Source organism: Perna viridis, chromosome 11, assembly GCF_037379345.1.
Source record: "Perna viridis isolate PV_CMFRI_1.1 ecotype Kerala chromosome 11, ASM3737934v1, whole genome shotgun sequence".
Classification (NCBI taxonomy): domain Eukaryota; kingdom Metazoa; phylum Mollusca; class Bivalvia; order Mytilida; family Mytilidae; genus Perna; species Perna viridis.
In genome coordinates this window covers 28755977-28871133 of record NC_142455.1, presented here as the reverse complement: position 1 = coordinate 28871133, position 115157 = coordinate 28755977, and the positions used below count along the sequence as shown (strand labels likewise).

At 32.5% G+C, this 115157-nt stretch overlaps 4 protein-coding genes across 7 annotated transcripts; 2 read left to right on the top strand and 2 right to left on the bottom strand.

Annotated features, from left to right (window-relative positions):
- Positions 1 to 20141: 20141 nt before the first annotated feature.
- On the top strand, positions 20142 to 37169 carry LOC148603619 (sodium/potassium/calcium exchanger 5-like). The gene is made up of 9 exons (XM_088551612.1): positions 20142 to 20483; positions 23172 to 23360; positions 24159 to 24242; positions 25495 to 25598; positions 29013 to 29113; positions 29535 to 29830; positions 33554 to 33769; positions 36235 to 36336; positions 36717 to 37169. The coding sequence occupies exons 1-9, from the start codon at positions 20318 to 20320 to the stop codon at positions 37040 to 37042; spliced, it is 1584 nt and encodes a 527-aa protein (XP_088407738.1). The 5' UTR covers positions 20142 to 20317; the 3' UTR covers positions 37043 to 37169.
- Positions 37170 to 37876: 707 nt separating this feature from the next.
- Positions 37877 to 54415, bottom strand: LOC148603618 (acidic mammalian chitinase-like). Of its 3 annotated transcripts, none has more exons than XM_088551613.1 (9): positions 54360 to 54415; positions 51022 to 51238; positions 49258 to 49585; positions 48318 to 48450; positions 47104 to 47228; positions 46425 to 46554; positions 44957 to 45118; positions 43495 to 43617; positions 37877 to 41976 (listed from the first exon to the last, which is right to left on the bottom strand). In XM_088551613.1, the coding sequence occupies exons 2-9, from the start codon at positions 51119 to 51121 to the stop codon at positions 41836 to 41838; spliced, it is 1242 nt and encodes a 413-aa protein (XP_088407739.1). In that variant the 5' UTR covers positions 51122 to 51238; positions 54360 to 54415; the 3' UTR covers positions 37877 to 41835. The 3 variants fall into 3 exon arrangements, with proteins under 3 accessions (XP_088407739.1, XP_088407740.1, XP_088407741.1); XM_088551614.1 differs by lacking the exon at positions 54360 to 54415 and adding an exon at positions 54011 to 54188; XM_088551615.1 differs by lacking the exons at positions 51022 to 51238; positions 54360 to 54415 and adding an exon at positions 54011 to 54187.
- Positions 54416 to 60218: 5803 nt separating this feature from the next.
- LOC148603617 (chondroitin polymerizing factor 2, non-catalytic subunit-like) lies at positions 60219 to 74343 on the bottom strand. Its single transcript, XM_088552171.1, has 6 exons — positions 73398 to 74343; positions 67843 to 67968; positions 66909 to 67048; positions 64113 to 64231; positions 62825 to 62938; positions 60219 to 62187 (listed from the first exon to the last, which is right to left on the bottom strand). The coding sequence occupies exons 1-6, from the start codon at positions 74175 to 74177 to the stop codon at positions 61082 to 61084; spliced, it is 2385 nt and encodes a 794-aa protein (XP_088408297.1). The 5' UTR covers positions 74178 to 74343; the 3' UTR covers positions 60219 to 61081.
- Positions 74344 to 74645: 302 nt separating this feature from the next.
- On the top strand, positions 74646 to 105704 carry LOC148603616 (26S proteasome regulatory subunit 8). Of its 2 annotated transcripts, none has more exons than XM_088552148.1 (13): positions 74646 to 74743; positions 78774 to 78845; positions 79409 to 79478; positions 80146 to 80243; positions 80618 to 80743; positions 82738 to 82899; positions 83486 to 83649; positions 84815 to 84891; positions 85869 to 85945; positions 86679 to 86777; positions 88317 to 88427; positions 89189 to 89275; positions 105548 to 105704. In XM_088552148.1, exons 1-13 carry the CDS (start codon positions 74735 to 74737, stop codon positions 105599 to 105601), a joined length of 1206 nt encoding a protein of 401 aa, XP_088408274.1. In that variant the 5' UTR covers positions 74646 to 74734; the 3' UTR covers positions 105602 to 105704. The 2 variants fall into 2 exon arrangements, with proteins under 2 accessions (XP_088408274.1, XP_088408272.1); XM_088552146.1 differs by having other exon boundaries at positions 74705 to 74758.
- The last annotated feature ends 9453 nt before the right edge of the window (positions 105705 to 115157 follow it).

Sequence of the window (115157 nt, the reverse complement as noted above, 5' to 3'; positions counted from 1 at the left end):
ATATCTTCAAAGAAAATGTAATGAACCAATAGTAGGCTTTAGAGATATGAAATTATTTGTAAACACAGTATGAAAGATTTTATAGAGATGAGCAGTATGAATAAATTTCCTGAGACATTGAATTGTGTTTCTCTGAATGATATAACTAATAAGTTGGGAATGATGGCAGCTTTGACCTTTAAATTAACAATGAAGGTTAAAGGCTATGAACAAACAAGCCTCGTATTATCTTAATTCATGAAACATAGTTCAAATGAAATAAATCTAAGACACAAGTCTCCAGGGAAGAACGTCAACTTCAGTGGACTTATAGTGCATAATGCCCACTGTCCCTGTCCATCATAATACATTCTTAATAATAGCAAACAGAACATTTTCATAAAGAAACAAGGCCAACATTATATTGAGCAAATGAGTATGAATTTTCTACATAGAGGTGAAACAATGAAATGTTTCCTCTAAATAACCAAGGGGAAACGACCTGATTATAAGCGGCGATAATAGTTACAATAAACACCATTAAACCGCAAAGCAAAGACGAAGATGAAAGTCAAGACATATTAATTTGATGAGAAATAAGGGTAACAACAGAATTTGTACCCATATCCTTAATATTTTTTATGGTCATGTATTTAGTTTTGAGTACATGCAAGTCTGGTGTAAAGGTAAAGAATACAAAATTGTAATGAAATGTACACTTCGCACACTTCATGTTATGATCATTTCTGCTTTTTTTAAAAGACCCTTTTCACAGGGAAAATGTGAAAAATGATACAGATTCAAACTTTGCAATACAAAACCTCGTGTTGCTGACAAAAATAATGCCTGCTACATGAATGGATTGTTTTTTTTTTTTTTTTTTTTTTTTTTTTTTTTTTTTTTTTTTTTTTTTTTTTTTTTTTTTTTATTGTCTTATAATAATAACAGATGCTAATAATATAACGTACAAACACACGGCTTACACTGTGACACCCGGAGTTGTTAGTTTGTTGTTGAAAGAGTAATCAAGGGAACTAAGGTTATAGCGGTAATCAAAAGAATGTAATCCAGGGACAAAGACCAGATATGGAAAACAGACATACACAACGAAGAACATAAAGTAACTAAAATCATACATACAAAGTAACAAAAGTAAATGAGCAACTCGGACTCCACTAAAAACTGGGAGCATGGACCAGGTGCACCGGTAGGGTAAGCGTCCTCTGCTTTTCTAGAAACACCCGCCGAGTTTCTCATAAGAAGTCAAGTCCGGGGTAGACAAACGAGGAAAGGTAAACTATGACCCGTTGAATAAATCAGTTTTCATGATGCTGATGGATACATCATAACGATGAAGTCATGATATTTTTATAATTCATTTAAAATATGAGTTTAGTATCTAGACTCATTTATCATGCGACTTCCTGATACCACGTATTCAGCGTAATAAATATGGTTTTCATGAACAAACTAAGCCATCTTTAAAAAATACACTAGATGGCTCCTTGCTATACTCGATTATATTTTCCTAAGTTTGTAAACTAAATGAATATCGAAGTTGAAAGAAACCTCTTCTGTAAGACAAAGAAAATTATATTCAGAATGGGAATCTTAATAGCACTTTAACCGTGAATGAGTGGTTAATTACTACAACGCTTGTTCATCATTTATCATTTTCCTTCATCTTAAATGTTATAACATAAGTTAATGTTTGTTTCGTATAAACAAATAAGATTGTTGCACACCGTGCATAATTTTGGAATTAAAAAAAACATTGTAATGTTAATTACAAATGCAACAGACTTTCATTCTCATCTAAAACTGCTGTAGGAGATTGGAGCATATGACACTGTTAGCGAACGTAATATAGAACAAAAATATTAATTTAAAAATATCTTATAAACCACGTCACACCTACAAAAATTGTCATTCTCTTTCCTTACATTATATGAATAATAAGGTCAAATTATCGAACTACAGCATGAACTAAGTTTTCAAAAATCCCTTAATATCAATTTTAATGTATTTTAACTTTAGTAAGCCTGTTTAAACCGGGAACACAAATAAAGTCAAAAAAGGATTTGACATAGGCAGTTTCCTTGTGCATTCATCGAATATTTTTTGTAAATGTTACTATGGTGATATAATCTGTGCATTGTTCATTTATTTATGTTCATAAGATTTATGTATAAAAACGAGCCAGGTTTGATTTTTGTGTACACAAACATGTTAACATTTATCAAAACTCTTTACAAGCTGTGTGTTTTGAAAGAATAAATTAAAATAAACCAGATGTCTTTCAATATTATTGTATATGATATTGCATAAAGAGATTTTATTATAGAATTTATTTTATTTAAATTATTCATTTAATTTTGTTTGTATTTCAAACACCTTAATTTCAATAAGGTCATTTGCGTGATAAAATTGATATTTGAATCTTTTGCCTAATTCCTACATTTTTATCAATATTGGGTTTTTAAATTATTGTGTAGTTTCGTATGTTAAGTCGTATTTGTTGATATCAAATGACGCTGAAATATATTCTTGAAAACAAATAAAAACAATATATATTTACTTATTCAGAACGCCTGCCAGATCATGCCTTTGAAAAGGTTTTTTTCGTCAAAGTTCTCAAATTTGCAAAATAGAACTATAATTGAATGCTAAGGAGATAATTTTATTTTAACAACATTCATTACAAGTTCTAAAAGAGTTGTGGATGTGTGATTACATTCTACCATCTATTTATCTTACAATAGTAAATATAATTAGGTCGTTGTAAGTATATTGGCATGAAATGCAGTTGACAGTTTGTGGTCTTAAAAACATAGACGACTACGTGTTCCTTTGTTGTTTGCTATTTGATATGATCGTCTTCTTTACATGAGCGCTCTCAATGACAGCTACCATCTACTTGTGAAAACCTGAATCTTACGAAAAATAATTATGAACAAATGAAATGAGTATTTTCATTCGAAGGTATGAATTTTAGCAATTTGTTGGTATTCGTTTTACATTTTGTTTCGGCAGGAAAATGTAACATATTTTTCACAAAATTAAACCATGAAACATTTGTAATCATACAGCAATTCGATATTTCCTTTTTGGGTGTTTTAAATTCTCACACATTTAGAATTAGGGCTGTGAAATATTCAAATCGTTTAAGAAGTACACCTGTCATTAGTTTATGGCAACAGACTGAGGCTAGAAATGATTGATGTAAACAGGATTTAGCATTTAAAATTTAAAATTCTTCATTTTCCTGCTTGTATGGTATCTTGGTCTCGATTTTAGTATAGTTTCGCAAAGCTAACATCAGATTTACATCCCATTGGTTTGTCAAGGATTGGTTGAACGTAAGTCTTACGAGTGCTTTATGAAACGATGCCCGAGGTTTAAAACTGATGATGCATTTTAGTATTCACAATCGAAATTGACGTTCTTATTGGACGACATTCTTTGCCGATTTCGGTTGATGTTTCAATGTATAACACCACTCTGAAAATGCTAGTTTTTTCCTTCTGTGATTAATCAATTATAAATGTAACGCACATAAGTCATTTACAGAACCGCAACAAATATGCACAGGATTGATTAGACGTCAACACAAAGTCTATCATGTATATTTGTTCTTATATAAAAGAAATATATAAAAAAAAACATTTCCTGTTCTAACTCTTTCAAATCATCTACCAAATATACGGAGGAAGATGTTTATAAAATGCTGAAATTTTTAATCGGCAACATATTTGTCCAGTGTGGTGGACCTGTTTTTCATCAAATGGTCGGCATTCCAATGGGAACAAATTGTGCTCCTTAACTTGCTATTCATTCGCTTTTATGAGGCTGACGTTATAGCTGATCTGATCAGAAAGAAAGAATATTGTTTGGCTAGATCCTTTAATCTCAGTTTCAACTATATAGATAAAGTATTATCTTTAAACAATCCTAATTTCGGGGATTTGATACATCGCATCTACCCCAAAGAACTTAAGATAAGGATACTACAGACACTGTGAAGTCAGCCTCATACCTTGACCTACACTTAGGAATCGATGGTAAAGGAAAACTATTGAACAGACTTTACGACAAACATGATTACTTTTCATTCAGAATTGTCAACTTTCCTTTCATCTGTGGCAACATCCCTTCAGCACCTGCGTATGGAGTGTTCATATCACAACTCGTACGTTATGCCAGAACTTGCCTAAACAACGCAGACTTTTTGTATCGCGCTAAAACTCTAACAAATAGGCTTCTGGAACAGGGTTATGTTGCTACAAGATTGAAGTCATCACTACAGAAGTTTTATGGTCTTAATCATGAACTCGTGGATCGTTATGGTGTAATTGTCTGCACCATGAAAACTGATTTATTCAACGGGTCATAGTTTTCCTTTCCTCGTTTGTCTACCCCTGACTTGACTTTTTATGAGAAACTCGGTGGGTGTTTCTAGAAAAGCAGAGGACACTTACCCTACTGGTGCACCTGGTCCATGCTCCCAGTTTTTAGTGGAGTCCGAGTTGCTCATTTACTTTTGTTACTTTGTATGTATGATTTTAGTTACTTTATGTTCTTTGTTGTGTTTGTCTGTTTTCCATGCCTTGTCTTCATCCCTGGATTACATTCTGTTGATTACCGCTATAACCTTGGTTCCCTTGATTACTCCTTAAGCTTGTATATATCTTGTTATTTTCACATTGACATTTTTCTGTTAGTCACTTCAAATTATAAAACAAACCAAACATCGCCATAATTTCTCAGATTAAATATAGAATCCAAGTAAAGCACAACAACGACATTTATCTGCTTTAATGCACATGGGGACAACACAAACGTCATAAAACAACTCCAGCAAAATCACAAAGAGATAAAGATATGAATGCGAAAATCATAACCTTGGTTGACTTGATTACTCTTTGGAGCTTTTGATAGTGCATGTGTGTTATTTTATAGTTACCTTTGCTATCTATAGCCAATCAGGAAAACAGTGGCGTATTTCGTTTTCCAGTTTATCCTGGATTTTGTCAATTCATTTATTATTACGCATTAAACCTGGATTAATCTATCTTTCATTAGGATATTCTTCCGTTTTTTCCTGAACTTATCATTCGTTAAACGGTCTTTCCTTTTGACTATTCCATTTGACAATTGATTTTTGACATTTGATCAGTTCTGTATTTTTTTAATTACTCTTCATTAAAATAATTTCCTTCCTGATTAATAACTATGAGTTCACTATTTTCTTATTTAATATATGTAGTTGTAGTGCATGAATTAATCAGTTTGGGTTTGAAACTTTTGCCTCATATGCACATTTTTGTTTAAGTCTTAGAGTTATAACAAACATTTTATTATACTTTATAATCTTCCTGATTCAAAACGTAGTACGAAACTACAACAGAACTCTCTCACTACAATTTATTTCGGTATAAAACGAAATCCTCTGTGTTCAGCAATGCACTTTAACAATGTCAGTTATCATCAACGGAAAACACCATTAAAGTATGACAGATGAACTTGTAGCCAGTGCTGATGTTAACTGAGCAAAACAAGAAACCATTTAGTTTAATATGGGTCTAAATTTGGTAGCATATTTAGATTATAGTACATGTATTTTTTTCTAAAATGAAGAATCAAAATATTTCTTTGCATTCATGTTAATTTTTTTTAATTTTAAACAATATTTTTTCGATTCTTTTTTCAGCAATCAATGATGTATCAATAGCTGAGTGATCACTCTGAAACAAAAAGTGAAAAGAAAAATGTATGATTGTGTATATTTCTTAGATACAATTTTGAAAATATTACATTTCACATTTAGGATCCACTTACAAGCACTCTTGAAAGAGTATTGAAACCATTCATATCATCATATGCAGTCTATATGTATAAATTACCCTACCGGTGCACCTGGTCCATGCTCCCAGTTTTAGTGGAGCCCGAGTTGCTGATTTTCTTTTGTTACTTTGTATGTATGATTTTAGTTACTTTATGCTCTGTGTTGTGTATGTCTGTTTTCCGTTTCTGGTCTTTGTCCCTGGATTACATTCTGTTTTACTCTTTACTACGTATTTAAATGTTAACGATAAAGTACTGGTATTTGATACTGCAAAAGTAACTGAAAGGTTGAAACATTTGTCAAACATTTCACATGACGAAAGTATCTTTGATTATATGTATAAATGTAAGCTTTTGATAAAATTAACAGCCATTAAATATCAGATACAAGATAACATATCAAATTATATACTCCGATGCTCATAAAAACAAATCAATATGCAAACATTCTTTCCATTGAAATATCAAAAGTTATACATGGCGGTGTGTTTGATTTATATTTATAGTTTTTAGTTCATGGCTAAAGATGACCTTGCTTTGAATAATATCCAAAGGTTGAATAGTAAAACTTCAAACACGTTGCTTTCTCATCGAGTTTAGGCGTTTGACTATTTGTTTGGCATTTCACACAGCTATGCTCCACTGACATAAAACAAGATATTTCTTTAATTCACTTTGAACCAAAGAAATACAAACGTCCAATGAAAGTGATTATAGCGTTATACACCTATGAACATCGGCTGATGTAACGTATTAATAAGTATAAACTAAACAGGTTTCAAAAGTGCCTTTGTTAATAAAATATTTGATCCAATGTGAGAAATTTTACAATAAAAACAATATACAAAAATAACGTATTTTATGCCAAAATATTATGACAGCTGCTTAAAACACTGTCTTGAACTTATCATTGATAGTCCTTTCATGTATTAAAGACATTCATTTGATAGGGGCCACCCTATATGAAAGAGAATATATATCTTTTATAGTAATTTAATTTTCTTTTTTTTTTTTCTTAATTCTCGATTGTATCGAACTGATAGACAAATGTATTGGCTTGTCTTAAATAAATCTATAAAAAAATACAGTGATAAAATAAATGTTTATTGACATTGTAATCAGTAAATAAGTATATAATACATGTATATATTTCATTGTGCAGTTAGGGATGGTTAACTCTAATACTACTCTCATTGCGACAAAAGAATGTCAATCGCTGCTCACTCGCAATTATCGTACAGCTATCGCTAGACATTCATACTCACTCTTAAGTAATTGTGGTCGTTCGTGTGAGTTTTAACGAATATCAGAAACATGCTCCTAAAGTTCGCAGGAATTGAAATTCTCAATCCAATCATAAATAATTCATATGCATTCTTAAGCCAATCGTATTGATGGCAAGCCATTTGCATTGATCGTAATGTTTTCCTTATATATCCGCAAAGTTGTTTTCTTTTTTCCATTTAAGACTGATACGATATGGTTACCAATGCTTCCGAATCATTTAAGAATAAACCGAATAGCTTAAATTTGTTAAATGATATTCAAGAGAGTGTCTTACAAATGCCTACGAATAGCTTGCCAACGCTAGCGAGTGGTTACACATGCATGCGAAGAAAATGCAAACATTAAGGTAATATTACAAACATCTTGCAATATCAGTATGAAATAAGCATGAGTTTGCCAAATGGAGCCAATTTGTTTGAAAATTAATCTACCCTTTTCCTCTCGAAAAAGGTATTTCAAGATCAGTTTATAGTGGCTGAGTCTATGTAACAAGTTGCAACTCTAGCAGCGCTAGTTTCACAGATATTACTCATCATGCTGTTATTGCTCTTCAACAAGAGCAAAACAGAAGGCAAGGAAGACGTCGACATAGAAAGGTGAGGTCATGCTGGATGAGAAACTGTCTGTCTAGAGGGCAGAGGAAAGAACAACATTCACATTACTACAATTTAATGGAGAACCTTCGTCACAACGACCCGGATAGTTTCAATAGCTTAACAATAATACAACCGGAATTGTTTGATGAGCTGTTGGGTCGTATTACACATAGAATCACAAAACAGAACACGAAATACCGAGAAGCTATAGAATCTGGATTAAAATTAGCAGTGACCCTTCGTCATTTAGCAACTAGGAATTCATATGTTGATCCGTGTTGCAGATAATAGCATCAGCATGTTTGTCCCTGAAGTGTGCAAAGCTATAATTGACGAGTATTTAGATGAAGTTTTTCCAGCACCAAGCTCAAAAGATGGGTGGAAAGAAATAGCCGACGAAGTTCATAGACAATGGAACGTACTGCACGCTTGCGGGACACTTGACGACAAACACGATAAAGAAACCCCCTCATTCTGGATCTGAGTATCATAATTACACAGGATTCTTCTCTGTCGTGCTATTAGCATTAGTTGGTGCCAATTACTTGTGTGCTGATATAGAAGGAGTTGGGTCTCAGTCTGACGCGCAAATATATAATGCTCAGAACTTTCAGAAGTGTTGAAAGTGGGATATTAACCTGCCTGACGACAAACCACTTCCAAATGACGACAGGCCACTCAAACATGGTGTATTGCTGAGCCTCTGTCAACTTTGCAGACGGAGAACGTGGCGGGGTAGCAATTGGTGTGATAGAATTGTTAGATATATCACCGGAATCACCGCTTGGGTTTTATTGCTTTTCTGTTCATGTTTTTGTTTCATTTGGTAATCTTTGGTAGAACTACCTGTAAGTCTATCCGATTTCCATTTCAAAAATTAAATTCAAAATGAATGTATTCGAGAAGAATTGTTAAAAACTCGCAATGCATGCGTTTTTTGTTCGTTTTATTCTTATTGACACTTGCAAGAATTCGTTCGACTCGCAACGATTATCGCAAGCATTCGTAAGGGTCGTAAAGGTATTTGTATTATTCAGAAGTTAATTGTAAGCCATTCTTGTATATTATTGCAAAAACCATAAGGTTCGTCGCAAAACACTCGTAAAGATTTGTAAGACAGTTGTAAATGATCTTAAGCCTTGATGATTTTCAATATTTTAAAACCCAATCTTATTATTTCTGAGAATTTTCTGCGAACGCCGAGATTTTTCATTCACAAGGGTATTCGGCATAGTGTGAGAGCAGCATAAGATAAAATGTTTCAGGTACCAAAGCAAAATCGTCATACCGATTGTCAGAACATCACAAAAACTGAATCTCGCAGTTTTAACTTTTAGTAGTTATCAAACAAGCTACATCGAGTGGTTTATAACTTCACAACCTAAAAAAATACCTCGGCACCATCACACACGTTATTTTTGTATAACCAATTCAAAATATTAGACGTTTCTAAATTTATAAACGCATAAGTCTTTATATCTGTACATACAACAGTACAAAAATCCACAATGTTCACTTTTGTAGTGCCAAAACAAACCACAAAACATATGTAACCTTTACATGTTGCAATAACAACACTTAATTACCTAGGTTTATAAAGGATTCCGACGAACAACTTTCCCCCTTTCAAAGTATCCCTAAGTGACAACTAAAGTAAATGAAGTGAATTTTAAAGCTTTTTGTTTACAAAGAGTAATCAAGGAAACCAAGATTCTAGCAGAAATCAAAAGAATGTAATCCAGGGACAAAGACCAGACATGGAAAATAGACAAAAACACGACAAAGACATATCCATACATAGTAACTAAAGTAAGTGAGCAATTCGGACTCCACTAACATTTGGGAGCATGGACCAGGTGCATCGGTAGGGTAAAACATATATATTACCTTTAAAATTTATTAATTGAGTGATCTACATAAAATTTCATAATATACTTATATTGCGTGAAATCTATTTGATTCAAACAATTTTACAGCTAAACTATCAACTGTTAACATATCAACAGAAAAAATATTCAACAAAAACATATACTTTCCCACTCTTAGCTTTGTCATATGCATGATTTCAATGATAATTTAATTTCTTTTATTGCGTTTTGTCCTTCATAACATGCTTCTTCATGTATATTTATGCATGTCTTCTGGTCTGCCAATTTAATTAAATTATAGGTCAATTGTTTGTGTGTCTGCACAAACTGAATTTGTCATGCACTAGTTTTCAATAAGGTTATATTGGTCTCTTTATTCAGACTTTTCGAAGCCATAATTACTATTGAATGTTTTTTTCTTTTGAGATAAAATTAATACAGATTGTACTTGAAATTAGCAAGTTATCGTTCTTGATTTGGTTTGAGTTGGTTGATTATAATGGAAAGTAAAAATATACTTTTCTCAAATGTGAAATCCTAATACGGAAAGAACTTTTTTTCACATAAAAAAGAATATAAAGACCAAAAAGCACCATCTGATCCCTGGGTTTTCTACACCATGCATCACCTTACCATAGGCACTGTCTAAATTTTATATGGACTGGTACTTAACTATACGATGCACATTTACACCACTTAAAGTTATTAGAAATATCTGTATGAACATTTGCTCTCCGTAAGGATCAAATGAATGACTTCAATTTGTAATTTAGTTCTTTTGTCATATCCTTCATAACTCACTGCTTGTCAGCGATAAATTTTGACATTCAGATATCAGTATGATAAGTAGGGCAGACAGACTAAAGTATTATCTTTTCAGTATTCTGACTGATCCCATTTGTATGTATATATAACTTTTTTATAATATTTATATTGCTATGATAGTGTGTTAGTTAAAAGGCAATTGCAGTTTTTTTATAAGATCTTATACGTAAGTAGAGTACGTCGTTAAATGTAGGTCAGACTTAAATCATTTTTCAAATTTTGTGGCGCTGGGCACTGACCGTATATTAATTTCAGACACATACGTAGAGGCGATACATAGTGTAGGAAAAAACTCAACAAACAAACGTTCAGTTTATGTATGCTACATACATTTTTTATGTAACAATAGTTTTGTTACCTGTATATTTGACAAACCGACTAGAATCTACCAAATCAAACGTAGTCTAGTAGATGACTCTTGCAATGTGCTGATTTCATACACAAACTATTTATTTTTCCTCCCAAAATTACAACCAAATGACAAACTAATTCTGGTTATATGGTGTGTAGCTGCTTCTAAATTAGAAATAAAAGTGTGTTTTAGATATGCATGCATCGCTTCCTGTATGATTTCTATAATATTTATATATGATTGATACTGGTATCAAATGTCAAGTCGAAGAAAAAGCGATGTAGGAATTATTTTTTAAAAAAGTTTAAAATTTAAGAGTAATTTAAAGTAAAACAGCTTTTGAATAAAATATTGAAATAAGTATGTAATTGAAGTATACTATTTAATTAAGTACGCTCATTATTTTGAAATTTTCTTGTTCTCGATTTGGAAGCTTTCAGATTTGATAAAGAGATATCCCATACAAATGTTGTTTATCTATATAGTCATAAACAGCGTACTTCAAAATAGAATACTGTTTTAATATTTCTAACAGTTATAGAACACATAAGTGTCTGGGTATAAGTTGTCAGTTTTACGAAGTATGATCGATGGTGGTACATTGTTTGAACTTAGAGAAATACTTCTATGAGTTTCCTCAATTATTTAATGCAATGTTCTCTCCATAGTGGAATCCCTGACATCTTGCCATTTGGATCGAAGGTTCATGACAAGGTTAAATTTACCGTAATGAATAGTGACAGAAAGTATTTACGAATATCATACAGATCACAAATTGAATAAGAATTAGGAATTTGGACATTTTTAAATAAATGAGAGACTGATATTTGTGTAAAAAACGGAATGCACGTGGCATTCAACTCTGTAATTTCAAATTAAAAAAAAATAGATATATACAATTTTCAAATGGATAAGAGTAACAATAAAATTACCGAACGCAAATCCGATTCTTAATCAAGTCAAATCCAAAAGAAATCTGGCAAAATAGATATTACCCCACCGAAGCAGATCACTTTTTATTTTGCATCTATCTTGACCATTTGTTCGTCTATATGTATATATAGTAAAAATGGGGGATTTGCGTCTTATCACCGTCACATTGTCCGTGCATGCCAAGGTCTCGAACCTATAGAATGTGTTTATCTAGTGTAACTGAAGTGCGTTTTTTAATGTTAACAGTGAAGTTAAATACCCGTTTCGCTGAAGTATTTGTAGATTCAGTGGCCGTTTTAAGTTAGACTCGAAATTAACTTCCCGTTAAAATGTACAATTCATCTCGATATTTCAATGGCTAGATCGACAAATATTTGAAATACATGTATAACGTCTAGTCTATTTTACGAGTTATTTTCAATTTTTTCAATGCATGTTAAAAGCGAGACAACTGTGATTATTTCTTCTTAGCAATGTAAGTGAACTTTTGCAATAAATGAAGACGTGAAAGATTGGACATACATATGTAAAGATTGGACATACGTGTGTAACATCAATTGATTGTTTTTTCTTTCTTTCTTTTTTTGGATTTCTATGGGGTTTTTTTTCTCGGTTCACCTCTTCAATTTATTTTACGCATACATACGCGTTGTTCTTCTAGTTTTATTCAGAAAACTTTATTAGTTGAAGTGCAATGGAATAAATGTACCGGATTTGTGTTCGTCAAGAGCGTGATTTGACCATGACGTATATAAACTCATATAGGAGTTTGAAAATAACACCTTCAATCCAAGCAGTTTTTATATGCTATGCTCAAGTAACTTATATTGCGCAAGTCTACTTTCAAATAAGTTTTTTTTTCGTCCAATTGTGGCCTATTTTAATGCAGAATTAATTCTGTGGTATAGGTTTTGCCCCTCATTGAAAACGTGGGACGTCCTGCAGAAGTTACATAATGTGTTGCTTGGTATTTGGTGGATTACTATATCAATGGCAGACATACCACATCTCCTATTGTTATACTAAATTGAGAACAATCTTATACATCTTCAATCCAGTGGGAAGAGTTTTTTTCTTTTCCATTTTGGGCTTAGGTTAAACACTTAATGTTTTACTTTGTTTTATGTGTTAGTTTATTTGTTTTTCATTTGGTATCTCATCTAATCTTTCCGAATAAACTGGAAATTAAAGAGACAATCGGTACAACTTCTTCTGGTTCATTCACAGTTGATCGATAACTGCCCATTCTGTGATCACTACACGAACGTTTTCTGTAGAACACGGATATTGTCAGGTAAATTTCTTAATCAGGGCTACGTTTGGTTTTTTTGTTTATATCATCACTTCAGAACATTTACGCTCGTCATCACTATTTGAATTTTGATATAAACGTGATTCCTACTAGCTGTGGTGGTGTAGCTTCTTCTACAAAATATCGGAGCAAGTCAAAAGAGGTAGGTCATATAATTCACCGCTGTATTTTTTTTATTTGCAGTTCCACGAGTTCATGGTGATGACCATGAAACATCAATTATGATGACTTCAATTAATTTTGTATCATCAGAACCGTGTTCCAGAGGCCTAATTGTATGAATTCTGCGTAGTTACTGCAAGCTCTGGCATAACCTATGAGTTGTGATATGAAAACACCATACACAGATTCTGATGAAAGTAAAGTTGACAATACGGAATGAAAAGAAATTGCGTTTGTCGTTTAGTTTGGTCAATAGTTTTCCTTTCTCTAGTGCAGGTCAAAATATGAGGCTGACTGATCAGTGTCTGTAGTATCCTTTATCTCAAGATCTTTTTGGAAAAATGCGATATATGGGGAATAGAAGTATACAGAGTTAAATCACATGTTTTAATGCTATGGTATTCTGATTATAATCTTGAATTGAGTGGTTTCTAGAAGACCTTTCGAATTTTAGGGATCCACATTGAATTAATAATACTACGGGAGTAACAAGTGTCGTTTTAGGACTGGAGACCATTGCTTACAGCTGTGAGTATAGAAGCAATATAGTGTTGTTTGTATGGATTGTTGTGGAGTTAAGGAATCCAGTACATAGACGGTAGATCACAATCATCGTCTTCGGTTGAGAGACCAAAAGATGATACTACATATTTATGATTTTCCACTATCTCTTTTTGGAGAGTGTGGTAGCAGCAAAGGTTACTGCTATTATTTTTTACGTCTACCTCTGATAATAAATATTGGATGTAATGTGTTTTGCAAACTAAAAATTTGTACTTTTGTTTATTGGATTTTTGTTTCAATTACTAAGACATAGTGTTGCTATGTATGAAAAAAATCAATCCAAATCGTATTCTTAATGTAGAAAACACAAAAAGTACCAATTATGTTAAATTAGGAAATTTCGATAAAGTGATACATAACTGTATATGTTTCGTTGTGAATATCTTTGTACAAAAAAAAATGGTTTCTATAGTTTAATCGAAGTCAATATTTTATCGATATTTTTTTATACTAATTCTACCTTGGTTTCCAGTGTGTGCTAGATTTTAGAAAATGGAAATTGGTGCATTTACTATTAACTATTTACTATTCTTCCTTTAAATTAATTATTGACAATTTTTACTCCATTTTTTTTTAGTACCACACGTGCACGATGTATTGATCAATGCTAAGACAAAATGTCCGAAACACAAAAACAATCTTAAAATAACGCCAAATATTATTTGGCTTCTAAAATTAAGCTGTCTTTATAAGTTAAATAAAACAAAATCTCGTATCGTTATAACAATATAAAAACTAGATCAGGAGAAAACGTTAGATCGTAACAATAACTCTGTCATAACCAGTGACTTTGATGCTTAAAATTCAAGCTCGATATTGAAGTCCGCGAAACTAGGAGAAAAAGTGATAATAAATTGATATGATATCAATCAGTTTTACCCTTTTTAAATTAGCTTTTACTTTCTGTTTCTGGAATAATATCAATATAATTAAATGTAGTTCACGTTGGAACTATGTATCATAAACATATAAATGTTTTAAATTATATTGAGATCAATTCATCTAATTATAATCGTATTCTATTTTTAATTGTATTGGTTCATAAAATTTACTTTTTTTTCAATAATTCAATTTACATATTCTCAAAACGTTATATGCACACACTGTAAATATATATAAACGTCAAAATATGTTTAACATCACCAGAAGATGGTAAAATTTAAATTGAATATTTCGGATAACTGATATCCTTCCACAGCATAAAACCAATAAATCTATATGTTTAGGTGTTATATAGTTTTATGAGTTTTATGCTGAGATCCATAATCCCGTAAGAGTGATTGTTGACTATTATTTAGACGATTAATTATATATATATATATGGGTATGAAAAATTCCCAACGATGTTAGAACTGTCCATTTGCGGGACTCGAACTCGTACCGCTGTGACATCTATGTCCAGCGCCCTAGTCCACTCGGCCAGCTTGGCTATATAAAAATATAGCTTTCGCTGGCCGGGTCAATCCTCCTCGTAGGATTAATCTAGGGCTGTAACTTACTACACTATGTATGATAGTACGGGACAGTTCATCTAGGTGTTATTATGTAGGATAGAGGATCAAATTAATGATGTCCCGTACTACCATACATCGTGTACTAAGTTACAGCCCTAGATTAATCCTACGAGGAGGAATGACCCGGCCAGCAAAAGCTATATTTCTATATAGCCTAGCTGGCCCAGTGGTCTAGGGCGCTGGACTTAGTGCAGGTGGTGTTGCCACAGATGTCACAGCTGTACGAGTTCGAGTCCCGCGGAGGGAACGACCAAAAAAAATTTGCTTCGCAAATTTGACAGTTCCAACATCGTTGGGAATTATCAAGACCCTTCTAGAAGTTAACGTTATCTTCCATGTATCAATTTGATCCGATGGAACAGTGTAGCGAATAGAGTCGTCACATTCTTAGACGTTGTATGTATATATATATATATATATATATATATATATATTAAGTCTACACTACACACCAATTCTAGAATCGATGTGAGGTTGCAAATTTGCGATGTAAATTTGGTCGCTCCGTCAGCGGGATTCGAACCCCTTCTCTTCTCTGACATCTATGGGAATATCGTCTGCATTCAGTCCAACGCTCTAGACCACTAGGTCAACTAGGCTATAAAATATAGCTTTTGTTAACCGAGTGATACTTCCTCGTAAGTAAATCTAGAGCGCGAACAGTAGCACATGATGTAACTGAGGGGAGGCAACTCTATCATCTTACTTGCTAGTACATTACTACGTAGATACATAGCATTCACGGCGAGGATCAAGATAGTATGTTAATACAAGGATGCATACATATATATATATATATATATATATATATATATATATATATATATATATATATATATATATATATTCAAGTCTGAACTAGATCCCAACTCTAGAATCGACGTGAGGTTACAAATTTGAGATGCAAATATATATATAGAAGGGTCTGAAAAATTCTCGACGATGTTAGAACTGTCAAATTTGCGATGCAAATGCGGGGGACGGCGTTGTTGATTCTTTTTCTCAATCACTGACTTTCTACTCTATGAGTTATGTTGAATTTCTAATTTTGAATATGTGTCAGATTGAGATTTTCCATAATGTTGCTTAATTTTTGTTCATTGAATAGACGAATTTTAAATAGTCAATGACGTTAATGAATTTCAATTATGTTAGTGTATCATATAGTTGAATTGATTCTGTTTTAAGTTCGTTTTAATGCTAATTTTCCCATAAAGCATTTATGAAAAAAGACGGATACGTCATACACTTCGATGAGTCAGACGATGGAATAGACATTCTAGATTGAACGCGCTATAACATTAATCTGGGTTAACCGTCCGTTTTCATCAGAAATGCCTGTAAGTACGAAGTCAGAATTGTTGTAATTTTCAACTCTCAGGTCTTTGCCTTGATGATGCCATCCCTTGTATGAACTATCTTTACTATTCCTTTTAACTATTGCTTAGGGTTTTTATCTATCACATCGGCAATTTGTATACAGAGTCAAATGGCCTTAAATCCCTGGATATTACCTATCTATTTTATTGGAAGTATTAAACGAATAGGAAACACATTATATTCTTTATCTTATTATTTGGTCAACTTTCTTTCCCGATTTGTTCATTAAAAATTAAATCTCAAGCAATCTGCAAAAGTAGCGAAGCATAAATGGGACCATGAAGATTTATCGATTTCTAAGAATATAAACTAAACGTGAAAATAGACCAAAAGGACGACCTAATTGCACAATGTAGAGAACAAAAACAAAATGCAAATTTACGAAAACTAAAGAAAACGAACAAAAGAGATCGCACACAAAAATTGAAACAGTAGCAATTTTTACTCTTTCAAAAACGGGAGAGGCTTCACATGCTTCTGAAGGGTAAGGATGTCAGAATCATCCTCCTCCAGCGCCACCTGTCAAAATGCAAGTAAGTAACGTCCGGCAAGAGTCTTGCTGGAATAATGTTGCTAATGTACTCTATAATTAACCTTTTAGGTGGCGTGCATATTTCTAATGTTGACTTTTACTGCTCATGTTATGTTGTTTGTTTTTTCTGCTTATTTTCTATAATTTTCTTTTTATAATGTATTTATTGTTAGTAAGATAACTGTAAATCTATGAAAAGAAGTGGTGTTTCTATTAATTTGAAAAGTACATTAATATTTTTATTATATATTGTTCAGGTTACACATTGTTGGCCTGACTTTTATTTATATAGTATATACTTGGCATATCCGATCTAAGCGGGATAACTACACTTTTGTTTAGATTAATCAAGGGAACCAAGGTTATAGCGGTAATCAAAAGAATGAAACCCAGGGACAAAAACCAGACATGGAAAATAGACATACACAACAAAGAACATCAAGTAACTAATATCATACATAGTTGACGGCCATAAAACTTTTGAAGTGATGACTTCAATCTTAGAGTGACATTTGTTTAAAAATCTAAAATAGTTATACAACCAAATATCATTTTATATGTTGGGGAAAAAATATTACAAAAGCTTATTCAAAGCTTTTACAATAAATATGTTTTCATATTTTTAATTTAAATAAAAAAATATTGCAATATTTACCAATAATATTTCGACTAATTAAGGAAATAAAAGAAATTGCCGAACTGAAAAGCAGACTGGGGAATAGCAAGAAGGATTTGTCAATACAAGGAAAATTCCATAAATAGTAACATCGAGGCAAAAACCGGAAGGTTAGAAACAATTGTATGGCCCTGAAAAGGTGCAGCTTGTTACAAATGTAAATATTATCTTGTTAATTCGAAATACTAATAAAGTTTTGTTTACTAGTAAATACTAAATAGAAAAATACTTAACATCAAAATTTTGATATATTTACACGTGTTTTAAGGAGTACAGAATTTTTTAAAAGTTGTGTACGGACCAATGAACTTTTACCAATTGCAAATAGGACACTACACTCAAACATATAAACAATATCTGATATTTATTTTTACTTTTTTAAGGTAAAAGAAGTCAAGAAGGAATTTATGCAAATTGTACTCTATGCAACATTGACAATAATTAAACGTTGCCCTTGTGTGTAGATTTTCAGATGATTTTCAAGTTCAAAACATAAGTAGAAACTGACGTGATGTTTACACATAAACTAGGTTGAAAAACTGGCTTGCCTAAGTGAGAAACAAGTGCAACCTCTAATGTTACATTTTTATTTTGTATAATACTGTTCATGTTCAAGTTAAGGATATGATTATTTTGTCTTCGTAAGGGTAATCAGTATTTTTTAGTATAAAGGGCATTTTCTCCTTTATCTTCAACACATTCTGTAATTTGTAGCAATAATGACAATCGACCTTTATATCGACGTTAAGGCATTTGAGTTTAGTCTTTAAAGCAAATGTAATATTCCCTATTTCCAATCTTTAATCAGAGTTGTGCGGCCATTTACGGTAATGAAAGTTTTTTTATACTGTTCACTGTTTGAAGTGTTTGAGTCGAAATAAATTATCGTTACAATTCTAGCATACAACCTCATTAAGTGGAAAATTCAAAGTTAAATTGATATTATATCTATGACATTTTTGTAATATCAAAAATCTTAAGTATGAACTATCTTTTGTATCAAAATATGTTATCATGTTGCTGATGACATACAATGACATTTTATGGATAGTTTTGGTCTTTCATAAATGGTATAGATTTATGAGGTAGGATTAGGGATTTTGAATCCCATAATTAATATATATGCGTTTAGTTTATTTTGTGAAATTTTTTGTTAATTTTTGTTTTTCAAAAACATTCCAGAACAAAATATGACACATTAGTATTAACCTTATAAATACGTAATAAAGAACATATAAAAACATTTGTATATATACTAAGTATGCATTTTGCATTCAACTTAAAATACGATCAAACCGTGCTCTGTGCAACGTATAAAAACAGAATTATATGCTGACCTGGTTATTAATGAATCAAGTGCTTGCCAGACAGTGTTGTAAAGGCATAACATTATTCCATTTAAAAAAAAACAGAAATAAAGAAATACAAGTGTTATAACCAAACAGAACGAAATTCCTTATTTTGGTGTTTCATCGATAGTCCGCGTCTTTTGCATGTTAAAGAGTAATCAAGGGAACTAAGACTCAAGCGGAAATCAAAAGAATGTTATCAAGGGTTTTCTTCGCTTGTTCCCTAAAACTTTATTTAGATATAACAAAAATATTTCATTGACTGTCAAATAAATCCCTGATTCACCTGTCTGATAAACTTGTTGATTAAACCTGTAAATATAAGTGTGTATTTTTGTCACATATTGTAAAAAAAACATTTGCTCGACTACCAGGTACATACGTGATTATCTTTTCTGATAACTGCTGGTTGGTTAACCATTGGCAGATTTCTTTATCGATTACTGTTTCGTCAATTCTACTATATGGAAGTAATTCTTCTGTTATTTCTGGGAACCTGTTAAAGTACTTGTGGCACAAGACATTAATAGCAAATAAAAGTAATTGTAGTTTAGGGTCATGGTTGCCCGGGTTTTAGCGATAGACCTTCCTAAATTGATGTCTCAAGAATATCGCATCATTTCACGTTAGATAGTCTCTAATCAGTTTATGGTTAGCCATGATGATTTATTTATCCATTTATGACTTAGAACCTTATAACGTTGTAATTTGATGGTTCATCTAAAAATATAGTATTCAGTTTCGTGTGAATGTGAAGATATGTAGTAAAGCCTATAATGGGTTTTAGTATAGGAAATTGTGATTGGCACTTAGAATGCAAATCCATTTGAACAATAAAGCACAGCAAGATTTTAGTATATCCAGTCTTTGAAGACAGGAGAGCTTAAATACTAATAAAGCATGAGGCATACCGGGAGTAACGGCTGACCTCTGTATTAGTCAATATTAAGTTATCTTCGGTTATGGCAGTGAATTAATTAAACAAAAATGAGATAAAATCCGGACACATGATTGTCATGAATCTGCAGTGAAATTTATCCATTATCAAACAGGGTTAATACTATATCACCAGATACTACACTCTATTTTAAAAGATGACAAATGATTGTTTATTTCTATAACTGGAATTATAAACTTATCTAAAATGAGGACTAACTACAAATGCAAGAAATATGGACGCTATATTAAACTAGGAATATTACTCGTGGCATATTCTTTATTTGTTCTGTGTGTTCTTTTAGCACGAGCAAGTAAAAGTTCAACAGATACACCCAACGTAAGACATAAACGTGATACGGGTCTACTCGCAGGTGAGCATACATGTACTTGTAATTTATCTATTTATTTAATGTATATACAATTAGATATTTACTTTTGTACTTAATGTTTAAATATGTATGTGTTCATAAACCTCTTGAAATACCAAAATAAAAGATAATTTAAACTACTTTGAATGATGGATATCTTATAAACCGTGCTAATAACATATAGCATAAGACTAATGATAGAAATTTTCATCGTAAAGTCCAGTGAAGAAAAAAAAAACTAAATTAAATTGAAAACCATATCTGCAAACAAAAAAACAAAAGCGATGAAAAATAATAACAATTACTTCAAATAACAAATATTGACTTTCTCGAGTTAACAAATTAATTATGAAACTAGATATTTCTTTTTATGTTAAAATGGGTTTGATACCAATCTTTAAGTGAACCAAAAATGAAATCAAATTATGTTCTGAAACCTGCCTAATTAGATTTGCCCTTAATATTTGTTGTAATATGCACATGATGCCGTCTAGAGCCTAAGGTCATATCAAAGAGTTATTTAACAGACCGTGAACGACTCTGCTTATGGTCGCCGTTTCATTTTTATTCCCGTAGGTAGGGGTTTAAGTTTAAATTTCATTATGGATGTTGTGTGTGTGTGTGTGTGTGTGTGTGTGTGTGTGTGTGTGTGTGTGTGTGTGTGTGTGTGTGTGTGTGTGTGTGTGTGTGTTCTTTTTTTTTTCATTTGTGGTTAAATATTGTTGAAACCTCAACATTTTACAAAGATGTTATTATGCCATTTTCATTATTTCATGCTTGAATCAAAAGCTTAATGTTCAAAGGGTAGTAAAAGTAACTTTGAAGCCTGAAATAAATTCATATGCAACTTATTAGTAATTGTGTTTAATAAACTTTTAATGAAGAGAACGAGTATTTCAAATCATTCAATATTTGTGAGGAAAGGTATTTAACAACCTCTTTCGTTTGAAGCAAAATGGGTATTTATAATCTGATAAAATGACCACTGCTATAAGTTCACACAAAATATACTATATTCCATAGATATTAAAAGTATAGATCTAGTGGCTTGTCAATTTTGTTCTTTAATTATGTTTGGCTTCCTGAAACACAAAAGTTAAAATGAACATTGACTATATTTTCTAAATGTATTTCTTTCAAAATATGACATCTTAGGATTCAAAAGCTAAAAAATAAGTAACAATTAAAAGAGCAATAATTAATCAAATTTAGCCACATTTCAAAACAAATCTAAACACAAATGAAATACGAATAAAACGTGACAAACGAAAAAAAGGGAGGTCCAAATTGAGACTTGATGGCTAAGGGTGAAAGGATCTGACTGAGAAGAAAAGACATCAACCATCAACCCAGGCTTAAAAAACCAAACGACATATGACATGTAAAATCACATCTGGACTCAAGTTTGCATGTTGGATTCGTGAATTACTTGACATAATCTGCTGCGTACAACATGCATATATAAATAAAGTCATTTCTGATTAATTGACACACATGGAACGTCCAAACTAAGATAACATTAATTAAATGCATACAAGACAGCATTATACTGAAAAGGTTCTTCAAATACTATAAATCAGAAACTATAAAAACATAGAACAAAAATTACACAAATAATTATTTTACGTCGGGTCGTTAGGGTTTTTTACACGATGAGTGTCCGTCCATTCATGCACTTTATTATTTCCATTATTATCATTGTTTAATGAAAGTTGATTATTTAAGACCATGATATCTGGTCCCGCTTGCTGATTATGCATCCTATTCTCCCTATTCTCCCACCGCCAGATTCCCAAAGATCCCATTAAATTTGGATATCTTGTTTTATACTTTACTCCTTCATAGATTTTATATGAATTACACTAGTGACTGATTTTTATTACACGTAATAAAATATTTATAAAAAAGGTGTCCTGGAACAGTTTCATTTTCGAAGCTAGATATAAGATAAATGACTTCCTTCTAAAAGTAGCAAATCACGATATATGAAAATGAAATAAGCTTACAGAACTTTGGTGGGGAAAGTGAAATCATAAAAAAATAATGTACAGGTTTCTGGTATGGACATCTCTTTACATTATTCAGAGTTCGTTTAAGACAGTTTCCACTGTATAGCATATGTAAAACTGACATTCATGTTTTTTTTTTTTCGACTAAAGGTAATTTACATTTTTTCAATGTGCCATAGTTTTCTCCGTATGCAATAAAACCATATGAATATTTTGATATAAATGATTTCAAGTGTATATTAATTGTTACATACAAATTCAAAGAGGCAATGACTAACCATATACAGTTTAAACAATTTTGTCTGATATTTGTTAATGACTTTACGGAGACATCTTTCTCATTACGGAACATGACATTTCCCAACAATACTGCAATCTCAATAAGTTTAGTTATATCGTGATATGTTTGTTAATATTCGAAACTAATAAACTATTTAGCACAATTACTAATAAAAAGTTATCAAGAAAACTAAGAAAAATGTAATCCAGGGACAACGACTAGACACGGAAAACACACAACAGAGAGCAAAAAATAAACAATATGATACGTACAAAGCTTAATAAGTGAATGAAAAACTTTGACATTCACTTAAAACTGAGAACATTTACCTGATGCACCGGCAGGGTGTATACCTACTTTATTCTTGACCTTTAAAATGATATATGAACTTATTTACTGCAGCTAATAACGACAACGAGACGGACTGCATTCCAAGATCAGTCGACAATTTCCCAGGAAACTTTTTCACACTGAAAGAGACCCAGGATGGTGGCGTATTTCTTCACATTCTGGTGGCTCTTTATTTATTTGGTGCCTTGGCAATCGTTTGTGATGACTATTTTGTTGCATCTTTAGAGGTTATATGTGACGGTAGATAAACTATTATTCTATACATTAGAACAATTCAGTTTCATCAGCATTATCCTATGTCTGAAACTGAAAATAAACAAGACGTATACACCACTAGGTTCCAACTTTATTGGGATAAAATTAGGCCATAAGTGATTATTTTCAGTTATGACAAACCCTTTTTACAATAAAGATGTTTTTTTTTTTATTTTTAACTTCACCTTTTTTCAAAATGTATTTCTTGTTTATACATTAAAGCATTAAGAATAAATTACAAGTTTCTGTCAATGTTATATCGAACTGCCTTCACAAGTTCTAATGCATATTCAAGCATTTAAAATCCAAGGAGCCACCTTCAATCAGACTAAAAAAAACGTGAAATTAGTCTCAGAATCCAGGAGTATCAATATTTTTAACAGTTCGAGTTATATGTTAGATACATGTTAAAAGTTCAGTCATATTATTGTAAAAAGAAAAACAAACAACGAGATCGAAAACAATGGAAAAAGTTTAAATAACCAAACGATGATAAATTAAAATTTCAAGAACGCTCCATATAATTACCGTCATCATTCATTTTTGAAAGAATTATGACGTATTCTGTTATTGTTTTCAATCGCTAAATCTGTTTCATTCTGTGTAGCCATTCATTCCTAACACTAAAAGCGAAAAGTTCTATTTAACTTAGAACGTACTTTCTCAATCATGTGAGAAGATCATTGCATCGTATTTAAGAACCCGAAATATACAGTAAAGTTATATACAAGTGCACTATAATTCTAACATGTGGTCAATATTCTTGGCTTGTTTTTTACAAAGAGTTGAAGCTTCAAGAAGATGTAGCAGGTGCAACGTTTATGGCTGCGGGAAGTTCTGCTCCAGAGTTCTTTACGGCCTTAATAGGTACGTTCAAACATAACTTTTATGGCTGCGGAAAGTTCTGCTCCAGAGTTCTTTGCGGCCTTAATAGGTAATAGGTACGTTCAAGCATAAATTTTATGGCTGCGGGAAGTTCTGCTCCAGAGTTCTTTATGGCCTTAATAGGTACGTTCAACCATTACAAGTAAGTCATTTCACGATATTTCTTATATCATCGTGTCATTGATAGTAGAAACTAGAATTCAGGCAAAACATACAACTGTTAAAATACAAAAGGAAACCAGGTGAATGTTATTAAGTGCAAGTCTTGTGTGATTCAGGAAGATGAACAAACGTGGCAAATACAAATCTACGTGACAATGTATCTTTTCTCAAAGTTTTCTTCATTTGAAATTGCCGCATTTGTATTTATACAATATTGAACACGCAAAATTTTTTATTGATTTTAGAAACTTTTTGACAGATTTATATGTAGCAGAGGGTGTTTGTTTCACTGCTTTACAATACAAAAACATATATATTACAACAAATAAATGACAGTATTGAGGTTGATTTCTAAATAAAGTACAATGAGGCGTTTGTTGCGAATCAGGGAAATAAACATTATGACGTCATTATTTCAATATAAGGGTCTATATTCCTTAGTCATGGATATATAAATGTTCATGAAATTAGATTTATCAAGTGCCTATTTTGTTTTTAATTGATAGACAATGAACATGGTATTGAAATTGCGAACCAAGCAAAATGAACTATACAAACACATTTTTATAAATGAAATACAATGTCGAAGTTTTTACCTCAAGTTATTAACTAATTATCGGTGATATTTGAAATTTGAAAAAGTAGACCTAATATGTGTACTAGGAAATTTATGGGAACAAGGATTTGAAAGGTAATCAAAACGAACATAATACAGGGATAACGATTAGAAAAATAAAGCAGACACACACAACAACGCACATGAAATAACCAAAATAGCGCGCAAATAGAAACTAAAGTAGATGAGCGGCACAGAATCCACTAAAATCTTGAAGCATCGATATAGTACTTCAGAAGGGTAAACGTCCTGAAATAAAGTACTGAGTTTTCACAATATGAAGTTGAACATAAGAAAGATTGTTGCAATTTAATTTTTTTTTCAAAGAATGATTCATGTACATTTGTTTAATCTTAAATCGTTTCTTTTCTCTTTAATCTACTTCGTATTTAATTTCGAGTTACTTTCGTCTGAGAACGTAAGAAATACTTTGTTTTCTTTCAATTATCATTTTAGGAGTTTTTATATCTAAAAGTGACGTGGGAGTCGGAACAATTGTTGGATCGGCCGTGTTCAACATTTTATTTATAGTAGGCGTATGTGCCTTGTTTGCCGGCATGGTAAGATTTCCACTTATATTTTTTAATATTTTACCGACATCTACATATTGCAGTACGATATATTTAAACTAAATCTTTAGTTTTAACATCTTTTTATAAAAAAAAATAAATTATATAAAATTATTTTGAAAATAACTCAATTTTCAAATGAATTTGGCTTTTTTTTTTTATTAAAACATAAAATCATGTGGTCAGGCTACCAATCCTATTAATATGCTTACACGTGTTTCAAGGAGTAGCATCTTATAAGCAGCAATATAATCAAATACATAGGGAGATGTAATTCAAAAACTGTATATACAAGAATACAAAAACCAGAAATACCAAAATAAAAAGCCTAATCCTGTACTAAGAGCTTCTACCAAATGCAATACAATGATTTATATCTAAAAAGCTCTTCAAATACTCAAACTGTATCAAGCATACAAAAAGGAAAGAAGTATATATAGAAGGGTTTGAAAAATTCCAAACGATGTTAGAAATGTCAAATTTGCGATGCAAATTTTTGGTCGTTCCCTCTGCGGGACTCGAACTCGTACCGCTGTGACATCTATGGCAACACCGCCTGCACAGCGCCCTAGACCACTCGGCCAGCTAGGCTATATAGTGGTCTAGGGCGCTGGACTTTGTGCAGGCGGTGTTGCCATAGATGTCACAGCGGTACGAGTTCGAGTCCCGCGGAGGGAATGACCAAAAATTTGCATCGTAAATTTGACAGTTCTAACATCGTTGGGAATTTTTCAGACCTTTCTATACGTTTACATATCTTCCCTGTATCAATTTGATCCTATGGAGCAGTGTAGCAAATGGAGTCGTAACATTCTGAGACGTTTGTATGTGTGTGTGTGTGTGTGTATATATATATATATATATATATATATATATATATATATATATATAGCAAAATATTTCTGAGAATTATTGACCTCAAACGAACTTTATTTTATTGTATGGGTTATTTAAAATTAACATCATATACTTGACGTCATGTTAATGTCGACGAAAACGATAAAGGTCAAAAGCAGTAAAAATGTAGTGTGTCATTTTTTTATGCAAGATTGGTTATGCATGTAAAGACTTTGACACATGGAGGACTAAGTATAATTTTAGCATTTTTGTTTACCAAATTTATATCAGTTTCTGATTAGTTCAGATAAGGGGTCATTGTGTATTGCACCTTTGTTGATATAAACAATAAGCAGGTTTCATACTCATATTTGGACAAACTGATTCACAAAGATTGAACCCTGTAGTTATTTCAATATTGGTAGACGTAAAAATTGTAAAAAAAAAAAAAGAATCACAAACACTAACTACTGGTACTTAGGAAGTTTCTTTCTTAGATCCAGTTTGATATTTATAAAAAAAGAAAATAATGTAAGCATGAGATGAGCATATAGAATGAGCATATTATTCAATTAGTACCAGTACAATTTAAGATGAAAAATTCATTTGGAAGCTTAAATCTTGCTTGTAATATTATTCTTTTTTATTTTGTGTCTTGAGTCCTCTAAATTCACACTGATTGGTTGCATTAAAGTTTAATTAGTGGACTTGGTCATAAAAAACAAAGATTGACTTATTGATTTATAGTATGACAATAATGAAAAGCGTATCTTTGTGGGTGCTAAGTAAAGGGCAATTTATTCATTATGACGACATTTAACCCTCTTTCAAGTCTGGTCTTTTCATTCTTAATACTGTGTTTTGTAGTCGTGCCACTGAATACTGAAACTTTGATAAGATATCAAAAAACAAATTTGATAAATATATTTATGAATTATTGATTGTTCTTTAATTCTATATTTTGTCTGTTTGTTTGGCTGAAAGTATTAGAAAATTTCTGTTTAAATCTAATGTTACCCGTAATTTTTAATCAGTGATAAGGTTAGAAATCAACCGAAGTTAAGACCAAACAAGCGGTATGTTTAAAGTATAACAAACCTGCAAATCATTTCATTTTATGTGTCCGTTTTTATTAAAATCAGAAAGGATCTGATTTATGCATGTGGGGAAAATACCACCAACTCCACTGTTATGTCTGGTTCAGAAACAGTAACAGACCACATAATCATATTTAGTATGTTATTTGGTTGGTTTTTGTGGACGATGAATGTATAAGGTGCCCAAAATTGCACATCTATATGCAGAAAGGACTACCATTATGTAAAAAATATGAAGATCGAAAATTCGTTTTTTTCTTCCTCATGAAATATCTCTTCCCAAGACGATCTCTTAATATCAGACTGATACTTGAATGCGCTGGTTCATAAAAAAACAAAAAAAGTGGAAAAAAATAATATACAAGAGAAACCCCTTGAACGATGACTGTTGTAATTCAAATAAGGAAGTCGTTTGTTTGTAAATTCCATGCCAAACACTTGACATTAAAACTTTCATTTCGTAGAGCTTAATAATTGAAACAAGTAAACAATAATATTTTCGATGTAAATAACATGATCTGCCCTATATAATGAAATTATATTCTGCTTCTTTCCGCGATTTTCAGTTTATACTGCTTTTTGATTACACTTCACGTGGCGATTTTTTTGTTCATCCAGACAAGACGGAATATTCTTTAATCATTAATTTTGCTGATATTAAATTTACTAATTAACCTTAAAATAACAATAATAATTTATTTAGTTTATATAATTCAGTATTATTTCCAATCACTTTCATTAGTTTTTTTATGATTATTTTTAAAGTACAATAATTATTTAAATTGTTATCCAATATTTTCAATTGAATGATTATATTAATGACATTTAGAATCAATTAAATCTTGAAATATTCATAGAGTTATTATATTTAGAATACTGTTACAGAACTAGGTGGCGTAAAAATATCCCTAAATAACTTAGACATACATAACAGACACAAAGTCTTAGAGCTTAGAAACACAGCAGACGTTTCTTATCTTTATTAACCGGAAGAGGGCCCACAATTAGGTGTTATATAATAGCAGCAAATATATTGCTCCCATAACGGGAGCACCATACGGTACTCTCATCACTGTAACAATACGATACATTTCGATTTTAACCTTCAATTCTGTTTACTATATTTTGGTTTACCATCGTCCGTTAATATTTTCTTTTTGTACTGTACTGTTCTCTTAAATACATTAAATACGTATATTGAACGTAGTAATTCAGAGGTGTGTTGTACAAGTTTAGTGTTTCATTTTATTGTTGTAAGACATTGACTGTGTAACTTAGATATACACATCTTTAGGAGATAGACTTAGGGTTGGAGAAATAACTCTTGAAATCAATGATATGTTTGTATCATATTAAATTTCACTAAGTTTTAAGTCAAGACATACTTTCGTCTTAGATAAGTTTACGTGTACTTCATTGTCTGCCTGATTTTAAAAAGAATATTTACTTGAACTCTTTTTTTTTCTTTTAGGTTGTAAGACTTACATGGTGGCCTATGTTACGAGACTGTATATCTTATCTGATAGCCGTGGCAGTACTGGTTATTGTTATTTCCAATGGTGAAGTTCATTGGTAAGTCATCATATTTGTTCTCTGGTGCTTCCTCTAATAAGTAAAGGTTACTGTGTTTTCTTCCTCTAATAAGTAAAGGTTTCTGTGTTTTCTTCCTCTAATAAGTAAAGGTTTCTGTGTTTTCTTACGTCACTGTGTACTTAACTTTCCACATCTCAATTACAATTTCCAAACTAGAGATCTCTGTGAATCTTCTTCACAAATAAAACTTGGACAAAACACATTGTCTTACTTTTTGATATTGACGTATCTCTCTTCTATCATTAAACATGAGGTAAAATTAAAAAAGGAAACATCTGTATATGTAGGAAAAGCGGATTTTATCCCGAAACACACAAAATGTAAGAATCGCAACCATTTAAACGCTTTACTAAACACAATATCTTGATTTTTATATCATTCCATGCCTTTGTCATTTTAGGTACGAAGCAATGATTATGTTTCTTTTGTATATAGTATACATCATTATAATGTATTTCAACACAAATCTAGAGAACTTTTTCGAAAGACTTTACAGAAGGATACGAAATCTTCCGGAAGAGACTCCTTCCCAAAACGAGACTCAGTCTCTGACTGGTTCGAGGAATTTGCATAGTGGTGTGTACGATAGTTCGAAAGCAGCAGAACGTCGTGGCATGGAGAATGGTTTGAAGGAGGAAATAGAAACTTCATTCACAGCAACCCATGAAAGTGTCCGCTCTGAGGGCCATAAAGATAGTAAGTATTAGTTTTCGTGTTTCCTTGTCATTTATAGTAAATAAAGATGTGAAGGCATGCTATGAGACAACCATCTTATCCAATATGTCCATTTGCACAAACACAAGAAACAAAATTATGGCAACTTTTCTATCAACATTAATTACGATTCAAACTAGACTGTAAATTGTTATCGAACCTACAAAGTATAAACCCAAGTTACAGAAAACAAGAAAAACAAAAATACAACCTCCAGGAAGCAAGATCACAACTATCAACAAAATAATACAAACACATGTAAAAACAGTTGAGTCGAAAATATCAGTAAGATGGTTGTGTAAATGTTTTTGACACGAGTCATAATAACGAAATTTTTATCGCAATGAAACTAACAAAACCTGTACATGTGTCAAATGTCGGTTGTCGTTCTGTTGTGCTAAGTAACAGTGATGTGTAGAAGTAGTGGACACAATTCTATAAACAACAAAAAATAAACTCCAAACATATAAAAGAGTAATCAAGGGAACCAAGGTTATAGCGGTAATCAAAGAGTAATCAAGGGAACCAAGGTTATAGCGGAAATCAAAGAGTAATCAAGGGAACCAAGGTTATAACGGAAATCAAAAGAATGTAATCCAGGGACAAAAACCAGACATAGAAAACAGACATATACAACAAAAATACATAATAATACATAAATAATACATAAAAAGTAATAAAAGTAAATTAGCAACTCGGACTCCACTAAAAACTGGACCGGATGCAACGATAGGGTAAGCGTCCTCTGCTTATCTAGAAACACCCGCCGAATTGCTCATAAAAAGTCAAGTCCGGGGTAGACGAAAAAGGAATGGAAAACTGTGAAAGAGTAATCACGGAACCAAGGTTGTAGCGGTAATCAAAAGAATGTAATCCAGATTATACAACTTACGTTTGATCAGAACAAGGTACGTGATATTAATTATCTGGGGACATAGACTAGACCTAGACAGAGAGTACACCATAAGTGAACAAAACGAAAAGTCCTGCATGGTATGGTTGGTATATACTGTGAATACTGTTGTTCGTGGGGAACTTATGTTGTGGTTTTCGTTGGTAATCCAGACCACGAAATTTGTTTTCGGACGAAAAGATTTAAGAATCCATGGACTTGTGTATCTTTCCTAATCTACGAAAATTAGTATCCTCGAATTAAAGTACTTTCACAGTAATTCGCGTTAACCGCCCCAAATGGGTGTAATGCCAGTCTTTGGTCTTGAAATACAGACCATTCTCGATGTGTCGAACTCAGATTAGTCGAAATCTCGGATAACTCGAACTAATTACAAAGTCCCAGCAAAACTCCCCTTACTCCAATACAATTTTACCTCGGATGACTCGACCTCGGATGAATCGAAATATCCGATAACTTGAGGTAAACAATCAGTCCCCTCGACAGGACATCGAGGTTAATTAACCCTGATGTCTCGAAGTCAACTAATTAGTCGGTAAACTGATTGATTTATTACAAACCATGATCGAAGTGTGTTTTAACAACGATTAGCGTGGCTTTTAAAATTAGTTGACACTCATTATGGTTTGATTTGTTTATTTAATCAATTTAAAATCGCGCGTGTTGTTAAAAGAAACGAAATGTATTAAGAACACGTCGGAATTTACACTAACAGTGACATAAGATATTTTGATAAAAAAAATTTTAAAAATTCAGATGAACTGCAATGGTACCTGACTATTTAATGGAACATCAAATAGATGATAGTACGGATATTTCAACGACTACATTCGTTTCGCTAGTGAACTTGAAATTTTATCGTAATAATGTAGAACACATGGTTTGACGATAGTCCTGATTGTGAATCAAACAAAGCAACATGTTATGAACTATGACGTTTTTTGATGTAGAAAAAACAAAAAAGGAAATTTCACTAAAACACTTGGTGCCGTTCAGTATTTCAAACATGATAAACAACATACAAAAAATATCTTCCGATATGAAACACATGACATTACGAAGTACCGTGTAAAGTGAAGTACATGTACATGTACAAGCACAACAAATGATGTAAATACAGAAACAATCATTGACCAAACTTCTAGTATTTCCGGTTTATCCTCGATCTCGGATTACTTGAACCTCGTATAACTCGAACATTTTTGCATAGTCCCTTCGACTTCGGCTTAACGAGGTTCGACTGTATTCCATCGATAAACGTACACCTAAAAGTTCTTAGTCAGTTAGTGCAAGTTAGTTATATACAAACTGCAACATTTATACAACTCATATCATAGATAAATGATTTACATGGTTTCTTACTTTGAAATCATATTTATTTCCTGTTCGTAAAAAAGAAATTTATAAAAAGATTGAAAAAATGAATTTATGTTTGTTTCGTAAAAGAAAACCGTTTTAAAAAATTTAAATGCCAATAATCAACGTCACATTTTTTGGTAATAAAAAAGTAAAGTAACAACAAATTCACTGGCAAACCATTGCTTCAGAATGAAATAACAATTACAATGTTGCCGTAGAATGAAGAATAAAGTCAAATTCCAAATAAGAACATTAGAGAAAATAATAAAAAACGGCTTTTGTAAGTGAACATTCGAAGCTTTATAATTCGTTTTATAAACCTTTGAAATGTACAAATATAACTTAAGTGTCTTCCGTGTTAATGGAAGTCACACACTAGTATAGTTCTTCAGAGTGACCTACATCTGTTGTAATTCTAATATAATAAGCATTTATATGTAACCGCGATTTAATTGCTCAATCAACGTTCCATAAGCACGCATTGCACTGAAAGTCACAGAGTTTAATAATATTTCTTCGCTGTGTTGATAACTGTGGCATGTTACATTTGTCCCTTTCAAGTGAGAAATAATGCAAGTGAAGTAATCTTTTTCTCGTTGTTAATATAATATTTAGATTGTTTCAATGCAGCATGGATCATACTGATCAAATTATAATTCCATCTTAATAGCTCGTATCCAATTATGTCATTTTTAGACTAAATATGAAGAAAAATCACTATTGTAAACATTAGATGAGATTTGGAAGATAATTATTGCAACAAAATGACAATATTATATGTTAGCAGAAAGAGTTTTTCCCTCGCTATTACTGAGTGTTTAAATTGCGTCAGTTGAATGTTTTAATGTTTAAAATGTATATTTTGCAAACTCTGCTATACGACTATTGTCATGGGTTAATGTTTTCCTGATTTCGTGAAGGATTAAATATTAAAAGCATTTAAAAGAGTAATCAAGGGAACCAAGGTTCTAGCGGTAATCAAAAGAATGCAATCCAGGGACAAAGACCAGACATGAAAAACAGACATACACAACAAAAAACATAAAGTAACTAATAGCATACATAAAAAAGCAAATGAGCAACTCGGGCTCGACTAAAAACTGAGAGCATGGACCCAGGTGCACCGGTAGGGTAAGTGTCCTCTGCTTTTCTATTAACACCAGCCGAGTTGCTCATAAAAAGTCAAGTCAGGGGTAGACAAACGAGGAAAGGAAAACTATGACCCGTTGAATAAATCAGTGGGGCAGATGGATACACCATAACGATTCATGATTTCATGATGACGACCATAAAACGTCTTTCCGAAACGTGTTCTTGGGTACTTCAATTCATGTAGTCTTATCACACTCATCCAGCGTCTAGTAGAAAGTATTTAAATCTTGTACATGTATATACGGATGTTTTCACTTAAACCAATACTACATTATTTACAGGTAAAGATTACGAGTCGCCATGGCTTATTCCAGAGTCCTTTATTTCACGGATATATTGGACCACTATGCTTCCTATCAAAGCTATACTATACGTAACAATACCAGACTGTAGATTACCAGGAAAATGGAGAAAACTATATCCACTTACTTTCATCATGTCTGTCGTCTGGATAGCAGGGTTTTCTTACATAATGGTTTGGATGATTACCATAGTGGGTATGTGGTTTTCGTGGATTTCATTTTGGATAGAAATGAAGACTTGAACAGAAGTAATTGCCGCCAAAAAAACCATGTGTGTAGATAGGCAAAGGACGCTTACCCAACCGGTGAATCTGGTTCATGCTCCAATTATTGTTAAGAGTCCAAGTTGCTCATTTGCTTTTGTTTCTTTCAACGTGTTATTTTATTTTTTGTTTTTTTCGTGTGCGTCTACATTTCCTGTCTGGTCTCCATCCGTTGATTTCTGCTCGAAGCTTGGTCCCTTTATTACACTTTAATTAAACATACAAAACTAAACTGGTTTGTTCAACGTGTCATAGTTTTCTTTTCCTCTTTTGTCTACCCCGGACTTGACTTTTTTTAAGCAACTCAGTGGGTGTTTCTAGAAAAGCAGAGGACGCTTACCCTACCGGTGCTCCTGTTCCATGCTCCCAGTTTTTATGTTATTGCATACAATCCGTAAGGCTAAATTATCAGAAAAAAACTTTGCGGTCTCGACCAGATTAGACAAAAGTATCATAACCAAGAGTGCTGTAATGTGAAAGACTCGCCAACTCACCCAAATGGACCATTGTCAATCGACGTGAATTATAAGGTTATACATTTGATAAAAAAAAAATAAACAGAAATATTTGGCGTTCCGTTTAGTTAGAAATTTCGATGAAATGAAAAGTACCACTTAATGAAAAACTTAAGAAAAATCAATGGATTCAACTAGTGGATTTCAAAGAATTTATTCCAAGGATAGTTACCAAAGAGGTTCAACAGATATACACTTTAAGTAGCAGTCTTTGTAAGAATCATGCAAATTCTATAAAATGTGATACACCTAAAAAAAAAAGCTACATATTTTTTTTTTAATTTTTTTTATTTAGTGGCTTTATAGGTCTAAATGATAGAATAATCAAGGGAACCAAGGTTATATCGGTAATCAAACGAATGTAATGCAGGGACAAAGACTAGACATGGAAAACAGACATTCAGAACAAAGAACATGAAGTAACTAAAATCATACATACAAAGTAACAAAAGCAAATGAGCAACTCGGACTCCACTAAAAACTGAGAGCATGGACCAGGTGCACCGGTAGAGTAAGCGACCTCTGTTTTTCTAGAAACACCAGCCGAGTTGCTTATAAAAAGTCAAGTCTGGGGTAGACGAAAGAGGAAAGGAAAACTATGACCCGTTGAATAAATCAGTTTGCATGGCACAGATGGATACACCGTAACGATCCACGAGTTCATGGTGACGACCATAAAACTTCTGTAATGATGACTTCAATCTTGTAGCAACATAATCCTGTTCCAGCAGCCTATTTGTTAGAATTCTAGCGCGATACAAAAAAATCTGCGTAGTTACGGGAAGCTCTGGCATAACGTATGAGTGGTGAAATTAACATTCCATACGCAGGTGCTGAAGGGATGTTGCCACAGATGAAAGGAAAGTTGAAAAATTCTGAATGAAAAGTAATCACGTTTGTCGTAAAGTTTGGTTAATAGTTTCCCTTTACCGTCGATTTCTAAGTGTAGGTCAAGATATGAGACTGACTTTACAGTTTCTGTAGCATCTTTTTACCTCAATTGCTTTGGGTAGATGCGATGTATCAAATCCCGGAAATTAGGATTTTTTAAAGATAATACGTCAACTATATAGCAAAAACTTGAGATTAAAGGATGTAGCTAAACGATATTTTTTCTTTCGGATCAGATCAGCTATAAAGTCAGCCACATAAGGAATAACTAGGAATAGGTCAGCATGTAGAGAAGCACAATTTGTTCCCATTGGAATGCCGACCGTTTGTTGAAAAACGCGTCCACCACGCTGGACAAATGTGTTGTCGATTGAAAATTCCAGCATTGTGTAAACATCCTCTTCTGTATATTTGGCAGATGATTTGGGATTATTTCTTTCAAAGTATGAGGTATCTCTACTAAGAACTATACATTTGTATCTGGGTGTACCATCTGTTTTGGAAAAAACAACGATGTATAATGTTTTTAAGTCGGGATTTTATGAAATGTATAACTATTCATTCCAATCTGCCAGATATAAGGGGATAATCAACATGGAAAATCCAAAAGTTTCTATTGTATTCTAGTGTCATTTACAGAGTCATCTGCCTTAATTTTAAGTTCTGCGGTATATTCTATATAATTTATATCTCCTATGAACAACGGTTCTATGAAAAGCCACGTTACTTTCTGTTTACTATGACATTTTAGGCAAAATATCAAAAAAAAAAAACGTAGGCTTTCAAACCATGAAATACATTTTGCATGATTCTTATGTGGAGTGCTACTTAAGAATAATCCCAAGATATATTCTTCGACCAGAAAAAATTCAAAAATGATACACACACTCGAAGACTATTGCACATGCTGTTTAACACTTGAACATGTACTTTTTTCAATTGTCTTCATGTCTGTGTTAATTTCTGTCAAGATTTGTAAATGATATTTTAGGTGATGCCCTAGAAATACCAGACACTGTTATGGGGTTAACTATACTAGCCGCAGGAACAAGTGTTCCAGACTGTCTATCAAGTCTGTTCGTTGCTAGAGATGGTAAGATAGAACTCATTTAAAAACGATTACTAAGGCACTAACCATTTAATTACCGGGGGCTTGGATTTACATGGTTTGAACGTGTTTTTTTTCTAGTTTTCAGAAATCCTTTTTTCAAATATTCAGTAAAGCCTAGTATTTCGTCTATAAGCGTTTGGGTATTTAGACTTAAGCAAATTTGTGTTGTTCACATAAAAGTACAAACTAAGATTTGATTTTTATATTTTAGATATGGTTTAGTTACACGAAATATACCGAGTGCACTTTCATATAATATGACACTAACACGGTCATCAATTATTCAATAATATAAAGACCGAAATTTAAACAACTTCATAATCATAATTATTTTTATATTATACTTTTTGTCAAATAAACAGGTTTCGGAGATATGGCAGTATCCAACTCTATTGGCAGCAATGTATTTGATATTCTGGTGTGCCTTGGTCTACCTTGGTTAATAGAAACAGCCGCAGTGAACTCTGGTGACGTTGTGAAAATAAACAGCGAAGGATTAACCTATTCGGCAATCACATTACTTACTACCGTCGTTTTTCTTATAACTGCAATGATCATTACTAAATGGAAATTAGCTAAACCATTTGGGATAATATGCTTAGTGGCATATGTCATAATTATAACTTTTTCAGTTTTGTATGAATTGAATGTTTTTGGTAATTTTGTAGCAGACATATGCCCACGGTAGTGGTGAGCACACAACTAGAACTTACTTAGAAATTAACGCAGTAGGTCTTATAAAGTATTGTTATGTGAAACAAGTAATCCACTTTTACAGGGACTGTATAGTTTTATAATAAATAGATATAAGAAGATTTCTCATTTCATGGTAAATAAGACATGATCTTATGTTGCAATACATCTTTTCATCGGGTGTCATCACTTTTCCTTTATTCTATTTAATGAAATATTTCCTATGCAAAGAGATTTTGTGACCATGTGTAATAACATATGTGTACCAAGGTTCAAGACTAATAAATGAAGAGTATTAACAAAATTACCAATAATTATAGACAAAAACTCCAGACAGTAGTCGTAAGTAAAAGTCAAAGAAGGAAAGTCCATAAAACAAATAGCAATATCGTGGCAAATCCCGGAAAACTGGAAACAACTGCAATAGTTCTCAAATAATGGGTTAAATCAGGTTTTATACTGTGCAATGTCTCCCTAACTTCAAATAGGCATCACAGAAATTGACACTGATCAAAATAAGCTTTTTGAGCTGATCATGCTTATACTACTTTTTTTTATTATTTCTAAGGTCATATTGAATGCACAAAGCCATTATTATATAGTTGTCAACAACTCTGGATTTGCTTTTTTTTTAATCATGAAGACAGATCCTGTTTCCTGTTCATAGTTTCCCTATAAATTAGAACATGAAACGTATGATTTTTGTGTGCTCTCAACCTAACAGAGGATGCTTATCCTTCATTTGGATAATTATTTCCTTCAATATCTGATTTATGTCGCTTCCTTTTCCATTGTAGATATTGCATACAAGTATAGAAACATACAAATATTAATTGATTTGCACTGTCTTTATTTATTAAGTGTCAGTCCCTGTACGAATCAGGCAGTAGGTGAAACATGGTATAAAAACCCATCATTTTGATAGTGTAATTTGACTATTTGCAATATCAGAATCAAGGAAAATAGACGTTTTTTCATATCATGCTGGACCATTGAGTTACAATTTCATTGAAATGCACTGCAAATGGACATTTCAAGGGCAGACAACTCTGTCCAAAACCTCATTTTTCTAAGATTCTATTGTAAAATTTTTGAGCGAAGCAAATGATGCAGAGATCAAACTAGGGTCTTTTCAAATAGAGAAAGCATCCCTGAGTGATATTTTATTGTCAGATTAGTGAGGTTTTGACATAATTCTGATTTTTCCCATCTTGCCAGATTCTTATATTACAAACACTTACACCTAATCATACCTGTTATAAATTTTCGTTATAAATATAATATGAATGAGGAAACATGAAACCTCTTCCCTTCATTATACAATAGACCCACAGAAATCACACATATATATCATGACATACAAAGATAATCTATATTTGAAAGATGAATTAGGAATGTATTACATGAAACAATATGAAAAGTGAAAACAAAAGCAAGAACTCATGATCAACAATGGAAACAAATATAGAATATTCGAAACTAGGACCAGAAATTTTCATTACACAAAGTAGTACCTAGAAATTTATATCTGATGTAAATGGATTTATCAAAAATAAATGAGAGGTTTCCAGGTGTCAGAAATTGTACATAATCATAGTTTTATTTCATGTGGCAAGTACAAATGTTTACCATTCAAAAGTCTTAAACCTGAATATAATGATTAAATCTAGCAGTATAGCATTTACACTTAATGTATGCAGATGTGAAAAACATCAAAAAGCCATTTATGTTACAGCTTTCACATCTCATATATTTAGACAATTACTTAAAGCTTGAAATACAATTCAAAGTTCTATTTCGCACACATTTCATGGAACTTTTCATCTCACATACAGAAAAAAAAAGGAATTTTTATTTATATGCTTCATGAAAAAAGTGCTATTATAAATATATATATGCTACAACACATAGTTCTAGGATGGTGATAACTTAAAACTTTAAACTCTGTAATACACAATGTCATGTAACATGTATCAACTTTAATTAAAAATTGACTATTCACAGTTATTTCCTGAACTCATTGTGAAATATTAACCAATAAAAAATGTTCTACATACAAATTCATATTGAACCATACAGTGCTAACTACAGTCCTATCATTCCCCACACAAAATTTTATTCTCCATGCGTGATATACAATCCCCATACATAAATTACCATTCAAAATACACAGTATACTATCCCTATATATAACAGACTCTTCATACTAGATGCACCAATGCCAATGCACCGAAAAAAATGCAACATGTTTTTCATGTGGTTAGGATAACTGTGAAAAACATGTTTTTGACAAACATATTAATTCATGAAAGAAATTGTTTCCATGTTTTTTACATTAAAAAACCATATGCTTCTATTTCAATACTGAACATGTGTCTCAATATGCTTTAAAACATGAAAATATATGCCACACATCATATAAAATTTACAATACACAATAGAAAGGGAAGTCTGCACCATTCTAGTACAGTACCTGAACTGATCCGTGCAATAAAATTGCAATCGGTCATCAATCACTGATCAGTTTCTGATCAGTCATCAATCTGTCAAACAAATCCTTTAAACCGGTGATCGCATCACATGACCACAGAGCAGTCAATATATATTACAGTTTCCATTGTTTTCTTTGTCAATTTCATATATATTTACATAATGCAAAAGATTAACATCAATTTGTACTTTTATTTTACATTTGTTTTACTTTTAACAGATCATCTTTCACTTTACATAACAAATCTGCGATCAGATCGGTAACTGGTCATTGATCTATCAAATCGTTGCACTGATCAGTTCAAGGACTGTACTGTAATTCAAATATATTGCACATAGTTATTATAAATTGATAACTCTTCTGGATGAATATAAGCCTTTTTTATGAGAGTAAAGAAAATAGACTCATAATGTTGAATAAACATGTAGAACAGTATACCATTTATTGCACCATAAAACATAAGTTGCTTTTTAAAAAAAAACATACCAATAAAAATTAAAATTACATAATATAAGCACCAACAACAGGCAAGATAACTACAACAGACACATACAAAATATCAATAGTATTAAAGTTATTTTTCCAACAATGGTCCTTTGTCAAGTTAAGATGTCCCATGTAAGGCAATGTCACACATCTTAACTCATTCTCTTAACCAAGAAATATCTAAAAAGTGACAGCATCATAGACATATTCAAAGCAAAGACAAGAGAAAATTTGATGTTTCTATATAAACAAGGTATTGTTTGCATTTGGAATTATTTTGGAATCAAGAAAATGACCAAAAAAATAATTTGTAAAACTAACCCTTACTAAGGGGGTTAGTCATGCCGGCATGTCTGAGGGGAAGGGTTAGTAGGATAACATAAGTCAAGGAAACTTACTTACTTACCCCCCTTAGTCATGAAGACATGACTAACCTCCTTAGTAGGGATAAGTTTAAGAACAATTTTTTTACTTATTTTCTATAATCCAAAATAACTCCAAATTCATATAATACCTTGTTTATAGTATGTTTCCAGAAATGGTGGCACTCTCTAGAAGAAGCATACAGAATATCTATGTTTTCACAGAAGAAACAGGTACTTATACCTGTTGCAGATTAAATTTCAGGTAATCTTCCATTCATTAGAGAAATTCTTGGTCTTTTCACTTGATCCGCTATGCTTCACTATTGAAAAAGTCTTGAGTTTCTCAAATTCTTTAATAATAACATGATCTTTAATCTTCACTCATGTAAGAGCCAATTAATCTTCAATTTTTAAATCCTATTAATTATTTGTGGTTGTTGAAAATTTGACACTTTGATTCATAAAAGAATATGACAAAATCAAATGGTTAAGGAAGATACCATTTAACCAAAATTTGGGAAATAATTATGAAACCATAAATAAACAATACACAAGTAAAGAGAGTATTTTTTTATTATTATGAGAGCATTAATCTTATGAAACCTTCAAGTAAGTAAATAAAACATAAAAAATACCCTGATTTTCTTCTCAATGTTCAATGGCCCCTATTATAATACGAACTTCAACAAATATTGGAATCATGGGCGTAGTAACCAGTACGGTTGGTACTGCTCTGACAGTACCAATAATTTTGACAGGTAATGTATGTCACACCAATAATTTTGACAGGTACTGTATGCTGTACCAATAATTTTCACATAAAATATTTTATTTAAACATTTAAGGTGTTTTCTTATTTTCTACCTTGTTCAGAATAAAAATGATATTTCCAGATGTTATGTACTTTAAATATAGGATGCGAAAACAGTTCCAAAAAGTTTTTGCTTCCTATGCCTATGGGCATGAATTTACAAACAACACTGTAACTTTTGCAATGGGGTAAGAAAGCAACCAATAAGAAAACACACATTTCTTATTAGAAGTAGAAATCCTAAGTTAGCAATGTTTATCTGTTTTAATGGCTTATATAGTCTTTAAAAATATAAATATGTCTTAATGAAATATGAGTATTTTCTCCAAATAAATAAGTTTTGCTACTTAAGGTAGGTGCTATGCCAACCTTTTTTTCTAAATTTGATGCATCCAAACTAATAATAAAAAAAAAGGAAAATATTGAAAAGCCAACGGGAGTTTAAATAAAAAAGTCAAACATTGTACCAAAAATATAAAAATTCCTTGAAACTTTTGAATGCTTTTACAACATCAGGACAAAAAGACAAGGGGAGATGCATGACCTTTTAAAATAATAGATCTGAAAAAAAATCTTGAAAAACACTTTAAGCCATGCTGTACAACAGAATATAATGTTAATTAACTGCATACATGTCAACGATGCTCAGCAATTACATTCAGTGCAGCTCTCATCAGAGGGTATGTGGTTTTACCATCACAGACGCCTTCATAGTCATCAGATTTCATATTCCATACCATCAGGCCGGGGAAGCCATTGTCTAATATCCACTTAGTCTACAAATATATTAAATATGAATTGAGTTTTTAAGTAGCTGTCTTTGTAAGAATCATGCAAAATCTGAAAAAAATGTGATACACCTAAAAAAAAAAGGCTACACATTTTTATTTTTGTTATAAAGTTGCTTTATAGGTCTATATGATGAAATGTATAATTATTCATTCCAATCTGTCTGATTTTAGGAGATAATTCGAATTGAAAATCCAATAAATTCTATTGTATTTGAGTGTTATTTACACAAGAGTTATCTCCCTTAATTTTGAAATCTACAGTGCATTCTATATAATTTTTATCTCTTAAGAACATGGGTTATATAAAAAACTGAATGTTAATTTCTGTTTAGAATGGCAATTCAAACAAAATATCAAAAATAAAAATACGTAGGCTTTTAACCCATAAATCACATTTTGCATGATTCTTAGCTGGAGTGCTACTTAATTATTAAGATCTATTTCCAACTATCCAGTGCGAAACTGAGAGGACATTTTATTGGCGTATTGTGGATTGTCTTTTACAAGAGATCCATCCTTCTGGCATCTATTAAGGGATGGAACAATCTTGACAACCAATAAGAAAGATTGATTCAGTATCCAAATTTAAATCGGTTTTAACTGGGAATAAGGATTGATCCATTGTACCAAAATATTTTTCATATGGGCCTAGAAAGCCAAATATACTGATAACCCTACTAAGATATTCAGCATCTTTACTGAATTATGACATGCACAAAGTAAATATCATCACAGATCTGCTATGTAGATGTGGTACTAACATGGAAGATGTTGACCACTACCTTTTTTATTGTCCTTTATATGTAGCCCAAAGAAAAACTTTCTTTAATACCTTAAGCTGACTCTGTGACACTTATCAACTTAATGCAAACATTTTACTATCTGGGAACCCTGAATTAACATATGAAGAAAACATTTGTACTTTTCAGCAGGCTTTTCAATATATTAAAGGGTCAAAAAGATCTCTTCTGGTATAATTTGTAAGTGAAGCTGATATTTTTTGTGTTTTTGCTGTGTTAAAGATAGTCACCACCACAACACCTTCCCCAAACTGTTTTTCTCTCCAGTTGACTTTTATTTACACTCATTATAATAATGTATATTGTTAAAGCATGCTCTCTTATTCTATATGTATATGTATGTATTGTATTTAGGAAAGGACTTATTAAGTATGATTTACTTTTATCCAATCCATTTTGGTTTTGAGCAAAATAAAATTAGTTTAAACTAAAACTAAAACTAGGCCTAGGACAGCTTGCCATCAAAACATTAAAATAACTTGAAGTCCCACTAAACAGGAAGTTGATATCAGACATCATCCAAAATGGAGCATTCCCATGGTACACCCAATCCATCTGAAGCAGCATACCAAGTTTTAAAATAATTCTGAGGCCATTGAAAGATTGTTTTAGTTATAGATAACAAATGTTAATGGAAATGACTTAAAAATACGTTGACAGCAATAAAACTTAATACTCGTAAAACTTCAACATAAGACTTTACCTTTAGTGTAATACTCATGACATCATCATATGAAACCCACTGATCACCATAGTACAAATAAGGCACTTTGGCACCATCATCAAATACTCTGGTAGCATTTTTATTCTTTAATGCATTACAAGCCTTCAAATAAAAATAAACAGACATGTATTTTAATTTACTGATAAATATTACTAATTATTTTCAGAAAACATGAATTTCAAGACAAAAGCTATGCATTAACTCAAACCTGTTAACCTTTGGAACAGTCCATGTGGGAAATTCTCTCCCATTGACTCTGTCTCATGTTGGAAATATTTATGTAAAAGCAAATTTTGATATAAAAATTCAATTTTTCAGTATTTTTCACAGAAAACATCTTCCAAAAACCTTACATTTTTCATTTATTTTGTGGGAGTCTCCCCACATTTAACAGGTTTAACAGATAAGATTCACCAATTATTTTAATACATTTTGAGTCATATATTTTTGTGCACGAGATATGCGACAGAAGAAACTAGTCATGCCACTGAAAAACATTGGGTAGACATAACTTGATCTTAATTTGAAACAATGAATTAGTCACATTAATTACCAATTTACTTTTCATATTCAGTGGATACAAACCAGAGAATTGAGAAGTGTGTGTCATCCCACTTCACTGCAACTTTGTATTAATCTAATCTTATTAATGTATTAACCTTTGACATATGATTTTAAAAATTCTAGTCTATTCAAGTTTGTGTATATGACATTTAAGGAAGTGAATTCTAGATATGGAGCTAATAAGAATGTTAAATACAGTGCTGTTTCTAAATCCTTCAGGAACTTTGTTTACAAGGCAGAAAATAACTTACTTAAATTAGCTCAAGTCATAGACAGAGGGGTGCAATGATTTCACAGCATCCCCTACCCTTTCAGAAGAAAATTAAGGAAGGGCATTAATGGAACATTAAGTGATACCATGCCACGTAATGGTAAAAAAAGGGGGATGGAAAAATGTTCAGATAGGTCTAATTGAAATAATACATTTTGGATTTTGCTTCTTGAAAGTTGAACTTAACATGTATTTTATGGTACTAAACAACTATACGAAGTTTTTAAAAAATCACTGATCTCAAGTTACCATCTGGAGACTGTCCGGGAACAGACAGACAGACAGATGGATGGTCAGACACACTACTTTTAGGTTGGTCCCAATTAATATCTCACCACTTCTTGTGGTGGGGTATAAAACTGAATAGTGCACATGTACTAGTGAGAAGGAAATTTCATGTTCTGCACAAAAACTGCCATGCGGTCTTTTTGAGGCAGTTCAGTGGGTCAGCAATTAAAACTCCTTGCTTTCTCCTTGTCACCCTTTCTGTTCTAAATCCACTAATGATTAAGGCTATGATTTTGTAGCTACATGTACATGTACTATAGTTAACCTAGTAAGTACTATAGCGATGATGATATGGTCATGTTTCACTATATCACTTACACATTTATAATCTGCTGCATCACATTCACCTTTACCTATGGCAGGTGAATGGTAACCATGGAGCTTAGAAGTCAAGAGTTTATAAGCATGGCAGTAAAATGGGATACCGACCATGACCTTGTCTATGCCAATCCATTGACCCCAGTGTGTTGCTGACCATGCCTGGAATACAAAAATAAGGAAATTTAATAAGAGAAATACAGAGTTCTCGAATGCCAAGCCAAGCACAGGCTTAGCTTTCTTTGTGAAATTTGCAATAGGCTATTGATTGACAACTTTTCAAAAGAATAATTCTTATACGATGTCCTTAAAAGGCTTTGAGACCACAACTGTGTTTGATTTTGGATTGCTACATGAGCAGCATGCTACTTATTGGGCGTTGCTTGTGTGTGTGTAAATTACTGCCTACCTTAAAATCATGTAAACACACACACGTAACATTCTGATGTGTATTAGTTGTTTTCATTCATTTCAGTAGCGTTTATGAACATCAAATTCATACTTAATAAAAATATTGGATGTAACATTATAGAAAAGTTATATTATATTCCATAAAAATCACTTCCATACATACATGTTAGCACTCGTCATGTTTGCCATCATGTACGAAAACAAACAATTACATTGTCAATGAATGAAATGTTTCAGTCCAGGCATTGTACCTGTCCATGTGTGATCTTATAATGCAAACAACTAGTGCCATATCTAACATCATTCTACTTAATTTACCCTTTCTTTCATTATAAATAATAATACAAAGTTTCACTACCAACCATTTCAACTGACATTGTTAAAATGCAGAGCCAAATATGGACAAATATGGCAGGTCTAAGGTTACAGTAATAAGTCATGAAAATATTAAAAGTACTGTAATTGTCCTATTAGAATCGAAATAATTCACAGAAACTCCATTTTATCATTTATGCCACATTATTTTACCCCAAGATATAACGAGGGGTAAAATATCAGCATAAATGGTCAGCCTCTGGTAAAACAATGATAAAATGGAGTTTCTGAGATGTTAAAAAAAGAATTCAAAATGAAAAACTGAAATTAGAAACTTGTTATGAGGCCAACTTTGTGAAAATACAGCAAAAAGACTTTCATGAGATAACATCTGGTCTGAATATATTTCAAGTTTATTCAGAGTTTGGCTTAGATAGGTCTCACTGCATACTGAATATAGATTTTTGTAGTATATATATTTATCTATAAGCCCCTAAAATTCTCAGGGGGAAATTTTATCAAGCTTGTGTCAGGGGTCATCTTTCAATAAACTATTCAAGCATGTTAGTAAGTATAAACTTTTAAAAAAATTTGACACAACATCATATCTTGCACTACTGGGCTGACTGATATTTTTTTTTCTGGACTTCAAAACTGACATTTTTCTTCACAAGAAAACAGAAAAGTCCATTAGGAATACAAAGTATACAATAATAAACAATAAGTTATCGCACAATCTTACCAAATTATTTGTGTTGAAGAAGTATTTATCATATGACTCTGAAAACAATGGAGAGTTGTAGTTTGTCAGGGCAAATATTTCTGTAAATCCATTGTAATCGTAACCCATCATGTTTACAAAATCTACAGCTCTGAAAAAAAATATTGCATCTGAATTACCATAGACTTAAGATAATACAGATTATGAGAAGCTATATATATTATTTGGTATCAATTTTGTTGTGTTTTGTCAAAATTAATAAGGATAAAACTATGCTAGCTTTGATTGCTTTGTAACAAGCATTAAAAAATGGCAAAATGTGAGATGGATTAATGGAAAACCAGAAAAAATACAATTCACTTTGGTAATGCCAGGAGGAGACTCATAATAACACTACATTTCATCCACTAAAGCATTGTCCTCTAACAGTACAGACATATAGATTCTCCATCAGAGAAGTTTTAATTTTTTCTCCACCCAAGGTGGTAAGTTTTTAGCATGCAAGCTTAAGCGAGCATATTAAAATCCTAATTTTGACCATTAAGGGTGAAGAATTAAATTAAATCAAGAATAGGCAGAAGGAGAATCCATTTCTCCTTTAAAAGGGCGAGGAAAACTCACAGAAATTTATTCACCGTATGGTGGTTAGAAAGTCATATGAAACTTACCAGCTTGGAATGGCAGAAAACTGACCACTTACTTTTTCATGTATTCCATTTCATAGATTTTTTCAGCCATTTGTTTAGTAGCAGCCACTGCAGCTGATAATAAAAGTCTGGTTCTATTGGTTTGTAGGCTTTCTTTCTCAAATACCTTCCTCAATTCCTTTAACAATGTCAATAAATAAAAACATCTTCTAAATCGTTCATAATTCTAGTGATTTTCAGGAAAATGATAAATCATGATTACTGTAAACATATAAATTTTGGTTGCTAATTTTCACAGATTCTGTCAAATGTAAAAAATCAATTTTGCTGGTACAATTTTTACCTTTTTTTGGTTTCATCGTTAAAATAGACAAAAATAATACACTTACAGCACCATTATTCTCAGATATCTGAAATGCATGTAGGCTTGGCACTTTTTACCTTAGACAGTTATTGATTTGATGACAATATTTTGCTTTTACATAACAATGCAAAATACTATTTGAATAAATATGAACTTGGAAAAAATATGTAACTGAATTACCTCCCTTGAAATAAAATCTGCTCCTGAAGTCCCTGTTTTGTTTTACAATATTTTAGTGACTTCAGCAATACAAGTAATGAGTAAATAATTACACTTCAAAAATAATTCAAGTAATACAGTCTGTGATTTAGAACAGCCAGAAGCATAGCGCCTGGTACAGTAGGTGAGGCTTGTGCCATACCAATAATTTCTGTTGGTATGGCATGCTGTATCTAAAATTCTTGTAAATCTTTCAATAAGATAGGGTATTTTATGACTGCCCCAGAACTAGACACTAAAGCAGGAATCTAATTAGACATAAGGAAGGAATATACTTTTCTTAAACATTGAAAACATCAGGTATTTTCCCTTGAAATAACAATTTCTGTTAATTGCATATTCCTGTTAATTGCATATTTTTTTTCACACAAGTAGATTATGTGATTAACAGGATTCCATTGTAACATACAAGGCTACTTATATAGCAACCTGTCACTGGTAATATTTAAAACATAAAATAAAAGTTACATAACTCCTGTAAAATAAAACAAATAAAAATGGTTCTGTGAGTTAATGAAGTATATAAAGTGTGAAACAATCCCACTAACTTCAACAAAATCTAATAGCCATTCTAAGAGTTGTGGCCACAAAGTATCTGAAACAGATATACAGACAGACAGAGACGTTACTAAGAATCTCAATCATGTTGCAGTTTGGGATTATCAATGTCATTCAAATACTTACAGTTAATACAATACTAAAATTGTGGATCTGTCCAATTGGCTTTTCAGCAAGGGGCCATCCAGGGAATTCCCAATCCAGATCCAAACCATCAAAATTATATTTACGCAAAAAGATAACGGCACTTTGCACAAACCTGAAAAGTAGATTAATAATTCAGTGATTATCCCTTTACATGAAACACTAAAACAAAAGAGAGTGATTTAAGATTTTACTACTGAGCAGATCTTCATGAGTGTTTGATCCTCTTGATCACTATCGTGTTAGATACCTAACCATTACAATCACTAAGTGATAAAGAGAAATAGTGCAGAACATAAGCATAAGATATTGATGTTACATACTTAGGACAAAAGACTTTAAACTATTGGTTTCAACTTATATCTATTTCATAATCTAATTTTGCTTTTGAGTCCCTTAGTAGCAATTTTTGCCAAAGGGGACTTTAGGTTGCACTCGTCAGTCCATCTGTCTGTCCATAGGATCCATCTATATTGGATATTTAGTAAACTGCTTTCATGATAAGTTTCAGATAAAATTTGAAAATTGTTTTGGTTAGTGAATTTTTTGCATGTTAACAATTATGCATGATGTTTACATTCTAATCTTATGGACAATTTTTCTACCAATAGGGGACTTTCTAAATCTACAAACTTTCCTTCAAAATTCTCAACAACTAGCCCGAATAATGGAACACTGTATAGGATCACTTCAACTAGCTCGAAACAAGAAAAGTACAAATCTTTTCAGTAGCCTGAATCAATTTTTACTACCCCCACATTCTGGGCTAGTGGCTAAAAGAAAGCACTGTAAATGCCATGCAATAATCTCACAACATACACAATGCATGTTTTATAATACTTTTACACACTTAAACAAATTTCCTTCATTTAAACCAAAAGCATCACTTCAAAAAAAAAGAAAAAAAGAATTAACTTTCTACCTTTCAGTGTTTACCATACTCCTAAGTACCAAATCAAAATTCCCTCCATTGGATACCATAATGGTCAACTTTGGGTTCATTTTCCTAAGGGCAGGTATGGTCCTCATGAAAACTTGAGCATGCCCAGGATAGGACGGACGCATCGTACTATCATTGCCAATAGATGTCGGTATAAATATAATATGTGTACACAGTGATGGGTTCATACCAACAGGAAGTGGGTTGGATCCTGATGCATTGAGATCTCTAGACATGGGGTAGTAACATACTGTTTTGAAGGTGGAGTTGTTATTCTTCTGTATGGGTTCAGGGTCATACCTTTGTTTACCTACAAATTATGATAACAAAACAGGTAATGCAAAGCAACAAGTGTTAAATAAGTGAATATGGTATACAGCTGTGCTGAAATAACTGTATTACCAAAGGCACCAATCTTGATTGATGCAGCGGGAAAGACACCTTGGTATGTTTGAACTTGTTTTACAGAAGTTACGGAGTATTATACCTTGTGATTGAATCTTTTTGACAAGAACTTAAGGTGCAACATGCCAAACCAACTAAATTGGCAAGGTCTTAGCCAAAACTGCCATACCAGGTAATAATCCCCTGATAACTACAGGTGTAGCATACCGTACCAACTAAAATTATTGGTGATGCCCTAGCCATAACTGCCATACCAGGTACTAATCCCCTGATAATTATAGGTGCAGCATGCCGTACCAACTAAAATTATTGGTGAGGCCCTAGCCATAACTACCATACCAGGTAATAATCCCCCTGATAACTATAGGTGCAGCATGCCATACCATCTAAAATTATTAGTGACGCCCTAGCCATAACTGCCATACCAGGTACTAATCCCCTGATAACTATAAGTGCAGCATGACGTACCAACTAAAATTATTGGTGAGGCCCTAGCCATAACTACCATACCAGGTACTAATCCCCTGATAACTATAGGTGCAGCATGCTGTACCAACTAAAATTATTGGTGATGCCCTAGCCATAACTGCCATGACAGGTACTAATCCCCTGATTACTTAGAATTAGTTTTTGAAGTGTAATAAGATCCTCATTCCTGTACTCAACTCAACAATTCATTTGTTGCCTAAATCTTAAAATATCTAAATAACTTACATGTACTTTTTCGAACAACAAATATTCATTTACTCACTACTTAACTAAATTCTTCTGTTACTAACTCAGTTTACGAGAGCATAAAGTCACATCAATAAATGCTAATTATAACCTGTAAAATGGGTCTACTATCAGAGGGAACTTCTCTGTACATGCTTTATCATGCATTTACATGCAAGATTTCCACAATGTTCAAGTTCCAGTGCAGTTTTACAAAATATTTATTAATTCACACACTAAGTAAATTACTAACTCAACACTTAATTTATGTGTTACCCACGTGATATTACTGTATAGTCGGAAATTTTCATGGATTTCTAATTTTAACTTTATTCACAAGGTTTGGGAAATCAAAAAATAATAGCGCATCAAATTAAAGTCCAGATATTTTACTTATAATTTCCAATCTCATTAATAAGAACCCAAAAATAAAAACCATGAAAAATTTAATACCCTAATTCACAGAGCAAATCGCGAAATCTGACATCTGCAAAAAGTATCCGTTATATGGTAGACCACAATCTAAGTTATAAGTGTACTCACAAAAAAAAAATGTCAAATTCATAATCAGTTCTTTACTCTTTTTTTTAATTCCCTTACTGTAAGTAAAATACATGAACTACTGACCATATTCATAATATTCTAAACTATCAATGATTATTCCTTGAAGGACCAATAGGAAACCTGCATATACAACACATGTAGCAGACATGCTCAGGCTTAACATGGCTTTGTATCAGTTTAAGTATTAAATAGATTCAGCACTCAACTGCCCTGCCAGATGCACTGATATGGAACCTAGTTGGTAGTCTTCTATATATATATATACAATGTATATACAAATCTGAAATTATAAGCATTAGAAAATAAAAATTTATATAATTAATTAGTATCCGTCTTTATAAGAATCAGGCAGTGTGTAAAACATGGTATGAGACAACCAGTCCGGGCTTGCTTCTATTATTAACCATGCAGCCAGACTAGTATAACATAACACAACATAAATTCTCTATGATTCAGTCCTTCTATCTACATGTAATTCTTGGATGGCTAGATATCTATGATATAAATCTATGATAAAAGACAATGGACGATGTGATATGAACTAGTGATATGAAAACTTCAATGTTGCCATTGGTTATTGTGTGATTGTGTATCATTTTCTATAAAACCTGCTTGATCAAAAGCAACATTGTGACGTTTCTAACATTGTTCTTCTGGACACCAATGGTGACATCATAGACATACAATTGCTAGAATTTCCGCCATAACAGATCCTGAATGAAATTAAATAACATAACATTTGTTTTATTTCCAAGTCTGGAGCCCGTACCAGGGAAAGAGGAGTTCTACAATAAGGAAAAAAGAACATGATTCATAGAAATACATGTACAAGACATACAAATAGTACATACGATTACAACATAGTCATTATATACATGTAATTCATTTCTATTTCAATCAGTTGATGCAAATTTCCTATCTTGAATTGAGGGAAAAATAATATCTTAATCTAATTTTTCTCAAATATATTTGGCAGCAGCTGCTAATTCTTCATTACTAAGAAAAAATTATAGTTTTGATTCATCACCACAACTTATGAAAATTGTGAATATACTTCTCTCGGGACTACTAAAATAAAAAATATGGTTCTGGTGATATCAAAGTTTGGGCATAAACATAAAATTAAGAAGTTTTTAATATTCAGCTAGTTTTTTAGAACAATTATGACAAAACCTTTCTGCCCTAGGTAGTATATTAGAAAAGTGTCTAATTTCAATTTGTAGTTAATGTGCAGAAATTCTGAATCTACATAAGGCTTTTCTTTGGTCAAAGAGTAACAAGGGAACCAAGGTTATAGCGGTAATCAAAAGAATGTAATCCAGGGACAAAGACCAGACATGGAAAACAGACATACACAACAAAGAACATATAGTAACTAAAATCATACATACAAAGCGACAACAGCAAATGAGCAACTCGGACTCAACTCAAAACTGGGAACATGGACCAGGTGCACCGGTAGGGCAAGCATCCTCTGCTTTTCTAAAAAAACCCGCCAAGTTGTTCATAAAAAGTCAAGTCGAGGAAAGGAAAACTATGACCCTTTGAATAAATCAGTTTTCATGGTGCAGATGGATACACCATAATGATCCATGAGTTCATGATGACGACCATAAAGTTTATAACACAAGTCAAACAGTCTTTAAAAACCTAAATCATCCTTAATCTTAAAAGTGTAGTTATGTTTATACACCAGTTGGGCTGCATATTTGATAGTGTGAACAATTCAGTCATATGGCCAGTCAATGAAGACTACTTTATAATTATAATTAAATACGAATCAGTGGGAAAATCATAAACAGTCTGTAATGGGCACAAAGGAACAGTGTTTGAAGGAATATCTAACTTGTGCCCAATGCAGTCTGTCCAGAGAAAGGTGACTATATATACATGTAGGATATGATATATTTGGTTAAGTAGGAATATGTACATGTAATCCCTTTTGGGATTTAAAAGGGAATTGGTATTCAAAACAGGATGGCTAAATAATAGTCCGAATTTCCTCTGACCCTGCAACCCTCCTCTTTTTTTATTTGGATATTGATCCAAATAAAAAAAGAGGAGGGTTGTAAGGTCAGAGGAAATTCGGAGTAGCTAAATAACAGAGTTTTTTACTTTGGACACTGCATCCCAAAAAGGGTTTAGCAGTTGTGATATTTTGATTACAGTTAAGAATTCACATTATGTTATAGACAGACAACAAAGGACATGTATTTAGAGATGACACCAATATGGATCTCTTGTCTTCAGTTCTTATATCAACAAGAAATCTGTGAGCTATACCTCGCTTTCATGCACGTGATGGCACGTCCTTATCTGTATCATCTGAATGTATATATATATATCTTGTATGTTGAATAAAATGTAAAACTTGACTAACAAGATAATAAGACATACTCTTAGAACAAATACACACAACCTTAAGCTTGTTGGAATGATATGAAAAGTGTGACTGGTCTCACTGGGGCAATACTTGCATCATCTGTCACATGATTATAATTACCATAAAAGTAGAAAATAATTCAAGGTATGAAATTGGGTCATTAAAGACTGTGGATCAAAATTTGCCAATGAAATAATATCAACCAGTTCATAATAAATCTTAAGGTACGAGATCACAATTAATTCCCCTCGACTTTTTGTTGTATACCAATATAGTTCCTTTTTTTTAGTGTGTTTCTTCCTGATTTTTTTTCTTTGCCTGTCATAAACTTTATTGCTTAGTATTAACTGCAGAAATGTAGGGCAAGGATCAAATTTACAAAGGATTTTTGTTTCATTCTGTAATTTTATGTGGAATTTGTGATTTGATCCTATGAAAGAAGGTCAAAATTTAGGACAATTGGCAGTGGTCACTTTCCATGTCTACGGGGTCTCCAAAGCAAAGTTGATAAAAATAAAAAATGATGGTGAATTTTTCTGGCACTAGAAATCTGCTTTTATACATGTTTCCATATTGGTGAAATTTGAATGAGCTTGAAGCGGTGAAATTTTTTTATACGTCAAGATGGACATGTTGAAATGCACTACGATATTAATTGTGTCCTCGTACCTTAAGTCTTCTTTCCCATCCAAGTTTCTGTTCTGCTACTTTCACTTTAAAAAAAATATAAATCGGAGTCCTATACGGTGTACATGTGGAATGACAAATATCCGGGATATCTAGACATGGACGACACAGATATCCCAACTAAATCATTGTACGAGAAGGAAACATGTCCAAGGTAGTTAATGTAATGCTTATTTATACATTGATCATGAGCTGCATGGAAAAAAAACAGGGACATTATATGCTTTAAGTTCCCTGACAAATCAACTAAATTTAGAAAAAAAAAAATCGGAGTTATTTCCTTGTATCTTAAATTTTATAGTTCTATATTTGATATTTATTTCATTGTTACCATTTCGGTGAATTGCATAACAATGAGTCTTAGTATGAACCGATGGCTGCCATTTTTCTAGTGTAATATCTAAATCAAGAAATGACTGATAAGTACTTGGTCGAAGTTTTTTGGGTATGTTATTACTATATATTATAATCTTGAACATAGTTTTCAAAGTTAGGATTATCAAGATTAATCATATGTACGAAAGGATCTTAAAAGAGTTTAGCCATAAGTCGGATATGGTTTGAGCACATTTAGTGCCCATTGGAATACCAACAACCTGTCTGTATAGGGCATTACTAAATCGAATATAAATATTGTCGATTGAAAAAAATCAAAGCGCTGATATCTAATAAATAGGTTCAATCAATGTGTTCATCCCATCTTAAATCACTAGAAAATGCATTGTGGTCATTAATCAAGAAATGAATTGAGAGCCAGATTTATCACAGGACAATTTGATTGATTATGACAACTTTTTTCTTATATTAGTTCACGTGGCAGCATAATGTAGACGGGGTAGAAAAGTCATAACTATCAACCGAATAATACGAATCTTTAAAGTTTTGAATATAAAAAATATGAGATATGTTGTGATTGTCAATGAGACAGTCATCCACCAATAATCAGGCAACCAACAACTGAACTTCTACAGGTCACCACACCATTTTTCAATGATGGACAAACCCATACTATAAAGCAATGCTCTAAATTGAATTAAGTGAAACTATATTCATAAAAGACGAAAATCTACCAGATCTATGAAGAAAAGTAAAACGAACTATAATGAACATAAAATATAAAGAGAATGGGTATATATGGTGAGTATGTTAAAAAGACAACAACCCTTTACCGGGCGAAAATTATCAGCTCAAGGCCTTTGTCCTTCAGGGAACGACGAGGAAACCCTCATACTACCGTGCAGGCTGAGTTGTCCCCAAAACAACATTATACACAGGCACAGTGAAATGCATGTGGTTGCTTCTATAGACTAAAAACATAAAAGAAAACTGGAAGTGCAAAAGAAACAAGACATACAGAGGCCAGAAATTCCTGACTTGTGACAGGTGCAAAGACAACCACTGGACTGCAGGTTCTTTGATTGGCACAGGCACATAAATTATGCGACGAGATTAAACATGTTCGTCAGCCCCCACCCTCACCTGGGGCAGTGGTGGAAAAATAACATGAACTATAAAAAAAAATGTTGAATTTTGCGTGATTTAACTCGTGACATAACACATACATTTTAGGACAAAAGGCATTAAGCTGATTCTACCTTGAAGAGTATAAGCTATTTCAAAATCCAAAAGCAACGGATAAGTACACTTTGTTTACTCAAACTAAAGTATCGATATAAAAAAAAAATAAAAAAAACACGTCCAACAGGATTTGGCGAAAATATGAAGTTGATAAATCAAAAGAATATAATCCAGTGACGAAGACCAGACCTGGAAAAGTCATACTCAACAAAGAACATTAAGTAACTAAAATAATACATACAAAGTAACAAAAGCATGGAAAAGCACAGAAAAATGTGGGTAAGAATATTTTCAATTGTTTTCATTAAAAATTAAGCAACTCCTTACCCTCGAAAAAATTCAAATGATCCGTATCTAAGCTACCGTTTATTAGTTGGACAAGTAGTGAGAGTTGCAGAAGCGTATGGGAAGTGGGAATGAAATGTACACCTCAAAATGTGTAACCTGCAACCGTACCAAATTTTGCCGTATACAAATCACTATATCGTCTATTTTTTCTATTATTATTTAGAATTTAAATGGGAACTTGGTCCAGAAGTTTTGAATGATGCTTTTAATCAATTAAAGTTACAAGAAGTTGAAAATATTTATGATACTTCAAACTCGGTCAATTTTAGGTGCTCTTAAGTCCCGAAATGTGTTACCGGAAGTTAATCTACCAAACATTTCTAACTTTCCTGTCCGAACTGTACGTTTTTCTGAACATTCAGAGGTTATATTAAACTTTGGATAAAGTTTTGAAAGATTTGATATTGCTTTAAAATAGAACTGTCAGAGTTTGAATTCCCTACCATACCAAGCGCGAATCCCCGTACCAGCAAATATGTCATTTTGTAAAAGTGTACAAATTTTCAGATGGATATACATGTATACCATGTAATAATGAAGAAATCAGCAGAGTACATGTATTTGGAATAATGGAAGGCGGTACGAGAGTTAATGTGGTTTTTTTTCTTCAGATATAAGAGATGTTTTGTTTTGATTACGGAGTTGAAAATTTTGCATTAGTGGTAATATAATTTTCGTCAAATCTAATTTTAGAGAATGCTAAATAATAGCTATAGTATACTGTACATTATATATATGCGCACATACATGTACATGGTGTACAATATGTTGGTCCAAATTGGGGACCAAAACTATACTTTGTTTGATATTAACCTTCTTATGTCAGTTCTTGGGATTCTTTGATACCCTGAACATTACCATCTATTTAGGTTTCCATCCACATTGAAGCCTGATGGACCCAAAATTGCTTGACCATATGTGTTCTGTGTTAGAAACCTGATGTATCAAAAATTTATTCAGGATCCAAATTGAGAGATGTATCACCCCAATAAACCTTAAAATGCCCAAAAAATATTTTTGTACTTATAAAAGTATGATAATTTTTATACTTTTGGAATAAGATGGGAGGTATGAGAATCACTTGTATCTCCCAAACTGTTTACAGGGAGCAAAAATAAGCTGGTCTAAAACTGGAACAGTCTAAAGTAACTGAAAAAAAAACATGTACATTAGCATAAAAACTCACCCCATATTTCTACCAATAAAGTTCTATAGAAAAGAAAAATTAGAATTTTATAAAAATAGAAAGGGAGCTCACATCAACAGAATAAATATTTCATCAAAGTTCCACAAACATTTGTGGCAGCATTTTTTAATTAATATTGTGTGAAGTGTGAACAATGGTGAAAGATGGACTGTTTCAGTATATCATGGGCATATAAAAAAACAATACTGTGTGAAGCACCAACTTTATTATATAATACTTGGTAAACCATCCCAAAAAATAAACATTTTGTTCATTTCAACAACATATGATGGACAACAGTATAGTTTTGGCACTGCAGAGATTGCTTATTATCAAATATTTTCAAAAGGAAAATCATGATATAAAATACAGGTATACAAGTACATGTATATGCACTACATGGAGACTACATGTAGTGTATTTATCTTAGTGGGTATTTATTTTCAAACATTTCACGAGTATTTGATTGTGTAAGTTACCATGATATGCTTAACACTATATATGCATATTTTTTTTAAAATCTACTGATAGTGAAATTTGTGAAAATAAATACACACCATGAAAATAAGTACAACCACAGTATATCATTGTGTTTTGATGTGATTGAAAAACTTGAATTTTTATAATTTTCACATTAACTTATTAATATTTATCAGCAACCAAAGCTTTGCAATAAATTTGCCTCAAAAAGTTCCAATTATACTTCTAATTTATAGTATTTTTGTAAGTGCAATCAATTAGAAGCTTCTGCATCAGCATAAGTGAGATGGGAGGGCGGTAGAAAATGAATATCATTAACGTAGAAGGTACCACAGAACACTATCCATGAAGTATAACTGGAACTTTCTAAGGCAAATTTATTGCAAAGATTTGGTTGCTGATAAATATTAATAAATTAATTTGAAAATTATAAAAATTCAAGTTTTTTAATCACATGAAACCACAGTAATGACAGTTGAAAATTGGAATGGGTCAAAGAGACAACAACATTACTTAACAGAGAAAAAAACAACCTTAAATGTCTTGTTATATAGAAACTGGTATGTGTGTGATTGAAAACACAAATAAATGTAAGCAAGAAATAACCTTATTTCAAACTAAATGCCATGCTTACTCGTACAATGTAAACATAGAAAGTTATACTTCTAACAGTTTTAATATGGAAAATTATGTTCTCTACAATCCCTAACCAAGGAAGACAATAAATGTCTGAAGACCTTAGATTATCTTACTACAGCATTACTAGGCAAAGGCTAAGCTGTAATTATGAGATTCAATATTGAACTTGTACATATACAAGCATACATACATTTTTGTTACTGTCAAACACGGAAAAAAAAAAGAAGAAGGATAAAGATGTTGTATAAAACTATTGATCATTATTTACAATATTAATCTGACAATGATGTTTCAGGATGAATCTGTTTATTTTATATAAGGCGCGCAATAATAATTTCTTGATTGCCAAGGTATTACTTTTCACTTTTTGGGTGCCTTTTACTGCCATACCAATAAAATAAAAACTTAATACATGTAGCACCTCGAAAATTTTTGGTATTTGGCTATCAATATAATTTAATTATAGTAAAAAAGCACCAGAATCACATTGATTCCCTTATTTGACCAGACTTTAAAAAACTACAAAATCAGCAAAAAACAATAACATCCAACTATAGGAAAATAAAAATGTTGTCTAATAAAATATTGCTCTTTCAGACTTTTTCATTTTCCAAACGTCTCTACCTCTTTGTGTAAAAGAGTTTAATATATATGTTACAGTAATGTGTACAATAGGAGATATGTATAATTACTGAAAATTTATGTATATATGTAAAATAACTGGCAGGTTTAGAAATTAGATTTAATTACTGAAATTTTCAGAAATTATGTATAATAACCAAGGTGTTATTATTAATAAAGTAATTGAAAATTTATTTGTAAGAGTAATAATGGAAAGTAAACCAAGACCAAAATTGTAGTAATTTTTGTTTTATGGGAATTTCTTTGGACAGAAATAAAAATAATAAAAGTATGATTGATCATTTGACACATTGACAATATTTTCATCCATCCAAAATTGAGAAGACCTCAACACCATGTCAAAGGAGAAGTATACATACATGTATGCATTTGCCATGACATACATGTATGCATTTGCCTTGCCTGTACATTTTGGAGGAAAAAATTCCAAATCACATGCATTGTAAATGACTGTCCAAGTTTTTAACTTAGTTGAACCATAAATCTATTAAAATCAGAAATGACTAAGCTCCGAGTGGCTGAACATGTCAGACTTTCGACAAATACTGGTCTATAATTACATCAGGTCCTGTAAAACCATACATTTCTTGTAAAGTTGATTCAATGTATGGTTTGCATTAATCAACTTTGAATGAACTCAGTGTAATATAGATACAGTGCTAGCCAGGCTACTCCTTCCCCTGATACAGTGCTGTCGAAGCTACTCCCTCCCCAGATACAGTGCTGGCCAGGCTACTCCCTCCCCAGATACAGTGCTGGCCAGGCTACTCCCTCTCCAGATACAGTGCTGGCCAGGCTACTCCCTCTCCAGATACAGTGCTGGCCAGGCTACACCCTTTCCAGATACAGTGCTGGCCAGGATACTCCCTTCCCAGATACAGTGCTGGCCAGGATAATCCCTCTCCATATTAACTAAGATCTGGCAGTTGAGGAACAGGATTTTTAAAACTAACCTGGATAACCTCCCCTTTTGGCTGTAAATCTGAGTAAAAAGTTCTTTGTTTGGTTTGTTAAGTTTAGAAACAACAAACCTGAATGAATGTCACTGTGGGTTTGATCTTTAAGTCTCACTGAGAGTAATTATAAGAAGTACCAGCAAATAAGATTTATCTCCCCTTCAAAGAAAATTCCAATGCATTTCCCTTCACTACAGGGTATATTATATGAAACCTTTGGTGAATTTCAATACTCTGGAGCATCTGTAAAAAACTTACAAAAATACAAAGTTGGATTTTTCATCCTTCAACACAAAATTCATTATCTGCTTGATTTTTCGGACAGCTCCATCAATTGTCAGATAATTTACATATAACAAGCTTCACTAAAATCTTTATTAGATGCATGTACCATGAACAATATTCAACTGATTTGAAAGAGTTAACTGTTGTGGAGAAAGTCAAAATTAAAACATATAAATACAAATAAACACATGTAATCCAGATGTTCAACAAAATTTTAGGGGTCCACGAACATACAGACACTCCTTCAAATTCATTATCTCAAAACATGTCTCAGAAAGATAGCATATAAACCATGGATCAGATAAAAGTGAAATGTAATCTCATATAAGGTATACATGTACATGTGGATAGATAATCAGAACAACATAATGTAAGTTCATACACCCAAAATAATGTAAGTTCATACACCCAAAACAATGCAAGTTCTTACACCCAAAATAATGTAAGTTCATACCCCCAAAATAATGTAAGTTCATACACCCAAAACAATGCAAGTTCTTACACCCAAAATAATGTAAGTTCATACCCCCAAAATAATGTAAATATAAACTCTTATTTTGAGGGCTACATGTACATTGTATATACATTATACATGTACAATCAGACGTACATGGAGATACATTTTAAAGTCATAAAACTAGAATTTCTCTATTCTATCCAAGCATGAACTAATAAAATAAGTCAAATTTTAAAAATGACATGCAAATAACATTTACATGTATATACAATACTGATATAGAGTCAAACAAATACACTGAAAATACAAGTGCTTAATACTGTATATACTCAATGTTTATTTAATTGATACAAAAATTACCCTAAAAAAGGAAGAATCAAACAAGAGGAGAATCAGGAGGCACTAACTAGATAGGTTTGGGTCATGGGGGGTAAAGGGGGGGGTGTCTCCTGGTTCAATTCTTATTGGAATTCTATAGACATTTAATCTCCATCTTTCTGTTTTGCTCTTTCTATCAAGCTTTCAATGGAGATTTTGTTTTTTTCAACATAGTTAAAAACATGTTTAGCTAGTTGTGAGCGACTGGCTAGACTTTCAGACCTCCTTGCATCACACTGAGCTTGACCATCACTTGAATTTCTGCCCTCACACTGCAGTAGATGCCATCTCACTCGTAGTGAAGGCTCGGCTCCTCTAAATATGTGCAATTTCTGTGATTTCAGTAAAAGGTCAACAAGTTGTAATTTCAGAACATCACTAGGCTGTATGTGACGTCTTGCATGGATGAAATCAGACATGTAAAATGAGCTGTGCTCATAGGAATGAGTGTCAAAATGTCCATATGTCTGTCCTAGTTCCACCCCTGGAGGGTAAGGTTTAGTTTTATAAACAATACTTTGTTTATATTGCCAGAAGCTTATCGGGAAAAACACTTGAACATTTTGGATAGTATTCATGCGAACGCGGTTGAGGTAATCTATGTTCATCTCCATGGCAACAGTACAAAGGGAGACAAGGTCAGAGCTCTGTAGATCTCGACTGATGAAATCAATTACTGATATTTCAGACTTGTCTGAGCTGGTTGTCTGCAAAACCTTCCAAGTTACAGTTCCTTTCCTTGTAGGATGATTGTTTAAATGATGATCAATAATTTGCTTTGGTTTTGCAAATGGGTCTCTCATTGTTTTCAATGAGTTTATATTGTTAACAAAGACCACATATAAATATGAGTTATCACTAGTATCAAGGACCGCCTTAGCAAAACCATCCATAAAGTTACTAAAATCAGCAAGATCATCATCATAAAGTGGCAGCACTAGATGAACCACAGAGTTTTCAGTAACATAGGGCATTGGCACAATTTCAACTTTGCCCAATGGTCGAAGTAAATGTACCCTTTTTCTTTGTGGTGAACTCTGTCGATTATTTCCTTGTAACTCTAAATCTAGTGTATATTCCATTCCTCTTGAAGGCTCAAATTTTCTGTATCCATTTATGAGTTTGTATGATTTAAATTCATCTTTATACTTAAGATTCAACTTTTCAAAGGCTGTATTTTGAATTTCTTGTACATCTTGTCTATCCACGCCTAAAAATAGAATTAAACATGATTTTTGAACTCCATCACAAGGACCATCAACTGTAAATGTATGATTAACAATGCAAGAAAGAGAAAGAAAGATAATTTTAGGTACTACAAGCACCTTACCATGGCAATGTCCTAAACAATGTTAGCTTTGTGAGTAACCTATGAAGCAAAATAGGCTGTTAGACAATGTTTCAATGGAATGAACAAACACATAAAAAAAGATTAAAAAACTCTAGATCTAGAGGAAAAGCTTTCCATCCTGACAGTGACAGATAATGTGGAAATTGAGCTTAAATCAGAGAAAAATAGTTATCTGGATGAACCTAAAGTGGTTTCACCAATAGAAAGTCGCCAAACTTCTTTCTTGTGAATTGTCATGCTAAGTATACCCCACTCATAAAACAAAAAAAGATATTGACATCAGATAGCAGCTAAATTGGCTTTCAACATAAAAAGTCACATATCATTTTGAAATCTTTCCATTCATTTGAGTTGGAGATACTTGTAATTGCAATGAAATTCAGATAAAAAGACAGACAAGGTGATTCCAATTTACAAATCCACTTGTTAAGTGGGAGTATAGAATTAATGTGTATACAGTTTTTGGATTGACACTAACTCTGATATGTTAACCTACCTTCCAATGGTTTTATGTTGGTAAAATCATCATCAAAGTACATATGTGTATCTGTAAAGTATGTCCAGTGTATCACATCAAATCGGCTGGTTGGTTTATAAGCTTCTGGTACACCTAAAATAAATCACCAACTAATGTGTAGAGAAAAATGACTGAGGAGGTATATTATTGTTCTTGACTACCCTGTAGTGTCTTGCATAAACTGTTCTATACTGTATTTGTACACTGTAGTGTGATAACAGCAGTTTTAATAGAAATATTACAGTGAGTGTGATTGAGTGAGATACTGTGGCAGATCCAGGGAGATTCCCAGAGACTGAATCCAGGACCCCCCCACCCAAAAAAAAAATCATTTTGAGAAAATTTCTTTAACTCGGTGTAATTTGGGGCAAAAATGAGTAAGTAACCAAAACCTGAAATTATCCATTATAAATTTCTGGAGTGATCCTGCCCCTTTTTTTTAAATAAATTTCTGGATCTGCCAGAAGTGATGATGAGTAGAAACAACAAGTATTAATAAATTTGACATACATGTATCATTGCCATGGAAATTGGTTATGTTTTTAGTATCACATTTCTATTGTAAACAAGTAACGTACAATAGTCAGTCAAATTTTTATGGTTGTTTGTTTGTTTGTTTGTTGGGGTTTAACGTCCGAGCAGCAATATTTCAGCTATATTCAGACAATGAACATGAAATGGATGATAAAATGAACATGAAATGAAAAAAAAAGGATGGGTCACAAGGATAATAGGGTCGACAAATTTTGATTGCCACTGGAAAAAGGGGGGATGGGTAAGGTCGGGAAATTTAGCCTCCTGTGGCGGAGCGCAAAGGTTCCTACTCCTATCGAATACCACAGCAGGGTTCTTTAACGTGCGAGGAACGTGGCATCTTTCCCAACACGGTGCACCACTATGGTTTGCGGTCAGGTTTTCCGTATTATAACCTGACAACCCCAGCATGTAACACGCCAGGGGTACCCCATTCCACCACCTGGGGCACACATCTCAGTTGCTCTGTGGGCAGAGCGCCTAGCCCCCGGCTAGGTTTCTGAGCACTATTTAGTCTCCTTATACGACAAGCTTAGCGCTGCTGCAGGCCTATTCTTTTAACACCTGGACTTGCACGGGGCCAAATTTTTATGAGGACTGTTTCTACAGAAACAACCACTGCTTCTTCAAGCCTCACTCCTCATTCTGCTTACTAGCCTTTATCTCAAATACGAAATAGCATCTGTTATGTTAACTCATGAAAATCAGAAATTTCATGTAATATTAATCTTACCAATCGGCCATTGTAAAGAATTTCTTCCACCAGGAGCAAAACTACTCAAACTAATTATACTGTCCTTAGCTTTCTGAATCTCTTGTCTTGTCAAATTCAATTCTAACTGACAAAAGTACCTGAAAAACAACAATGTTGAACATCATCATTACATTTTTTTATGCATCAACTGTAAATTTGGCCTAAAATAAAAAAAAATTCTTTTTTCCCTGCCAATCCTAATCCTTTTGTTGAGTCAAAAAACAAAAACAACTACAAAAAAACAGATTTACTACATATCCATCACCAATTTTTTCACTAGAATCGCCTGGTTCTCCAATGTAGAAGTTCAAAATTAAAAAAAAAAATTAAACAACATGGCAGTGGCTTAGACAAGTTCCGTATTCAGCAGTGTCATAATAGAGTTAAATCTATAATATAAAAAAAATCTACCTACCAACCTAATTTTGAAGGAGACTAAAAAAAAAGTCTGTGTTTCTGGTAACATCTTCAAAATTTGGAGAACACAAAATTTTTGTTTAGACCTCAAGGGAAACAATTTACTTCAGTCTGTGAATAATGATCTTTTTTTTGACCTATTTGAATGATATTTGTTTCTGAATAAATGTATGTGATTTTTCAAAAATGAAACCTCCCTTCTTTCTATAAATGTTTTGATGATGTAAATATGTTTTGAAACAGGGATCAACTGAAACCATGACAAGTCAAAAAGTCAATACAGAAACTAAGAACATAGAAATACAAAAAATGGGACTGGTGTAATAATATGACATTAATAGAACATTAATTTAAGTGAGATACTCCACTACATACAGTGATGGTAAACAAGTGGCTCCCAGGAACCTGAATTGCTCACTTGGTTTAATTTTTGCCTTTCGAGGGCAATCACTCTAACAAGGAGTTGCAGGATAATTTTTACTCAAAGAAGACTTTAGTAGGACTTAATGTAAAGATCACTTCGTCAATGAAAGTTTCTTTCTACATGTATTTACTACAGTTTTCAAGATATTGGCTAAAAACTGCTGAAAATATGATTATTGGCCTCACTCTAATGAGGAGTTGTTCAACATCTTTGATCTAATAGACTTTTGTAGGCTCATTTTGGCAATTGAGAATTCAGCTAAACCTATTAGTTTTGGAGAAATATGAGAAAACTTCTGTCTAACCCCTATGTTCTATATGTAGTAACTTCAGCCATGTTTTACAACAATGTCAAATTCAACACATCAGTTCTATGCAGAATACCCTAAGGAACACTCATGCTAAATTTGGTTCTAATTGGTCTAGAAGTGTCAGAGAAGAAGATTTTTTTTAAAGCAATAACATCAAAAACAGCAAAAAAAAAACATCCAAAAAGGGCAATAACTCCAACATGGGTAAACAGATTTTCACCAAAATTTGACCACAAAGAGATCACATCATGCTGATTACTTTTACAAAGTCAGAATTTTTGAACGGTTTGGAGAAACATGCAAAAATCTGCTTCCTGACTCCTTTGTTCTATTTTTAGAAACAGCAATCATGTTTTTCAACAGATCAAAAATACCCACAATAATGCTATGCAGAATATCAAGATTGGTCAGGTGGTTTCAGAGGAGAAGATTTTTTAAAGTAATAACATTACAAATAGCCAAAAAACATAAAAAAATTTACATGAAAATTTGATCACAGATAGATCTATTAATCTGAACACTTTGGCACAAGTCAGAATTTTGCTAAACCTATCAGTAACAGGTTGTGTGAGATATATCCATGGAAAACCTTCTGTCTGACCTCTACGTTTTATTTTTAGCAATGGCTGCCATATTTTTCAACAGATCAAAACTGACACATCAGTTCAATCCAAAACACCTTAAGTAACATTCAAACCAAATTTAGTTCCAACTGGTCCAGTAATCTCAGAGGAGAAGATTTTTAAAGGAAAAAAAAACATTGAAAAGAGCAAAAAAATGTTGAAAAAGGGCAAGAATTACAGCATGGTTTACAGATTAAAACGAAAATTTGATTACTGATAGATCTCATCATGCTGAACACTTTTACCCACGTCAGAATATGATTAAACCTTACAGTTTTGGAGATATATACAAAAACATACTGTCTGAATCCTATGTTCTATTTTTAGTGTTTTTCGAATGTTCAAAAATCCCCACAACAGTTCTATACAGGATACCCCAAGGAACATTTATATCAAGTTCGGTTCTAATTGGTCAAGTAATGTTAGAGAAGAGTTTAAAAAAAAACTATTAACAAAGACAACGGACAACAATGATTAGTGACGCCAAGTGATGGCAACAGCTCACATGGCCTTCGGCAAGGTGAGCTAAAAATTTCAAAATGACCTACATGTAACTTTAAAACATTTTGGATTTTGCTGAAAACTGTTGGTCTGTAAAATATGGTACTTAACAACTGCAAATTTTCCAAAAAGGTTTCATGTGCAAACTCTGATGGAAGGGATAGATAGACAAACAGACAAGCAAATTTACAGAGGGAATCACATTATACCTGGCCACTTCATGTGGTGGGATGTAAACAACAGTTGATAAAACCAATGCATTATACAAGGAGATACATACACATGCAAATATTTTTCATTTGAAATGCATGTAAATCAAGCTTCACACGAAATACACATGAACTTCACATGAAATTAACATGATTTTCACACAAATTTCAGTTAAATTACGTTAAATAATTTTGACTGTGTATACAATGTGAATGCATATGAGAGTGATTTAGCTTTCCCAAGCTGCAAGTGGGGAGAGAAAAAAATTAAAAGTAATGTACATGACATACCTGTGTATTTTGTAAAGAGATATATCATCAGGCATTGGGTATATAGAGAATGAACTGTTAAACAAAGCATCATTACGTAACGTAGCAATGTCGTCATCATACTCAAAATCCTCTACTTTGAATGATTTGTATATTTTGTCCTGAAAATAAAAAAAAAAAAAATAATGCATTGTTAAAATGTTACATTTAGTGTTGTACAAATGTTGAGTATAATTATTATATATCTTTAACTGTTAAACATGTAGATATACCATTTATAAGTACACTAACAGCTGATGTACATACTACATGTAAAAATGTACATGACTACAATGAATACATGTATCTCATCGGTAACGTTTTACACATACCAGAGTTTCCCACCGGCCATTACAGCACTGTGCTTTGCATTTCTCATTTTTAGCAATAAGTAATTAATATCAATCAGATAGTACCACTAGCACTAATCTAATTTTGGAAAAAAAAAGCCCTGAGACAAGTAAGCACTCTATAGTACATTCTAAATCACATAGTGAGAATACTGAGAACTACAGCAGTAGAAACCTATTCTTTCTTCAATTAAAGGTTAAAACATATTTTTGTTGTTTTACTTAAAGGTACATATGCATGGCTTTTGTACATGTACATGTTCAAAGTTTAGTACAGTACAATACAGACAAAAAATCCTAACCTAGACTGGCTGATGCAAGGGTGAGGGGCTGTTGACATCTCCCCCATTTTTGGTTTGAAAATTTGAAATTTTACTGCAAAATTTGGGGCAAAAATGAGCAACTAATATATGTCAAAGACTGGAACCCCCATTTCTAAAATCTATGGATCTCTAAATGGTCTGTTAATATATAGTTAGATACTTATCATACATGTACATTGCTGTATGAGCAATACCTACCCCTCCTTTATCATACATGTACATTGCTGTATGAGCAATACCTACCCCTCCTTTATCTATACATGTTTTCTGGGCTGTCAATAATACACAGTTCTCAAATACATGACTTGGATCATGAGCATCTGATGATAAACATGTATCTACCTTTTTGAAAACTTTGGATAGCACACTCTGGAATAAAAAAACTATCACTTTTTACAACTTGAAAGTTATACCTATACATGTGAAATATGCCTAAAAATACTATGTTGTATCATGCATGTACATGTACATGTATTTTCCCATTCTGTTGATTCAAATAATCACATGCATATTTGTACCTACATGTACAGGTATATCATTGAATGATAATTTATCAAAACTTAAAATATTATGCTATTTTACATACTACAATACAGTGTTCTAACTAGGATCTGGAAATAGAGGGGCACTGGGTAGAGGGCACTTTAATGCATAGCATGTTTTATCAATAAAAAGAGACATTAATCATTGTTTTTTAGGCATACATTTGTACTAAGTCAAAAATATCTTTCTTCATATTTTATACATGTTTGTATCATGGCAACCAATCACACAACAGCATATATAAATCAAAATCAAAAAGTACAACTTCTGGACAAGGAGTTATTATTTGTTTACTAATTTGGGGGTACAATGGAGTAGGTAACTTTTTATGACTTTATTTTGCATTGATTAAAAAAAAAAAAAATGTCATGCCACGTTGTTCACAATAACCTATATTGTACCTGTAAAGCATCATTTTTGGACAGAGTATGCTCTATTTTTTTTCTCAAGAACCTTCAGCACACAAGACTCTGGCGACAAATGGCCAGAAGCAAACAGGTCCCATAGCAACCTTCTTGTATAAATCAATTTGTAGGACATATTTGTAGGGGTTCACTTGTCAATTTATGACATTTTTATCAGACTTGCAAGATATTTTTGAATGACAGTCCCTGTTTCTATTTATTTCGACCAGTTCACACCAAAATCTAAGGATTCATTTGTGAATAACAGATGCCAAAATTAATTTATGTAAATTTAAATGGCTACTAAGCAATAAGGATAGAGCTATTATAAATATACTTGGGCTGTTCCTCAAAGAATGTTTTAAGCTATGAAACTTGAATCTCTATTTTATTTTGTAATAGTATACATTATGATTACAAATATTGCATAAGTATTAGTCCATGTTCATATTGTTCTTATATATACAACTCAGGGTTTCAGGATTTTTATATGGTAAGTCCTGAGACTAATCCCCTTTTTGATACTGAGTCCCAGTTAAACTTGGTGGGTCCCAGATAAACTTGGTCGGTCCCACACTTTCTTCTGGTTAGAAAGATACATTCATTATTTTAGTGTATACAGTACAACACATGTATTTTTCCAATGTCATACAAACAATATCTTGCTGTAACTATGCATGTCATCTGTATTAAACTGTGTCCAGTCTTTTTTTATTTGAAAACAAACTTATTCTGTTTGCTGGCATTATGATATACATTGTACACTGTGTACATGTAACTACATTGTATGATATGTTGTACTAATAGTCTTTGGAAATAAGTTTACTCTATTTTCATTTTAAAATGTGTTGTTTAGTGTTTAATCATTCCATGACATAACTACTTGTGCTGGTAAGTACATGTACACTAACTAGGTTTTTTGGATAATACTAATTCTGTATGGTGGCCTTCCAGAAATTTTGAGACAAATGTAGAAGATACTAAGCCAAAAATGCCCGGGGGCATAACCCAAACAAGACAAATCAAAAAGCAAGAAGACTGGCAAACAGACAGACCAGGAGAGAGACAAACAAACAAAAAACAATGATTTAACAAATATTAATGGGACCTAATAAAATTGTTAAACAAACAACTTTTGCTAATTTAAACTGTTTATGGATTTTTCCAGGCTGAAATTTACAATTTTATAACATGGCTTCAATTTTCTGTGTTTTCTTGTCTTAAATTTTTTAAAGTACATGTACCAGTATTCTATTCACTCTAAATGTACACATGTGCATGTATCTGAATATACATGTACATGTATTAAATCAAAAGTGAAAAACTCATCAAAGACACTTTTGATATTCTAGTACATAAAATTAATCTTTTGCTTTCAATAGGAAGGCAAACAATGTTTCAATAAAATACATGTACATGTTTCGCAATTTTTCTTCCCTCAAATAATTTAAAATTGGACTTAAAAACATAAGTTTTAATAAAAGCTTAGTAACTTCAGCTGATATCTCTTATAACTGTTAAAATATTTTAATAGAATTGTGGATTTTCTCAGGCTGAAATTTACAATTTTTATAACATGGCTTCTGTCTAACCTCAAGCTGATACCCCAAGCTGTGCAATCAACAGACTGATCAAGCTCATGTGAATAATTCATACTTTAACATAAAAAAAAGCAACAGATGTTCAACCTACCATAATTAAATGAAGACCATAAAATTGCAACATTTACATGTACAATGTATGTACATTTGTATTGAAAAACCCATCTTTCACATGCTACTTCACACATTTTTTTTCATCTTTGAACCTCTCTTTATATTATAATTTCAAATTGAGAACGATCTTTATTTTTCATTTAGGTTATACAAACGATCATATGAAGTCAGCAGATCACAAAATGATGTATAAGTAACAAAAAAGCCAGTTCTGAACAGATTTCATAGTAAAATACATACACATGTAAATCAGGCTCTTTGTCAAAGAGTTAGAGTTACATATTTTGAAATTATTTGTCACAATCTTATACATGTATTACTTTGTAACTTAATTTTCTTAAGATGAACATCATGTTCACATACATTTTTCATGTTCGTTTGTCAAAAAATGTTAAACAAAGAAAGTTTTTCCACGATTTTGGATCCAGGAGGCATGTATAGGTGTTATTGAGAACAAACCCTGCAATTGTCTCTTGTTTATTGAATTTAAATCACTGTAATTACTAGGAACTGAAACCCTTGAGGATCCTTGATTGGAAAATAAAAATATATTCATGGTACAATATCCCAATACATTATACAACGTACATGTAGATTATTTCTTGTTAGCATATTTGTACATTCATGTATACATACCTCATTAGAGAGAGTAATGGTTAATGCTATCTTAACATAAAATTAGATCAACTTTGCATGTACACTAGTACACTCAGGAACACTTGTTTCTCCAACACTAAAGTCAGAGTTTTTAATGTTTGTCGGTGAAATACCGTGTCAGTCTGATTTTTCCTTGATAAAATATGTGTGTTACACCCACCCAGCTGGGACATCATATGTTCTGGTTGTTAATTGTGCACAGAGAATCACTGTCCTGGGTATGAAATTCATCCAGCACGGTGAATTTAATCTAATTGACATCCAGCAACAATATGAACGTTGTACCCGAGCTCCTGGGCCACTGACTCCAAAACTCATCCTGAATTGGTTGAAAATCACAACGGGGGAGTCCAGGGGACTTTTGAAAATTCTCAATCCAATTCCCAAAATTTATACCAGTAAAACAAGTCAATAACTGATTTGTCCACCTTAAATCCAAGCTGTTGGCACAATAAAAACAGCGGTTCAGACAATTAGCATTTGGTATTAACGATTGACAAATATAATGGTAGGGTCTAAAATGTGTAACCTGTACCCGTATCAGCTTTCACCCATTATGACTCATTGAACTATTACAATATACAAACAGTGTTAGCTAGGTGGAATCTGGGTGTTAAATCTGGTTGTCCTTCAGTGTTAGAGAACCATTCCACTCTGAGCGTAGTGTACATGTACATGTAATTCAGTGTTCTATGATTACCATTTCCCATTATCTGTTGAAAGTTAACTTTTAAGGATCGGGAAAGTTTAAAAAGAGATGCTAGCTGTCCATGGGCAAGTTAAATTTGCTGTAGTTTATTATCTTTCAGGCTAAAATCACTCCAATTTACACTACATTGTACCATCAACCAAAATTTTAATTTCTTCACTCTTCACAGTAGAATCACTCACGTCCTCCATAATGACTCCAAAAAGTAAAAACAAGGATAAAATTGCTCAATTTCTTTACTTCTCAATAACGTTTTCTGTCCATAACTGAGAAATGTTATTAAACTGCTAGAACCGTTAAATATACCTTGGTATATGGTATAAAGCAGTGTTCCAGGATTTTTCAGAAATTGAGGTTTCCTTGGGAAAAATCCATATAAAATCAACTTTCCCACAGTCAATGACTGCTTTCCTAACAAAACAAATCCTTACAGCATATGAAGTTTTCAACTTGCCAAGGGAAAGTGTAACTAAGAACCTAACTTTCCCTGACCCAAATTTCACTTGCCCTGGGTAACGAGAAATAGGAATCCTAGAACACTGTAAAGGCAGGAGTAGTAAAATATGAAATGGTGACTCCACAGTGGAGAGTGGAGACAGTGTGACTCCACTCATTATACATGTACATGTACAGTTTGTAGGTCAGTTTCTCCACTGTGGTTGACACTAGTGTTTGTGTTGTAGATTGGTTCAATTAACCCACAATCAAATACATTACTGACTCATTACTTGTTTATGTGTTGAATTCTACCAGGTTCTAAATTAAATCGCGCCACTTCAACTTTTTAAGCCAAGAAAGACAACTCAATGGAACTCTTTATTTCCGTAATGGAAAAAAAAATCATGAGAACGAAATATATGTCTCAATCACGAAGAATGAACTTAAAACTCCAACGAAAACCATTCACGGTCAATGCTTTTATCATGAATCGCGAAAATTAATCTGTAGAAAAAAGGGATCACAATATTGAAAATGCGCCGATCACGAAGAACAAAAATAACCCATCAGGCCCCACTATAATATGAAATCGTAAACGGAATACAACCACCCCAGATTCATGTTTTCATGTACACTGCATAATTTACAATCAAAAAGGTTGCATTTAGTTCATGCATGGTCAGTATGAACAAAAAATTGTCTTCTTGGAAATACTTGAACAATATTCTACCTTAAGCACTTCGATTTGTATTCTTTTCTGGAAAGTTTTTTTGACTCTGGAAGAGAATATGAAGTTGTTGGTACCAGAAATGACTCGTATTTTATAGTAGAAGTATATTGGTAGGAAAATTCAAATGATTTGAAATGAACCAGAAGACAACTAAACTTTGAGTGTTTATTCAATTTGTTCATTAATTGTATTAAATGAAACAAAAGGATACCATTATGTATCAAAACTTTGGATTACTTCACCTCTTTATACAAGGTCTTGACTCTTATTTGCATCCAAAACACAAACAATAGCACCATTTAAACCTAACAAATATCAGGGAAAATTACTATATTGACCTGGAGAGTAGATTTTGAGTAATGAATTTCCCTTGGAAATTTGACCAAACAAAAAAATCCTAACACTGTGTAACATAAATTTGCATTCTAGAAAAACATATGGTAGTGATATTCATTTTCTTTTCAAATACATGTACATTTACATGTCCATATTGTACAAAGTAGCAGTTTGTGTCAACTGTGATACTGCTTTATTATAACAACTGGTGATTATTTTACAGACACATCACCCTATTAGCAAGCTTAAGTCAACTGCCTACTTACCTGTGACAAAATGATTCCACCTTCCAATGAACATAAGCCTGGCTCGTCTTTGCTCAATGATGTCCCCATGTGAACTTCTTCACTGACACTTACGTGACTGACAAGTTCAAACAACTTCTCTCCTCTTATGTAAGTTCTATCAGTGATAAACAAATAGTAGTCAAAGGTATTTTGATAATGTTCTTTCACATATTTCAATACATGAAGTGGAAGCATTTTGGCATCCTGGTCAGGAAAACCAATAATTTGCATACCAGGTAATGGCAATCCAGTTTTTCCATTTGTAAAAAATTGTGTTTTGGTAACATAATGTGCAAATGTTTTGTTCAAAGCCATTCCAAATGAATTGACAGTATTTGGAGTTGACAATACACCCACAAATAACTTTTCTCGTATTCCAAGTTCAGTTGATGCAAATCTTGGCCTTACAAACTTCTTACCATTGTTCATATCTTCTCGTATGATTTTAGGCTCATGTATGTAGAAATCATTGCCACCATAAGCATCGCCTTCTTGATCATTTGGCTCTTTCTTAATCGAGTCACTATTAGGTTTAGAGTCACCGTTTGACGCAATGTTTTGAACTGCCTGGTCTTTGACCATATTGGTTTCACGTAAATTCAATAAGCTCTCTGTGTTTTTAGATTCAATTGGGTCACACAATTCGTCTAGAAAAGGTGCAACCATCATATTAAGTGCTACACCCATACAAATTCCAATCAAAACACAAACACAGGAGGAGAATCTAATGAATCCCCCTCTACCAAAGATTGACATCATGATTGTTAATTATAAAGCTATGAGGCAGTTATAATAACAGCTATTGGAAATGGTCTCCCGATGTGAACTTCAGATGTTGGTTGTATTAAAGCATCTTCTACTCTCATCAACTCTTCTCATCAACGTATTATGTTACAAGTGCTTGTGTTGATAGTCACGACTATTTGAGTAGATCATTTGAACGTTTGAAAAAATGCGTTCGATACAATTTTTTAAAATATGTCTTACGATTGCGAACCTACATTCTTTCATCCGCAAATTCGTACTGTCATTTTTATTGTAAATTACTCAAATTGAGAAATACAAGGCATGTTTATTTACATACATAATTTTTTTTATATATTATGGAGCAATGACTTAACTTCTTGATACATGTATTTCCTAACCTTTGTTTTTTAGCCCGGGATTTTTATGTTGATACTGGTACATGTAGCGTATGTAATGTAAAATATATGGCACTCGATCGAAAATTACTTTTCATTAATTTAGCAAAATCTACGGTGCGATTTCAAGCGCTGTAGTAACGCTGATTGATACCTACTCAGCGAAACTGAAAAATGGATCAGGTAAAACCAAAGGATGTATGAATTTCTTGAATGAATATGATGTTTTGCTCAATTCATATATCAGTGAAAATATTCATCACTGTTTCTCTATTTAAACTGTTTAATTTTGAGTATGATCATCGATCAACCCCAAAAGGCCAAACAAATATTATCGGACAATGATTTTGTAAATGGCATCGTGCTAGCTTACTCCAGCAGTGCTAGAGGTTGTCTGGCAAGCTATTTTCTGACTTGGTGCCATCCTAACCTCTAGCATCTGGCATATTGAAAGCCACTGCAAATGTGAATTAGCTAAACAGGTGTTTTAAGATATTTAAAGTCTTTTATTTTTATAAAAGAAGTTTAACCTACCGTAAATCAAGCGATGAAAACCCTATTTTTTTGGTTAAATACTTAGAAATCATTTGTAATGAAGACAGTTATCAAAATGACCAGCCATTTTGAAGTAGATCACTAATTTTACGAAATACAATATATTAATATAATATGTTTGTTTCGCAAATTTTAAAGTCAGTAATTTTATGAACTTGAATTACACATTCAAAAAGCTAAAGACCAAATTTGAAGTTCATTTGAACTGGTTTTACAAAGGATCTCCAGGATTGCTGGATTTTTTTGTCAGATAGGTCATTTGTTTTTTCTTCAGTTTATTCATCTTATCCCATGTTATGATAAAGAAACTGTATAAAATGTTTTAAGTGGTAAATATTTTTCAATAATTCTGCTGATTTCTAAGAACGGCAGATCAAGTGGTATGAACATGGCACTCGGAAGTAAGAGGTTGGGGTATGGAGGAACGGAATTCCAACCTCTTATGTTGTAGGAGTACATGCTAGCTTAGATAATCACGACGTTCTCTGAGGCTTTTTCTTCAATATCTGACGTTAAGGTTGCTGCCAAGCAAAATAAAAATTAACCTTCGAAGATGGCTTAATTATTTGGACTAGCATCACAGTCATTCCAAAGGTCTGTGTGACACTGGTAAAATTGGGTTCAGTCTGATGCCAATAGTAGTTGTTGATTAACTGGATCAACTGTCCAGAAAACATTTGGGTGAAACACAATAATATGTCTGGCAATAATGTTCTTTGATTCAGTTAAGTCTCTTCATCAACTGGATCAAATGTCCGGCAAGGCTTAGAAAATCTTCATAAACACTGACTTCATGATGTGAAAATGTATGTTAGTACGGCCTTTGCATGTGTTTTCTATCAGCATGTGAAGTCAATCTCATTAAAAAAGCAGGAATGTACATTGCTTGATGAAATATTTCCACTAATTTAGGTATGTTTGAAAATACATTAAAGCAGCAGAATTACTTTATGTCAAAAATCAGACAAAATTTTTAGAACTTTGCTTGTAAAACACTTACACTGTATTTTTATTCCCTCCAAGTGATTTTACCACAATTTATTTAATCCCTTTCTATTTGTAATTTTGTGACCCAGATAAATGCATGTCTTAATGCTCTGAACTTTCCCCCTCTGTTCATCTGTAAGCTTACTTGAGTAATGATTTCATAAAACCACAGGGCCATTCTGACCAGTGAACTTTCCTTTTTCAATGAGGATCTAGAAGAGAAGTACCATATAACCAGTAACTTTCACTGAATTACATGTAAATTTTTGCAGTACCCTACATGCCGTAAAAAATAATTTTTCTTTTTCATAGTGGAAGAAGAATATACACAAATTTGAATTTGATTGCAAATACTTAAGCAGGGCTCGCCCTACTGGGCGATTCAGGCAAAATAGTTGCCCTGAAATCGCTCACTTTGTCATGAGACGACACCAAAGCGAAGTGAAGTCCTTCTCATTTTCAGACATCGCCCATGATTAGGACTGTATTTCGTCTTTTAGCTGTATTTAACCAGAGTCTCTTCCAACAACAATTCAAACAAAAATGGCACCCGTTTGAGAAAATAAATTGTAAAATTTTTCGAAATCTTATCGAATTATCAGTTAAAAGCAAGTATTTTACTCAGCTTTTTGTTTCAAACGTTTAGGACAGGATATGGAATGAACATCCTTCACTTCAGCTTACGATAATTCATGCAAATTTGTAGTGCTGGTTCTTTGGACTTAAGCTAAATTTATTTCAATTGATAATTCGGTAGAAACCCCAAAGCGTTTCTTTTGATCTTCATGTTTCATTACAGAACAGTTAATTCTCCATTTAGATGGAACACTTCTTAAGCTTGAGACAAGTTTCTTTCAACAGCTACAATACATGTCAATAAAGTTTCAGTCTTGATTTGTCAGTAATAAATTTTTAACATGATTATTGATACTCTTGGTCAACTTATATCAACAGACTGGATATTTTGAACAAGAAATCATTATGAATTAAGTGGGATCAGGAAACAAAAAACAGAACAAAATGAAAATTGCAACAGAATGTCACTGTCTAAAATTTTCTATTCCAGTGCTGCTGAAAAGGACAAAATCATTAGGACAGTGCAATGCAAGAAACTTTGCTTTGCTCAATCATATATTAATTTTGCTGTAATAAATTTGGTAAGGGGTAGAAGGATAGATTGGAAATTCAATTTCAAGAATATATGATACAGACAGTCATTCAGTCAGCAGGCTGATTTCATTTTGTCCAAAATGTTTACTTACATGTACATGTACGTACATGTACATATGTAGCTTAAAGATAAAGTAAGATTTATCTTAATGAAAGAAAATGAATATATGAAAATGCTTGCTTATATTGTGTGCATGTAAGCAACAAATAACACATGATTTTAAAAAGCATTAGTAAATGATATGCGTATGCATTCACTTCTCTCTGTTCATCCGCATTTCTCCGTAGTGTCTTTCTGAAAGAGAATTCTTTTCTCCCAGTTTTTCTCAAGTAGCTTGAGTCCTGCTTAAGCAAGCATATGTACACACATATACATGTACATGTATGTACACAAAGTCATTACAGTAATCCTAACCATTTTCCCTAAAACAGCTTCACCTTTGCATACAATAGTGATGATTTTACATGCAAACTGGACATTGATGGTTTTTCTAACCATTAGCATAAAGAATGATTTGATGAAATAAAAATAAATTTTAAAAATGTAAAATAATGATCTTTCTATCTTAGGAGATGAGTTGGTAGTTCTGAATGGCTTCCAGACAACTTAAATTTTATCAATTGACCAATCAAATAAAAGTGTGATGTAAAACCAAAAATGAGAGTACTGACATGTAGAAACAATAGAATATGAAATGTTTCTCGGCCCGATTGGTGATTTTTATCGTCTTAACTATCCTTGCGAATCTCCCACAATCACCCCTTGCAGGGATTGTGTTAGCACATGTAGATGTCTGTTAGTAGTTGAAGGTAGGGGAGCCCAGCCTTCGGGATACCTGACTGAAGAACTCTGTCAAAGTATGTCCTACTAGCGACAGGGCTGCTCTGTTGATGCTCTGGCCTACTCCCAGACCCCACAAGACCGTTTCCCCACTTTAACTGTTTGGGAGTAAGTCAAAGTGAAGAGTGGGTATGCTTCTAAAGAAACATAAATTTATATAGTTTCAGAGCTGCTTGTTGATCAATCAAATCTTCATCTGACTTTTCATATATGGTTTATTGTGATGTCATGATATTGTTGGAGTTGGAGTAAATTCATGTGCATGAAACTCCTTTTTTGTCATGATCTTTCATAAATTTTTTGGAACCATTATAAATCAGCTTCTTGATTTTCAGTTTACCATTTTCAAACTTCTATCCTTCAAATTCAACTTTTTTCGGTGCAAAATACAAGATTAAAAGCTGTACTGGCTAGGTTTTTTCACACATACATGTAGTACAGAGGTGAATAATTTGTCATAGAAATGTAGAAATATAAATGTACATGGTAATATTTAAATGTACATGTATATGTCCCAATTACTCCCAAAAAATATGGTGTAAATGGTATTTCACTTTTTTATCATGGTAGTTGTCATTTTCTTTATCTTAAGTCTTCCATTCATGTCGACTCTTGGTTTTCTTGTGATGACTTGTACATGCAGATACATTTTTCTTTCAGAAAATGGAAGTGGATGATGTTCACCATGAGGGTATCAAACAGTATTATATCAGTAAAATTGAAGAACTACAAGTAAGTACTAAAGAATTGCTGTTAGTAGCAGTACAAATATATATCTAAAATCTCCCTGCCAAAGTTGATGATGAGTCTTCCCACAAAGTTTCTGTTATAAACACACTGATGGTGTTGATATTATAATATATTTATGAAAATTTGTTCACTAATGATAATCACTGTCTTTCCTGAAAATAGAACAACTTTAGTACAATATCATGCATTTGATATATGTCTGCATTTACAATTATATAAATGTCAGTTTATTATATATACAAATGCACATGTATGATATCAAATTATAGTTGGTTTATGTTAAATGTAAGTCCTCCATGTATCAAAGGTTAGATAACATAAACAAATGTCTTATTTACTGGTACTTTATGTAAGTGTAAGCATTAATAGGTTTTTTATTTCAAGAAATAGCAATATCTTACATTGTGTATTTGTTAAAAATCAGGATAAAATTAGTCCTTTCCTTCAAAATTCTCAACAATTAGCCCGAATCAGACACTTTTTTGATTCACTATGATAATTTATTTTATATCAACTATGACATTATCGTCTTTTAATATTACTAGTTGGTCAACACAGAAAAGACACAGAATTTGAGGAGATTGGAAGCTCAGAGAAATGAATTGAACGCAAAAGGTAAATGTCTGTTTGTATTAAGGAGTAATTAAAAAAAAACAAGATTTTAGCGGAAATCAAAATAATGTAACCTGGGATGAAGACCAGACATGGAAAACAGGCATACACAAGTTGACACAACAATGAACATAAAGTAACTAAAATCTTACATACATTGTAATGGAAGTAAATGAGCTACACGGACTCCACTAAAAACTGAGAGCATGGACCAGATGCAACAGTAGAGTAAGTGTCGTTGCTTTTCTAGACACATTCACTGAGTCAAGTACGGGGTAGACGAAAGAGGAAAGGAAAACTATGACACCTTGAACAAATCCAGCACTAAATCCAGTCATTCACATTTTGAATAATACTTTTGCTATAAAGGGTATTAATATTTTTTGTTTATTGAATTTAAATGTCTTGTTTGAATTTGTACATTTGTAAAGTTGGACTGACCAGTATCTTCACCCAACCTTTAGTACATGATATTATTTATTAGTACCATGAAAGGCTTTTAGCAGAAAGAAGAAACAGTGAAAAAACACTAAAACCTGCATCTTGAACATTTAAAAGAAAATACAAATTTTATAATTATGAACATTGATATGTTTTCTACATTGAAAATATAAAGAGGCGAAACAATTGAATTTTGCATTAACTCCCAAATTCATTCTTTAAATTGTAGTGCGTATGTTGAGAGAAGAATTACAGCTGTTACAAGAGCAGGGATCTTATGTGGGTGAGGTAGTTAAAGCCATGGACAAAAAGAAGGTCTTGGTTAAGGTACTGTATTGTGTTGACATGGTTTAAAATCATTTTTACAGTTTCAATTCGCTAACCTTATTGAAGAACAAAATCAGTTTGTAGTAAAAGATCTATATTTGTACATAAAAATATTTTTATCATTGCCTGAAGCTAGAACTGTTTTGCAGAAAACTGCCCTGAAATTTGTCAAAAGTCACTGTCACCCTTTACATAGATCATGGGCTCTATGCTCAAAATTTCTTTCTGAATTAGATGATAATAGTCTTTACTTGAACAATCTTTCTTGAAAGGAAAATGTTTTCTAAGCGTTTATGGTTTACAGGGCCTGCATGTATATTTGGGTAAGTGATGTCACCTTTTAAAGTGATTATGATTTTATTGTCTGTTTTCAGGTTCATCCTGAAGGAAAGTTTGTTGTTGATTTAGATAAAAATATAGACATCAATGACGTCACACCAAATTGTAGAGTAGCACTTAGGAATGACAGCTACACACTCCATAAAATCTTACCAAATAAGGTCAGTTTTGAGGGTGAAAAGTTTAGTGTCAGATTATAGGACACACAGACAACAATCAACATTCATCTACAGACAGAAGTGTTGTAAGACAAAGTTGTTGCCATTCAGGGCTAAAGTAGAAGTTTTCTTTTTTTTTATTTTTCTTCAGTGGGAAGAGGTGAAAAATACTTTCTATTTTACAACACAGCCCATGATATAAAAAATGAATCTTGTAAATTGTTTTCCAATCACAAAATACATTTATTTTTGGAATATTCGCCAGTTCAGTAAGTGCCTGTTCTTAATACTTTTTGTCAATTTGGACAATGAAATTTTCAAGTGTGAATTATTTATAAAAAAAAAAAGCCCAATTCAATAGAATATAATTTTTTTCCTAATAAAATTGAAATATGAGATAGTTATTAGTTTCATCTGAAACACTCAAAACGAGATAGAAGTGTTGTCCATCAGTACTTGTCAGTTTTTTATGAAATATTTTTTCCGACTTGTCGGACAGAAACCCAAATTTGACCTTTTTCTCCTTCATTAGCAGTCAAAAATGTTCCAAAAGTCGGACAATGTTTCATAATGACGGAAATGTAATACATTTCATGCAAGGCTTAATCTAATGACAAGGAGAAATTTTTGTAAATTTTGTTTGAAAAATAACAATATTGACATCTTTGTCTATGTTCATGTACTTGCAATCTATTATAAAAACATCTCACTGTCAAAAACAAATGGGAGAAGTAATCACAAACAATATATTTTTTTTTAATTTCTCCCTCTAGATTAGGCCCTGGTAATATATTTTTGCAAATTGACTATAAATCATAAAGACACATGACAATGTAAACTTTCATTTTTTATAGATTTTAAGTTTAGGTCACATAGCTCAATTACTTCCCCTTATTCCAACTCAAACTCTTTCTTCTTTTACTGTATATATTACCGATTTTGGTCTCATGAAATCAAGTCTAAAGTCTTCTTCCATGAGGCTGAAAAAATAAATAGTGACATGGTAACTGTAATGTACAATGTAAACAGAATAATGGAAATTTTTAGCTCACCTTGCTAAAGGCCATGTGAGCTATTTGCCATCACTTGGCAGTGGTCGTCATCATCAATTATACAAAACTCTTCTCCTCTGAAACTGCTTGACTAATTAGAACCAAACTTGATATGAATGTTCCTTGGTGTATCTTGCAGAGAACTGATGTGGGGATTTTTGATTTGTCAAAAAACATGGCCACTGTTACTAAAAATAGAACATAGGAATCAGACAGCAGTTTTTCGCTTATATCTTATAAACTGTTAGTTTTAGCTGAATTCTGATTAGGTTAAGTGTTCAGCATGATGATATCTATCTCTGGTTAAATTTTGTGAAGCCATGTTGGAGTTATTGCCCTTTTTCAACAATTTTTGCTATTTTTAATGTTATTTCTTTCAAAAATCTTCTCCTCTGATGCTACTTGACCAAACTTGGTATGAATGTTTCTTGGGGTATACTGCATAGAACTTATGTGGGGATTTTTGATTTGTCAAAAAACATGGCTGCCATTACTAAAAATAGAACATATGGGTCAGAGAGTAGTTTTTTTTTCATGTATATCTCCTAAACCGTTAGGTTTATCCAAGTTCTTTCAATAGCTGAAATGATCCATATTATTAGGACTACAAAAGTCTTCAGACTCCTTGTAAGAGTTATTGCCCTTGAAAGGGGAAAAATGATTTTTTTTTTATAGTTTTCAGTCAATATCTTGAAAACTATGATAGATTAAAAGAAACTTTCAATTGTTGAAAAGATCTTGTGATAGTCTTTAGTCAAAATTGTTGGACAACTTCTTGTTTAATTTATTGCCTTTGAAAGGCAAAATTCAAGAAGGTGAGCGATTCAGGCTCCTGGGAGCCTCTTGTTTAAGTGTCTTGCAAGTTAACTATAAAAGTAGTCATGATTTCAGTTGGTTACTACCATATAAAATGCACAGTCTTTTATTAAGATTTTCCTGTTTTAGGTTGATCCATTAGTAAGTTTGATGATGGTAGAGAAGGTTCCAGACTCTACATATGAGATGGTCGGAGGTCTTGATAAACAAATTAAAGAGATCAAAGAAGTCATTGAATTACCTGTTAAACATCCAGAACTGTTCGAGGCATTAGGAATCGCACAACCTAAGGTAGAAAACTTATTCCAGAATTTTAAAAGATAAAGATGTGGTATGAATAAGTTTGCTTTTTGAATCCCCTCCTTCTCTGTTTTGTCCATTGATTTATCAAGCTTTCAAATGCTACATTTATTGTAACTTCAAAATTGATTTGATTTGATAACTAGGAGTCTATACCATGCTTGACCTTGTTAAATTTTTCACCAATACACAAACCATATTTTTAAGATTTTTAATTGTTCCTTTCATCCATATATTACATTAGAATGGAAATAATTGCATTGTTTTTGAATATCTAGATATGATGTTGGTAAGAACCTGTGTTACCTGCAACACATATCTTAAAGCTAAATTATTTTGCCTCTGGCAAGTTCTTATTGTTTAAACACAATCTAGTTACTAATATCTCCTTAGTTATTAGTTGAGCTTGTTAATCTGTTAATGACCTTCTATTGCTATTTTCTGCTCAAGGTTTGTAAAGAAGGTTTGAAATATACAACAGTTTAATTGTTAACTCCATAACTTCAGAAGCATCAATAGAGTAGAAAACACTACTATTATTCTCTGTTGTTTAATGTCTCTGTTTTTTGTACTTTAGGGTGTGTTGCTATATGGTCCACCTGGAACTGGGAAGACACTGTTAGCCAGGGCTGTGGCCCATCATACAGAATGTACCTTTATAAGGGTCTCAGGTTCAGAACTGGTCCAAAAGTTCATTGGTGAAGGATCCAGAATGGTCAGAGAACTTTTTGTGATGGCTAGGTAGGAATAAATCAGGGGATTACTGTAATATAAAAATAACATGTCTATCCTTAATTATAAATTTGTTGTATAACTCTCAGCAACCCTTCATTGGGGTGATTAGACATGTATCACCTTGTATACTGCTTCAGATTGATGGGTTGTACATGTGTCAAGTGTACAGCATGGTCTAGCATTAATTGTTGTAACCTTAATTTTGCTCTTTTGAAGATTTCACAACTCTTTTTTCTATGATGATAAAACTCTGTGACCCTTTATTGGACAACTTAAAAGTTTGGTTTATTGTAAAGGTTATAAGATCTATGCAGTTTTTGGACTGTAAATTTTTTCGTTTTGTTTTTTTTTTTACCTTGTTAAGTTTTTATCTGTACTGAAGTAGTTATTTTATTTGTAATTAAGACATTAAGAATCTAACACCTGTGTGAGTGCAAGATAGGGAAATCTCAAGACAACAGACAGTAAGATTCATTCATTCTATAATGAGGCAATGCCAAGAACTATTGTATCTTACAAAGGGCTGTCTGAGATTTCTCTGTCTTGCATGAGAGAAACAGGTGTTTGATTCTTTTTTGTACATTGAGTTTGTTTTCCTATTTATTGTTTTGAGTTAAAGAGTAATCAAGGGAACCAAGGTTATAGCGGTAATCAAAAGAATGTAATCCAGGGACAAAGACCAGACATGGAAAACAGACATACACAACAAAGAACATAAAGTAACTAAAATCATACATACAAAGTAACAAAAGTAAATGAGCAACTCGGACTCCACTAAAAACTGGGAGCATGGACCAGGTGCAGCGGTAGGATAAGCGTCCTCTGCATTTAACAGCTGATAATGACATGACCAATAGGGCCAGTGATACATCACAACCCGGTGTAAAATATAGGTCATTACAAATAGTCACAGAATAAACAAACTGCTTGAAATAATCTATTAATAGTTATTCTTTTTGAAATTAATAATTTTTAATGAATTTTCAAACACATATTTGTAACGTTTGAACTTTCACAAACCTTTTATTTACGATTTTGCCATTTTCAGGAGAAAGGCACATGTTCTGTCTCAACCCATGGATGAGATATAAGGGAAATATTGCACATATAAATTAGGAATTTTTTTGTCTCTTCAGTGAGAAAATAGATTTACATTTTTTATTTTTTTTAGGGAGCATGCTCCATCAATTATTTTCATGGATGAGATAGATTCCATTGGTTCATCACGTCTTGAAAGTGGTTCTGGTGGTAAGTTTATATCAGTTCAAACTCTTCATTACAATCAAACAACTAAGTATTGAAAAATATAAAGTTTTGATGTTTATGTTTTTGCATATTATATCATTTAGAGCAGGGTACAGGTCCATCCAATTTCATTCACAATTTGAGAATTTCCTTTTTTTTCCTCAGACCATATGAATTTTTGAGTTGCAGTAGTAATTGGGAGAAAATTTTAACTTAAAGACTTCATGAAACTAGGCTCTGTTGATAGTTTTGTTTGAGGTACAAATTAGTTTTCAAGAGAAAAAGCCCTGTGCAGGTCCGGATGTCAAAAGAATAAGCCTGCAGCAGTGCTAAGCTTGTCATAAAAGACGACTTAAAAGCGCTCAGATCCCTGGCCTAGGACAGGACAGGAGAAGTAGCCTCAACCATGCTACAGAAGGCTAAATTGCCCGACCCTTCCTACCTCTCCCTATTTTCAGTGGCTGTAGAAACAAGTCAACCCTATTATTCTTGTGTCCCATTCCATTTTTCATTTCATCATCATTTCATGTTCACTACCAAGATGAAGCTGAAATATTGCTGCTTGGGCATTAAACACCAATGTATAAATCAATCAATCAAGAATAAAAGGTCCTTTAGAAAATCTGTTTTTAAAGCAAAGATGAATCCAATGAAATTTAAAGTCAATTGTGAAAGGTAAAATTCTGGAATCAGTTTTGGTTAGATAGATAATTAAGCTTGGACCTTCTCTAATTTTTCCCTATGTTATTGCAAAAATGTTATGAAATAATCTTGTTTTAAGAATTACATGATTCTAACTTTTCTTACTCTGACAAGAAAGATTTTTTCCTGAGCAATAAAAAAATTGTACTATTTCATGACAGGATAAATTTAGGTTAAGACTTGCAAGCTTATTCTAGTTAGACATGCTGGTGAAGAAATTTAGTCAGCAACTTGAATTAGATATTGACTATACCAGGAATGTGTATTGTTCTTTGTAGGTGATAGTGAAGTACAAAGAACTATGTTAGAATTATTGAACCAGTTAGATGGATTTGAACCTAAACAAAACATTAAGGTAAGTTATATAAGCAAGAAATGGGAAGATCAAGTAAGACACAACCAGTCTGGTGATATCTTCATATGTTTGAACTTCTCACAGGAGTTTGAAATCATATAAGCTGTCAATTTTTTGCAAACAATTTAGTAAAATCAATCAGATTCACACTCATTACTTTAATAGAATAATCATGGGAACCAAGATTCTAGCGGAAATCAAAAGAATGTAATCCAGAGACAAAGACAAGACATGGAAAACAGACACACACAACAAAGAACATAAAGCAACTAAAATAATACATTCAAAGTAACAAAAGTAAATAAGCAACTCAGACTTCATTAAAACTGGTAATATGGACTCTAGGGTAAGGGTCCTCTGCTTTTCTAGAAATACCCCCTGAGTTGCTCATAAAAAGTCAAGTCTAGGGTAATAAAAGAGATGTGTCAGAACTGCTTTTATTAATAGAAATTCATATTGTAGTTAGTTCTTCGACCCTTTCAAAAACTGTTCTAGGAAAATACTGTACAGGACACTGATATTTCTTGTGTGTTATGCAATAAGGTGAACAGGGCAAGTTCTATATACTGGAAATTCTGCTGTTCGACATATTGATATCAGAAGACTGATTTTGTTTTATTGTTTACTTCTAGGATCTGTTAAAGCTGTTTTACAGAGCAAAATCTACTATTTGTTGCATAAATAATGAAACACACAAGCTAATCTATTATATTTTTAGCTATTTTAATTTTAGGTTATTATGGCAACTAACAGAATAGATATTTTAGACTCTGCATTGTTAAGACCTGGTAGAATAGACAGAAAAATTGAATTCCCTCCACCAAATGAGGATGTAAGTCATTTAGATATAGTCTTAAGAACAATTTTTACCAATTTGTTAGACAGTTTTAACTTGGTTGTCTCATTAAAAGGATCAAAAATGATACTTCTTGATTTAAGTTTTTATATGCTTGTATTTCATTTTTCTACCTTTCATAGTATTTCTAACCCAAGTTTCTGTTAACTAAAACATTGAAATTCAGACATTGCTATGAATTTTAAAAATGATATATTTTATTTATGAGTATATGCAGGCATTATACTTTTTGTGATAATGTTAAGAAAGTAGTTATGAGAGCTTAAGTAGAAGTATTATCAACTCAGAAAATTGGAACATTTTAAGTGAAGTTTATGTCTGGTTTTAAATCCTTACATATTTGAATGTTTACAATAGAAATATAGTTTTTTTCTACATCCAAGCACACTGCATGTTTTAATATGTTTTCTGGTCAGTTCTCTTCATATTGATATTAATGCATGTAATAAATTACAATTGTATATTCATTGTATTGAAGAAAGTCTTTTTGAGTTACTTCTCTTTGTTAATGGAACGCTAATATTATATATATATGATCAATATTTTATGAAAGTATTTCATATGAAATATCAAATCAGCATGTTATGTAACAGTCTAGTTTTTTGTCTATTTAGAAGTATGGTAATATCCTGTATTGGATAAAATAATCACCTATTTCATGTAATTTAGTTTCCCTGAAATGTCAGACATTGAAAAAATCTAATTTACGGACAGAAGTAATAAAAGAAATTCTGTATATTGAATTGTTGGACTCTAATTTAAATATCTGGGTCGGTTATAAAAATCCTCTTAAAGTCAATTTGGTCTGTAAAACTTAACTGCATGGAATGGTTTCTAAACAATTTTTTTAAGAACTAGGCACAGTATTTGTTTTAAATAAACATTTAAATGCTGGACTTAGTATTAGATTCTCATATAAACAGAATTCTTGCTGATATGATTTACCATTTTGCAAATGTTTTTTTCTAAATGTTATAATGTTTAGATGTACACTACTTGTCCTACAGTCTATTTGAAGCAGGGGAGACAATTTCTAATATGGACTATTTCCTTTCATTAAAACTCTTTACTTTTTTTGTTATTTTGGTTTGAATATAATTTTCACTGTACAAGTGAAATTCATCTGTGCCATATGCACTATTAATATTATAAACTATGAAGAACTTCTGAAATAAGCCATTAAATTAAATATTCATATGGCAGCAGCATTTAGTTTGATAGGCAGTACATTTAATTGTAATTTCTTAATTTAAATAAATGGTTATTTGAAAAAAGGAACTGTTTCTGTTTCAGTTGTATTACTTTAACAAAGCACCCTAATATTACGTAATAAAATTCTACATAAATTGCAGAACCTGCATGGTTTTTAATCTGACTTGTATTCATTGTCTGTTTTCAGTTTTATGTAATATATGTAATTGAAGTGTTGAAATGACATAACTTGACATTATCTTTTGTTTCTTGTCTGATGAGCTGGCTTTTAGTATTTACTGTTCCTACTTTCATGATTTATAGGCCAGAGCTGACATTTTGAAAATCCACTCAAGAAAAATGAACTTGACTAGAGGAATCAATCTCAGAAAAATCGCAGAGATGATGCCAGGAGCTTCAGGGGCAGAGGTCAAGGTAATGTCAAATGTCATAGTATTAGTCTGAAATTCATTGAAAAAATGAGATAATTCTTTCATTTTGTGCAAAATTTGGTTGCTTTCTTAGGAAATTGTAAAATCATTTTCTGAACCATCCATTGTCGATTCAAAAAAATATTTTTACTGTTGGACATATATATGATATAAACATTATATTGGAACAAAAGAATCTGTGGGATAAAATTTACCATGTGCCATCCTAATCATAGGAACTGCCTGGTTTTTAAATTGACAGTTACTTAAGTTTTGTTTCTGATTCCTTTATCTAACATTTGTAAGTTCATTTCCCCCTCGTTACATTCTTATATGCATTATAGAAAAAAAGTTGAAAATCAGTTTGCAAAGTTAGTTTGGATACTCCTTCCCTCTCTCCATTTTACCTTTGTATATTCGTTCATTTGTCTGTCCACACTTTCCTGTTCAATTTTCTCTACAACAACTTGTCACTGCCACTTGATATTTTGACACAGCTTTATGTACATTTAGATGGATCATAGTGCTGAATTTGATATCAGGCTTGGTCAAAACAACTTACATTTTGATGGTCCTATATATTTAAGCCGTTTCCCTAATCTTTGATGCTGTGGTATCACTGGTGGCCATTTACTTTTAGATTAATTTTTTTTTAACTTTTAGATCTTATAAGCTTAGAATTTAGCAAACTGTGAATTCAGAATTAATTATTTTGAGTTCTAGTACAAGATGAATGGTTCAAATAATATTTGATATGTTTTTCAGGGAGTATGTACAGAAGCTGGAATGTATGCCCTAAGAGAAAGAAGAGTCCATGTTACACAAGAAGATTTTGAATTAGCTGTTGCTAAGGCAAGTTTTATACTGTGGTTTTTATTTACAGAAAATTTTGTTTCTACAGGGCATTCTATCTATTCCATATCTATGGCATATATACTGTGGATTTTTTTCCTTAAGTTGTAGAATTGTATGATAGATGATAATTATAGGTACTGTTTCAAGCTTTTTTGTTTACCAAATTAAATTCTAGAGAATAATATAATGCAAACAAAATTACAACTAATGTTTTATCAAAAACTGTTTGCTAAGAACAATATAATTTTATCTTGTGATTATGTGTATGACACCAATCACTTATTAATGTTATAATTCAAATAATTATACTCCAGGAAACAATATTGTGGCGGATAGAATGTTTTTGGTGTGTCTGTCAGTCAGTCAGTCCTCTATTTGTATTTTTCACTCCTTTCAAACCTCATGAACAGAATTTCACGATTCTGTGTACCATATATAGGGGTGTGTATTATGCACCAAAATATTAGAATTGGCCAGGACATAAAAGATTTTTGTAATAGAAAAAAGACATTGAGTAATGTAAGTAAACAAACTGGAAGGGAAATATTACTGAATAAAAATTTATCTAATCATCAAATACGACTTCAAGTATTGAATTTTAAATGATAATTTCTTCAAATCATGTTCAGATGTCTTAATAGCATATTTCAGACAAATGTTGTACAATATTTATTTCTTATAAAACACGGTTAGAGATTAAAATGAAACAACTAAAAACCAAAAGTAACAAAGTCCTTTTTTGTAAACCCCCCTTATTAAATGCTTTTGAATCTGGAAATGATTATTTTGAAACTCATTTTGACCGTTTCTTACAATTTTCTTCCTTAAAAATATATTTTAAAATGAAAAATTGTGAAATTTGAGTTAGAACCAAGACTGGAAATGTCCAGTTTTCCGGACTTTTGATTTTGTTTTATAAGCCATTTCATAGATACTTTGTCAATTTTATCCAATTTATGTAGCTTCTGATCTTTACATAATGTTTTATTCTGAATATAAATTTCTTTCCTATACATTTATGTAGGAAATACTGCATCAAGTTAAATATATTTACCGATCAAGTGTTAAATATCTATCTTTTGTCCTACAAAATTTTACTGCAATTTAAATAAAAAAAAACTTTTTTCACACTTTTTGATCTTTAAAATTGCACTGAATACAATACATAAATGTGTATTACACACACAATAATATGGTATGTAGTAGGAACACACAATGTAGTTTTTCATATTAGGTCTCACTTCTAAAGTTTCCATTACTTTACATGTTAAAAAAGTAATTTTTAAAGTCTCACTGTGAATTCCCAGGACAAAAGACATCTTAAAGTTGCATTCCATTGCAAAGCTTGGAAAATAAGGCTTTCAAAATCATTATGCCAATGATACAATGATTGTAGAAACTCTTCACAAAATTTACTTGAATAAATAATACTGAAAATCCACATTTTTACCTTTTCTGCTAACTGACATCATGGAGGCAAATTACTCACACGTGAACAATATTCATACACTTTTGTAGTAAATTACAAATATGATTTTAAAATACACATTATCAGCTATATTTTGACTTCTTTTAACCAGAATACACACAAGTAATGCACTTACAATTCATACGTCTAGCTTCAGTGTGTTTTTGGTACTACATAGGGGGGAGGGGGTGGCCCGTTGACCTGGAAGTGGTTAGTGAGACCTTACCAGGAAATTTTTATCCACAAAATTTTGTTGGAAGAGTAATCAAGGGAACCAAGGTTATAGCAGTAATCAAAAGAATGTAATCCAGGAAGAAAGACCAGGCATGGAAAAGACGTACACAACTAAGAACACAAAGTAACTAAAATAATACATACAAAGTAAGCATCCTATGGAGTTATGTCCCTTTGAACTTAGTAGCAATTCTACTCTTTCTCATATTAAAGAAACTCAAAAAGAGATTTTTATAACCACAATATTAATATACACACCAATTTCTGATGCAATGGTTCATCTTCACCTCAACTCAAAAAGTAAGTAAGGCATATTCAACAATCACCTTGTTGTCTGTCCGTCTGTCAATTTATGCATTTTAATTATTTTTTTTTAGTTTAATGGGACAAATTGGCTTTATGTATACATGCAGCTTTGGTATGGTGACTTTTACTGTGTCTCCCCTTTCCAGTTGTCCAGCACATTTACTTTCAGTTAAATGTCCAACTTATAACTTAAGATTTTTACTATTTATGAGTTAGGCGAATGTTGGGGTATTATTAGATAGACCCCACTTGCGACATCTTGTTACTGGTTTGTCCTACTGTTATATTTCTGTTATTGATGTCTATCATAGTTCTACATTTGCAAAAGTAGAAATCAGAAAATTTGTCCAACTGGTCAAACTGGCAAGTTTTGCCTAAACCAGCCTGGAGTGATGTCTCCTTGCCCTTGTAATATGTTGAACAGAAGAAAAACATTGAAAATTAGATGACCCAACAGACAAGCTATGTTTTAGTTGGACTTACTAATCATGAAATTTGATTGCTGTGAGTCAACATGGAAGTGCTTATTTTGACCCCTGCTTTGCAAATGGTTTTGCATCATCATAAAACTAAATGCATATGTGATTTATGGTGCTTGCCTGGAGTGCAGGAGGTCAAGGGTTTTGTCCCTGGCCAAATCACACCTTCTGTGTATCAGACAAAGCAAGGTCTTTTTGATTGGCTCAGCATGTCAGACTAGTACAAGGCAGGGTCTGTTTGATTGGCTCAGCATGTCAGACTAGTACAAAGCAGGGTCTGTTTGATTGGCTCAGTAAGTCAGATTTGTACAAAGCAGGGTCTGTTTGATTGGCTCAGCAAGTCAGATGTATACAAGGCATGGTTTATTTGATTGGTAATTGTTCTTGTCCTGAAATGCATGAACCAACTGCCATAGAAAATTAAACTGTAATCAATCAATTAATCTATAAATAACAGATACCATTATGCTAGTTGGTATGGGACAGTTTATAAACTCCTCAAACTGTTGCACAGTATTTTACAGACCTGGAGAGAACACAGTTATTAAGGTTTAAGACAGAAATAGTTTTAACTACTCATCTTATATTGCGTGAAAAAAAACTCATTTTAGAAAAGTGGTTTGAAAATCCAAGTCTGCAGCAAAAGAAAATTTATTAAGTTTTAACATTTAAGTGATCAATGAAATTCTCCTTACAATTTTGATTAGTTGTAGCAAATAGTGAATAAAATAAGATAGAAAAGGTTGTTGAAATGATGTGCACTTTATTTAGTTGTCTGAAATTCAAAAATAGAGCTGATGATTTCTATAAATAGATTACCTGGATTACAAACCTCCAGAACAATATTAAACACACAAGTATAAGGTACTTGAAAAAAAAACAAATCCATGAAGTAGTAATCAAGAGAACCATGATTGATTATTGGCGTTTAACGCCCAAGCAGCAATATTTCGGCTATATTCAGGCAATGAACATGAAAAGGATAATAAAATGAACATGGAATAATGATGATGATGAAATATAAAAAAGGATGGGACACAAATATAATAGGGTCAACAAATTTTGATCGCCACTAGAAAAAGGGAGGAATGGGAATGGCAATTTAGCCTCCTGTGGCGAAGCGCAAAGGTTCCTAATCCTATTGAATACCACAGCAGGGTGAGAAGAATGTGGCATCTTTCCCAACACGGTGCACCACTATGGTTTGCGGTCAGGTTTTCTGTATTAAAGCCTGACAACCCCAGCATGCAACACACCAGGGGTACCCCATTCCCTCACCTGGGGCACACAACCCAGTTGTTGTGTGGGCAGAGCGCCCTAGCCCCCAGCTAGGGTTCTGAGCAATATTTAGTCACCTTTTACAACAAGATTAGCACTGCTGCAGGCCTATCCTTTTGACACCGGGATCTGCACGGGGCTCAAGAGAACCAAGATTCAAGCAGAAATCAATAGAGTATATACCAAGGATAAAGACCAGACATGGAAAACAGACACACATAACAAATAATATAAAATATCCCAAGTAACATGTACAAAACAACAAAAGTAAATGAGTAACTCAGACTCCACTAAAAACTGGGAGCATGGACCTGGTGCCCTGGTAGGGTAAGCATCCTTTGCTTTTCTAGAAACACCCATTGATCATAAAATGTCAGGTTTGGGGTATATGAAATTTAGTACCCATGTACAACAAAATTATACATTACAAACATACATGTAATTTGTTGTAAAACCAGAACTTTTGGATGAAACAAAATAAAAATGATTGACTTTAGGCTAGTGGCTCTTTAATCTTATAATAATCAATGAGTATACGTTTCCTTATTTACTTATATCAGATGAGAAGGCATTAATTGCCCTTGACGTACACCTTCCTACTCCATTAAAGATAGCAGTATTAAAGACCACTCCAAACACTCTATTTAGATTGCTATGATGCAATCAATCTTGTTCAAGTCATAAAATCTTAATACTAGTCTGGTTTAAATCAAATATAAACTTCCCATATCCAAATAAACATCCTATAAATGACGACCACTTCATTTGAAGTTCTATTAGTTCTTTAAAAGAACCATGCAGACATTTTTTTATCTAATTAATTAGGGTTCATATTACCTTTATTTTACTGAATATACTCACTGTATGGAGACTTTATTACATAAGCCATTTGAAATATCCAGAAATTCAGATATTTTTAACTGCCTTCAAATTTCTATCGTGCAAATGTGTCATTGATTTTAGCTTCAAACTTTTCAGCCCATAGACATTTGTATTTTTCGCATTAGCTTAAAAACTTATTTCCAAATTTTGGTTACTACAAGCAACTGTACAATTTAGACTTCCATGGTCAAAATTTCTTGGAACTTTTTACTAAAAAAAGCCCATCAACCTTATAATATATAGTGGGCATGAACTTTCCAGGAATGTTGGAAGTAGAAGGAAAAAAAAGAAAAAGTAGCTGTTAAACTGATGAAAATTTTGCAAGCATTATCCCATTTTTGAAAATAGAGTAGCCATCAAAGATGAGCTTGTAGCCGTCCAATTTTGCTGGTTGATGACTTCTATTGACATCCCTGACTACATTTTATACCCTTCCACAGGAAGTGGCGAGGTATTACATGTATGTGATACCCTCCAAAAAGTTGCATGTCCATCCCTTGATGGTTTCCAGATGATAATTTGAGAATGATTAATGATTTTTGAGGTTTTTGATCCTTCAGGTTCAAAATATCTTGTGTTACTGGTTTAAGTCAGAAACTTTCCTATTTCTGAACACAAAAAAAATTATAGTCCAAGTGTAATTGTTGCAAGGGGACATGGAAATGCTGGGCGTCCATCCGTCTGTGCATGTTTTTCACACTATTTTTTGTAATGTTCCTACCAAACAAGTTTGTTTTTGGTATGTAGCCTTATTATGAAGGGTTACAGATTAAGTGCGACTTTGGTTATGATTGAATGATTTTTACGGAAGTAATGGGCCTTGGACCGAAAATTTCAGTGAATTTACAGTTTTCCTCACTTTTTTTGTAATGCTTTTTCCTATTGATTTTATCTTTTGTGTGTAGTTTTACTATTAGAAGTTAGAGATTAAGTTTGACTATAGATATGGTTGAATGATTTTTACAGAAGTTATGCCCCTTGCACTTAGAAAATTTCAGTAAATTTAAAATTTTCTGCACTTTTTTCTATGTAGGGAACATTGGAACGCTGTTCTTTTATTCCTTTTGTATCACTCAATACCTCTTTTATAACTAGTTAATATGTTTCAGGCAACTATTCAGCTCAATAATATTCTTATATTTCTTCAAATAAAATAAAGATCTACCAGTGTCTTCACATCAACTGAAGATCTGAGGAGCTCTTTTTTTACATTGAAAGATGTTAAGTAATGAATTGGCATTTAGGGAAGTTAGTTCTTGCAGTATTGTGTCAATGGACATTAAATGTGTTCAGCATGTTCCATTTAAAACACTTATCAGTCAAAAACTTAACCCTATCATTAATATTTTGTGATTAATATACAGGAAGTGAAGAGTTTTTCGCATATATCTGTAAAACCGTTAGGTTAAGCAAAATTCTAACAATTGGTAGAAGTGTTCAATATGATGACGTCTATCTGTGGGCAAATTTTCAAAATTGTATCAATTGCCCAAATGAACTTCATTATATGACTTACAAAAGTCTGTGATGGTTCAAAGTTGTTGAGTGACCCCTTCTAGATTTAAAAGGTGAAAAAAGTTTTTTTTTTTTTTTTGAAGTTTTTAGCCAATATCTTGAAAACTATATAGATAAAAAGAAACTTTCAATTGCTGAAATGATCCATATGATAAGGCCTACAAGTGTGGAGATCCTAGTTGTCTGATGACTCCTTGTTTGAGTACTTTCCCTTGAAAAGAGAAAAATGATGTTATTAGCAGTTTTCAGCCAATATCTTGAAAACTATAATAGATAGAAAGAAACTTTCAGCCGATGATAAGATCCTTATGATTAGTCCTTCCAAAGTCTTCTTGGAGTCAAAATTGTTGGACAAATCCTTGTTAAAGTAATTGCCCATGAAAGGCAAAAATTTAACCAGATGAGTGATTCATGCTCTTGGGAACCTCTTGTTACATCATGTAATCTTTTGAAATTTTGTTCATGCTACAATCACAAGAATATAAGCCTGTAGTGCTAGCACCACTATGATTTTTTTCTATACTTTGTACAGTTGTTTAGTATGATAAAATACTGGTTTATTTCAGCAAAATATTCTCACCATTAGTGATAAAATACTGGTTTATTTCAGCAAAATATTCTCACCATTAGTGATAAAATACTGGTTTATTTCAGCAAAATATTCTCACCATTAGTGATGAAATACTGGTTTATTTCAGCAAACTATTCTCACCATTAGATTAGGTGACTATATGATAGTTACCAACTAGTGACAGGGCAATTATATTTATAAATAAAAAAATCACAATTTTCAAATAACTAAGTCATGCTTCTCTTCATATATATATATATTGTATCAATCTATACTAAGCTGATTATAGCATTCAACTTTAACCTTGTCAATTATGCATTGACAGAATTAAATAAACTGACGAAAATTTGGCAATAAACCTGACAAAGTGTCTGCATTTTAAGTAAAACCTTTTTTCATTACTGAAATAGATGCTCAATTAAGTTTGAAAACCAAGTTCAAGTTGGTAGTCTGGGAGTATATTTTTCTGTCGTGTTTTCGTAAATTGGAGAAAATTAAATTTCCAAAATAGCTTATGTAGAGCTTCTACGTCAATAGAGTATCGTAGCTGATATAGTCTGTTTTACTTTATTTTGAAAGTGTCTGGAATGACAGTAAATATGTACCTGCTTATTTCATTTCCAGTCTTGATTGAATTTCACCAAAACAATATTAGCTGAGTTTCATTTTAGACTTTCATTTTCCACTAATGAAAATATTGTCCTTGTTATTATGCCAGAGGATGTTTTCAGCTTTGGATTAAAAGTTAAGGCTTGAATTTTGTTTTACAGCGAAATATACAGAAAGCTTAAGGGAAAAGAGTTGATCTGACTGTGATGTAATGTCCTAGGCAGTTCAGTAGACAATTAACAAGAAGATTTAAACTTTTTATTTTTTCATAAGTAATTTAATTTAAGTCTGATAGAAAGTTTAAATCACTGTAAACTGCCCAGTTAACTATGTAACCAAGGTCATCATGTGGTTGTACCTCTGGAGACAGGAAAACCCTGACAGGTTGACCATTCTAGCACAGAAAGCTAATGCTGTTATATATAACATTAAGTAAAATTTTAATTCATTTAGTAATTAACAAATGCAACTAAATGTCCTCAGGAAATGATTGTAAAGTAACAAAAAATGACTCAGTCATTGAAACTGTAAAACCAGGGGTTAGACATGGTGAAGTCCAGTGACATTTTTTTACCCTTCAAGCTCCATTTGACTTTTCACATCAATATTATTTAAGTCTTCGTAAAAAAATCATGGATTGGTTTTCATACTTCATGTAGGTGTAACTCAGAACAAATTATAGAAGAAAATCGGATCAAAACTCGGTGGCTCTGATATGAATTGAATTTCTGTGTGTAACTAATGTTCTAAGTCTGGTTATTACCTCATTAACATAGAACAATATGGATCTTGTTTGGCCTGCTTTTGATAGATCAATTACTGAAGAAGTATAATACATTTACTCTGTCTGTCCCAATGCTTGTTAAATAAATTGATAAAAGGTTTCCAATGTTTACACAATAAGAAAACCACTTTAGGACGAATGTCAAGCTATTTCTAAGTAAATATCAAAACGGTAAAACACAAGTCTTCAATATTGCTTCTGTGTTTCTAGTCATTGCTGGGTAAATAATAAGATTAAAAAATACAAGATCAAAATATTGTTTTTGTATTTCTGTGGTTTTGTTAATTTTCAAAATTTGTGCCTCACCATTAGATTTCTAAGGAGGCCTTTTATTTGTTTAATCACTTTCATGACATATTGTGTTCAATTTGCATTAAATTTTGGACTGTGTTTAACTCAGTGACAACTAAAATGTATTATTTAAAGGATGTTGAATACAATGTTGTATGTAAATTTGTGCATTGAATTAAGTTGTATATTTTGTAGATCAGATAGATTTTTATACATGATACAGCTTCCTTTTCAAATTAAGGACACAATGTATTGTCAATGAATGAATTTATTTATAAAATTCAGTTGACTTATGCATGAACTGCATATAACTGTGATACCAACTGATAAAAGTGCCATAACCATCAGTACCATGGGTATTTGTCCTGAAATAGTCCTCAGGTTGACAACCCTACATTTATTTTCTAAGTGTCAGTTTAATGATAGGTCTTTCTCCAAACATTCCAGAAGATGGTTTATGGTAATTTGATATCATGCCTCAATTTTCTAACTGTTGTTTCCCAAAATATTGATGAATCTTTCATGAACTTTTCTTGTCAGATTAGAGAGAAAAATGTTGATGGATTTGGGAAAGACATTTCCTGAGGAAACCTTAGAGTTGTAATTTGGCAAACAATTATAGAACCATATCATTTGTATGTTATTTAGGTTTTAGGGCAATAAGGAATTTCTTCTCTAGTGCATTTTTTGCAATAGAAATAATACAATTTTAGACCTTCATTACTGCTTAAGGAAGTGTATATGTCGTATTATTGTTGACTTTGGTATGATGAAACAGACTCTCTGATGTGTGTCAGTTTTGTTGGTTTGGCTGACTAAAATTTTTATTTTCTGTGAATAGTATCCAAATTTATTACACAATTTCAGTATTCTGACTGACAAATTATTAAAAATGACTGATACATGAAAAACGTAGTATCACTGTGTATAAACATTTAGTGTAAATGCTGAAATGTTTACCAGGTTCCATTTTCACAATTTGCTATGTCAAACATTTCTTTGAATATTGATTTTTCAGCCAGGTGTCTTAAAGTCTTAAATAAATAAATATGGACATTCCAGTAGGGGGTTACTTTCACTTTTTCATGATGTTAGTGATAATTACCTGGAAATTTTTTCAAGTCTGGGTAATTATCACTACCTTCATGACATAGTGAAAATAATACCCCTCTTCTCTCCTTATCCCACTAATTGAAACAAGTACTATCTTTAAAAAAAGATAGCTGACACATTTTCTGGCTTTTCAGTCTATTTGATAAAATATTAGATTCAATAATGCAATAGAAACTTTACCTCATTAATGATTTAAAGGAGTAATGTTTAGATTGCCACGACATTTACTGTCATTGAAACCCCTATAACATGGTAAACTCTGTGATCACTGTACTATGTTTTATATTTCAATGAATTATTTAAATGGTTCAACCTGTAAACTATTTACAATGAACCAATCTATGAAATTCAAAAACTGTTTTGATTTAGTATAAATATTCCAGACAAAAATCCCCCATGGATCCCTTAGTTTCACGATTGCTATCACATTTATCCAACGAAATATGAAGTTGTAAGCTCAATCAGCTACAAGTGCCATGGTTAAGCATCATGGGTGTCACATGATGCTACAGTGAACTCAATACCGACTACATCAGAAAAAAATTCCAAGTTATCTGTATTATAAGCTACATGTCCGTGGATTCAAGTGATAAATTTGTCTACTGCTATCAATTGTAGAAAAAAAATGACCTTTGGCCAAATGGGTGTTGTAAACCAAAGAATTCTCGTATTAAAAATAAATTTTGTTAGACAAAAACTGTTTCATCATTAGCTAACCTGGCCAAAGGCCAAGTGAGCTTATGCCATCATTAAATGGCGTTCATAGTCATTATCTTTTTCGTCATGGACAAATTTTCCAAAATCTTCTCCTTTGAAACTACTAGACCAACAGGATATAAACTTGGCATGGTTGTTCTTTAGAGTATTGTGCACAAAATGATTATTTGGATTTATGATCTGTGAAAAAACATGGCTACCGTTACTAAAAATAGAATTTTGGGGTCTAAAGGCATTTTTTTTTAAATAATTCAAAAACCGTTGCCTTTACCAAAATTCTTGCAAGGTAAATTTGTTCAGCATCAAGATACGGAAGTATGCCAAAATTTCAAAAACGATTTGTCAATTGATGTAGGAGTTGTGGCTCCTGAAACAGCTTTTTTTGCCATATTTCCCATGTACAACTTTGAAAATCTTCTTCTCAAAAACTATTTTACAGAATTCAATGAAAGTTGGCTTAATTGTTTCTTAGATTATCCCACACAAAATGAGTATTGGGATTTTTGATCCATGAAAAAATGTGGCCCCTGTTACTAAAAATAGGAACATAGGGGTAGAAGGCGGTGTTTTTGCAAATAACTCCAAAGTTTTTGCCTTTAGCAATATTCTGGCAGGGTAACAATGTTCAACATCATGAGACAAACCTATGCTGAAATTTTCAAAACAATTCATTGATTTATGTAGTAGTTACAGCCCCTGGAACAGTTTTTTTGCTGTGTTTTGCATATGCAACTTCTGAAAATCTTCTTCTCCAAAACCATTGTACAGAATTTAATGGAAGTTGGCATATTTGTTCCTTAGTGGATTCCACACAAAATGACTGTGACTATGAAAAACATAGCCACCGTTACTGAAAATAGACAAGGGGGCCAGAAGGCAGTTATTGCAAATGACATGAAACTGTTGCCTTTAGCAAAATTTTTGCAGGGTAATATTGTTTAGTGTCATGAGACTGACCAATGCTGAAATTTTCAAAATGATTTGTCTGCTGTTGTAGGAGTTATGGCTCCTGAAACAATTCTTAATTATTTTCCACATGTAGAACTTTGAAAATCTTCTTCTCTAAAACCATTTAAGATCATTTAATGAAAAAAAGCATGTTGGTTATTTAGTGTATTGTGCTCAAAATGACTTGTGATTTTTAATCCATGATTAGATATGGCTGCCTAAACTAAAAACAGAACACGGGGTCGGAAGACAGTTTTTTGAAAATAATTAAAAAATTGTTGCCTTTAGCAAAATTCTCTTTCAGGTCTTTGAAAATGATGTTAAAAGCATTTCCTGATTTGGCAATTCAGTTAATTTTAACTTAGCCTGTCTCATTCCTAATTTTTTCAAATAAGCCAATGGTAAACCAGGTGAGCAATTCAGGCTCTTTTGAGCCTTTAGTCTAAAATCACTAAAGCTGATAATTACCTTGGTTATGCCTAATATAACATTTGTACCAAGAAATTATTTTCTGATATTGCTTGCCCTTAGGATGTTACTCTGCAGCTGATGCTTCAGCTATATGATCTTTGCTTGTTATTTACAAAACTTTATTGTTACAGAACGGAATTAGAAAAAAGTGGTAAATTGTGAAAAAATCAAAATGATAATTCCAAACATTACATTGTCGTGCTTGTTTCAACTGCCTTTTGGGTAAAAGGAAGATACAAACTATTCCAACAGCTTTTGTAGTTGAGTATGCTTCAATATTTTTGCTCATTAAAGAAAAATGTCTCTCTGAGATTAAAACAGTGACATAAGAACTGTTGCCTTTGGACGTGAATGAAAACAGAACTTTACAGCTGATTTTAATTATGTTTCAAACATTTTTTGTTCATTAAGAATGTCAGAAAATAAAAAGATGTGCTAAGACGGAAAATGATTTGCAGTAAGGTTGGGTTCGGAAGTTTGTTGTGTTCAGTATTTGCTCATTATGGTGTCAAGTTTCCATTTATTCTGTTTTTGCATATGAACATATGAACCTGCTTAAATAGCTGGAAACATTTTGAAACATGCATTATTTCTTTGATTAGATTGATCTAAAGTACAATATGTTTGTAATATTAGAGAATTAACGGATTGTTTCAGGCACATTTTAATTAAACAAGTATTGAATTAATGAATTCAATAAGTCTCTTACTCCTTTTGATTTGTATTTATACCTTATCTCAAAGCGGACATGCTGTCTTTCCTTCCTCTTGTCGTAGAATAAATAAAAATCTCTTAGAGGATTTTGATAATTTTATGAAATGAATTTTGAGTTATGGAACTTTATTTTAACATTAAAAATGGATGATAAATGTATTTTGCGCTTTAGCCCAGTTGTTCATTAATTTGTGTCACATTTTGTGTAATATGGTAAATTTGATGTTAGCCTATAATAGATAATATGACAAGCTCATTATACCATTATTGCAAGCCTCAGACTGTATAATACTGTCCAATCCTCAAAACCTCTGGCCTCTTATTTGTTAATTATATATAAGACTAGCTTGGCATTTTCTTGTTTTAATAACATTCTAATGCTTGGCTAGGTCTCTTTGCTGGATATTGACTCATCCGTTCCTTAAAACATTCTGATAAATTGAAATATGAGAAGGTACCTTTTAGATATTAACTGTATATTAACTTGGTATTGTCCATTTGACTTGACTGTCAGAGTATATTATTTCTTGAATTTGCTTTGTGAGAAAAGTAAATTACATGCTTTAAGACTTAGTTTCCCAATCAATGAATCCCATGTTTGATGCTTTACAATCTGATCTGGTAAAGAGATTCAATATTTCATGAATAGACGATTAGTGATCTTTTCTTTAATAATCAGTGGCAGTTCATTATAAAACACATTAAGAATAGTAAATGTTGAATTTTAGATCATGTCACTGGTTGTCTACTGAATCACGTTTGTCTTTGGTTCTACTCCATTCTACATAAAGGACATCATAAGTCATATATTTTAGACAGTTTGTATTTTCTAAGTCATGATGAAATAGTGCACGTTTATCCAATAGATTTTCTGCTTAGTTTGCTGTTTTTTTACAAAAAAGAATGTGATTTATGGTGCAATATAATGTAGTGGCCCTCGTTGTACTTTTGATCATACATATGAGATGCACTCTGCCATTCGTATAAATGAATATAAAAGGAAAGACTTTGTTGTGTTCCAAATACAATTTTTATTTCTTTCTTGCTCGAACTGTAGAATGGTAGGGAATAACACTTTATGATACTTTATTATAATAATTACATGTAAAACAAATGGTATTAGTGACCTTGATATAAAGTACCTTATTGCAGGGAAGTTTTAGATGCTAAATTTGTCTTTACCCCCACTTGCACATATAGTGTCTGTCTGTCATGAGATTGTTTGCCCTTCCTTAGACTTTTTCAAACTTAACACAATGCTTGGAATCATTACATAATGTTCATGGTTCAATGTGGTGTGTATTGCATTAACGATTCAAGAGTTATGGCCCATTTTCACAACAAAAATTTTGAATATAGGGGATATCAATGATTGCCATATTACCTTTTTCTATTTATTTAATTTTCAAATTAACTAATAAAAAAAACACATACAGGATTCCTAACAACAAACATACTATGTAGTAAAACTTGAAATGTTTTGATGACAAATTTATTTGTTATGTAGTTCTCCCTCACTAATTCAACTTTGTTGAATTGTTCTTGATGTTTTCTTTTTATTAATATAAGTTTCTTTATGATTTTTATATATTTTGTGTAAAACAAATTTAGTGGTATATTGAATCATTTAATTAACTACTTTGGACTTGTCATCACTCAACAAGAATTAATAAAATAAAGTTATTATATGGTGCTCATATATAAAAATAATTCTATTACCTTGTGTAGAAATGTGATATAGGATAGGGCTGAAAACATCCTTAAGTGTACCTTGTCTTTTGAAATCATTTATAATACAGCAGTCCATCATTGATAGATAACAATTTATTGTAATCTACTTGTCAGCTGAAATTACAATGCACATGCAAGCTTCAGCAGAAGTGGGACTGGCATTGAATTTGGCTGTAACACATATGAAAATTGATATCTTGAGGAAAAATTCTTACAAATTGGAAGTGTTATATTAAATGCAATCTGCAATGTCGAATGGAAAATTGCACCTGAATATGCTCAAAGGGGATCCAGTCTTTATTTCTAATAAGTGCCATAAATTACATTTCACACCCAATCGGAGAATTCTAGATTGTAGATTATTTCGTTCTCACGGAACCATTACAGCTTATTATTTAGCATTATATACCATATCCTCTTTCTTTAATGGAAGGGAATGAAGATTTTCTGTAATGGTTAAGTGAGTTCAAGGTTTTAATCTGGACATCCATTGCCAAACTAAGTCAAACCAAAGGTTCAGACATGACAGATTTGAGAGACAAGATTTTAATCTAGGCATCCATTGCCAAACCAAGTCAAACCAAAGGTTCTGACATGACAAATGTGAGAGACAAGGTTTTATTCTAGACATCCATTGCCAAATCAAGTCAGACCAAAGGCTCTGACTGGCATATGACAAATGTGATAGATATAGTAAGAGTAGTTGGCTTTAAGGGTCAGAATAATGCCTCCAAATGAGATAACATGACTTTCTGTGGCCAGCACCTTAAATGTCTTGTAAAAAATATGATCTGTTTGATTAACTAAAAGATGAGAAATTAATGGTTAATGGACAGTAAACTACAACAAATCATTCAATAAAACACTCCAGACCTCTACCTTCCCAAATCTCTGATGGAGACAGGGAGGACAAATCAATCAATAGAACACTCCAGACCTCTACCTTCCCAAATCTCTAATGGAGACGCGGAGGACGAATCAGTAGAACACTCCAGACCTCTGCCTTCCCAAATCTCTAACGGAGACGGGGAGGACGAATCAATAGAACACTCCAGACCTCTGCCTTCCAAAATCTCTAATGGAGACAGGGAGGACAAATCAATCAATGGAACACTCCAGACTTCTACCTTCCCAAATCTCTAATGGAGACAGAGAGGACAAATCAATCAATAGAACACTCCAGACCTCTACCTTCCCAAATCTCTAATGGAGACAGAGAGGACAAATCAATCAATAGAACACTCCAGACCTCTACCTTCCCAAATCTCTAACGGAGACGGGGAGGACAAATCAATCAATAGAACACTCCAGACCTCTGCCTTCCCAAGTCTCTGATGGAGATGGGGAGGACAAATCAATCAAAAGAACACTGCAGACCTCTGCCTTCCCAAATCTCTAATGGAGACGGGGAGGACCAATCAATCAATAGAACACTCCAGACCTCTGCCTTCCCAAATCTTTAATGGAGACAGGGAGGACAAATCAATCAATGGAACACTCCAGACCTCTACCTTCCCAAATCTCTAATGGAGACAGGGAGGACTTAATTATATCCTTGCTCTACAAAGTTGATGGTAAATAGTGATCCTTAGGTCTGTCTGTCAGTCTGTCACATTAGTGTTTTGCAAATGCTAATTACTGAGCTGCTATGCAAATTAGTCTCTGAAAATGGATCAAGTTGATGAGTAAATATAGCTTCAACTGTCTTTCAGTGAATTGGGAATTTATATTATCCCCATATTAATTGAGATTGGAGAGTTTCTTTCGACTAAGATAAAGTGTGTCGTTAAATTGAAAGAATTAATATAGAAACTTTAATTATATCCCTGTCATCGATGGACCTAAAATTGGGGTAAATTTGGCTTTCAGGTCTGTTTGATCATAGTGGGTTTTTTTTGTTTTTTTTTCTCAATTTTTTAGGGTTCAGTTTCATCAATAAAAGAAAAACCTTAGATGGAAGTCTGTACCAAGCAGAACTACAGCTGCTTGACAAGAAAACAAGATAATTCAGAGTCTGTCAATAGTTAAGTCATAGGAAGGACCCACATTTCATTATCAAATATTCAGTGAGGTACCCTACTTTATTACAGGTTCATAAAAACCTAAACAATTGAAATTTTTTAAAATAATGTAACTTCTATTCTTTCTCTAATTGCAGGTGATGCAGAAAGACTCTGAGAAGAACATGTCAATCAAGAAACAATGGAAGTAGAGTTATTTCCCTTGGTAGTGCTATTAGACATTTGTTTGATATTGTCATCTCTTTGATCACTTTGTCATTATTTTACATTGAAATAAATGTATTTATGTTAGAAGGTCTGACTGTGATTGTCCTTGAGAAAATGATTTGTATGGAGTGGAAATACTAGCCTGACTGAGCATGTATTGTAGCAGGACTAAGATAGAGAGAAAGATAACTCATCTATGTTTACATTTTAGCAAAAATATATAAAATTTGATTTTATGGTTGGTCCTATTTTTCAGTGAATTTGTAAATGACTTAAAATTCTAGATATATCTATAAATTAAGAATATTGATTTTTTTATGAAATGTTTGTGAGAAGTGTTTAGTTAGAAATAGAAATAATGCTAACCCTCCTTTTTCTCCTGCTAATTTGGTAACAAAAACATTCATTTGGTGAAATATTAATAGATTTAAAAAATGATAGAATTTGGTGTTTTTTAATAGGAATTGAGAAAAAAAATGAATGATCACTGAATGGATAAACACACATACATATACAATAAATAACCAAATATAAAGAAATGAATTAAGATGTGGTCTACAAGTTTATATTGAGATGTTATGAATACAAGCACATCTTTACTGTTTACATCAGGTTACTTTGGCTTAAATACATGCAGACAAATCCATCACAAACTGAGAACCGGGGACCATCCAATTAGTGATGACAGGACTGCATTAATCTTGTTTTTTCCTGGTTTCTGTTATTGGAATCTTTACGGTCTGAGTGAGTCTCAGCATGTCCATGTATACTCCATTACATTTATGTGATGTCATGTCTGACTATAATTGATATTAGAATAAATAGCCATTTCGACCATTTGTCAAAGTTCTGGCTAAATAAAAGTGTCCTCCACTTTATTCGAGTAGGTATCGGCATTATGTTTCAGAGGTCTGAGTTTTAAGGTTATTATTCAATAAACACCAACGAAGTTACTGATGAATGGTCCATCACTCAGTCTGTCGGCCATCACTATATTGTCACCTTGCTGCATCTTCATTTTTTGTATGACTATCATTTCAAACTTGAATGAACTGTTGACAACCATAACAGCCTTGGTGGCATTGATATAAATATGTCCTTCATGAGAGCGCTCATAAAATATCGAATGGTAATCCTAATTAAAAAATGTACAAAATCTATCAAGGAATGCGCATACTTATCCCAGTCGTTCATGATTCGATCATCGCCGTTGAATCAAAAGTTAGTTCATTGATTAGCTATTTTTTAATGAATGGGCCAATTAATTGTCAAAATCGAATGAAAGGGAATATTAGTTCTCGAAATGAAGGGGTGAACGGAAACATCTGTGCCGAAGTCCCTATGATCTATGAATGTGACACAGTATTGCACCAAGGTATACCAGTAAGAACACTTTAACAATTTAAGTGTCTTGGATGGAAGTGTATAATGTATATACGCATACGAATCTATATAGTCATGAAAGGTACAGAAATATTGAAAAAAAAGTACCATGTGAGTAATCCACAAATGCCGATTCTTGTCCCAAATGCACTGTACTTTCTATGCCTCATGAATCTAGAGTCTTATAGCATTTCTATAATATTTTCATCGACTCAATTTTAACAGCTGGAAAGAAACAGGTAGTTAGGTTGGTATCCGATTCTGTAATCCGATTCTGTTATGGCGCATTAATTGTCCCATAAAATATTATTATGGAGAGTCAATTTCTCAACTTTGATTAGAGAATTATATGCAGCTAATAACTTGTCAGAGGAAGCTAAATTTCATTGTTTAAGGAACTATCTTACTTGTGATGTAATATTTTACTCTTGTTGAAAATTCTTTAAAGCTACATCGAACTGCGTGTACATGGACTGTGTATTGCAAGAATCGCATAGGCGGATCCGGGTGTCCATCAGATGAATGCACAAAAACTACTTTTAATCATATGGTAGAATGGTTGTCATCTTTTTGTATACCTCGTATTTTTATTCCTCGCCATACGTAAGTTGCGAGGTGGGATTGTGTGATTGTGATGCGATCTCCGACGAAAAGTTGCATGGCAACCCCCCCCCCCCCGACATTTTCTAGATGTAAACTCGAGAAGGATCTATGTATTCTTTTTTTTAATGTTTGTACAGTTGTTTGGTACATGTACCATAAAATACACGCGTAAACTAAATAAAAGAAATACAGATAAATGTGCCTAAAACAACATGGAAATTGGAACACAATACTTAGAATGCATAGAACAACTGAAAAAGAAGTATGAGAAAACTTAAAAATATAGAACACTTATTACCACTTATGTGTCTTTTTTTTAGAAAGTTTATTGCTTCATCAACCGAAAAAATACGTATATATATCTTTCAGCTGTTGAATACTTGTGTTCCTGTGTTTAGCTGATTTGAAACACTATCCCCATTTAAAGTCCGAAGAGGGTAATAAATAAGAACAGATCCTGCAATATTCAGCATGTAACTGCAGCTAGAGAATCGTGTAAATTATAGTGATTAGTAAATCAAAGCAAACACGTGGCTCGTGAGACTTTGATGTTCCAATTCTGTCAGTGTTCCATTTGTAAATTGGTATATTACGTAAGGAGAAGTAAAGCAGTGTCATTTCATGACACTGTTAATTGTTTCTAGATTGTATCATGATTAAAACACGAAATATTGCTTTTGAAGGTCGTGAATCATCAGGATAATCAGTAATGTCATCGATGGTTTTAAGATCTGCCAGCTGTGTTGAGCTCCATTTTAGTTGCTTAATGTACATCTTAACAAGCTTGCTAGGAATTTACTTAAATAACATGACTCCTTTGTGACAGTTACTCTATACATGCTTGTATATCACCCATGAAAGTAACATTTGCGTCTTAAGGGTGTTATAAACTTATCATTTTTTTAAGATTTTGATATTTTTGCTTTTCAATGTTCTGTGAAGATGTTCCTACATCGAGCTTTCCTTCCCTACAATGCCCGGCTACCAAGCGAGACTGCATTGACAAAAATATCGTAAAACAATCTCCAATTACTGCTATTCGTCTCTGTTATGGTAGGTCATGGAATCGTACTAACATTTGAAACATTGGATGTCAGAGTCGGATGGCCCTATCATGTACAGCGCAGAGGGACGGGTATAATTAGAATCCATGATCGAAGCTTGAGAGTAAAGCTTTTAATGTCCTCCTTTGTCTACCCCAGTCGTGACATTTTATGAGCAACTCGGCGGGTGTTTTTCGAAAAACAGAAGACGTATACCCTACCGTTGCACCTGGTCTATTCCGCAGTTTTAAGTGGAGTTCAGGTTATTCATCTACTTTTAGTTCTATGTGCATGTTATTTAGGTTACATGTTACAGTATTTCTAGTACTTTGTTGTATTGGTCTATTTTCTTTGTCTGGTCGTTGTCCCTATGTTATATTCTCTGTCTGGTCGTTGTCCCAGCATTATGTTCTCTGCCTGGTGGTTATCCTTGTATTCTGTTCTTTATCTGGACGTTGTCCCTGTATTATGTTCTCTGTCTGGTGGTTATCCTTGTATTCCGTTCTTTGTCTGGACGTTATCCCTGTATTATGTTCTCTATCTGGTCGTTATCCTTGTATTATATTCTTTGTCTCGTCGTTGTACTTGTATTATGTTCTTTACCAGGTCGTTTTACCTTTATTATGTTCTCTGTCTGAACGTTGTTCCTGTATTATGTTCTCTATTTGTTTGTTGTCCTTGTATTATGTTCTTTGTTTGGTCGTTGTCCCTGTATTGTGTTCTTTGTCAGATCATTGTCCCAGTCTTGTATTCTTTGTCTCGTCGTTGTCCTTGTATTATGTTCTTTACCAGGTCGTTTTACCTTTATTATGTTCTCTGTCTGAACGTTGTTCCTGTATTATGTTCTCTATTTGTTCGTTGTCCTTGTATTATGTTCTTTGTTTGGTCGTTGTCCATGTATTGTGTTCTTTGTCTGATCATTGTCCCAGTCTTGTATTCTTTGTATGGTCGTTGTCCTTGTATTATGTTCTCTGTCTGGTCGTTGTCCTTGTATTATGTTCTTTGTCTGGTCGTTGTCTCTGTATTGTGTTCTTTGTCTGGTCGTTGTCCCAGTATTTTGTTCTCTGTCTGGTCGTTGTCCCCATATTGTGTTCCTTGTCTGGTCGTTGTCCCTGTATTGTGGTCTTTGTCTGGTTGTTGTCCCTATATTGTGTTCTTTGTCTGGTCGTTGTCCTCGTATTATGTTCTTTGTCTGGTCGTTGTCCCTGTATTGTGTTCTCTGTCTGGTCGTTGCCCCTGTATTGTGTTCTTTGTCGGGTCGTTGTCCCTGTATTATTATGTTCTTTTTCTTGTCGTTGTCCCAGTATTAAGTTCTTTGTCTGGTCTTTGTCCCTGTATTGTGTCCTTTGTCGGGTCGCTGTCCTTGTAATGTGTTCTGTGTCTGGTCGTTGTCCTTGTATTATGTTCTTTGTCTGGTCGTTGTCCCTATATTGGGTTCTTTGTCTGGTCGTTGTCCTCGTATTATGTTCTTTGTCTGGTCGTTGTCCCTGTATTGTGTTCTCTGTCTGGTCGTTGTCCCTGTATTATGTTCTTTGTCTGGTCGTTGCCCTTGTATTATGATTTCTGTCTGGTCGTTGTCTTTGTATTATGATAGTTTTAATTAACGTTGTAACCGAAATCCCTTGATTCCCCGATTATATCTGGTCAGCTTTGATACCTCGTTTAACATGTTGTTCGATATAGAGTGAATTTAAAGTTCATTCATTCCTTTAAATGTTGTTCAGATAAAAATAATTTTAGCTGCTGAGTGTGAAATTAGACAAAAAATTATATAAAACAAATTTGTAAAAAAAACGAATTGTCTGTAAGAGACCATTTATAAAGATTAAAGTGAAAAGTCGCCTCATTTTTAATTCTTTCTATTTTATTTAAAGCGTGTTTGCGTAGGCATAGAGATGGTCATTTGTCAGAATAAAATGATTTACATCGAGTAAACGTGTTTAAGATTTATTGTGGCTCGCCTTCATGTGTGTTAAAGAGAGATTATTATATACGATCTGGGATTGTAATAGCATGATATGTAGTTTGTTTTCCCCTTAAATTGATTATTACGTGTCCATGTCACCAGGCAGGTCTACATTAGGTCCCTCCAACCGATTCTAACGTCTCTGCTTTACATAAAATCATATTCATTTTTTATGAAAATTTCTTGAACAAGTGATGTCTTAAAGCTGCATATATACCATTGCGAAATTATGAAAATAGGATTTCAAAATCATTATACATTAAAGTAAAATGATCGTAGAAATTTTCGACTGAACTGATTTTAAAAATTTATACAGAAAATCTACAATTTTACTTTTTCTGTTGACATGCAGCATGGAGGCAACGTATTCAAACATTTATACCATTCTCATGCACTTTTGTAGTAAATTGAAAATATGATTTTTGAAATACACATTATCAGCAGCCATGTAACTTAGATATAAGTTAAATGTGTTTTTTGGTACTTTATGGAGTGTGGTCTCTTGAACCGGAAACTGTGGAACCTTTTCAGTTGCAGATCCAGTGAAGGGAACTGACCTTATGTTTAAAATTTATTTTAATTTATTGCCATTATTTGGCAAAAATGAGCAAAATAGTTTGAACCCTTTTTAAATTTAAACATTCGTTGAATGTTCATGCCATTTTTACTTCCTAGTCAAAAATATTTCTCTTCAACATGTTATCCGAACATCGCTTTTTTGCGTCAAGTGTGGTTTTTATTTGTTTTCTATTTCACCAACAATAATTTCTGCAATTTAAGATGTGCATGCACCATAAGGTGGATCACCTCCTGCATGATTCATATATCTTTATTCTAAAAAACACATTAGATATAGAGAACATACATGGAAAAAAATATAAAAAAAAAACTTTGAAATGAATGTAAAGTACAAAGGTTCACATAATTTTTTTCAGCTGAAATTACAACATTAGAAAATAGAATAGCATGTTGACTTCCCAGGATATTAGTGTAGATACGACGTATAAATTTGCATAAGTGGTTAAGTTCTGATAAACATTGGCTGTCACGGCTCATTAAAGTTTATAGTATTCGGTCGGTCATAAAATCTATATTTCAGATATAGATTCATTCCATTGCTAAGTGACGTGCATATGAGTATATAGTGATATTCATCCCCAATATCTTCGGACTGGCATAGAATACATTTCTACCAGATTCTATGCGCAACTTATGATCTGCAAAAAAGTAATATGGCTCTTATCATCCAAAGTTCTAAAATAGTTTTAAACTCTAAATTTTCCTACCATAGTCTACAATTAAGAGCTTTTTTGTGAGTTGTATACCTTTGGAAACCATTGTCCTTTATAGTAGGCTAAAGTATAAAGCTTAATTGAACTACATTACCTTGATATACTTGAAAAGTTTTCCCTATAAACGAAATTATTCCCGGTTTTCCTCATTTCACATCCGTAAAGTAAGATACGTTGGACAATCATATCAAATAGATCTAGCTGATATTACAGTGATGAGTTATGTATAGTCTTACTTTCCACAAGACGTCGTACATAGCATGAGTAGCTTTATCGGCGTAGTACTTTTTTTTGCTTTAAGAAAGCTACCAGATCTAAAAAAAAGTACGCCTAAATATGTAAAATCGTTAACAATATCTTTTTCTTTACCATCATAGTTTTTAAATTATTACGCAATCTTGACTTTTAGTTTACATGTTGTACAATATTCATGCATTGGGTGTATCGAGTTGCTTTTGTAAGTCTGCCTCTGATTCTGATAAAAGAACAGTATCGTCTGCATATAATATTAAGAAAATGTTTACAAAAATACCGAGTTGTCTATCTACTTCGTCAGAGAGACTTTTGAGGCCAGTAACATTATTGCTGAACATAAAATTTTCAAAATCATTAATATTAAGAAAACAGAGCAGGGGATAAATTTCTCCCTGTCTTACACCTGTGTTAAAAGGGAAGTCAGAGTATTCTGTACCGTTAAAGATTCTAGATTTGATATTACTATTCCTGTTTACATTCGCATTAAACATATTTCCATCCATAGATGTATCAATCGATTTTGACCACAAGCCTGGACGCCACAGTATCAATTGCTTTTGCAAAATCAATGAAAACACAGTTAAGCTTTGTCTTTTTTTTTTCCTTTTGTGTCTTAGCATTTCATACAGCGAATGTAAAGTAAAAATACTGTCAAGAGTAGAATATTCCTGTCAGAATCCAAACTGGTTTTCACTTAATAAAAATAATCCTCTAAAAAGTGTTCAATCTGGAATTTAGTATGAATGTAAATAGTTTACCCATACAGCTAAAAAAAGGTAATAGGTCTATACTTTTTTTTCTTTTTTTTGTTCCCTTATGTTTTTGTGAAATGGAATAATAGTAAAAACTAACCAACTCTCGGGTACAATTCCAGATTCAAATACTATATTCAGCAGTTTCACATAAATTGACATAAGTGAATTACATGTTGTTTTAATATACTCATTGATAATTTCTATTTTCAAATTTTTAAATATATCATAAAAAATTATATTTTGTCCTTCATCTTCCTCGGCACTATTTAATTCTTTAAAAAAGCTAAATAGTGCACCGAGGGAAATTTACGGAGTCTCTACGGCATTTGACGTTTAAGATATTCTCATATTTTTTGTATTGGTGTTTCTAATAGATTTTAATTTCTTTCTCATTTGACGTCGGTGTTCAACCATTGCCTTATTCATTTCTCGTTCATAGGTCATCTCTCGTTTATAATGTCATTCTTATTATTAAGTGATCTATGATTCTTGTGACGTCATTTGGATATACAGAATGCCTTCCGCTTTTCACAACACTCTTTGTAAAACCAAGGTTTGCTTTCTTCCTGATTTTTAAGATATTTCGTTAAACTTTCTCACACGTAGAAATACTTAAATTCTTGAATGGGATAGAATTCCTATATATATCTGAAGCATATGGGTCAAGATAACTAAAAAACTCTAATGCTTATGAGTAACATCATGTTGAAACTGATTTTTTGCTTAGGTTTCAAGTGATATTTTATGACCTTTAAAAATATTTGATATCTTAGTTTTTGTATTTATGTTTGTTTGTTTGTTTGTTTTTATTGTTTATTATATAATGTAATATCTTGACCCAAATTGAAAGATGATTTTTCAATCAAACGACAATTTGTAGGATATCGATAACTGATATCCCAGAATTTTCCGTGCCATCCAATCAAACACGTCTTCAGAACGATTTATATTACAAGGTGCATACTTAATTAACGGCACATGTGAATAATACAAATGTTTTCATTTCATTCATCAACCGCTCCATCAATGACAGTATACAGTACGACAATCGTAATGAATTACTCGAGTGCAGACGCCGCCACCAGCGTTCTTTGACATTACAAGTCACGTTTTGATTACTTTCAGAACGGAAATGCTCGTGGAGTGAGAAAACATACATTTGTGTTGTCAACTGCAGACTAATGAAGACAAGTTTGCTCTTAGCACTAGAAAATGAATTTGTCGGAAACAAGGTGCAGGATTGCTTGTTTCAGAAAGTAGAATGTAAAAAAAGTGAAAAAAAAAAATATAGACAGGCAGAAGTTGGCTCATCACATCGTGTTCATTGTCTTGTTAACCAGTCCTCGCTACTGCCTGCATGTCCGTCCGTCCGTTCGTAATATTAAAACAGCATTACTAATATTAGTTTTGACAAAACTTGATATAGTTTTTTTATACATATTGAGATTAACTTTATTTAATTTCTGAGATAATACTACATGTGATTCAAAGGCTACGGCCATATTATTTGTTATTTGAATTATTCCATAGCGATGGGTGGCATTCTTCGCTATGTTTGTTTAAAATGTTTTGTATTGAGTGCACATATAATGTTTAAACAGTGATTTTATTTGAATATTACTTTATTGGAAATTGGTTGCTCCATTATGCATAAAATTCATAGAATAAAAGTTAAATATAGAATGATGTCATTTAGTATAAACAGTATTTTATTAGGAAATATGAACATGACAGATACAAATGTAATACAATATAGGGATTGGAAAACAAGTGTTAAACACTTTTATACATTCCTCTCCCATAAAAAGACATTATCAGAAATGGTAATTAGCATATATCAGTTAGATGTCAGAAAATGGTGATGATGATAACGATGACCAATTAATACACAATACACAAATTATTTGAAGCCAACTGTTATAAGCAATATGACAAAATCAAATGATGCCACACATTTTAATCAGTACATACTTGAAACAAGAGATTATGGATAGTCTAGACCGTAGATCTATCAAGAAAATCTTTTAGTAGATAAAATAAATTATTGAATCACAATAAAATTATCGGAATTCTCACGATCAGGGAGGTTACTGTCACCAAAGATGATCTTATTGATCGTAATTGGGTCATATGATAATTTAGCAATCATGTTACGTCTGCGATCGTCGAATCTGCTACAGAATAGAGAACAAGTGTTCAGAATTTTCAACTTGGTTACAGTGTGAACAAAAAGGATTCTCAAC

Coding starts and splice junctions, on each gene's coding strand:
- LOC148603617 (XM_088552171.1), bottom strand. CDS start 74,177: ATGATGTCAATCTTTGGTAGAGGGGGATTCATTAGATTCTCCTCCTGT. Junction 67,049..67,842: donor CATGTATAGATAAAGGAGGG/GTAGGTATTGCT, acceptor TTTTATTTTCAG/GACAAAATATACAAATCATT. Junction 62,188..62,824: donor CAACATAAAACCATTGGAAG/GTAGGTTAACAT, acceptor TTCTATTTTTAG/GCGTGGATAGACAAGATGTA.
- LOC148603618 (XM_088551613.1), bottom strand. CDS start 51,121: ATGTTAAGCCTGAGCATGTCTGCTACATGTGTTGTATATGCAGGTTTC. Junction 47,229..48,317: donor ATTTTAGTATTGTATTAACT/GTAAGTATTTGA, acceptor ACATTGTTAAAG/GAATTGAGGAAGGTATTTGA. Junction 41,977..43,494: donor TCATGAGTATTACACTAAAG/GTAAAGTCTTAT, acceptor ATATATTTGTAG/ACTAAGTGGATATTAGACAA.
- LOC148603616 (XM_088552146.1), top strand. CDS start 74,735: ATGGATCAGGTAAAACCAAAGGAT. Junction 79,479..80,145: donor AAATGAATTGAACGCAAAAG/GTAAATGTCTGT, acceptor TTTAAATTGTAG/TGCGTATGTTGAGAGAAGAA. Junction 84,892..85,868: donor TCTTGAAAGTGGTTCTGGTG/GTAAGTTTATAT, acceptor TGTTCTTTGTAG/GTGATAGTGAAGTACAAAGA.
- LOC148603619 (XM_088551612.1), top strand. CDS start 20,318: ATGAGGACTAACTACAAATGCAAGAAATATGGACGCTATATTAAACTA. Junction 25,599..29,012: donor GTGCCTTGTTTGCCGGCATG/GTAAGATTTCCA, acceptor TTTTTCTTTTAG/GTTGTAAGACTTACATGGTG. Junction 33,770..36,234: donor TTGGATGATTACCATAGTGG/GTATGTGGTTTT, acceptor ATGATATTTTAG/GTGATGCCCTAGAAATACCA.